This window comes from Liolophura sinensis, chromosome 1, assembly GCF_032854445.1.
Source record: "Liolophura sinensis isolate JHLJ2023 chromosome 1, CUHK_Ljap_v2, whole genome shotgun sequence".
Lineage (NCBI taxonomy): Eukaryota > Metazoa > Mollusca > Polyplacophora > Chitonida > Chitonidae > Liolophura > Liolophura sinensis.
In genome coordinates, this window is record NC_088295.1 from 75,982,687 (window position 1) to 76,126,865 (window position 144,179).

The window sequence follows — 144,179 nt, forward strand, 5'->3', positions numbered from 1 at the left end:
TCAAGGGCCACATGTGAGATTATGCTTCACATTACAGATAATGACACACATGACAGATCATGATCCACATGAGAAATCATGCTTCACATTAGAGATCACGATACACATGAGAGATCATGGTTCACATTAGAGATCATGATACACGTAAGAGATCTGTCTCACTCACATATAGAGCTCATGATCCACATTATGAAGACATGTGAGATTATGGTCACACATAGATCATGATGTGCTTACATGTAATTAGAGCACCATCCACGTGGGAGGTCAAAATCCACACGAAAGATCTGAATAAGTAGATTGTCCCCTGGTTTGTATTGTCTGCTTGTAACAGTCCTGCATCGCGATAGTGTATAGAGCTATGTGTAGACCTAACATCAAGGTATATTTGAGATCTGAGGCCAGAACACTCATTTCATGCAGAACTACTTGTCCCTGGGTCTGTGCTGTCTCCTTGTGACAATCCAGCATCATGACGGTATATAGAGCTATGTGTAGACCTAACATCAAGGTATATTTGAGATCTGAGGCCAGAACACTCATTTCGTGCAGAAGTACTTGTCCCTGGGTCTGTGCTGTCTCCTTGTGACAATCTAGCATCGTGACGGTGTATAGAGCTATGTGTAGACCTAACATCAAGGTATATTTGAGATCTGAGGCCGGAACACTCATTTCATGCAGAACTATTTGTCCCTGGGTCTGTGCTGTTTCCTTGTGACAATCCAGCATCGTGACGGTGTATAGAGCTATGTGTAGACCTAACATCAAGGTATATTTGAGATCTGAGGCCGGAACACTCATTTCATGCAGAACTACTTGTCTCTGGGTCTGTGCTGTCTCCTTGTGACAATCCAGCATCATGACGGTGTATAGAGCTATGTGTAGACCTAACATCAAGGTATATTTGAGATCTGAGGCCAGAACACTCATTTCGTGCAGAACCACTTGTCCCTGGGTCTGTGCTGTCTCCTTGTGACAATCTAGCATCGTGACGGTGTATAGAGCTATGTGTAGACCTAACATCAAGGTATATTTGAGATCTGAGGCCAGAACACTCATTTCGTGCAGAACCACTTGTCCCTGGGTCTGTGCTGTCTCCTTGTGACAATCTAGCATCGTGACGGTGTATAGAGCTATGTGTAGACCTAACATCAAGGTATATTTGAGATCTGAGGCCGGAACACTCATTTCATGCAGAACTATTTGTCCCTGGGTCTGTGCTGTTTCCTTGTGACAATCCAGCATTGTGACGGTGTATAGAGCTATGTGTAGACCTAACATCAAGGTATATTTGAGATCTGAGGCCAGAACACTCATTTCATGCAGAACTACTTGTCTCTGGGTCTGTGCTGTCTCCTTGTGACAATCCAGCATCATGACGGTGTATAGAGCTATGTGTAGACCTAACATCAAGGTATATTTGAGATCTGAGGCCAGAACACTCATTTCGTGCAGAACCACTTGTCCCTGGGTCTGTGCTGTCTCCTTGTGACAATCCAGCATCGTGACGGTGTATAGAGCTATGTGTAGACCTAACATCAAGGTATATTTGAGATCTGAGGCCAGAACACTCATTTCGTGCAGAACCACTTGTCCCTGGGTCTGTGCTGTTTCCTTGTGACAATCCAGCATCATGACGGTGTATAGAGCTATGTGTAGACCTAACATCAAGGTATATTTGAGATCTGAGGCCAGAACACTCATTTCGTGCAGAACCACTTGTCCCTGGGTCTGTGCTGTTTCCTTGTGACAATCCAGCATCGTGACGGTGTATAGAGCTATGTGTAGACCTAACATCAAGGTATATTTGAGATCTGAGGCCAGAACACTCATTTCGTGCAGAACCACTTGTCCCTGGGTCTGTGCTGTCTCCTTGTGACAATCCAGCATCGTGACGGTGTATAGAGCTATGTGTAGACCTAACATCAAGGTATATTTGAGATCTGAGGCCAGAACACTCATTTCGTGCAGAAGTACTTGTCCCTGGGTCTGTGCTGTCTCCTTGTGACAATCCAGCATCATGACGGTGTATAGAGCTATGTGTAGACCTAACATCAAGGTATATTTGAGATCTGAGGCCAGAACACTCATTTCATGCAGAACTACTTGTCTCTGGGTCTGTGCTGTCTCCTTGTGACAATCTAGCATCATGACGGTATATAGAGCTATGTGTAGACCTAACATCAAGGTATATTTGAGATCTGAGGCCAGAACACTCATTTCGTGCAGAAGTACTTGTCCCTGGGTCTGTGCTGTTTCCTTGTGACAATCCAGCATCGTGACGGTGTATAGAGCTATGTGTAGACCTAACATCAAGGTATATTTGAGATCTGAGGCCGGAACACTCATTTCATGCAGAACTACTTGTCCCTGGGTCTGTGCTGTCTCCTGTTGACAATCCAGCATCGTGACGGTGTATAGAGCTGTATGTAGACCAACACCATGGTATATGTGAGATTTGAAGGGAGGACACTCATTTCATGTCCAGTTTCTTGTCCTCCATGAGTCTGTGCCATTGTACACGTGCTTGTATACTCCTTGATCTGTCGATGTTCCCCTCCCCCCCCCCCCCCCCTGTGATGCAACTGATGTTCAGATTTGTCACTTAGTAAGTCATGCTGACACTTTTGCCCTACCTGTCACTTCGTCCTATACAGCAGTATCTGGGTGATATCATACGTATGTGTTACACATTAGGTGTGGACGTTCTCATCTGTGACGGCTCAGATCACTTATCTTTGAGGTGGTTGATTTTCATGTGATGTTGTGTAGTTGCGGCCACACAAAGAAAAGTTGGTGGCTCGAGGCTAGCTCGAACGTTTACAGTAGCGAAAAAAATTGACCTGAATTCTTGTGCCTCCATATAGTATGGCTTTGTCAGACCCACTGGTATTGGTAGCCACTGGTATTGAGCTCAGTATAGTCTTATAGACAGATGCTATACTGGTTAAATGCAGTAGTGATTTCTGATTTGTTGTGTTGACCTGAAGAATTCAAGAAAATTGTAGCATGGGAATTGATAGTGTATTTTAATGGGAGCGACAAATTGTACAGACAAGTTGTTGACGTTGTTGAAAAAGTTGCATTTGACAGGTCAAAATTGCTCACCGCGTGTCATATGCACGTGGTCATTTTTATATGCTTTCGCTCTTTGGAGGCAATTGATGTTTAAACTCACCTACCCAACATACGTCATAAAGAAAGAATAGTTATTAGAATCGAATAATTGTTCATATGTAACATGGGGGTTTGTATTGTTATTCGTATCTAATGTGCATATTGTGTTATATTTCTGCTGTAATTTATTGTTTCGTGTAGAATTTTTAATACCTTTAAGTCTACAAAGAACACAGTCAAAGTGGCATGTCTTTATATGAACTCTTTAAATTTTACTCTGTTTTATTTTTTATTCATTTTTTCTCTACTTGTTGTGTACTGTTCTTTCATATTAAACTTGTAATACGTGTTATACAAATGTCTGCTGGAAGTGCAATTAACAAATTTTGGTTACTTACTGTTGAGGTTGTTGGAACAAGTGTGCTACACTTAACTTGTCTCAGTCATAAAAACAGCTACAGGAAGGCAAGCTTTTGGTTTTGTTTATCCTGTGAAATGCGTGTACGTGTAGATTAAATCATCAAACTTGAAAATGTTTTCACTTAATATAGAAACAGACGGATTCTTGATAAATTCTTGTTTGTCGTTTGTTGCAATCATGAAGACCGGGTGAAATACCTGGAAGGAGAAAATCGAGGAAGTGGAAAAGGGGTATTAAGAATGTAACAGTGGAAAATATGCAGAGATTACTCTCTGTCTTTGTGGCAAGGTGAAGCAGATTGAACATAGACTCAAGTTATCACCATATAAAAAAAGCAGATTGGTTAGTACCGGGTGCGGGTTAAATTCATGTAAGGGGACATCACACTTGATAATGAGATTTGCAGGTTATCTTTAGTGCTGTTGGGAATTGGTCTAGCGATTATTGATATACAAATGTCTGTATAGAGGCAAAGATTCAAATAGACTCGTGTTCACCTGTCAGTCATGTCATTTGGAAGGAAAATCACATTAAAAATCGGGATTTTGCGTTAAATGAACTCTACCGCTTTCGGTGGGGTTTCATGTTCTGGAACTGAAGTTGAGATTTGAAACCGGGCAGAGCCCGGCGGAAACCCACGACCATCCGCAGGTTGCTGGCAGACCTTCCCACGTACGGCCGGAGAGGAAGCTATAGTACCTATAGTTCTATACCGGTTCCAGTTTAGCCGGGCTTCAACATATTGACATTTTTGTACAATCTACCTTGACGCATGAGAGAGGATGTATCGGGCACGAGTTGATGGGCCCAGCGTCAGTAAATAGTGACTGCGTGGGATTCGCATGACATGGCCTCTTGGTGTGTCAGAGAACACCAGAGGCCGATTCCACAGCCATTTCTGACTCAAGTAAAAATTTGAGTGAGTGAGTGAGTGCTTGCGGTTTAACGTCGTACTCAACAATTTTTCAGTCATATAACGACGAAGGAATCCTTAGGGTGTATGTAATGTGCCTCGATTTCCACCGCTCTTTTATCTAGTGCTGCTTCACTGAAACGACTTATCGAAAGCATGTATGCCGCCCCGCCCGAGACATTATACTGATACGGGTCAACCAGTCGTTGCACTATCCCCTTCATGCTGAACGCCAAGTGAGGAAGTTACAACTTCCTCTTTTAAAGTCTTAGGTGTGACTCGACCCAGGATTGATCGTGGATCTACCGCTCCACGGTCTAAGCGGACGCTCTACCAACTGCTATCCGGGCCGGCTCAAAATTTGAAATACGACCTCAAAGCCCATTTCTGGGTTTTAGAAATTAAAATTTCGCGCCTTCATCAATGTTATTGTAAGACAAATGTGACCAAATTTTAACTTCCAGCATCAAACTCTAGGCATCGTGCAGAGTTTTAAAATTTTAGTTCCTCAGAAATGGCTTTGTGGATTGCCCCCAGAATAATACAAAGGCTGGAATTAAACACATGCGCCAATAGTCTTTAGAATGTATGTATGTACGCTAGGGGTTTTACGTCGTGCTTAGCGATTTAGCCTTCTTCTGACAGGTCACATCTACATGCAAAGTATTAATTTGATTATTTGAAATATCTGTCCCAAATTTTACAAGAATTAGGATATGTTTTTTAAGTGAAATATTCTTGTGTACGGCATGAAACTCCAATCAAAGTAAAAAAATGAATAAATACTTTATTCAGCTCCAAGAGTCGAGGCCAAGTACGAGTAATAAAATGTATTAACTGTGTCAATTCAGATTTAGTTAATTAGGTATGAACGAAATTCTCAGAAATATTTTATATGTGGGCACTCAGATCCATGATTAACGGAAACCGAGTGAGTGCAGAAAGAAAAGCAACCCCTATGCCAGACACCTTACAAACCACTTTGGGAAAACCTGCACACCGCAATCAACGTTTCATCTAAGGAACATTTATGTTGTCTTCTGGAAAAATATTGTGGCTTTGTATGTCGTCAGCCTAATAGTAAATGGAACAACAGCTCACGACATTGTGATAGCTGGCAAATGGTCACACGTAAAGGGTGAAATACGGTCTATAGTCAATTTACCTCAGGGTTTTATTCTATTTGTTCATGTAAATGCATATATAGTAGCGACTTACACGCCCCCTACCACCATGGCTTCAAAAGAATTAGGTTAAAAAAAATGCAGTGATGTTAATTGTAGTTTATTACAATTTATCGGTGTTCTAGAATTACTCAAAATGCGGTGTTGTCAGCACATTTGATATAAACAATGACATAAAAACAATGTAAATGAACCAGGCCTATCGAAATTATGCTTCACTGTCAGATTTGATACAATCGATGTGCTGGATTGTACCACCAAATAATGGAAGATGGAAGGCTGCATGCAATGATGTCGTCGTTGTCGTCGAAGACAACTGTCTCTTTCGATATAAAGCCGATAAAAGATTCTTTAATTTTTACAGCACCACCCGTTGCAGGTATTCGTCTTCAATGTCTTTCAGACTTGTCCGTTGGATTTGGTGATTTTGAAAAACATACAAACCGTCGTCTCTCCCTCGAAGGAAAGCCGGTAGTCTGCCAAAACTGCTCCATATTGACAAGACGAGAGTGTCACACATCTCTAAGGCATAGAAATCTGTGAGAGTCTTCCAGAAGCCACCCGCAACATCCTTTCTGTCAGACTTGTCAATGTGGTCTGCATGTCCCTCTACCGTTAATACCCGCCATCCGAATCGTCGAAGACTCTCCTTGACAACTGCCTCGGAATCCGTGGCTACGAAAATCCGTACATCTCCGTCTTGTGTGATCCTTGTTTTGATGAATTCCCAAAAAGGTTTCAAGTCACTGATGCTGACGTAAGATCGTTTTTCGACAGCAGAACCAATACGTATTTGCACACAAACCAGATTTTTCCCCTGATTAAGCTTTATGTTCATAAATGCTGACAATCTTGTGTTGAGCTCCTCAGAGAACCGGAATAGCCGTCTGTGAATAGTAGAAAAGGTAGACGCCAGAGATTTGTTTAAAAACGGTAGTAATTGCTGTTTATACTTTGTATTTTGGTTCAGATAATACGAGCCAATCGCGTTCATTCTTAGGCGAACAACATCTTCTGGATGGTTGTGATCAAAGTCTATATTTGTCAAGGAACGACAGAAATTTCGATTGTCCATATATGAGTAAAATCGCGTTGATTTGTTGAGCAGCTTCAGTTGATCGATTTCCCAGTTCACCTCGTTCTGTTGAAGAAATCCTCGTATATCTATTGGGTATGTGATATTTATGTGGAAGCTTCTACCAGTTGCTAGGGCGATCAGGTATGTACTAGTGATACCCTCAAGCCGGTCTGCCCAGCCCCCACAGGGAGCTGAACTACAGTCGTACACCAGGTATTGTCTGCCAGTCCTATCGTCTTGAATGGCTTCCTCAGGCATTGAAGGACGACAGGCTGGCCCGATGCACAAACCGTACCAGAGGAGTAGCCATCCGACTGAAAGTACACACATCAAACGGACCATCCAACGTACCTACAAGATACATCGTACGTTATAAGATTCAGGCAAAGGAACTGCACAACAAACATTTCGGTTTTAAGAGAAATGAAGAAAATTATGATCAACAAAATATTTAAAACAATTTTCATTCTTGTGGCATATAATTACCTCTCCGATGTATGCATATTTTCCATCAATGGTCGGATAACAGAACCAGATTAGCGAAACCAACGGATTTATTTTATTTATTTGCATGATGGGTGCTTAACGCCGCACTTATAATTTTTCACGTATTTATTTATTTGATTGATGTTTTACGACGTACTCAAGAATATTTCACTTATACGACCTCATTATGGTGGGAGGAAACTATACGCAGGTTTTCACCTATATAGAAAGTAGTTTTATGGATGGAGGAAACTACTGCCTTGTTCAGTGAGTTTCATAAAAGACATGTGGCTTATTTTCTGATTGACAATCCCCAAAATGGGCCATATATCTGCAGAAGATTCTTGGCAATGTTACAGTCAGAAAATCCTGTAGCCATGCATCTCACTTATATCTTACAAAGAATCCACAATTTCATCAGCTCTTTGACAGCCCTTTTTGAACTCCTTCACAAATACCATAATACATTACATTGCATATACGTTCAAGAAGAACGCTTCGAATGTTTCTTTTCCTTGAAGTTGTTATATACGATTACATGAGTAAATGTGCAGTGATTTACCCTTGGAGATGTAGGCATCTGTGAGTCACGACGATAATCCATTTTGTTTGGGTTTTGATTGAAGGAGCTGAAGAAAAATAAAAACCACAAATAATATATATTTATCTGATCACATAAGGCAACTGCAGTTGTTGTACCGCACCTACGCGTAAATGTCCTGCGTGTTCGACTCCAGATCTCGCGGCGCCGATAGACGTTATATATCTGACATTTCCTTGAGTACAACTTTTAACACCAGTCAAATAAATAAAAAAAATAAACATTGTTTTATATTTTTGTATATGTATAGGTATAGGTACATATAATTCTCGTTTTACTAATTTAGTTAATGCTTTCACCAACAAAGCAGTCACTTTTGTAAAATTGTATTAAAGAAGTACAAAGAACTACTTCATTTGAATATATTCGGATTTACGAAAAATATTACACGTTGGCAAAGCTACGGTTAGTATGTCAAAGGCTGGTATTATGCTAATTTACAATAGTCAATTTGAACATATGATGTTCTTTTCATGCCTGTTAAATACACCTGTATAAACACTGTCACGCCTACACGTAGGATCTACATATGTGCTTACTGTTTACATAGTAAAACGATGGTCACCTGTATAAACACTGTCACGCCTACACGTAGGATCTACATATGTGCTTACTGTTTACATAGTAAAACGATGGTCAATCGCCCGTGTATGGCGTTCTCGACCCTGAGCAATATGTTAAACGTAGGGATAAGCCTATTGATCTGTCTGTAATTTTGGCTTTACTGCATCGTGCACATATCCGGAGGTACGTTGTCATCAACATCACCAAATAATGGTGAATCGTGGTGTACGACTGTATCGTTACATGAATATCGTCGCTATCTACAATAGCCTATATGTGGTATTTAGTCAACCCTCATAACAATGCCGGTTATATCCGTTGCTTTTCTATAGGACAAATAAAAGACTGCAGCATAGTAAAACCAGAAAAGTGGCGACAATGTGATAGTTGGCATATGGTCGCACATATTACTGTGGAAAATTTAGTCAACCTCGAGATTTTATTCTTACTGTTCATGTAAATGCTTAAATTGTAGCAACTTACACGCCCTCTAGAACAATGAGTTAATCAGAACTGGGTATAAAATTCAGTGATTTTAACTGCAAAATATAAGATGTCACGGGTGCAAAATTCCTCCTCTTTAATCCCTGATTTGTCCATGTGTAATAAGACGGGCGGAAGCAATGCCATTTTCTCTTTTTATACACGATATTTACTATAAAAATTTTATAGTACTCCTGTATTTAATTTACTGTATCCTTTATGTACGTTTTTTATGTAAAATATAACTTCTTACAGATGAGTTTTATTTTGCTCTTACAGTGTCATGAAGTTTTTTCAATCGTCTAGAAATTAAACCTTGATGTTAAGATGTGGTGTTAATTATAGTGCCGATAATTACCCATTCTACGGCATTCTAATGGCCTTCGGAAATTCTTCCATACTTTGGCACACTATTTAGCTTCTAAACGTGGCAATTCGCCTAAGAGAAACGAAACTCCAATCAGACCGAGGAGGCGGGAACAAGCTAAACGCGGCAAGACGTAGTCATGCATTCAACGACAGACGACACTTTACCACTTTTATCAGCCACACCATTGAGATATATACGTTACGATACATTCAGAAATTATGATATTTCATATAAACTGTAAAACGAAAGAATGATATTTCATATAAACTGTATTAGTACCATGTAGTAGAAATAATGACTTACCGTTTATCGTCCGAACCGTTAACTGTGTAATGTTCCACCCAAAAAATACTCAGTGTAGCCTACACGCAGTTAAATCCGTATTTAGTATGCACGTAACCAATTCTTCATACATGTATCGACAGATTCAATTTACCGTGACATAGCTGCGCTTTTTTATGACAGTTAGTATCTAGATAAACATGCCTATAATACGCCGTCAGAAAATACTGACCATCTGTTAGTATATGTATCACTCGACCTTTGTTTTTTTTAAACGGGCATCGATTGGAAACTGTTTAACTCCCAGATCCGTCAATAGATATGCCATCTGGGTCCTCGCGGACCATAATGGGTTTTGAAAGGAAGTCGGATATACTAAATATATCTGATCTGCGTCCAACATTTAAGAGATTCAGGCTAAGTTCCTCAGTTAGGAATATATGGCACCGATTCCACAAAGCCTTTTCTGACTAAAGCCAAAATTTAAAACGTTTTCACAATGCTTGTTTTTTTTTGCGCTGGAAGTTGAAATTTGGAAGCATTCTCATTTCTAAAGCAACAAATAAGCTCTAAGATCGTATTTCATATTTTGACTTAAGTAAATGACTTCATGGAATCGGCCCATGGTTTCTCGCTGGCTCATTCGTATAAATGGTCATTCTTCTCGTAATACTAATCCTCCGGATCACGAAGTGATCTTAGACTTTAGTAAAAACATCAAATCACATTGTATTTTTATGTCTTTAATGTGTAACAGTGTCAAAATGTTTCTTGACAACGTAAATTCTGGATGAGCTATTGTAAAACAATTTTCAGCTAAAATAACGGAAAAGAAAATACCAAGTTTAATGATTGAAATTTTGACCTATGTCTAAGATCGCTTTGTGATCCCGGGACCTGGACTTAGGAAGGACGTGGATGTGGCTTTTAGTCAGGGGATTTGGTAGATACATCACAAAGGATGCGTGATGTTTATCCTTTCCGAGACACACATAAACCTTATGGTTGTACATTGTCAGTAAAATTCATTTAATATGATCATGTACCTAAAGCAATCCGTTCGCCTTATAGTAAACAATCGAAATGATAACGCTCGCGCACCGGTATAACTGTTAGCTGTGGGGATAGATTTATCAACGGAACATGCCTACATTTCTTCTGTTTTTATCATAAAATGTGGTGTGTTTGCCACGCTACTGAAATACCAAAATACAACTACACAAGATTTATGTTTCGCGCAGTAAAATTTCTACGTCTATTATATCAGTACTGAATTTTACCGCCCTCATTTCTGTAATTATTTACAAATTGCTGTCGAGTACACTTAACCAATTACCACGGAGGAAAGTAACAAAATATGTATAAATATTCCGATAGATAATAACACAGGTGCAGCGCCATGTATAATGTATAATTTTTATATATGTATATATACATAGTATTCTCCACAATATGGGGTTAGTTTTGGTTGTAACGCAATTGGAAGTGACAAGATATTACATTCCGCTACCGAGGTTGGGTGGATGGTGGTGGGGGGAGAGGGGGGGGGGGGGGGTGCAGACGACAAAAAGTGTGCTTGATCATATTATGACGGCGGCATGTTGCGCTGTTTAAACCAAACAGATGAACAATACAGTGAGGTTAATATTATAACACGCAGATTAACATTAATGAACAACAAATTAAACTTGTAACTTCTAATTTCAAACCAGAATAGTATAGAAAAGCCGACGTCTGTCACTTCTCTATAATAATAATTGTCGTAGTCTTAAGGTAGCATAACTCTGAAAAACTGAACAACATAGGAAATCGTTGGAATAGCATGTATTTCTGGCGTAGCAGCCAAGGCAGATATCTCATAATGATATTGCTGTAATTCAAGAGCCCATCTGTGAAGTCGGCCAGTCGTGTGTTTTATGGTTTTTAACCACGTTAAAGCTTTATGGTCAGTGACGACTGTGAACGGCTGGCTTGTGAGGTACACTCGGTAAGCCCTAACGCCTTCCACAACGGCTGCACATTCTTGGTCCGTGACTGACCACTTTTTCTCATAACCCTTTAATGAGCGACCGCCATAAGAAATCACGTGTTCCTTACCTTCATCATCCTTTTGGCCGAGAATATAGCTAATAGCAAATCCTGAAGCATCCGTCGTTAGAATGAATGGTTTCGTCATGTCAGGATAGCATAACACTGGGGCTGATGAGAGATGTGATTTTAAGGAATCAAATGCTTTTTGGCACTCATCACACCACACAAACTTAGCGTCCTTTAATAGTAATTTAAACAATGGATGTGCAATATTTGAAAATCCCTTTACAAATTTCCTACAGAATCCACAAACACCCAAAAATGTTCGCACTTCTGTGACATTTTTAGGCACTGGAAATGATGTAATGGCTTTTGTTTTCGCAGGGTCTGCTGCATATCCATTTTTGGAGACGATATGACCAAGATAGGTTATCTTTGGTGTTGCAAAGTTACATTTGCTTGGTTGTAGTTTCAAATTTGCACGTCGTAATTTGTCAAAGACCTGTTCGAGGTGCTTCATGTGTTCTGTCAAATTTCGACTGTACAATAACACATCGTCGACATAAATCAAGGCAAATTTCCAATTAATGCCTTTTAATGCCTTTGTCATAACCATTTGAAATGTCGAAGGAGCGTTTGTTAAACCGAAAGGCATTACCTTCCATTGATATACCCCATTACGTGTGATGAAAGCTGCCTTATGGGCAGTTTCAGGATCCATTGGAACCTGCCAAAATCCACTTGTGAGATCCAAGCAGCTAAAAATTTCTGCATTAGACTCTCCTATGGCATCCCACACGTCTTCAAGACGGGGATGTGGAAAAGAGACTGGTCTTGTTAATTTATTCAGTTTGCGATAATCGATTGCAAATCGAAATTCACCATTTTTCTTTCTTACAAGCACTACGGGACTGTGCCATGTTGAATCCGACGGTTCAATTATATCATTTGTTAGAATTTCATCAACTTGGCGCTCAATTTCAGCTTTGCCCTGTGGATTAGTTCTATAGAAGGGCATTCGAACCGGAAGAGCACCAGATTCTGTTTCTATGCGATGAGTGTGAAGTTTGGTACGACCAAGTTCCTTTTTGTTTGTTGCGAAAACATCTCTATGTTTCTGCAGAAATTCTCGTAATTTCACCTTTTGCTCGTCGGATATGTCTGAGCTGCTCAAATCAAATTCAATATTTTCAGCCTTACCTGTTTCATATTTGGAAGGGATTTCCTGGTTTAGGCGTTTGTCATCTTCAAAGATATTTGTAATGTCAGCAACATTAATTTCGGAAATCTTACCTTACACTTTCCGTGGAGGTAAACTGACCGGTTGACTCGTCGGGTTCATAACTCTCATAAAGGCCTTACCTTTCTTTTGCTGAATGAGACATTTGCCACCTACAATGCCCATCGTGGCTAATTCACTAACGGGCTCTAGTAGAGCGGTTTTTCCATTTTGTAAATTGGATACCCCTACCGGAATATCAGCTTGTGAGTGAGGAGCTATAAAACATACCGCGGCTGTTCTTGCCAGACCGTCATTTGTTATTGCCATAACTGTGCTAGAATTGTCTTGTAATGACAGGGTTCGTGTACTGTAGTTTATAGAGGCTTTGTTGTGCTCTAAAAAGTCGGCTCCGAGGATTATGGGATAGGACATGTTGCGTAAGACGTGGAAAGTGAATGACAAGGGAAGACCTCCAATGCGGAATTGTATTACTGTAGTGCCTAGAACAGGATGTCTGGCTCCACCAACACCTGCTATTTCTTGAATATAGGATTTTGAGTATTTTTGTTTGTTTAAACCAACTTTTCTCAACATCTTTTCTGACACTACCGAGACCGAGGCACCCGTATCGACGAGGGTTTGGAATTTATGGTCATTTATTTGTACCGAAATAGTGTTTTGACCCATTGTTGTCAATACACTAACGGTATTTCCAGTCACGCTTGGTTTTCGTTTTCCCATGTCGTTTCCACCATCTACTGTATGCCCGCCCATAGAGGGGTTATCTCTCTGGACGAGCGTAAACCCTTATCTGGACTTGTTTTTAGCTGTTAGACATAATCTGGCAAAGTGTCCTACTTTGGAACATATGTGACATGCCAGATTTCTAGCACGGCAAACAGATAAATGATTAGGTGAGCTTACCGGTTTCGCCGTTCGTCTCCACCATTTATAGAAAAGCCGACGTCTGCCACTTCTCTATAATAATAATTGTCGTAGTCTTAAGGTAGCATAACTCTACCTGGTAATCCCGGAAAGGCAGACAGGCTGAGTGTTCTTCAATGAACTGTAAGCTATGGTGTCAGGAAGTCTGCCGGCGTGCACTGTTCCTAACTGGCCCCCATGGTCATAAAACGCAATGATGCCTAACTGGATTGCGTCCTGTCTGGTGACTATACAATAGCACCAGATCATGTCACATTTATTTACAATGTACTGTAATTCAATATAGGTACGGGGATAATTGCCTCGCCCTGCACGCACTGTTAGACATATACACACATTGTGTATAGACGTGTGTGTCTGGATTACACGTGAATATAACATACATTGCATGATGAGTTTATTAACAGACAGATTTCAGATTTCTTTATTCACCATATCCATATATACATATGCATAAATCTTGCCTTATCGCTTTAACTTATAGTAACTACAAATATACAGGATATATTAGATGTATGTGAAGAAGAAAAAAAAATGAAACACAATTTCGTCTGTTCGTGTCTGCTCTGTAATTTTCTTATCAAAGCACGGGGATCACCCGAACAGACACTCACAAAACCATGCTATAAATATTACTCGGGACACACGAATATTAGAATGCGATAAGGCTAATACAAGAATAAAGAAACATGGCGGGAGTAAAGCTCCAAGGAGCTTGATCTATCCCGATAGATATATACAAATACATGCTATATATGGCGGACAGAGAAAGTGAATAACATCATTAACAAAGCCGACACACAATGAAACAATACCCTAGGCACAACGTTTATTTGTTATTTGCTGCAGGAGATGTTGTTTTAGTTTAGTTTAAATTAGAACGATATAGTGGTCTGTAAAAATCTAGAGCATGACGTCTGGTATTTCGCTGCGTTACTAAATTTAGTTTCAGCAGATGATTATGTAGACTTCTGGGGATTCTAAAAGGCTGATAAAAAAATCTGTGGGAAAGGAGTAATATCGAGTAAGTGTTCAAGAGAGACAATGGTAATATTTGGAGACTAGCAAATATTGGTGCTGTGTGTGTCAGGCGGTCTGATAGGCTTATCGTTCGAATGGCGCGTTTTTGTAATATGACAATAGGTTGTAGATGCGTTTTATATGTGTTACCCCAGAGTGTATTTGCATAAATTAAATACGGGTATATGAGAGCAAAATACAAAATAAAAAGAGATTTTTTGTTGACACTATGTTTGACATGGTTCATTACTCCAATATTCCGTGAGATTTTCATGCTTATATAATTCATGTGCGATTTCCAGTTAAGTTTTTCATTAAAGAATGTGCCTAGAAATTTATAACTATTTACGTTTTCTATTTCTTCCTGGAATATCATTAACTTTGGCAACCTTTTACTCTTCTTATTGTTTGGTGATATAATCATAAATTTAGTCTTTTGTATATTCAGGGATAGCCTATTGGCACATAACCACCGACGCATCTGCTCTAATTCGCGATTCGTGACGTTGATAGTGTCAACAGTGTCATGCGAGGAGTAACTACAACTGGTGTCATCAGCAAATAAAATAAGGTCAAGCAGATTTGATGCATTGGAGATATCATTGATGTATAATAAAAAAAGTATGGGACCTAACACAGATCCCTGGGGCACACCGCATGTAACGTTTTCGGATTTTGAAAGTGTATTGTTATAACATACATATTGGATTCTGTTGGAAAGATAATTCTTAAACCATAAGTTAGATATGCCACGAAATCCATAGTGGTCTAATTTGTGAATTAGAATTTCATGGTTAACCGTGTCAAATGCTTTTGAAAGATCAACAAAAGTAACTACACTGTATTTATTATTCTCTTTAGCATTCACTAGTTTCTCATACAAATATTGTACCGCAAATTCGGTAGAATGGTTGGCACGAAACCCGTACTGGTTATTATTAATAATTTCATATTCATCTAGGTGTTGTGTAACATTTTGAACAACTATTTTTTCAAATATTTTGCTAATCGCTGGTAAAACAGAAATCGGTCGGTAATTATCTACTAGGTCCTTTTGATACACTTTAAACACAGGAGATACCTTGGCCACCTTAAGAGCATCGGGAAAAATTCCTGACGAAAATGAAAGATTTACAATCTTGGATAATGGGAAAGAGATATAATCTACAACAAGCTTAAGAAGCGAAGGGCGGATGTTATCAATTCCAGCGGCAGCAGAGGACTTCAAATCTAGGATTACTGATTTAACATCTTTTGACGATACAGTAGGGAAAACGAAATTGTGCTGGATAGGATGTTTTAAAAACTCTTCGAAACTTATATTTTCATCTGGTATATTTGCATCTAGTTTTGCAGCAATATTGCTAAAGTGTTTATTAAAGGCATTGGCTATACACTCTTTATTTTCTGTGACTTTACCGTTTATATTGAACGTCTTTGGCAAACTATGGTCATGTTTTCTATTCATAATTTCATTGAGTACTTTCCACGTTTTCTTTGTATCATGATTAAATTTATTCAGTTTACTCTCGAAATAGTTTTTTCTTGCATATCGAATGGAGCTGTTCAGTTTATTTCTGTAAGAACGGTATTGTTTACAATGTGAGGGGTCATTGGTTTTTAGTTTAAGACGGTACAATCTGTTTTTTTCATACACGGATGTTAGAATGGCTGATGTAATCCATGGTTTTATAATTGCACGCCGTTTGTTACAGTTTATCGTGGTGACTGGAAAACATTTATCATGGATCTCAGTTAACTGTCCTGAAAATAAAGTTAGTGCAGAATTTGCATCAATATCATCAGGCAGAAGGGCTTGCCAGTCAACACTTTGAACACAGCGGAGAAATTGTTGCTTTTCATTGAAGGTGTATTTGCGAAAGCTGATAGAACTTTTTTCATTTTCTGCTTTTGGTAATTTAAAAATATGGAAAATTGGAAAATGATCTGTTATATCAGTTAATAAAATACCGGATAGTAGATTGCTATTATGGAAATTTGTAAATATGTTGTCTATAAGTGTTGTTGAGGTTGAATGAGCACGTGTAGGTTTAGTTATCAAGGGGAAAAAATAGTAGGATTTCATTGTATCAAGAAATTCTTTAGATGGTGGATGTCGGTCTGTCTTAAGTAAATCTATGTCAAAGTCACCCATAATTATACATTTTTTCTTCTCCCTACTACATTTCTGAAGAGTATTAACTAAGCAGGAGTTAAAATAGTTGATATCTTTACCTGGAGGACGATACATAATTCCAACAATATATACAGCTCCATGGAGCTGTAGCTCGACAAAGAGACATTCACAGTTTCCGGAGTCATCAATAAAACTTAGATCATCTCTTAAGGAACAAGAATTTATATTATGATCGACATACATTACAAGGCCTCCCCCTCTGCGAGAAGTACGTGATAAAGTAAAAGATCTGTAACCAGGTAAATCAAAGAGTGTATCTGTTGATGATGTTAGCCAGCTTTCAGAGAAACCAATAATAGAGAAAGTGTGATTTAATGAGTGGATGAACGCCGATATTTCAGAGAAGTGTTTACGAAGACTTCTTGCATTAAGGTGTAGTAGTGAAAGATTGTTATTGTCAGTGCTATGTTGAATGAGAGGATCTGAGATAAAAGCGGATTGTGAATAATACTTGGATTGATGCGAGTCAATGTCAGACCAGTGACTGATTTCATACTGGTTATCATCAGTTAAAGTATTACTGTGCTCAATGTCATTGAGGTCTATTGGGTTAAAGGACATGGATTCCAAGAGATCTAAACTTATTTGATTGTTACATGATGTTGTTAAGCTTACTGGGTCAGGTAGGGCATCTTCACAGTTAAATGGTAAAAACTCGGGATCTGCGGTGTTCGGAACTGCCACATTCATACTATTTGTAGAAGACATTGTTATTTTCATAAAGAAACTTTACTGACCCGCAGAGAACAGAACTTAAGAGTGGCAAGAGTTCATGTGGACCGACAGTGCTGTACATAAAATGATTTTTACATAAATGACAAATAAATAAAATGCAAACAAAGTATGCATCATAAACATTTAGCATTATTAAAAAAATAAATTACAAGAGAGCTACACCAGGGAAGGACTCAAAATCACCTAGCGCAGGATGCAACCTTACTGTATAAATTAAACGCCCGGGGTCTTGTTAGTCCAAGACCTGCATTATCAAAAGGATATATACCCACACACATATACATATGTATCCATACAAATATATATATACACACAAATATAGCTGAGTGGTAAAGTGTATATACACACATATATAAATAGATAATTTGTTACTGTTATGTTGCATATATACTCACATATATACACATACATGTATTATTATAATCATATCTACATCCCCATACACACACACATAAATATATAATCTGTGTACATACTAAAGACATACATATGTAAATATTTGACAACTTAAATTGGGTGTCAATTTAGAAGCAAGTATATTATTCACTTATTATTATACTATAATATTATATACAGTATATGTTAAATTACAATTTATGTAGTAGTACAAAGTGTAGGTTTATGGAGGGGAGATAATAAAAAAACCCTGCTCCTGAAACATGTTGATGAACATTTGTCTATTTTATTGTGACCAACACACTAGTGTCAGTTTGTGAGCAGAGCATTAAGTGTCAATTTGTGTTCTTAAAACTTGCATATAGGTACATATTATATTAGTAAACATTTGATGCATTTTGTTGTGAACTGAATCGTCTGATTCTTTTTTTTAGTAGTTTTTTTCTGCTGAATAAGTAAGCGAAGTAAGTGTTTTGTGTCAATCAGCAATAACTCCTTCATAAAGTTTGATAAACAAGTGTTCTGGGTACTTAGGTGGAGGTATAGAAGAGATACGAAGTGAGAGTCTTTAAACTGCCCGTTTATGGTACAGGGGAGACAATCGTAAACATGTAGGCCATCTTAGATCACACTAGTACCATACTTATGATACAGTAAGTGTCAAGTCATTCCTTGTAGGTTCTCCAAGGTCCGAGGCCATTTGCAGGTCTGGTTTCAAGTACAACGTCTGTATCTATCACTCGTATGCGCGTTTGAAGGTTCTGGGTTTGTCGTTATGTAGCAGAGACCTGATCACTTCTTCAGTGTTTTCATTCACAGTGGTTGCTGGCATTTCTACACCATAGAATAGTAAGTTGTATTTTCTATCGTGAATTTCAAGCCTTATCAGCGTTTTTTCCAAATCACTGATATACTTATTCATCTTCATTTCCATTGCTTGGGCAGTTGACTGAATTTTTTCAATTTTGTCACAGTTAGTGACCACTGAGTCCTCCACTTAAGGGAGCCTATCTTCAATGTCACTTACACGCCGGGTTAGCGATTTTACATTTTCTTTCACAGTTTTAATGTCAGATTCAATGTTGGAGAGCTTCGTATTCAGAGATTGTTTCATATCTAACATTGTTTGTAATAAGTCCGCGTTGGTTACCTCACTGTCGCCCACATTAGAACCATGTGTTGTTGTTGTTTCACCCGTTGTTGTTGTTGTTGTTGTATCGTCTATGTCCAGGCCTGGATCGCTTTCGTCTCTCTTCTCGTGAAGTTTTTCCTTGTTTTTGGATTTTTTGTCTTTGGAGGGAGCCATCGTAGCATCAGATCACTTTAAGCAGCAGCCAAACATATTATAGCAGCTGGCAGGCGCTCCTAGTATATGATAATCCTGCGCCGTGAGAGATCACACGTCCACTCCACCCGCCATCTTATTTCCACTCAGACATACGGTGATAAATCCATAACTAGACATATAGTGATACATTCATTAAAACAGTAATCTTATTTAACATCTCCTTAATAATAGGTAAAGTAATTGCATTTTGAAGTTGAAAGATAAAAGCTACAACTTGTAGCTTCTAACTAAAGGTCTCTACTCAGGAATATTTCACTTATAGGCCTTCACGGCGGACAGTGGTTTTGGTGGTAAAAAAACAAACAGAAGTGGTCAGCCGTAGAGCAATAAGTCTTAGTATCCTAGTTCCATACTATTCAGAATTCTCCATGCACAAAGAGATGGCCACTCGAAGATTAATAGGTTTCTACAAAGTGAAACTCGCGTCGGTAATCAATCGTTATGTTTTTCAGTGTTGTCTTCTGGATTCTGTGCTCTTTCAAAATGTATAGACCTTGATCTTGTCCTCGCAGGAAAGCTGGTAGCCTTGCAAAACTGCTTCCAGGCGACACGAGAGTATCACACGTCTCTAAGGCATAGAAATCTGTAAGAGTCTTCTAGAAGCCACCCACAACATCCTTTCTGTCAGACCTGTCTATGTGATCAATAGGGGCCTACGTCCCTTCACCCTCACTACCCGCGTTCCGAATCGACGAAAACTCTCCTTGACAACCGCCTCGGAATCCGTGGCCACGGAAATCCGGTCATCTCCATCTTGAATCGTTTTATTGAAAAAAACTGCAGAATAACTCCAGGGCGTTGCCATTCATTTGTGAAGACTTCTTTAGCTCTGTGTGAGTTCTTATGTGTGCACAAACCAACTGCAGATTAACACTCGGCTTAGCGGCCATTCGAAAAGCTGCCAATCGTGCTTTGAGCTCATCGGAGTATTTGAACAGTCTCCTGTAAATTGTTGAAAAGGTATAACTCAGCGATTTGTTTAGAAACGGTGACAACTGCTTTCTGTACAAAGGATTTTGTGTAAGGTACTTAGAACTGCTGGCGTTTATCCTAATACGAACAACATCCTCACGGTGTCTGAAATCAAAGTGCATATTCCGTAACGAGCGATGGAAATTTTGTTTATCTACATAGCTGTAGAACCGTGCTGATCTGTTACGTAAGTCAGAATAATTCATTCTCCAATTTACTTCGTTTGGTTTCAAAAAGTGTTGTATGCTCTCGGGGTGAGTGATGGCTATGTGGAAACGTCTGCTAGTGGCTAAAGCGATGAGGAATGCAGCCGTAATTCCCTCTAGTCGATCAGCCCAGCCCCCACAAACAACTGAGGTACAGTCATAAACCAGGTGTCGCTTAGGCCTACTAGCCAGTCAGAAATGGGATCGCGAATAAACGATTCTAAAGGCCGATTTTGCCAGAGGAGCCGTTTTGTGAGTAGAAGAGCAGATACCAACAGCACGACCTTGAATGCATACAAATGAAACAAAGTACACAACATCAATGCTTGCGGTTATATTTTTGTTCCATTGAAGTTATAGGTCTACATGGTAAGTTATATACTGTAGCTACCCTATTTATATGCTGGTAAAACAGAAATAGCACGGCGGCCAGAATCATTTACTATATTTATTTTTGAATTTGATTGGTGTTTTACGCCGCAATCAAAATGTTCCACTTACACGACGGCGGCCAGCATTATGGTGGGAGGAAACCGGGTAGAACCCGGGGGAATCCCACGACCATACGCAGACTGCTGGCAGACCTTCCCACTTAAGGCCGGAGACACTTACTATATAAAAATGTCACATGTATTTTTTATAATGAGCATTTTTACATGTTTATCAGCTTTTACACCTAAGATAAACACAATTATGTTTACTGTTGTTGATTATTGAGAATATCCGCCACATTTCTATGCCGTTTTTCACTTGTTTACTACATAATGAGTGTGCCTCTTTAGTTACTAAACATAGCTTTCCATGAATAAACACTGGGACACATTTCTACACTAACAGACGTGTGTTTAAGAAAGAAGTCCCTGTACAGTCAGAGTTAGTTGAATTTAGTTTTTTGACACTCTTTGTCCCTTGAAAAAAAATTATCTGCTGAAGATGACAGTATTCCAATCAGAAATACCGTTCCATAGAATATATTAGTTCACTATTATAACATCGGGGGAAATTTATTTCCTCCGCCATAGCAATGTTTTCCTTTCTTTTTATTCAGTTAATTTTATTAAAACTTAGTTTTTTCTTGATACATGTATGCTGAATTGAAGAAAAAGTATATAGATACATATATTTACACATATCCTAGTAAGGACAAATTTAGTCAGTTAATGACTTGGAACAATGTAGCTATTGTCAGAAGACTGTCGATGTTGATATACACTGCAAATATCAACGACACATGACATGTATTTATAATCACACACGCATTAATGTGAAGACCCTTGCTGTCTTTATTTGAACGCAGACGTCTTATTCATAAACGCCTTACATGTACGTTTTTATTAAATCATATACTGCGACTGGCATCCTTTTAATTTCAGTAAAACAATTTCCCCAAAACAATGGGTGTTTTATAGAAAACATGTGACATGTCTACTGGAGTGGTGAAATAGCCGTTTTTATTTTAAAGTGAATATGCATATGAGTCTTTACTGTGTACAAAGCATGCTGGCTTCCTCTCCGGCCGTAGGTTGTAGGGTCTGCACCAACCTGGTCGTGCCGACCATTATTCACCATGCATAATTATACGTAATTATGTTATGCGTATGCTCCTGGATCTCATGGATCTCCTGGCTAAACATCTCTGTGTATGCTCTTAAGCTTATGGCCTACTTATTTGACCGCTATGGTTTCTGTGAATGAGCCTTGAGAACGGCGTTCTTGGCATACCCCGTGTCGGTTAGTTCTGATCAGCCACCTGGTAAACCGCCTTGAGAAGCAGCCAAAACAGGAGGAGGCGAATTTTGACTGATTTATTTATTTATTTGATTGGTGTTTCAAGACGTACTCAACAATATTTCACTTATACGACGGCGGCCAGCATTGTGGTGGGAGGAAACCGGGCAGAACCGGAGGAAACCTACGAGCATCCGCAGATTGTTGGCAAACCTTCCCACGTACGGCCAGAGAGGAAAGTCAAGGTGAGCTCACCCGAATTTTGAGAATATGACCCCAGTGGTCATCGCCTTGATTGGCTACGAGAGGATCCATGCTTCATATGAATGGTCCAGCGGAAACCCAAAAGTCATTTGTATTCTCATCTATTGAACAAGTTGTTAGATAAAAGTATACCATGGAGTCAGAAGTTTTGAAATTAATATGAAACGCTTTCCTAATTTGGAACGACATAAACAAATTGTAGACTGTTTCCGTTCATTCTTACCTGATGTGGTGAGGCAAAATACCGACTGACAGCCATTTTTAATAAGCCAACAGAGCAAGGTAGGTCGGGATTGAATGTTCAAGAAAATATGTTCACTAAATATTCTGCCTTACGCCTCCATTTATATCAACAGGTTACACATGTATAATATCAAATAGGTCAACATACATTTTCTCCTCACTCATGCTTTAATTATTAAAAAGATATATAAATAAAAATTATGAATCTTGAATAGTTCGCGGATTTAAAGTGCTTGCCTAGCAACGAACTCACCACTCTTCACGCAACACGTATGTTTTCCGATGCTCTAAAATGTAATCTTCGAGAAAACACATCAAAACAATCCACGTACTGTGAATCGATGTTGATTTAGCAAGAGTGTGTAAAGTGTTCCTTTTCTGAGCTCCCCAATTGTGGTTATACATGTACAGTGATTATCCCTACTCTGCAGTGTCTAATGCAAAAAAATGTTTTCAGTGTGACGAGTAAGATATTCTTTTTCGAGTTTTTGGCAAAACATCGCTTCAGTGCTTGATTGGAGCTTTATAAGTCGGATCGGGGCGGGGCGGCTTACTTGCCTTCTGTAAGTCGTCTCAGGGAAGCAGCACAAGATAAAGTCGTGGGGGAAGTCCGTCCTGCGACAAGGAGGCACATTACATACACCCTAAGGATCCCTTCGTCGTCATGACTGAAAAATTGTTGAGTACGACGTTAAACCCCAAGCACTCCAAGTAAAAATGAACTTATGGTACAGTTTTCGTAAGGCCCCAGCCGTCAGTCCGGAAATTAAATAACCTGTTGTGGTGACGTTCACCGCGGTATCTGTCTAAACAACTTTGTGTGTGGGAGAGTCCGAATTTGGGGAACAAAGTTGCTCCCGCGTTCCCAATACGTTCATCGAAGACATCATTTCTGAATATTTCCAACCACGGAGGGAAAATAGATGGACTATTAAGAAATATAAAATAAGCCTCAAAAATGAATTTTTGTTCTCATTTATTTGGCGTACCTTTCTTCATGTTTCGTGAAACCACACCCTTCGTTTTATAGTACTTTTCAAGTGGCGGTATTCTTTAAGTATGAACGGTTATAAGGTAAGAATTTTATTCCGTCAAAAATTCGAATTAATCAAATGGTTACTGGCAACACTGCACACGAAACACTTCACTTCAGTCATTAGAATGTTCACAAATGTCTGCAGAGACGTGAGCACTCACTGCGTTGCTGTTCTCCAGCCCACAGCTCCTCGACCTCAGTGAGAAATTCCTAGTTTGTCTCCCCTTGATCAGGATGAGGATATAGAATTCCCGAAGGCTTGAACTGACATAGGTCGGATTTCATCGGTTACATGTGGCCATTTGCCGTCTCTGCTCTGATTTTACTCTCGATGCCGTTTTATTTCACTTTGGGAGCTTTTATTTGTCACAAGCATTCAGTCTATTTTAGCCTATCTTAGAACCTTCCAAATGACGTGTTTTTGGAGTTGGAGAGTTTTCTATGCCTCATTCTACATATTAACTGCAATCATCGCAATGCTTTGCTCATACTTAACATTCCGCACAATGCCCGTCGCTTGATAAACAGGGGATCAGGGGTCGATTACACAAAGCCATTTCTGACGACGTCTTCACAAAGCTTAGTTTTTGGAACACGAAGTTGACATTTGGCTATTCTTGTCTGAAGATAACATTGATGAGGTGGACAAATTTTTAATTTAAGACGAAAAATAAACTTAACGATTATATTTGAAGTTTTGACTTAAGTCAGAAATAGCTTTGTGTAATCGACCCCTGTTTCGTAATTATTAGCATTTGGCAAGCTTCAATGACAAAGTGCCTAAAGAGTGGACGTGGGGTTCAGTCTTGAATAGAGTCTAACCTACCACGTTAACATCGGTAAAATTAGCTCTTACTTATTTCGCTATCAGCATAGGAGGGATAGACCTAATACTGCTCGACCCAGTATCTGTGCAACGCGACTTGGCGCCTGGTGTCACCGGCATGGCGTTCCAGTGAGGCAGCACTATACATATATATATGAGCGTTGGGTTCGGCGTGCTGCATTAAGACACCGTGATGATATAACCGAAATAAGGTTGAAAGCAACGTTAAACCTGAATTAAGCAATCAGCCGTGCATTGATTTGATGGCTAAAAAGCTGAATCTCGATATACCCATTTCTTATATAAACCGTGTTTTCCTCTTTTATATTGTAATATTGTGATATATTTATATTAAAATTACCAGAAAACTAAATTAGTGTTTTTCATATCTTTAGCGATATATTTATTTTATTATTATCTAACACAGTATTGAATATTATTTCACTTATATGATTGCGGTGAGTATTATGAGGGTAAGAGAACCAAAGCGGCACGAGTAAACCGTCGAGCTTTGGGGAGGACTGCACATGTGACGTAAGATATACACATCATACTGGCGTAAGACAAATGGGCTTTAACGAAAGTTAGACCATACGAAAGCAGTTCTATAAGCAAAGTAGAACGCTTAATGCCCCATGAATATTGAAAGCTGGGGAAATCTGCACGCACCTGTCCAAGACCGGGATTGAACATAATTCCTCGTGTACCATAATCTTAGAGGAAAAGAAAGCTAAAAGTGAGGTAAAGTTCACCAGACAGACAACTGAAAACTATGCGTGAAAATACTTTCTTTTTTTCAAAGATTTTTCAGAAGATAGTCAAATAAATATAAATGTTTGAATTGGGTTGGCTTTTTTGAACCATTTAACCGGTATTCTGACGTGACCTTTTCTCATCCTATAGATTTTTTTTTTTTTTTTTTTTTTTTTTTTTTTGATTGGTGTTTTACGCCGTACTCAAGAATATTTCACTTATACGACGGCGGCCAGCATTATGGTGGGTGGAAACCGGGCAGAGCCCGGGGGAAACCCACGACCATCCGCAGGTTGCTGGCAGACCTTCCCACGTACGGCCGGAGAGGAAGCCAGCATGAGCTGGACTTGAACTCACAGCGACCGCATTGGTGAGAGACTCCTGGGTCATTACGCTGCGCTAGCGCTTTAACCGACTGAGCCACGGAGGCCCCCATCCTATAGATGAGTTTTTAATGTGGGAATAGCTCATAATACCGAAGAGTCAATGATTACCGGTATTTAACGTTTGCGAAAAGTTCGCCTATAAGGCTGAATATAAAGCTGAAGAGCTAGTGCGACATCAGAGTAGCGTGTGGATGTATGGTCCAAGAAAGCAACCCAACCCCACCCCCACCAACCCACACATTTAAAATTCAAATATTTTAAAATTTGAATAGATCATTTTAAAAGGTCCAAAGATATATGTAAAAGTCATGGCGGATAGAGTTTGCAATAGTACATCTGAGGATGCTCACTTCGACTCTAAGCTTTTTCTTTAACCACTCGGTCACTATTCGTTCCCTCACCACATTCGATCATAAAAGTGATACGTGAACATTACAAATCAGTGAGCATGGTCGTAGGTTTCCCCAGGGCCACCGCCCGTTTTCCTCCCTCCATAATGGTGTAAAACACTAATCAAATAGATAAATTTATAAAAATAATTACAGTTACAGCGCTGGCTCACTCTGTCGGTCAGGCCTTTCACCAATGACGGCGAGTGTTCGAATCCAATTCTCGCTGGAATGACTGTGGCTTTAAGTCAGGAATTTTGACTTGTATCCGGCGAAGAGCCGTGGTTTACTTCGGGCATTCCAGTCGGTTCCACCCATAGAAAATGACCATCGTTAGAGAGCCAAAAATTCAACACAAATCAAACGAATACAAAAAAGTAAACTGATATGATCATTGGGACTCGCACTCAGCCTTATTTGTGTGTCTCATGTTTGTGTAACTCATGTAATTTCTCAAACGTCCATTTGGAATATATTGATGCTTTTTATTCACAAATTTTATTCCAAATTTTTCCACAATAGCACGTAAACCGGAATGATCCAGCTGATAATGTTTCAGAATAATTTTCTGGAGTGTGTTGTTTCAATCAGCTAAAATGAGACAAAGTAGTTTTAAGGATATTTAAGGGTAATTAAATACTTGTGAAGTGAGGTGTGATGTAACAGTTATTTCAACTTCCCACAAGATTATTTCCTTATTACCGCGGCCCTAGGATAAATCTACAGTCTATAAAGGCATACGTGTTTAAAACAAGAAACCGTTAAAAATTACACTTATGGGTTAGATATGAAACTTAACAAGAAAAATAATTAATTGTTATAACATTTAGTAGTTCTGCCCTTGATACCGTGTCATCAACGACACTAGCAGTTTGGTGAGAAAATCAAGATTGATGTCATTCTGGTCAATCTTTGAACATTCCACTTTGCAGCAGGTTTTATCCGGATTTGATGAAATTTCACGGAATGGTGCCATCTGACTTATGATCGTTAGTTACCCACTGGTATCTATCAAATCAGTCCATTGATCATTAATTCTCTTTATTAGCCAGCAGTTTGATTATTCCATGAAACTGTAGATACTTAGACCAAAATATGGGTATTTTCGTGAAAAACTATAATTGTTAAAAACTACATGAGCACAACGGAACGAAGACGATGGTATGATGACCAACACTTTCCATCAGCGTGCGATTGCTTTGCATCTTCGCACCATCGCTTTGCATCATTGTGAAATTGCTTTACATCATGATGCCATCGCTTTGCATCATCGTGCTATTGCTTTTCATCATCGTGTCATCGTTTTGCATCATCGTGTTATTGCTTTATATCATGGTGCCATCGATTTGCATCATCGTGCCATTGCTTTGGATCATCGTGCCATCGCTTTGCATCATCGTGCTATCGCTTTGCATCATCGTGCCATCGCTTTGCATCATCGTGCCATCGCTTTGTATCATCGTGCCATTGCTTTGTATCATCAAAATCATTAGATGTGTGTACATATATTGTGTCATATAGTGAAACGGCAAGTCCACGTCTCCACTAAAGTATCACGCCGAAGACACCATACCCGATACCCGACCTATTCACATTATACTGTCACTTGGTTCAATAGTCCTGTTTCCTTGCTCTACCGTCTCAGTGCTGAGCGTCAAGCGAGGTAGCAACAAGTGGCATTTTAAAGCCTTTTAAAGTCTTACGACCCGACCCGGGTTTTCGATCCGGGGGTCTCTTGACTTCGAGGCGGTCACTTGTAACGAACCCCGTCTTTAAATATTGTATAATATTTTTTATTTGTTCTTGGGTTGCCCCCATTAGTGTCTGACCTACGTTTCCCCCTCTGTGTACGTTGTAGCCTGTGCTGTAATTCAGTCGAGCGTTCTCAAGGCTTCGGTGTTTATGAGTTTAGTGTCATTGTACATAGCGTATACATTCTGGAAATATGTACCGGTGTGTTAAACATGTTTACGATCAAACCAAACCGATCGCCACTTGCTATATTTTGAGGTGTTCCTTTGGCGTTTGTATCGCTCATCGTCTCCTTGTGCGATTCCACAAAATGACTTTGTGTATATTTCCGAGGAGTGAAACATACATGGACAGCTCGGTATCACGGACACTACTGTCAAACTATCCACCCTGAGATTTATTTATTTATTTGATTGGTGTTTTACGCCGTACTCAAGAATATTTCACTTATACCACGGCGGCCAGCATTATGATGGGAGGAAACCGGTCACAGCCCGGGGGAAACCTGCGACCATCCGCAGGTTGCTGCGAACCTTCCCACGTACGGACGGAGTTACTTCACAGGCAGTTGGGGAATAAACCATCGTCCGTCTGCCGTGCCCACTACAGCCTGCCATCCTGTCATGGATTGAGGAATTCTTCTTAACTGTGGATTCTATATTTACGTGGACAGCCAGGCCTTTGGAAGCCGGATCTGGATTTGAACGCTTTCATCAGAAAGAGATGACTATATACATTTTTGTATTTATTTGCTTTGTTTTGTATATTATTGTCAGTTGTGTTATTTGTTTATTTTGTTCAAATATATGTATTGAACTTAATTTATTTAATCGCCTTCGTGTTTCTTTGTTTGACCTTGTGTAAGGCCTATTGCTGATCAGAGAGTGAAAGAAGTCAGTTGTTTCTTATCTTTACTGTCCGAAAGTACCCTAACACGCTCTAACCATTAGGCCATCAAAGCGGTCGTGACACACAGGTATTGCAACTAGAAATTAATTACGATCAGACGAAGCGATGGCACGATGGCACGAAGCGATATCACAAAACAATGACATGATCGAACGAAGCGATGGCACGTTGGTACTAAGCGACGACACGAGGGAAATAAGCAGAGATGCGATGCCAATTGTTCGATTCATTGCATCATAACTTCGCACCATGATCGGTCGATAATACAAAGGAACGATGATACAACAATGACTTTAACTGGCTTCAACAGCAATCAGTGATTCAATCCCGGAGACGATTTTCTGCTGCCTTGAATTGTATAACTAAAACTCCTCAACCTTTTCGCATGTTTTCAAGCTGGATATTCCGACATTATTCTGTGTAGTAGTATTATTATTGCGGCATTATTAAAATGATGCCGCATGATAAAATTATACTTTTGTTCAGCAACAATCAAGTTACAAATGTGCATAATTTATACTGAAAATTGCTTTTTCATATGTGGGAAAGGTTGAGGAACTGGATTAAGACTACAACGCTTTTGCCAAAACCGATACCTAAATGGGAATCTGGAAGTCTGTAGTTGCTGTTAATCGTCATTCTCACTTTCGATTTGTTTCTTACATCTCAGTTCTTTACTTAACGAAATTGGAATATTTGTTTCCTGTTTTTTTTTTTTCAATTGATAGGTGCTTTACGCTGTATTCCAGAATATTTGACATATGACGGCAGTCAGCATTATGGTGGGAGGATACGGGATAGAGCCTTTGGGAAAAAGCACGGCTGACAAACCTATCCACGTACGATCGGAAAGGAAGCCAGTATGAGGTGGGCTTGAACACCGACCGCACTGATTAGTGAGATCCATGAGTCATAGTGTTGACTCGATTGGTCTTCGAGGTGAAGGCCACGAATTTGGCGGGAAATGTGATGAATTATATGATACAAGTCAACAATGAACTAAAGGTAAATAAACATTCTTTATATATTTATAGATAATATAAAAACATGTCATTCAATAAAACAATTCTCGGAACAATTCATTCAAACATAGTCTGAAGACGCCATTTTTCAAGGCTTGTGTTTCGTCCAGGCTCACAATCTTTCAGCAACAATTTGCAGCAGCAAACACCACAACCATGTCCCGGATGTATGAAATGGTGAGTTGAGTTGATGTAACAAAAGTGGGTCCTGTCACAGTGACCTTTACTTTCAGCGTAATGAAGTTCTATACTTTGTAAGACAATCTTACGTCATCCAGGTCATACACGTTCGCGGCTTTTACCTGTCGTATGTCGTCCATATAACGGTTAGAATGCAGGAGAACGACTCGCCGTCCCGAATGGTGACGGCTGTTGCCGAAGCCAAGGTGTGTTTCTTCGGAAGCCGAATCTGCCGTTATAACTCGTCATAGGTTTAACATCCTGTAAAAACTGTGCGTGACCGTCAACAGAATCTCTCGAATGTCCTGAAACACAATCAATGGAATAGCCCATTAAAATGACCATAGGCACAAAATCTGTTATTTAGTGCATATATTTATTTATTTGATTTGTGTTTAATGCCGTACTAATAATTCTTTTTAAAGAGTACCACCTATGTAGAATTAGTTGAAGAAGATCTCAAGGCGTATACAACGTATGAACTATGTATCCAGTCGATGATTTAACCCAGCGAACCATGTTTACCTGCCCCGAACTGGTTCCGTTTGCTGAGGTACTGATGACCATGTCCCCGCTCACTGAACGCGTCCATGACAGGGCCTTCTATAGAGCAACCTCCATCCACTGCCTGAAGGACAAATGACATGTAGCACTGTGAGCAGTTTGGTAAGAGTGGTCTGGATCTTCGGGATAAACGGGGGCATTTATACATATGTTGATAAACATGTGTACAGCAGTTTGTATCATATGCAAAGTGATGAAGAGCTGCCAAGTTTACATGCGTATTCAGATACTAGCTCTTGTAAAATGTCTGACTGCTCAGACCGTGTTTACATATATATATATATATATATATATATATATATATATATATATATATATATATATATATATATATAATTTTTTATCATTTTTATTTTATTTTATTGGCGTTCTACATCGTACACATGGATATTTCATTTATACAAAAGCGTGGAGTAAGCGTGGAATAAGCCACGAATATCTGCAGTTTGATAGCAGATCTTCCCACATTCGACCGGAGAGGAAGCCAGCAAGAGCTGGACTTTGAAATCGCTTTAGTTAAAGGCCACAGAGTAGTTGTAAAGCGCTAACAAACTGACCGCTGGATTCTGGATCTCCGGGCCCTTGGCCAGGCTATGCCCTTAAAAAACACCACAAGTATAATTACGCATCGTTAACACATGCTTGTCTGAATATCCTTCAAAAGCGTTCAAGGACGGCCTTGATTAAACCCAGTGACATCGTTTGGTGTGAATTCACTGTAATGTAGGCGTCTACCCATTGGCATTGCCTATATGTTTGAAATTGTGGACCAACACTTTCTGTGTATCGGCATTGGTTAACAAAATAGCACAACGGTAGGAGATTTTCAACAATAGCTTTTTCTCCGCCTACTACTGATATAGACCAGCGGGGTTGGAACATTATATCTAATCATTCCTTCACATGGTAAATTGCCAACTTTTGTGGAATTACCGCGCGAAAAAAGCTTACGCCAATATATTAGTTTAACGTAAAGGTGCTATGGCCTTCACACAATGCAATCTGAGGGTAATGTGTATCTTAAATAACGCAGCTGAAACTTGGCACAGTTTTCTGGGGTCATATTCGTACTGCCCGTCTAGGTTGGTTTGTCTATTGCCTGGACCAGATATGCATCCAAACAAAACACAAATTAAAACTTCCAAACCACAAGGAGTTTAAAGATTCAACTTTACGTTGAATACACGCATATAGATAACATACATATGGAGTGCTTAATGCATTTTGTTACATAGAGCACTGGTATCCTTTTGTATCTGTTTTGTTGCACGAGTCACGTGTTATAACTGAGCACAATAGCCTTTTACCGCCTTTGCACTCCAGGGGTCACACGCACGAAATGGTATTGTCATTATGTTTCATGTCTTTCTTTTTTCAGAAATCTCACGCACGTCATTATGTCGCTATTTAGCTACATGTCGTACTCCAGAAGTCACATGCTCGGAATGGTGTTGCTATTTAACTAGGCCTATAAGTCTTTGTCCAAAAGGCACATGCACGGAACATGTCTGATTCCTGAGGTCACACACACGGAATTGCATTGGCATTTAGTTACATGTCTTCGTCCAAAGCTCGATATTCGTATAATAATCGTAGACAATGAAGAGAATAATTACAAGTTTCATTTTAAAAACAGCTTAAAACACTAGTTCCTGAAGGAATGTGCGCAGAATAATATATAAATAGTAAACAAAGTTGGTAATTTGTACCGCAGACGAAGTCACCAGTTTTCAGGGAAGACAGTGAATATACTTAGCATGGCACGAAATTCAACCTGATAATATTTCCGTGATTAATGTCCAGACTGAATACAGATATACAATAAAGGCATCTTAGAGCAGACATGGAAAGGTGTTATTATCATTATCATTACATGTCTTCACAAGTCACACGCATGAAATGGTGGTGTTTATCTATTTACGTGTGACTGGTATAAGTTCATTTAACTGAACATTTGTTCATGTAACTGAGCATAATTTCATGCTACTGAGTATAAGTTCATGTAACTGAGCATATGTTCATGTAACTGAGCATTAGTTTATGTAATTGAGCATTAGTTTATATAACTGAGCTTAATTTCATGTAATTGAACATAAATTCCTGTAACTAACTATAAGTTCATGTAACTAAGTATATATATTCCATGTAACTGAGTATAAGCTATATATAAATGCGACAAAAGAAAGCTTACGGAGAGAAACCTGTCTGGTGGTCATGTTTAACTAGTGCTCTTGGACTAAAGGTGACATTTTCATTGCTGTGTGAATTCAGGTCACTTTGTCCTACCCTGACATATACGTAGCGATACATCTGACATTATAATCAGAGAATCCACTTGTTAATGGGTCGCTGTCATTCTGCAAATGGGATAATGTGATCTAGGCCATTTTAGGGCTGTTGTCAGTGACTCAATATTTGTAGGTTTATTGACTTGATTAGGCTTTAACGCCTCAATAATATAAATATTTCGAACACATGACCCATTGTCTTATATACCTGGCTGAGGTCGCTAGATACTTAACTGGAAATCTTGAATACCATGATATCAGTAAGGTCATGGTGATAAGGCAAGAAGTGACATCAGTAGAAAATAATCCCATTTTCTCTTCCCTTCCTTGTAGTGTTGATTATACAATACCACGATTGTTTCTAAAGTTAGGTCTCAAATATTGCAATGGATACTTAAAAAAATTCTAACAAGAAATGATAATTTAAAATAAATAGCCTAAGCGTCTTATAGGTTATGGTGATGTGGCCAAACGTGAAAGAAAAGACCAATATATTTGAGTTTATCTCCTTGCACTATCACGAGGTCAAAGGTCAAGTTTGCATGTATGGGATGATGGTAAGGATAGGGGGAGGAGTATTCGTCATAAGAATGGACAAAGAGCACCGTAAAAGAGACACTATCATTAATAATAAACTAACTAGTCACCTTTTACTCCAACAACCCTCACCTGACCAGTTTTGTCGAGAGTCCTTTTCACTCCAATGTATTCGAAATAGTTCGCAACATGAATGTCCTTCTGGGCGTTGTATGGGGGAAGAACTGGGCCTAGTTTGGGGTTAGTCCTCGAGAACTCACTGGAGATGTTACTGACTGCATTATTGTCCAAGATAAACCCTTTCTCTTTCTCGAGGAGTTCTTCCGGCGTAGGAGTTGGTGGGGTCCTGTAGATTTTGTTCATGCGTTTGTTTTTAGCGTTGGAAGCAGTGGTATCTGGTCTACTGTCGGCCATGGTTCCTTCAAGTCTATGTTTTTCGATGACTAAAATGGCTTAATCTTCCACACTACGACTTGGATGTCTCGAAAGTTATAATCTGCCACTCGGCATGTACCTTAGACACTTGCTGTTATACTGGTTTACACAAACTGTATAGAGCAAACAAGCAAACACCTATAACCACAGTGGTTAGAGATGTATTTATGCCAGACGGTGTCGAGTGCCAGGAATACAATCATTTCCGCGCTGTGTTGCTAGCAACCACTGCGAATTCGGCACGCACGCATGCCTAGTGCGACAGCCAGGTTGACAGGTTCGGGTTTTCACGTGTTGAGGAATAATAGCGAGTGCAATCATAACCCATGACTATAATCTGTAAGTACATAGAGACGGCGAGCGGGTTGAGGCGCTCAACCATGCCGTGTTAACATCACTAGGCTCGGCCGTTTAAACCCGCTATTAATGCATGCTTGCCTAAGCCACAAGATTTCCGTGGCGTATTCAACCTGCAAACGTAGTGTCAATACTTACCGATATATTGTCAGAAACTTAATAGCATTAACATTTCCACTGCGCATTACTCGAAGGGCCTGTGTTTGGGTATGTTCTATTATTAAATTACTTCACCGTCACAGCGCAAACTCATTTTGCTTCTTGGGTTTCACTTTAAGTGCATTATTTTATGTTTGGGTGCAAGTCTAAGACCATGGAGATGACTTTAATCGTCGCTACCAATCTTTATCCGCACTTACACCAAACACCGGCAGATAATCGTATCAATAGATTTATTCTCACAATTTTCAGTAAAATTCCATATAAATGGGTTACTCCCTCGTTTATAATATGAAAAGCATGGTGGTAAATGCAGAGTTGTGGTTACCAAACTGTGCTTTAATGTGTAAAAGACAAAGATATTTGTCCTATACATATAACCTTATATCCTAGCACAACTGACTTTTATGACATAATTTAACACCAAGCTACATGTATCATGTCCCCTAAATCAGATCAGAGTTTAAGATTTTGGTAATAGCTTAATTCCCGTCAGTTCACGACAAAATTCTACATTTTATTCATTGCCTTGACAGCTGGAATTTAACCCGTACAGAATACATGTAGTTTATAAAACAGTGACATCAGCTCATTGTCTCTTCATGCTTTGGAGAGGCCTGCTTACGTATTTGATTTAACGAATATATCAAGTCAAAGCTTCAACCTTGCAAACAGTCATCACTTTTTGTAGCTGTCGAAATATTCTCCCTTTTTTTGGTATCCAAACCAGTGTGACTTGTCAAAGCATATATTTCTGTGTTGAAAAGTTGAATGAGAAGTAGATGATGGAGTTTTCTGCTCAAAGTTTTCCCATTGTGTTTATTTGTTTGACTGATGTTAAACTCCGTGTTTAAGGAATTTTCATTCGTATATTTATAGGTGGAGGAAGCCGGAGTGCCCAAGGTAATCCACCGCCCTTGATAAACTTCATAACTTATAGCAGCAGTCGAAACAGCTAGCGCTGGATTCGATCACGCGACCTGATTGGTTAAATGCCTGATAGTCTTCCCTACTGTATCCTTACCTTCGACAATTGGACCAGTTTCTGAATCCAGTAACGAAGAACGTTTGTCGTGATTATAAAGTGGACCAAATTGCCCGCTGACGCAATTCTAAATAGTTTTGTATGATTTTGCGATAACAGAAGGCAAGTTGGACGTTAACTCCACTATTTACATAAAAGCTTCGGTGGTTGTTCATGGTATACGAATGTATTGTGTACACAAACCTTATTACACAGTAAACATTTGCACCACCAAACTCATGTAATCACGGAAAACCACTGGTTGTTGTCAACAGTGCATATGCACGCACTGCATAGGCCTACACGAGCCATATTACACCGTAGATGCACCGTGAATTTTGTGAATTATACTCAGGAGCTTCTCTAACAAAACCTCGTAAATCAATTGTTCGTACGGCACTATAACGTAGACAACGTCTTTTACGAAAACTGTTACAAGAAATGCGAATTACTTGTGTGAAAGTGGCCCGTTACCTTGCTCCTGCACGGCTTTGGAATCATGTATAAATGTATGAAATATATTCACTGAGAGACCAGTTAAGTGGTGAAATCTTGTATTATTACAACAAACTGTTTAGCTATGAAGCCAACTGGAATATATCAAACCTCCGGCGGAGCAATTTATGATCATCTTTAAACTTGTGATACAAAATCGTATTTGCTCAGTACAGCCCAGACATGTTCAGGGCTACGTTAAACCAGCATCAATGAAATAAATGCATTGTGTGTGTATAAATGAAATTATCTCACGACCACTAAATGTAAATTCAAAACAAGATATAAAAACTTTATTGAAATGATATTTTGATATCTTTTTGCTAAATAAGTAATAATTAAGTAAAGCTATTAAAAAAGCTACGAAGTTTAAGAATAGCTAACATTAACAGTTAGAATAAAACCCAAAATGAGATAAAAAGACAAGGCGCCGAATTTCAGTGGTGGCGTGTGACCTTTTGCCACATATTTTTTTAATTAATAAATAAATGTACATGAAATATAATATAAATATATGTACCATGTAATCGCATAATTTCTATCCGTGCATGGTTGATCAGTATAAATCATAGCTTAATTCATCGCTCGACAAAGTGGAGGCCATGGTCAATCATGTTAACTAACATTTCTGATATGATATGTTTTTATTTATTGGATTGTTGGAAATGCTTAAGAATTTTCCGTTTATGCGATTTGAATCAGTGTTTTGAGATGAGGAAACCGGAGTGGCCGGGATAAAGCTCCGACGTTTGGCGCGTTAGTGACTAACTTTCCCCTGTGCGACGTTCAAACATTCACGTCATGTATTTTGGTAGAAAATTATGAAGTAGTCTTTCCCAAACTTTGGACTAGGCAAACGGTTACACTAGCATCGTTGACCGATGTTATTGTAACCAAATTACCAAGGTCGGATATAAAAAAAAGCAGGTCTTGGAACATTCATAGAATTTTATTAAATTTAACCCGCAAACCGCCATTTTATTTTAATATCCCCCTTTTTATCATTCTTGGCCCATGTGATTAAAACGCTGGCTGCCGTCGTATAAGTGAAATATTGTTGAGTACGGCGTAAAATCCCAACTAAATAAACATATCCCCTTTCGAGGATTACTATGAGAGTAAAGGCAACATAGCCTCCTGTCCTCTCAAGGGCCTCAACCGCTTCACAGTCAACTCCAGGCGTTTCATGCAAAAGTTGTTTCCCTTCTTCCACGCTTCACCAAACTATATTTATAACCTCTTCACCTCTCTATTTCGTTCTCCTAGTGCTGGTATACATTAACTACATGTAGTTATAAAAATACCACACTACAATACTTACTTTTGCAAAGGTAACCAACGCAGATCAGGAAGTGAGATTGATTTGTTGAACGTTTTTAATTATTAGCTGTCCTTGACCACGTTTTTATGTCGTTGGAGGCGAGCGAAAGCGATTATGATGTTATGTTAACACTGTCACAAAATGTTCGGAGAATTACTGCTTGTTGTTATGTAACACTGTCTTATGTCGCATTGAGACTTATAGGTACGGTGTTCAACATTATAAATGTCACAAATCTTCTAATTTAAGACTATGTTACAAAACTACAGACAATGTTCACACGGCGCAGTATTTTAAGATGTTTCCTCTCATAATTTACGGCATCGTTTTAACACTTAGAAAACGTGGACAACTTAACATTTGCGTTTAAAAAGAGTTTATATAAGGAGTTTTTTTATGTATTTTGTATTGTTTTGTCAAGCAGAGTTCTCATAAGAACAAATGTCATAATTATAACAACAATCTCACACAGATAATGTAGTATGATAGTCCATTAACATTGAATACGTCTATCCTCCGCTCGACGGATCAATGTCGCCGTTTTCTTTATATATAGATAATGTAATCCAACCCACTTGAGTATCCCAAACAGTAGTTCAGCATCAAAACACTGGCAAAACAGTTCCTCTAATGTTTGTCCGACACTTATAGATTTATCGCATTTATATTGCACATTCATTTAATTGGAACATTGTCATATGTGTGTTTTATACAGAAAAAATGTACACGAGATAGTCACAACGGATATTTTCTTTCACACTGTAGGAAAACCGAATCACTGCTGATTGGCTGATGAGTAAGACAGAAAGGTAAGTGTCAAGGTGACTTATTGGTGCTGTAAATTCATGTAGAAATCAGCTTGTGTGCTATATTTTTACCTGAGAATGTAGGTGGAGCACATTTGGTTTTCAAGAAAGCCCCCAAAATTGAGGTTGTACATTAATTGCAATATTGTGTTACATTAGTAACAGGCGGTGGTGATAAATATAGGTTTACCTCTCAGGTGCACTTACTAATTTGCTTGATATCCGCATTGATAATCATTAAAAATGAAGTGTGTGTACATGTATATACAGATCGAGTTGGCGAATGCGCGTTCATGATTAAAAGGTATATCAATAGTATAGTATCGCATAGATTCCTAGTTGCAGAAAAAAAAAACAAAGTCGTTTCCTACTGTGCTGCTTGTAACTACTTTAAAATCCCATTCATCGCTTTGGTTTGCCCATACGCAACTGAGGATGCGGCTTTAAAAATGTGCATAAGTGTGCAATTGACTTATGGTGTATTATGCCTGCATATATGTTGTGCAAACTTTTTAACTAATTTTCACTATAAAGCTGAACTTCAGATTGAATTTTGATGATCCTTCTGTTCATGCTGGCTTCCTCTCCGCTAGCAGCCTATGGATGGTCATGGGTTTCCCCCGGGCACTATAGAATGCCTCAAACCATTATGCTAGCCACGTTGCAGAAGTGAAATATTGTTGAGAAAGGCGATTCGACATGATCTCTCGATGGTGGTCAATTTCGGCCAATTTATCCGTATTGAATCCCAAGAAAATGTTTGTAGTCAAACCTGAACTGATCTTTCAGTCACGCGATTGCATCAAATCCAAGGCACTGTGCATAATTTTCATGTAGATCGTTTGCGATGCCCGTGAGAAGTTCGTAGGATAAAATCAAAGGGGATATCTTTGGATTTATCAAGACTCGCCATTATCCCAAAAGTCTTATTGTGCGATCAGTTCAAGATTTACCACAACTGCCCGCGATGTTTGGCTCACAGGCTGTCTTGCCTCACAACTAGTTGTAAGTGCACGTGTGACCAAGTGTTAACGCGCTTATTTCACCGCAGCCGATTGACCATGGTCATTCGTAAACCTGCTCCCCGTCATATTAGTGGAACTGGTTGAATAAGGCCACGGTAAATACTTCCACGGTAGTGTGATAATTACTTTAGTGGAATTAAATACAACTGAATCAGCAAATATTTTTCCATTTATTTCCCTGTTTTTAAATGCCATGCTCGAGGACTGGTTGCTTGGTGGCGATCAGTGTACAGGAGGACGAAACCAGAGAGCACAGAGTAAACCACAGATCTTTGACTGGCGAACTTTCCTATACAAATACGTACACTGAGTTGCCTGAAAATACGTAGTTTTCAACGAATGTAAGAGGGTGTAAATGGTCATATTAGTGTCATCGACTGATTATTGTCATCTAGACCTTACGAACCGCGAGAGAGGAGCATTACACAATATATGTTTGTTTGAACTTTGTCAACTGACCGTTTATCTGACATTTCATCCGGACAAAACAATGACCAATATTCCCCCCCCCCCACCCCGACACTAGACTTTCTGATAGATCATTAGCAAGCACATGAGGCATATGATACAGAGAACACTGAAGGCACAATATAGTTACTTTAAGCAATAGAGACATTGTGATATTCTGATATATTATCAACAAAGTTCTGCCACATCACGGTGACATATCAGTCATGTTTTTTGACGAAAATTTACACTCACATTATATTAAATTATACACTCACAATATGAGTGACTTCTCATTCACATCAGGTTATCTTGTAAACCAAATATCAGATATGCTTAAACAAGTAAAAACGATGTTTTGGTATCTAGCATGTAATGTTGTGCATAATATCTTGAACAACACAACGACTAAGCAAATCTTTCATTTTAAAAAAATTGCTTGGAAAAATCACGACTTCAATACAAATATTAATCATATCCATTCCGACCTGTTTACAGATTCACTTTACTAAGAATTACGCTTTAAGTAAAAAGTCAAACAATACGGCAGATGGTGTATCATAAAATTTATGTTTGGAGTGATTAAGCTGAATGCTACATATATATTTTTTAAAAAGTAAAGCAAAAAACTTGTACCTAGGTTTACCAATATAAAAGTACAAGTCTGTAAAAGGCTAAATCATTAATATAAGTAACACTGAGAAAGATCTTCGAGCGAACAGCGATATTTAAATTACCCCAAAGAAGCAGAGATCCAAAAGATGTTAATCAGATTAATTCCCAGAAAGCAAACAACCATAAGTCACTCTCATATGGAAGTCGTATAAGGTCATCATGGTAACATTGTAACATCGCATTCAGCATCGCAGTGTCATCCCTAATAGTGTCTAGGTGGGAGGGGGGAGATGGGGCAAATCACATCTAACGGTGGGGGGGGGGGGGGGAGGTGAGAGCATCTTAAGACGATGTTATGAAGCGATGTTGGAATAGTGACCTTAACCGGCTTCCATACTGATCAGGTCCATATTATCTCGCACTTCGCGTCACACCTAATAAATGCTTAACGTCTTGTCGCATAAAGTAAGCTCGTGCATTTTTATCACGAGAAGCATCATACGGCGGGATTATGTCTTTGTACTTTGTCCGCTTCTTCTCCGTAATGATGGCATCGTTGACAAACTCTCTCTCCATTTTGGCCAGGTCAGACGTATTGGGAGTGGACCGGCATCGGTGACGCATACTAAGCTTATTGCCGCTTTTGCGTGTCCCTGCTACGTCGTATTCCTGTAAAAAGAAAACTATAAGATTAGAAGGTAAGATATGAATATAACCGATAGGATGCTTTTGCGTGTCCCCGCTACGGCGTATTTTTGTAAGAGAAACTATAAGATTAGAAGGTAAGATATGAACATAACCGATAGGACGCTTTTGCGTGTCCCTGCTACGTCGTATTCCTGTAAAAAGAAAACTATAAGATTAGAAGGTAAGATATGAACATAACCGATAGGACACTTTTGCGTGTCCCCGCTACGGCGTATTTTTGTAAGAGAAACTATAAGATTAGAAGGTAAGATATGAACATAACCGATAGGACGCTTTTGCGTGTCTCCGCTACGGCGTATTCTTGTAAAGAGAAAACTATAAGATTAGAAGGTAAGATATGAACATAACCTATAGGACGCTTTTGCGTGTCCCCGCTACGGCGTATTTTTGTAAAGAGAAAACTTTTAGATTAGAAGGTAAGATATGAGCGTAACCGGTAGGACGCTTCTGCGTGTCCCGTATACGTCGTAAGGGTAAAACTAAGATCAGATGGTAAGATTATAAATGCATCCATTAACATGCTTTTTCGAGTTCGGGTTATGTCGGGCTCATATACAGAGAAAAGTAAGGTCAACGGCAAAGACGTTAATATAGCCGTCACGTTAATGTGATTCACGTTAATGAGCCCTAAAACAATGGACACTTCCCTTTTTAGTACAGTTATCACAGCGTATACGCAGTGAATGAAGCCATTATTTATATTCTAACACATCACCCGTTCACAGATATTTTACACTAATTTTCAGTTTTTACTCCCTTTCAATTTTCAAACTGATACCTATTCACCTCTTTATTTTGATAACACTTCTCTTGCGTTGATCACTCCATGGAAGAGTCCACTTTAAAGAACAACAGGGACCTACTGTCGAGAACCAATAAAAACACCGCATTTCGCACGTGATATGTCCACGTTGGTTGTTGGGTGAGTTTCCCAAAGTAAGTCTTCGCGCGAAGGCTTCGAGAGTGTTGAGGTGTGGAAATTAAACTAAGGCAGGTAGGCAGACGGCAATCATGAACGGGATATAATTTAGCTAAAAAGGTGACAAGCGCTAAGAAGCTATGGCAGTCAGCAGAAGTGAATGCACTCGGTAATCTGTCGGGGGTTTAACGTCATATGTCGACGAAGGAATCTTTAGAGTGCATGTAATGTGCCTCCTTGTTGTAGGACGGATTTCCACCCCTCTTTGATCTAGTACTGCTTCACTGAGACGCCTTACCGAAGACAAGTAAGCTGTCCGGCACATTATACTGATAAGGGTGAACCAGTCGTTAAACTATCCCTTTCATGCTGAACACCAAGCGGGGAAGTTAAATCTTGCTCTTTGAAGGAGGTTTTAGGTGTGACTAGACCCAGGACTGACCCTGGATCTACCGCCTCTGAACCGGACGCTCTACCAACTGTGGTAGTGGGGCCGGTCTAAGAACATGCTTGGCTATTTCCGACACTTGTCACCAGACATTCGAGCGCCTGTGTCATACAAACATCGGAAAACGGGTTTTTATGTGGGCTCTGGAAAAGACTTTTTTATTTGCCACATAAAATGATAAAGACTGGACGTTTTGGACTGGACATGATCGTCAAAATTTTGATGGAAAATTAAAATAAATAAATTAACATTTGTACGTAGACTTTTGCTGTTGTTTTTCGTTGTTTATACTTCGTAGTTGCTAAGTTTACCTAGATCTGTCAGCAAGTTTAAGTAATCCGCCCTCAAGTTAAACCTGTTGACCCACATAAAGATTGCATGGCTTCATGTTGAACTGTGTGCGGTACCAACCTAACAACCCTGTTGAACGCTATGACGTCACTCTTCGACAACAGTGTTGGGTCGCGTGAGAAAAATTCACTGCATATACGGTCCGATATACGCTGTCGACGTCCCCATTCTATATATATGCAAAAGAGCTTGGTAAGTCATGAATATAGCCCTAAAGGCCTGTGGGTCGTCAATAGTCGTAAGAACTATTGGTTTCGACCGGAAGTTCCATAAACCTGGTCGTTCTGTACATTTACACAACATCGACTAAAACCTAAATATTCCATGCGCTTTACGGCGACTTTCTGGAAATGTATATGTAAGCCCATTGTACCAAAACTTTCTGCTGCATGAGAGCTGTATCTAATTTCAGAAATACTAGATTAACCTGACCTCAGTATAAAGACGCACAATGAAGTCCGGCAGGAAAGGATACTCCGTGCTGTATTTCTCGTTAGGCCAAAGTGTAATTGGTTTGATCTTTTGTGTGTCGTCACCGTCATCGGCAGGAAGATGATCAACGGAATCAACAGGCAAATTGTCCACGGTGTCGTTTGGCAAACTATCAACATCTTCGGCAGGGCGGGTGTCCGTGTTATCGCCCGGTCGGCTATCGGAATTGTCAACAGGAAGCTTGTCAATGGATTCATCAGGCATATTTTCATCGGGACGATCATTTACGGGATCACTAGAGTGGCTCTCAATGATTTCTCCAGGGCGATTATCACCCGATTCTTCAGAAGTGTCATTGGCAGAGTCAGTGGGACGATTGTCAACAGATTCAGCAGGAAGATTGTCAACAGATTCAGCAGGAAGACTGTCAACAGATTCAACAGGCAGGGTCTCAACAGCTTCCCCAGCGACAGGGCTGGTGTGGTCTATGGTAATTTCAGTCGGTAAAAGTTCCACAGTTTCAACCGGGAGCATTCTGCTCCTGTTTTCAGTTTCTGGTGGTTTAACATCGTCACGTTTATCGGGTGTTGATCTCCTGTCTTGACGTTCCTCTGTCCCGTAATTCTCTACCCCGTTAGAGTTCGGATCAGGGGACAAACCTCCTTCAGTAATAAACGTTAAACCCTCTTCAACTTGAGACATGATTCAAAATTCTTGGCCTGAGATCAAACCGCGTGCTAACTTTACTGCTCCTGCACTTATTAGGTCTTGATGGGTTGACAGCTCTGAAAATTCCCTTAGAATATCATTTGCAAGAAGTTGAACTGACAGTCAAATAGGCCCTCAGGCTGTGCCTTGAACTAATCGCAAGCAACATATAATCTGCTACGATCAAGAGATCAAGCCACCCAGTGTCTATGTAAACATCAACAGGCCTTGGTTTTGATTTACCTGTCTACTGTCAACCATAAATTATGACGGTCTGGCCTTTATTGCTTAGTACAGGAGATAAGCAATACTCATAAAACTTAAGTCAGTGTAGAATGCGATCTGCCCTCGTTGCCTAAATCAGTAATACAAGTGACTATTATATACATACAAAAATCACCTCAGAGGTTGTTATTATCAGTTATGGGTTAGGTAAAATCGACAATTCTCACTGACCTTAATACAGGTGAGTGAAATTTTTATTTTCATTTGCAGCATACTACACTTTGTTTAGTAATATGCAATGGTTAAACACTCACCGTTTCCGTGAGTGCTGAAAACGATGAATTACTTGTATTCACGAGGAACTGCACCAAAGTGTGGAATATAATATGAAAGACTACAACTTAGGGAGTAAATCCAGAGCAACGACGACAGTGTGCTAGTTGGGTCATACGAAAGCGGTGAAAATCCGACCTATTGTCTGTCTACTTGAGTTTGGGTTTTGTTCTGCGTTTAACACGTCATGTAATTGATTAAAAAGTAGCAACTTACACGCCGACATCACCAAGACTTAAACAGACTTAGGTAAAATAAAACTGCAGTGATATTAATTGCAATTTGTTAGACGTCACTGGTCTGGAAATACTGAAAATGCTGTGTTGTCATCACAACCAAAGCACACCGTACTACAGGCTTTCCTAGAAAATGGGATTTCAAACTACGTACAAAGAACAAGCAATATCAAGGAATATATAATGTCTCCAGATTCATCGATCTTTTGATGCAAAATTTACAATTTTTTTGTAACATGCAAAACTTCGAAAATCAGCTCAAAGTTAAATAATCAATAACGTAGATATCCAGAATGAAATATTGTGTTCCAGACAACGGTGAATTGCTGAGACCATGCTGATAAGACAACCATTGCAAGAAATACCTAATCGTTATTTACTCAGGTAATTGTGTACAAAGACAATTTTTCTTTGAATGAACTGGCATACGTACGACAGTTCGTATGCTAACATAAGTCAGATACATATAGTTCTAACAGTATAAATGACCAACCTTTGACGCTCTTGCCATCGTGTCTTGAACCAAAGGAGATTTGAAATAGGCCCTAGCGTACTTGTCTCGTTCAGCGTAATATTCGGGTATTATCGGTATTTTCCGTGGTCTGGTGTATATGGCTGTCTTGACGGCATCATTGACAAATCCTGTCTCCATGTCTTTGAGAGCAGTGCTGGTTGGCAGTGGTTTTATTGTCATCTGGACAGTGTCTCTGTGCCACAGTGGACTTCCATACACAACATGGCTGTGGTACACGACTGAAGGGATATCCGACTGTTTACTGCTGGAGGAAAATAAATAACCGGTAATGCTTTAAAGCACTAAATATTTAATGTATTATCTTTCACGTCGATTCCACCGAAAATTTCCTTTAAAGTAACTCAGGTACGAATAGTTGGATTGACTTTGCACAATAGACAAATAAACACAAGAAAACAACTAAAAAGAAGGTTTAATACTCAGGACCCTCTCTACTGTGTCTTTCTTACGGTTCTTACAATAGTGTGCTTCCTGTATTGGCCAAAACCAGTACATCAATCGCAAGTACTGTCCAAAAACGAATGCCCTTGGTTACCAGCATTAGGACGTATTCGATACCATCATTAATAACTTATGAACCAGTTGCTGAAGTACAAACGTCCGTCAGTGTTTTGTTTCGTCAGATTTGCATGCTCATCTTTTTTAGATCATTCTTACCTTATTTTTCTCCCCCTGACCATTTTATCGTATTTCCTTGATTAAGTCGGTCGATGACAATTCAGATTTATAAATGGACACATAGTGTAAGGGTTATCATCTGTCAGTCATATGTATGGTATTCCTCATTGGTCAAAAGGAAGGTTACCAAGGGAGTCCCGCGTTGTGTTAAATTCAGAGCAAGTTGACAGGCATGTTGTTCGCAGCATTACACGTGAGGAATCCAAGGGTATGCGTCGGCTGCCATAGCATACTACGGAGTCATTCTAAGTAGTTTAGCTGTTCACAATGTTTATCTTTCTTTAACGATTCCATAACCATGTCCATTTCCTCGAAAACAAGCTCTCGGTGCATGGTAATTGACTTCACTACGATTGTATTAGCTCGTTTTAATATGATATACGCTCGCAACCTTATACCCCACTCTCTGCACCCTCCGGTGAATATCCATTTACATAAACGGTTGCCATAATATGTAATGAACAATAACATAATGGCCAATTTTTTTATGACGGGAGCTTGTAATTTTACAGCTCTTCCCCGAATGCCCGTGAATTGTTTAACAATGAACTCACAGCGCGGCGACAGTGAACCTTATGAAGCACCATAAATCATGATTGTGTCAATCGATCACTTTTTATCACTTTATTGCACCTGGGGTGAGTGTCAGTTCTAAGGTTACTGGTTACCGTCAGAATACTCTCAGTTCACCTGCTGAGATTTAGTCTGATATATAACAAGTAGCTTATTCTCAACTCTTGAATAAACATGGTACCTAAGAGACGCTTAAATATAATTACGAAGCCTTATCTTTAAAACAGCAATTTAGCATGGATGGGCTTGACTCAGGTTGCTACAATACTCTAGAGGCGCAATATTACCTGATCTTATGAAAACAGTAGCTCTTACCAACTCTGTTCGAAAATAACACGAGACAAAAATAATGGGCACTTTAACGACATACTTTTGGTGGTTCTGGTGTACGCATCGTAATCATAATCTTTTGGTCACGAATTGTTCACGGACTGGGAGACCGAATGAACTAAAAAGACATTAGTCAAATTAAACGAGCAAGGTACGAGACTTACCGTGAGGATAATGGAGGCAAACTCATGGGAATGGATCTGCCCGTGCGCGGTGTCCGGTCCGACCGCTCTGTTCGTCTCCGGGGAGAAGTCACGGATTGCGTCAGGGGCGGAAGTCTGTAATGCATTCATTATTTTTGCCACTTCAGCTTCATCTAGATAGTATTGTGTCACCTAACGCAATCATACATAAAACTTGGTATCCAGTATATGACAACAATATCATATTTTCTTACAAATATGTGAAGTGTTACGATTATTTAAGACTCAAAATAAACATTGTTCAGTTGGTTAGCGCGCTAGCGCAGCCTAATGACCCAGGAGCCGCTCACCAATGCGGTCGCTGTGAGTTCAAGTCCAGATCATGCTGGCTTCCTCTCCGGCTGTAAGTGGGAAGGTCTTTCAGCAACCTGCGAATGGTCGTGTGTTTCCACCGGGCTCTGCCCGGTTTCCTCCCACCATAATACTGGCCGCCGTCATATAAGTAAAATATTCTTGAGTACGGCGTAAAACACCAATCAAATAAAGGAATAAATCAAAATAAACATTCTCTTTACACTGCAAAGCATCCAATTTAATCTTCCATTCTAAACACACAGTTCTTAAAATATAATACTAAATGTGAAAGAATAACATAAATTGGCACATAAAGTGCTGTCTCGAGAAAAGAATAATGGAGATCAAATAAATATTTGCTATTGCACCTGCAGAGTATCATGTTACAAAAACATTTTGTTTGAACTATACCTTCCTTTTCATAAGATAGCATAGTTGGAGGAATTTCTGATGTTAATTACCCTGACACAAATGTTTGACATTCCTGCTGACATACGTCGTCATGGGTGAGTGGACAGATTTGTTTCACTACTGAACTGCAGCAATTAAGTCATGCCTGAATTTGTTTTCGAAATACTTAGATGGATAGAGAATTCATAAGCACCCTCTTTTATTACACCAACCTGGGGGTTTTATGAACAGTTACAGTCAAAGCCCAGCTGAAATATTTTATGTTTATATTCGACCTGAAAATAATTATGCACCGGCAATTAATTTCAGATTTGTTTTTGATGTCATGCTTTTGATATCAACCGTTTTCCAAGCATTATTGAAACGACTGCTTCTCTTACATGTTACCACTTTATTTGCTGTTTATATAATTCTTTCTTATGTATTTCTTTGGGAACTGGTGTTTTGGGTCTTGCGCTTATCATGTTACGTATGACGTCAGTGGTTTACGCGTGGTATACGAATGTCGAATTGACGCTTAGATTTTATGAATTTCGAAAGAATATATTCGTGATTTGTCTTTAAACTTTATTGTCAATTTGTGTAACGAAACAATAGAGAATGCAAAATACTGAAACCTGAAGCAGCCGTAATTATTTTTCGCAAGCCATTACCAAATATTGTTTTCATTAATAACCATATCTATAAATATAAGAAAGACTACGGATTCTTGAATACGCGTAAGAATTATAACTTGTTATGTTATTGACCCTTCTCCTTAAGTGGAACGTTTTACTGAGAAAAATTACAGGTTGCAAAAAACGACGTTGATCCAGTATGGCTTGCAATCTTGTATATGAAAGAGTTTTAGTATTTTCATGACTGTCGGAAAACAGACGTCTTTCAGAATCTAGTCATCAGGCATATTTATGCATATCTCACTGATCGTGGGGACTTGGTTACAATAAGCGGTTACCATGTGCCTATAATCTAATGTTCGTTGTGGATCACTTATCTTCCACCAATAATATGGTGTGTATATCTTTAAGTCACATCTGGGAAAGTTCACTCTGGTTTCCTCCACTCATAAAACTGACCTCCATCATGTAAGTGAAAACGAGTCCGTCGCCAACCAACAATACAAAAAACATTTATTTATTTATTTGATTGGTGTTTTACGCCGTACTCCAGAATATTTCACTTATACGACAGCGGCCAGCATTATGGTGGGAGGAAACCGGGCAGATCCCGGGCGAAACCCACGACCATCCGCAGGTTGCTGGCAGACCTTCCCACTTACGGCCGGAGTGGAAGCCAACATGAGCTGGACTTGACCTCACAGCGACCGCATTGGCGAGAGCACATTTTGTGCATATTTGATTTATTTATCTTTTTGATTGACACGCCATTTTGGGCTTAAGAGTATTTCATGTATATGACAATGAAAGTGGAGGAAACTGGGTGGACAAAAGAGGAAACCACTACACCTTGCCAGACACCGCCCGAACCTTCGGCTATCAAGCAACAGTTGAGTATACATATAGGAAAAACATTCGCCTTTGATCAACTTCAGCATCTTCAAACGGATAAGTTTTGTTATATAGATATATGAACAAATCTACAGCCTGGATAGTAATATCAGTCAGCCATGATAGTGTGATATTTAACAAATGGTCATACATAACCGGTGAAATCCGACGTCTTTCCGATTGACATCGGCAAGGTTTTATTCTAACTGTTCATGCAAATGGTTGAGTGGTATCAACTTGTACGCTCTGTATACGACATGATACCGTATGTAACTCAGATTGCTGTCTCAGAAAGATTCAGTTCTGAATCCCGCATCCTGAGCTTGCTTCATTAATCAGCCCATGTCAGTACTGTTAGAATACCCAGCACACGGTATTCAGGCCACGTATTTTCCTACATACTTCGTTTTCGGCTTTAAATTGTCTTTCACTTTTGGAGGTTGTGTAAAACAGGGCCCATGGCTGTTCGAATCTTATTACCAAATAAATCAAACAAATCACAGAAAGCTTGTTATTTGTATCAGTTGTTCTTTTATAAAGAAGAAAAACAACAACAACGAAACAAGTACACATCTGACGGAAATCACTAGAAGAATGAGAAATGACAAATAAAATCACATAAACAAAATGAATTCTAAGCAGCATGCAATGTTAAAGATTGAAGAATCTTACCTTAAATCTTCGGGTTTGTCCGCCATCTTGAAATTTTGGGGCTCTTTATTCTTTGTGTACTTTCACAAGACAGGAATCGAAATATCACCAAATAGTTATATATTTACAAATCATACTGGAAGAAAAAACGCCTGTGTATCTAGCTGTCACCTTGTTTTAGTCCATGTGCTAGTCTGATTACTATGACATTAGGACTGTTGGACTCACAACACTTTTGTTGGTTCCGCCAAGTTTGGGCAACGGCGTTGCCAAACAACATTAACCACTCATATCATATTTGAGTAAGGTTTTTCACAGTATCATTTCGTGTCCTTATCACAGTTTTGTAGCCTGTTTGTCGATGACTAAATAAATTGCCCAAGTATTTTCTAGTAACTCTGAAATTCACAATGGGCAGAGACGTGAACAACTAAGGGTTTGTATGGGTACAGTTGGTCACAGCTACCCCATAGACTAACACCCACTAGCCACAGTACCTACATATCCCTGCACGCCCCCGAAGAAACCACCCATATCCCTGTGGCCATGCAGGTCTGTTCATTCAAGTGTAAGCATGAGCGCGAAATTATAACTAATCCGATAAATTGGTATAATCCACTTATATCAAAGTTGTTTAGTTGTAAATCCACTACCATATATCGAGAAGCCCGTCGGTTTGATCAACACTGAGGTCTGTCGAACCACATACATCTACATATGCTTTATGACGTAAAGCACCTATTTTGGTTCTTCATGTGAGTACTTGTGTACAGGTAAAAAACCTGACCTACAGGTGCATATTGTTATTTACAACTTTCTTATGCAATCTTTCCCATTGTACCACAGCAGATATAAGACAAAAATAAGACAAACTTAACTATCACATAGATATGATCAATGTTTCTTTTAAAAACAGGTCTGACAAACATATTTAGAAAACACTGTACAGGCCTGATTTTGGCTATTATTATTAAGTTTTTAAGAATTTTAATACAATTTAAGTCATGGCGACAGGAACGTGAAATTTGCAACCACGAAAGCATTTATATCAACAGCTAGAGGAAAACCCTCAATGAGGTAAAGGGACAAGAGGCCGTATTTTACGGGTTTCGTGTGACCATTTGCCGACTATCACTGTCAAAGTAAGCACAAAGAAAGCGAATTTACCCGTGACATCGTGGTGTTTATTTAATAGATTTAGAAAAAGTTAAATATTCGGAATGTCATTTTAGTAATCAGGGAAATGTTCATCTAGTCGGGTGCTCTAAAACATGCCTTTTCCCCCGATAAGATCTTGGCGAAGTTCATCAGTTATATTGTTGAACCTCCGCCGTCTGAACAAGCTGTTAGAAGCTAAACGACCCCGATTAAACGATCTGCGGAGAAGCTCGATTAGTGAACAGCAGGGAACAGCCTGACCCGTTAACTATGTACTCTGACACAAAAGTGGCGGGCAACAGAGCAGACATATTGTGTGGCCACGGTGACATACAGAGGACGTACTAGGCCAGTGGAGAGAATATTTGTCTACACGTCATGACCGAGAGTTATCCATTTTGAGGACACCCCGTATACAGCGCAGTAACTGGATGGATCCTAAGGCGGATCCGAAAAAGAAAAATACAAGCGAATCCGCAGGAACGCAAGTCGTAAAGGAGGCACCATAAGATGGACTGGACAACTGTCAACGTCAAAACCGAAAGCTTTCCATTTTCCGGACATCGCATACAGCGGAGTAATCAAAAATACTGATCCGAACGACCACTTAAGAGTTTTTTGTGAAATTTTATCATTGTTTTTCACAATGTTTAAATGTTTGCATCAAATCTATCATTTTAAGGCGTTTATGTGCTTTTGAAAGTGCATTTCTATTTTTTAAATAGGCTACAACTCATGGTTTTGGACACAGCCTGAAGGTGAAAACTAAAATATTTCTTCTTTTTTTCCGCACCTCGGCGAAGACAAAAACAACATAAAATGTGTAATCTTTACTTACTAAACAGATGGGACAAAAGCTAGCTTGTAGCATTGTATATTGCATGTTATAAATGGAATCAAAAAGCACATTCGTGAATGTTTTTAAACAGTATATCAAACGACTGGTTATATGTAGGCATCCATTTTAAAATTTGCATTCATCGATCCTAGCTTTATAATTCGAAATAACAGAAAAAGACGATTTTATTAGCAACGCTAGCAAATTTAATTGGTTTTCAAAGGTGTCAAATACACCTATTTCGTGACTGAACTGAATCTCTCTTGTGAATTAACAAACACCAGGTAAGCATTGCTGTCAATTTATTTATTTGAAGTTGAATTATATATATTAATAATGTGTATATTAATTGTAAATTTAATATTATGTTTAATGGCGTACAAACTTAAAGCCCTGACTAAAAATACTAAAAGAAACATCGGCCCTTTGAACACGGAGCAGAACTGAGACTTTGGTTGGGTATCAGGAGTTTTTGTTCGTATTTTCTCATTGTCACATTGTTTAATAACGATGGTACGGGAGAGCGCCTGGGTTTTGTGACGTCACAAAAATAGCTATATCAGGGCAAAATGGCGGCACCAAATGTGTGGCTAGGTACTGACTATTGTTTGCTTTATACTTTGTCGATAAGCTGTGTAGAATTTTAAAAAAATATTTCTGGAACATTTCTGGAATACTACTTGATTAATTATTTCAGCTTTAGTGGCTAACATTATCTTCACTTCAACTTTAAAACAGTCTACTGTTCTAAACTGTTGATTTACATAAAGCGAATTTAATACTTAGATATGCCTTCGACATTCATGACAGAATTGAAAAATAGAGTAATATAAGTTGAAATATAAGTTTAGGAAAAATAACAAAGTTAAGACAAAGTCTGACTTAAGTCTAAAACAATATCGTGTTCATGGGTGCATGAACCAAGCTAACTGTGTGTCCTTCAGGTCATTTAAAAGAAAGACAAGGGTTATAGCTTTTTCTAATAACATTTTATTTAAACTACATATGGTACAAATTTAACATCACCACCAACAACAACAGATCACAGATTAGAATACTTTACAAACCACCGACGTTGAAATAGTTTTATGTAGAGTAGAATTTGTAAACAGAATTAAGACATTAGTCACACGAAATAAAATCCACATAAAATGTCAAAAAGGATTCCAGTGGCCACTAGACGAAACGTTAATCTGACAGCGGAATAGATGTTCTGTAGTTAAGATGAAAAAAGACAGGTAGCTCTTTAACCACTGAGAATGACTAAATAACGACATCATTGCGGCGGCCATATTAGCTTGACTAGTTTCTGGTGCCGTCTACTGATTTAAACGTGTAAGAAAAGTTCACACTAGCGTTTATAGTCACAGTTTGGCACACGAGAACATCAAGTCATCACCAACGTATATATATATGACTTGCAGAGCTATTCAGCGGTACATACAACAAGAATGTGATAGAGAGTGTCTTATAACAATGCAAGACTAGACCGAGGTTGTGAATAGCTCGGAGATATTTTCCACTATAAGGACTACTCAGCAATGCGGTATCACCTATCCCGTTTGACTTAGCGGCATAAAAATGTAAACACCTTCTTAATAAAGATACAAGTATTTACAAACTAAATTATGGAATTTAACATCAAACATATGTCTGTCTACTATAAGCGTAGAGATATGGGATTATCTACTTAACAGATACAATCATTATCGAGAATACACACGTTTTCTACTCACAACAAGGATATAAAAACTTTTATCTCAGTTTATACATGTATGTATGAATTTCATGATCTATCGTATACAATGTATAATTCTATCGGATATGTCGGTAGGATCAAACGTGGCAATCACAATCTCTCGTGTACCGGATATAGTACACTTTCTCCATGTCATTCTCACAACCACTTGATTATCATACAGAATCCCACATTCCTCGGGACATAGACGGAATGCTAATATCTATAACATATGTTCAAGACAACTCTATCGATGACAACCTATGCACCATCCAAACACTCCAGTGCAGAAAATCGGGACATCTCCAGAAGAGCCAAGTCAAAGATTTAGTCGAGAACGTTTTACTTGTCCAATAAGTTATGCTCAAAGAATTAAAACCAAGGTTAAAGTTCGTCCTAAATAAAATGTGTCTACAGATTAGACACGAATGGTTGCCATCTTCCGTGGAGCTGAAGCGAATCAAGCGTTTAAAATCAGTCACATCCGACTTTGTACTGGCCCAATCCATTCTTCCGTTCGATAGAAGGACACACTGCTCATGTCATGTTTGTGTCGAGTCTTATTTACATCGCTACACGGGAACTCTAATAAGATTACCCTAAAAGGTGCGTCTGTATTTAGCAGGCACATGGAGCCATCAACATCGTCAACAAAACTGCTCACGGGTACAGCTATGTATCACGGGAGCACGTTATTGCTATATGGTGTCGTCTCTTCAGGCGTCCTTATGCGAACTCGTCCTATTCTCCTGTCATATCCTCATCCTCATCATTAAATATAATGAAGCCAGAGAAGGTGGAGTACATGTAGCCGTGTAAGTACGGCGCTCGCGCCAGCTGTATCAGCCAGACCTGGTCGTGGCGTTTTAAATCCAGTATGGCGGAATTGGACGCTGTTGCCCAGTAGGGTATACTCTCCGCCCACACTGTGGCCACCATCTGGCCGTTCTTCGATATCATCACCGCTGCCTGAAAATACAGGGGAATTTACACAAACATTTACTTCATGTCATTTCATTAAATTTTCGTTTCATACATTTCACCAGACTTTGTCCTTAACAAAATATAGAATATACATTCTATACAAAAGTATGTATCCAGTGTAATGGAGAATTTGGCGGGACTAAAACACTGAGGGTTTGTTTTATCTCATTAGTTAAATATTGTCTTGATATAGGTATACGGAATTCGCTTCATGAGAAAGGAAATCGTTTGTAAAAGTACCAGCAATTTGTTACATAAGGATTTCCCTTCTGCATTGACTGTAAAAATACATATTATTTTCGCGATCACAATTAATTTCACAATCATATTAACAGGATGGTCTGTGCAAGGAGCTTAATCTTCAGACTTTTGATATAGGTCTACCCTAACTGACAAAATAATACCTTCTGTCGGCCCTGAGCTGCAACGACTGCCGAAAAGTGGTACGTGCCGTTGTACGGTGCCGTAAAGCGACCTGTTTTTGCATTATACGCTCCTCCTCGATTAGTGATAACTTTGTCGAAGCTGATGTCAGTGTTCTGTTCCACTTGGCCAACATTCTCTCTCAGTCCCGCAAAGAACGCAACTTTAGGCGTCTGAGCTTTAGACTTCCCTGTAAGTACACAGTGTGATATAACATCAAAAGTTAGTTGTTAGAGATAAGGTCTAAAAATGGTTGACTTTTGGCTACAATAGGGATGTTTTGTAATCGAAATGTCGCTATAGTCGCGATGGGTACAAACAGTCCTACTGTAACATGTGACTTGTCAAAATAAACTTATGTTGACATTAATTTACCGCTCACATGTTTCTCCGTGTTGCGGAGACACAAATGACACACCTTTCCTTCAGTTCACAAACGCCCAGGTTCTTAATTTTCTCCGACGCTAGTCTACTCTAAATAAATGTTGAACTTTTCTCATACGCCCATGTAATAGTAAATGCAACCAAAAGTAGTTGACAGGTCAAACGGTATAGTAGGACCTTCTACCTTTAGCGATAAAAGAGTTCAAACTCAAAACTTCCCCATTGGCTTAGGTATATTTGAACTCATGACCAACAACATCTGTCATGCAAAACCCTAACATGGACAGAGAGGAGAATTTTCAGTGCCAGTGTTTACCTGAAGAGACGAGCAACAATTCCGGTCGCGGCGCACGTTGTCGTTTTGAGGTGGCTTTACAATGCTCGCTTTACGACACCGTATAACGCTCCTATAAATATCTGTATTTACAACCGGAAGTTTCAAGAAAAGAGCAACAACAAAAATGAAAGCATTTGGGATCATATCTCTTGTCTTACAATTGTTGTGGATGAAATAGCATGCAACCAAACAAAGCAACATTCATAGCATTCCAGAATACATTGTTTTCAGTGATGTATGCATAAGCTAAGCCGTGTTCCAGCATACATCGTTTTAAGTGATGTATGAATAAGCTAAGCCGTGTTCCAGCATACATCGTTTTAAGTGATGTATGAATAAGCTAAGCCGTGTTCCAGCATACATCGTTTTAATAGATGTATGAATAAGCTAAGCCGTTTTCCTGTTTTAAGTGATGTATGAATAAGCTAAGCCGTGTTCCAGCATACATCGTTTTAAGTGATGTATGAATAAGCTAAGACGTGTTTAACGCCTTTGTTATCTATGATCTTAAATTTTGCTAAAGGATATAATATTTGTAAAAGTTAATCGAGGTCGGTTACTGCGAGTAAATGATCTGCATATGCTCCGATTAATTATCCGCATATACGAAGAGTAAATGATCTACATATGCGAAGGGTAAATGATGTATATATGAGGAGAGTACGTGATCTGCAAGCACGGAGAATAAATGGTCTGCAAGTGCGGAAAATAAATGATCTGCAAGCACGGACAGTAAATTACCTGCATGTGTGTAAAGTAAACGATTTGCATGTGCGTAGGGTAAAGGATCTGCATGTGGGGAGAGTAAATGATCTACATGTAGGGAGAGTAGATGATCTACATGCGGGGAGAGTAAATGATCTACATGTGGGGAGAGTAAATGCTCTACATGTGGGGAGAGTAAATGATCTACATGCGGGGAGAGTAAATGATCTACATGTGGGGAGAGTAAATGCTCTACATGTGGGGAGAGTAAATGGTCTACATGCGCAGAGAGTAAATGATCCACAGGTGGGGAGAGTAAACGATCTAGACGTGGGGAGACTAAATGATCTGCATGTGCGTAGAGTAAACGATCTGCATGTGCGTAGAGTAAACGATCTACATGTGGGGAGAGTAAATGATCTACATGTGGGGAAAGTAAATGATCTACATGTGGGAGAGTAAATGCAATACATGTGTGTGTGTGTGGGGGGGGGGGGGGGGGTAAATGCTCTACATACACTGAGAGTAAATGCTGTACATGCGCTGAGAGTGAATGATGACATGTGGGGAGAGTAAATGCTGTACATGTGAGGAGAGTAAATGACCTGCATGTGTGTAGAGCAAACGATCTGCATGTGCGTACAGTAAACGATCTGCATGTGCGTAGAGTAAACGATCTACAAATGAGGCAAGTAAACGATGCATGTGGAAAGAGTTAATAGTCTACATGTGGGAAGAATGAATGTTGTACATGTTGGAAGAGAAAACGATTTGCATGTGCGTAGAATAACGATCTACATGTGGGGAGAGTAAATGATCTACATGTGAGGAGAATGAATGTTGTACATGTTGGAAGAGAAAAGGATCTGCATGTGCGTAGAGTAAACGATCTACATGTGGGGAGAGTAAATGATCTTCATGTGGGGAGAATGAATGTTGTACATGTTGGAAGAGAAAAGGATCTGCATGTGCGCAGAATAACGATCTACATGTGGGGAGAGTAAATGATCTACATGTGGGGAGAATGAATGTTGTACATGTTGGAAGAGAAAAGGATCTGCATGTGCGTAAAAAAACGATTTCAATGTGGGGAGAGTAAATGATCTTCATGTGGGGAGAATGAATGTTGTACATGTTGGAAGAGAAAAGGATCTGCATGTGCGCAGAATAACGATCTACATGTGGGGAGAGTAAATGATCTTCATGTGGGGAGAATGAATGTTGTACATGTTGGAAGAGAAAAGGATCTGCATGTGCGCAGAATAACGATCTACATGTGGGGAGAGTAAATGATCTTCATGTGGGGAGAATGAATGTTGTACATGTTGGAAGAGAAAAGGATCTGCATGTGGGAGGAGATAATGATTCCCACATACGTAGAGTAAATTGCCTGTATTTGCAGAAAGCAGATGATTTCCATGTGGTTAGAGTAAATGATCTGTTTTTACGGAGAGTAAATGATCTATATTATTGTGCAAAGAGTAATATATCTGTATGGGCGGAAAATAAATGATGAGTGAGTAGAGTAGTAATCTGCATATGGGTAGAGTAAATGAGCTCCTGTGCAGCATTCATCACCTGACAGCCTTTGTGAAATTGTTTTCGTTTCAAGCATATGGATGCTGTCCACTGTTGAATGTATGAATTCCCCTCTTCCTGGATAGAATCGCAGCTCCCTAGCACTGTGAATAACATGCACGTCTTACAGCCGGCGAATTACCAAAATCTGATCTGACAAGGCTTTCAGATGATTTCAATGCAAAGGCTCAAATTTCCTTTTGTCGGCATTGAAAAATGTAAAAAGGAATCCCTAAATTGCAGCCGCTTTAGAGTGATGTTGCGAGGCCAGCACTGGGTGCAGCATTGTAATCGGGTAACACTCTCTTTCAATTTGCGTCGATTAAACGGCTTTGTTACTGTCAAAATCACTCATCGATCCATCCATAAGATTAATACTTCGTGAGCAGCAAGTCAAATTAATGATGAGAATAGGTCCGGTTCTTCCAATATTCACCCATCACTCAAGTATTATTCGTCACTATATCAGACATTTTAATTGAACACATGCTTTGAGCGATGCTGGGTGAAATGATTTTGGGTCCCGATTTTGGGAGCGGCCATAAAACACTCCTCAGAGGCCACAAGTACTGAAAAGCGAAGGGGTGGAGGTTCAAGAACTGATCTTTAGGAGCTTTTACGCCTTCTTCATTACCGCAGCCACATACGGTGGACGTTCGGCTTCAGCCTGCGGGCGGTTTGGCGTGATTTGACGAACGGGAAATTCCAGACGGTTTTTGTCAGACAGAGACCTAGAAACACTGGCGTGATTTACGCGCTCTTCTCCTCTGCCATTGTTTCCACACTCCACTGCCTCTCTATCTCACAGAAATCAGAAACATGACTTTTCACTTTCTAAGTTGTTCCGAGTTTCGATTTCTGGTCGGCCTGTTTTAGTTTCGACTGGGACGGAAGGTCTCCTGGAAGAGCCTCAACGTGTATCCTTGACCGTCTATATCAGATCTGAAGTCCATCTAGACAACAATAGCGAACTGCAAAGGTTATAAGCCTGATGGATTCTCAAAAAGTTATCTCCACCTGGGGCACGAAGAGTGCAGTTCAGAATAAAGTGGTTTACAGTCTACAAAATTAAGTAATAGTGATAGATAAGTACCATTGCTTTATCGAGCCGGATTAATTACCAGTAACTGAACTTCATGGCTTGTACCTGAACACGGTAGTGTAGACCTCATTTCTATATTGAAGTTCAAATTGATGTTATTCATTTTTACGCATAACTAGACTATACACAACACACATTTGTGCTTTAGGAGGATGGTATGGACGTCCGCCACCAGCATAACAGGAAATGGACATTCCATGTCTAAAAAACGCACAATCAAGTAAAGGTCAAAGGTCGTGTACCCCTGACATCCTCAAATAGTCGCGAGCACGTGTACAACAACGGCCAACTTTGCGTGACTCACATGAAAAAAAATGACACACTAAAGCGTTTGATGTTCTAAAATCCATGTTTCACATCCATACATTTGGCCTATATCGAACACTATCTCAGACTGAAAAAAAAAATAAAGAACGCTAAGAGTTGCAAAAAACAAACTCACTAATGACTTGTACTCATTAATATACCATAAAAAGCCAGGAAGTAATCAAGCGTGCAAATAGCAGTGGAGATCCAATGGGTGCAGCTTCGGTTTGTTTATGGTTCTGTGGACCCTTTTATCACCCAGAGAACAGGAAACAATCAAAGGCAGGGGAGTATTTTCCACTGGAGCGAGTTAAAGACAACTCCATATATTCCATAAAGATTCTGGTCGATAAGGGGACAGCGTGAGAGCGACTGAAATCGTTGGCACCAAACCCCAGAAGGAAGGCCTAGCGGAATGCTGCCAGCCTCACTGTAAGCACAGGCTATAAACATCATTAGGAAGGCTTATAAAACCGATGGCAAATAGATCAAGTTTTTACATTGCCGGATTATTGCATCTGGGGTGGATTTAGTTAACAGTGTTTACTTGAACGGTTTGGTTGAAGGGACCGAGGAAACGCGCTGCTACGGTTTGCCCTTCTCTCTTTCCCCAATTCTTCCTTCTCTAATAGTCTCGCTAAGACCGGTCAACAATAAAGCCTGACAACTTACACGTAAAAGCTCTAAAGTTATAACATGGCCAGGCCAGAAGCAACCAGCCCGCTGATTGATCCCCCAATTAATTCGAAGCCTTTCATAGTTAATTACTGTAATTCAACAGCCTCTTACAATTACAATCGATAAATGAACACTGTGCCTGGAAGCCCAGACTACGGGTGCTTTAGCGGCTAAATTACGTTGGTCGGCCTTCCAAAAGATGCCTAATACGGGCACGATATTTGATCGGACCGCCAGTTCAGAGAAGACCTGGCTAAGGTCGCAAATAAATCCATCTAAACATTTATCTTCGCTGCCTAGGCCTGCCCGTTGCCCCTCCGGTCCTTTACCCTCTCCAATCGGCATCATTGGCTACACCACCGGGTGAGAATCAATGGCCGTATTAACCAGAGCCCTGTTCCCAGTAGCTCGGTCCTACCGCTCGGTGCACTGTGAACCTGTTACGCCTGTCATTCAGTGGGACAATATGTCAAAGCTTGTGAGCCAAAGAACGACAATCTATAACCAGGGTTATCTCAGCAACTGAGAGTAACAGTTTGCCTTTGTTGTCGACTTCCCTACCCATCTCTGTTGGGGAAGGACCAACATTGTCCGGATCGAACTTTTTTCGCTCTTTGCCGGTAATCGCCTTTCAGCATAGGTCCAGATATCAAACAATGGGACTTTGGGGAACATTGGACCGAGATCTAACTAGCTACACATTTGGATTATTCCAGAACCCCCGTATTAGATGCAAAGTAAACGCTGTTCTGGAAGAGTCTCAACTTGTATCTCCGAGAGAATGGTTCCCTGAAGAATAAACCTCCCCAGCCATAACAATGGCTCACATTGGGGTCAGTCAGGGAGGTCCGTCATTTTTCTATGGGTCTCCTAGGACAATCTTTTAGGTACCTTGGTTTCCATCCTTTTTGAACGATTATAATCTTGATAACTAAGCATCAGTAAAAACCCAGGTGTATCGCCGACGGGCACCTCGTAGTGCTCCATGACATTTCGTCTTCTTGCCCTACATCAACACTTTAATGTCTGTTATTTACTTTGCAAAGCGTGTATAAGTAGCGAAAGTGATTTTTTTTTAAATCCATGATTGGTCGAATGAAATATTAATATTTAAGTAATTAATAATATGATATTTAACACTGAACACACTCTGGGGATAAGATACACACGATGGCCTCCACTCAAAAGTTAGTGTATGTCTTTTCCCAGCCAGAGTTATTTTTTGATTTATTTCATCATCTTAGCATATAAAGCGAACAATTAATATTTAAGAACTGAGTATTTATTACTTTCATGCCATACCAATAATAATTCGACATGTATCTTTGGGAAATTTCATTGCCATTTTGGAGAGATTAGTCACTCGATGGGTTATTCTTGAGATTATGCATTTGTTCATTTTTCACTTTCCTTCACAGTTGTTCAAAGTTATCTTCTGACGGTTGACATATATAATTATAGCACCTGGCGCTATAATCTATGAATATGCATGTGCATAAATCGAATCTTATAGGCGTTGTGAAAATCACCCATGACGTCCTGTTAACGCGACAAATGACTTTCGAGATATACTATTATTTTATTTTGAGACTTAGAAATTAGTGGCAGTTAAATGCCGAGGGATTGTCCTGTAGATAGGTCAACGTTTTGAATTGATTGTGAAGATACCAAATATTCAGGACATCGAAGTCTTTTCCCAATACTACGGAATATATTTGTCACCAAGGTGGAATTAATGTCAACATTGTATTTACTATGCCCATTGCAATAATCTGGTAATTGTGTGTCAACCCCGCGTATTTAAATGACAGGATGGTTATTGATCAGAGAAACGGCATTAGTCTGGAATTGAACAGCACACCCTTCCTTATAACTCTGTCTACAATTTGACTGCTCTGTTTACACAGCCTTTATTACACTTTAATGTCGCAATAATTAACGTGCAAGTCGCCTATGCGGATTCTGAGATGGTGTTTAGATGGTTACGGTCCAAAAGTGGCGCGTTCATAAAAAGCGTAATGAACTTTTATCGCCTTCCTGGACGACTATTTGATAGCATTTTATTGGCAATCTACTTATATATTATCGGCAGTTATTTTCAGAATTTGTTCTATCGAATCTATTATCCGGGACATGCCAAGGGGCGGTAATTCTCAGTACTTATGGGTTAGCGCATGGCTGGCCTCGGGTGCTAATGCTAGTATTGCTAAGTTTGGGGTTAATCATCTGGAAAAGGCAGGAAGCAGGGACGGCTGCTGATTTACAATAAGTCTGCTTGACAGTTTGAGATATATAGGCTAAAGTCTCGTCATTCCAACTGTTTGGCAAGTAAAGCAGCCCTATAGTTATTTTGAGAGTGTGCCATTCAGTGTAAATTATTTTACTCGATATAATTTTTTTCGACAGAACGTTCGATAATATCCTCCCAATTAAGAGAATTTTCTCGTTAATCATTACCCAGGTACCTGATGGCCGCGTAATCTATGTATTGCTCACGCTGATCGGCGTTTAAAGGCAAACCCTTGGGGGTAAATTATTTATGTCAAAACCTTATACCAATGTCATATGCTTACGGTGATAAACGTGCCTATCCTGGCTAAATGTCCTTTTCGTATATAAGGCGCAGCCTGAACAGAACAATGTAACCCCTGGTCTAAACGTACTTAACCGAAAAAAAGTTTAGATTTTTTTTAAAAAATCATGACAACGGTTATGCACGGTTTGATGTGTTTTGTTCTTGAAAGTTGCTCCTTTCTGTGCCGCTGTGAAAATAAATGAATCCACTGAAATCAACCAGTGAGAAAGAACGCCACCCTGCCCAATACTATCTTTTACGGCCCATTGGTCATTTAGCCAGACATCCATATACCAATCGACAACCAATAGTTGTAATCAACGTGTTTGACTAACGACAACGCATATGCTGTTATGAGTCACGATTTGGACACTGACCGGGCCGCCTAAAACAATGAACAGTCATGGCTGCTTCTCATAATTTGGCTCTGTTCTTATGCAATTTCTTAGTTCCTTGATGGATTATGTTGAACGTGGTTTTGGAAATTGGTCCTGTCATTACTTGCCTCTAACGTCCATAATGGTTGAAAATTGGTATGTTACGATGCTTAGATTTATAACTACGATACAGTTGACATAGCAAGGCATTTCGGTGAGCTTGATTCCATTCCAATGTAATTTCCATTTTGAAATTAAAAAAAGCATGCATGTGATTTATGATTTATAACTACAGCTGCAGAGTTCCAAGCATGAAGTTATTCGCAGATATCGGCGCAAACAGATTTGATATGGCAAAAGATAGAAACAAAACACACAAGAAAAAACGCATCAAAATAAGCGGGTTTCCTCCCATTAAAATGTTGACCTCAGTCATATAAATGAAATACTCTTGAGTACGGCCTATATAACACCAATCAAATAAACAAATAAATCAAAATAAATGGACATCTTTACTATATGTCATCAAACGATTACTTTTGGGAAAATTATGGAACAGGCATTCTCGAAAATATTTTGGTAAATGCTTTTACCTACGGACATTCAATACGTTTGTAGGCCTTTGACAGATTACTTTTTCAAATCTTACTGAAAATAGCGACTTAATATTACTTTTGAAGTTGATCGTAGTTCATTTTGGGTAAAACAAAATTTGGTGCTCAGGTCTCTAGTCTGAAAAATGACATTGGCTGGTGAACATGTTGATATTTTTTTTCGCGAATAAAATTTTACTGAAGCGATCGAAAAGCTTGTCAAACCTTAAAATGACATTAAATATGGTTTGAAGAGAAGGGATCAGTTGTGGTAAGTCAGAGAAAGATTTATATGTGTTTGTGCCTAATCGAATTTCTATGTATAGCAAAGTCTGACAAGGGCTTCTCCCTCTCTCCGGGATTATAGGCATTCTTTTATATAACAGGTAACTTGACACTCGTATATGAAAATATCTTGATGTATTACCGCCTCTAACCTGGACATCAAATTTACCAATACTAGAGGGAACGTGTGGTATAATGTGAAAATGATTGTATCGATAAACAGCTGGGACTGCTGTGCTATACATGTATTTCTACATCAATCCACGTTGGGCTCATCTGGGATTCATATGTAGTGAGAATCCCCGGAAGGTGTGACAAAATGTAGGGCAAACATATCCCCAAGGTTCACGAAACCTGATCAGATATTTTCTCCATCGCAAAAAGTGGCTTCTTATTTCTGGATTAAACCCGGCTTGCAGATTTCTCTACAATATCCCTTGAAGTTAGCCAGTATCGCATATCTTTTCGACATCGTCTTGTTTTCATGATTTATACAGCGAAGGTAAACAAGCGTGAGTCGATATCAACCTTTGAGAGAATTTGCCAAACCAACTGTCTCTAAATTGCTTAAGTTTCCATTGAGCTCCGAAAAGCGCACCATGTTCCTTGGGCAATGAATGTAATTTTCCGAGCAATTTGCGGTGGATCCTGAACGTGTGACGGGGCAATGTAGCTGTCAGTTCGGTAAGCGCCTTCGGTTTGAGCGGCTGGAGACTGGAATATTGATACTGACAGCTACCGGAACACAAGCATTTGACCATTAATGCCGATCTGCTACATATGGCGAGGCCTTGCTTCTCACTTAACCCAGTCGGAAACGCATCCTCCCTTCAACGATTACAGGCTGATGTAAATGCTTGGAAGAGAGGGCACGTCACTAAAAGACTGGTGTACCGAATAATCACCAGACATACTGAGTCTGAAGAAGAGCTTTCACAAAAGTTAAAACTTGTACACTCGAGGTCGATGAAAGATGGTTGTTTTCACGCCAACTGAAGCAAGGGGACAGTTGGGACCAATTTCACCCACGCGTGAAAAACTGACAAATATAATTGGAGGTTGTAATAAAAGATGTGCTCTTCTGAAATGGAATGACACATTAAAGACCCAGCCAGGTACATAATGATAGGGGATGAAATGCCAGATACAAACAGAACATAAATTGGTTAACAGTCTTATGGCAACAGAAAGCTTATGCCACTATCACGATTCAAACAACGCTCAGAGACAACATAGATTAGCATCAAGACAAATATAAACAAAAAGGTGTCCGACACACAACGTATCCGATACACAAGGTGTCCGATACACACGGAGTACGACACACAGGGTACCCGACACACAGGGTGCCCGATACACATGGCGTAAGACACACAGGGTGCCCGACACACAGGGTGTCGATACACATGGCATACGACACACAGGGTGCCCGGCACACAGGGTACCCAATGCACAAGGTGTTCGATACACAAGTGCTCGAATCCAGCCCATGCTGCTTCGACTGCGGTCTTAAGTCAGGAGGTATGTCAAGTACCTGCTGATGGGCGGTGATTTACCCCTGGCACTCCGGTTTTCTCACCCATGAACCTGTCCACCGTCAGGTTTAACGTGAAAAATTTCTGGATACGGCATTACACCGATCACATAAATAAGTAAATATATAGGTTATCAATGTTAAATGTAGGCAAGCCAAAATACTACATCAGCTGCGAACGTTTCAGGTATTAAATGTTAGAGATTACAGCCTGAAGAGTTAAATCAGAGCAGCGAAGACCTGGTTACCTCAGTCAGTGTTTTATTTTCCTTAAACAGTAGAAACTTATGCATTCCATAGCGGCCTCGTAAACTGGCAGTTGGGAAAAACACGCAAAACTAAAATAGACGTTTGTTTTGAATATATTTCAGGTAAATATATCTGTGACAGTATCACACCAGCTGTCGAAAACCCACCAATCAAAACAGGTATGTCTGCTGAGATAAACAAGCTAGTGACAATGCCTCCATGTATGGAATATCAATCAAGTAAACCGGCAGATAAAAATATCTTACCAGTTCTCGAAAGTTTCGGGCTACTAAACATTCAAGTGACAATATCACCAGACCAGCATCACATGGCTTCAGATGAGTGTCATTTAGCTAGACGAGTTGGTGGAATATCTGACCTCTTGGTCACATTAACATATAAAAAAAGGAAGTATGTAATTCTATAGGAAACTATTTTTACTTCCATGTATTAAACAACTGTCACATTGACACATTGAGTCATATAAATATAGACTAAAGTAGGCCGAGGTATAATTAGTCAAACATGACCAGTACCACAAGAACAGCCAAGCTCAAACCCCTGGTGTGGAGTGGGATAGGGAGGAGGTATAATTGGTCAAACATGACCAGTACTCCGACAACAACCAAACCGGGTGGTGTGGAGTGGAATAGCGAGGAGGTATAACTGGTCAAACATGACCAGTACTACGAGAACAACCAAGCTCAAATCGGGTGGTGTGGAGTGGGATAGCGAGGAGGTATAACTGGTCAAACATGACCAGTACCACGAGAACAACCAAGCTCAAACCGGGTGGTGTGGAGTGGGATAGCGAGGCAGTATAACTGGTCAAACATGACCAGTACCACGAGAACAACCAAGCTCAAACTAGGTGGTGTGGAGTGGGATAGGGAGGAGGTATAACTGGTCAAACATGACCAGTACCACGAGAACAACAAAGCTCAAACCAGGTGGTGTGGAGTGGGATATAGGATGGGGGGGGGGGGGGGGGGGTGGATAAAAAGAAGGTAGTTTCAAGCCCAAAACGCTTAATCTTTTTCATGTGCCCTGTTCAAAATGTTAGCTGTATTTAATCACATCACAACAACATGGGCTTCTGTATAAGTTTCACAAAAAGTTATTCAGGGTAGACCAACAATGACGAAAATTGAGGGGCTGAAATTTTGTGAACTTGAGATGTTCGTGAAAGTAAGATGTATCCTTTTTGCCCGGGAACACGATGATACATGTTATCCGTAAGCTATTGTCAACAAAGGCTGCCTAACATTTTTCGACAATTCACACAATACAGTCCAGCTGTTGATACCTTTAGTGACAAACGAGTTAGAACTCGAAATTCCAAATTGGCCAATGTCACATACTGAAAAACGACCGGATATATAAGACATCTAAAGATATATGTATTTACCGCAAATATACCTGTATCAGATGTGGGTCTTTGATCAATCTCAGATGTCCTGAATGCTTAAAACGAGCATTTGTAAACGTGAGCAATGATGCATGAAAAAGCAGTAAGTTGGTTACAAAATAGTCTTACAAACATGTAGTATGTATTGGACATGTTGTAAAGATATTTTAAAACACTCACAGACTTATATACCAACATGAATACTGCTCAATCAGAAAAAGTTATGAGAAATAAAGATAATCACTTTCTCCACAATCTAAGGCCATTTGTGCTTAGCTATGGCATAAAGTACCCTTCAAGTAAGCCTTCTGTGGCCACCATATGGCCACAATGCTGCCAAAGTAGCATACGTTTAGCCTTAATCATTCATTCCCACAGTCTTCCATCTAGGTAACCTTGATTGATCCACTTATTCCCGAATCACACACCTGTCTTCAGCTTGACAAGAATTTTCTCCTAGCTTCTAACCTTGAGGGTATTTTTAAATAAGTCAAAATTTAAACTTTCGGTCGCAGACTACGGCTTTATATAATTTGATTTATATTCAATTTTGATGTATTTGTTTTAACGCGACAATTTTCAAGTATTCCCTTATTTCTGGTCGTTGGCGTGGGCGTAAGCAACAACTGTTATATTTTAAAATAAAAATGTTAATGATTAGTCAGAAAATAAGATAACTGACAATTCTAAGCATAAGGTATGTTTGTGCTGAGTACGTGTCCACCTCCTACATGGTTTACCGTGTATTTTTATATTTGGAATCTGCGGGTTTATATAATTTCTATATCCATACCTTTTTCCACGACTAAATATTGGGTTTACCAAAGTCTATCGTTATTTCTTCAACCAAACCAATGTTACAGCTCCATTACTATTGTTGAGGGAAATGAAGCAATCACAGTGAGTTTTCAGTGTACCATAAATCTCGAGCCAAAAGTCGCCGAATCTTATTTATGTCCCCCCACTATTGCGCTAATTTATTATCACACATGGCCTTAAGCAAAGCACTTTCCATTTTCTCTACAAACCGATTTCTGTTTCCCACTGAAGCACAGAGAAAGGGATCCAGAAATTCACTTGCCGCAGATCAAGTCAAATGGAAACGATGAGTTTGCGGTAATGAAGCATGGCATAGACTATAAGTATGTCTGCGGACTAGGCGCAAGGTTTTGTTATTGATATCCAGTGTATCTAATTACCTGGAAAATGGCAGTCCCGGGTTTCTTTTTTTTCTCAATGTCTACATGATCTCAAGATCACGAGATGAACAACTTCCCCTAAAACGTCGGCCGTTCCATGCCGAATAAATGGTAGGAATCAATCCCATCTCTCAAACAGCCGATTGATTTAACTTGGAGAACCACTTAATAATACAGTGCCGACCTAGAGCGCTTGACGAAGTTAGTGGAGCGGGCAAAGCGAAATTGAGTTATCCGAAAGCACGAAGCTGCAGAGGACAGGGCGAATGTCCGCAGTAGTAATAAATATGATAACAGTCGCGAAGGCGAGGGACTGAGCAATGTGCATGTTACCGTGCGGTCTTAGGCACGGTCAGTTTCTAGGCCTGGGCTCAAGTGTCTCTAGAGTAGTCGCACATGACAGGCAAACAGCACACGTGCACGGACATGATAAATTCTTCATGTATAATTGAAAACTGCTGAAGACACCTTTCATATAAACCGTGTTAATCTGACCTGAACTGAAACCTTCCGAGACAGATTGCTCTTGGACACCATCTTCGTTGTCTAACGGTTGTTCTTTGACAGTTACTAACTATAGCGTGCATCCTGCTAGGCAACGCTCTTATTGGTGTCTGTGCAATGATGACAATATCAATTTTCTCGTGACATGAAACATGCCCTATCGATAAATAATATTGATCCGGTAATAATTCTTATCATTTTTCTTGAGATAATTTCTACTTTAAAAAATAACCCCTTCACAGAATTGACAATAACCAGCTGTATAAGTTTGTTGACATGCAACATTCCTTATGAACTGCATTCGATTTTTTCTAATATTTCTCATATTGTATTTATCGGTAATTTCATTTTTCTATTCATCAACATTGTTCGTCTCCACCGGAAATCCGTTTTATGAAGGCACCACCATTCATATTTAAGAGCTTAGAAGTGGAAACAGCCTGGTCATCCATTCTTTCATATCAAACAAAGGCCTGAAACAAACGAATTAAAAAAACAGCAACCAGCTGTTGACTGCAGCTGAAAGACCACAAGTTTGGCATCTTCTGTGCTGTGCAATATCATTGATCGAATGAGTAAAAAAGCCATATGGTTGGTTACACATTTCTTTCGATCTCAAGACAAAGGCATAGCTATTCATGTCAAGAACTGTTACACTTCCTCCCTGTTCTTAGGAATACATACTAGTTCCTATAAACACAGACTAAACTGTATCGTTAGCACGGATATGATTAAAACTTGGGAACTTTTGCCAATATCATTGTCAACTTTTATATGCGCCTATCTCAGTATATTTAACGAATCTGTCAAAATAAAAAAATTGAAAAGAGCTTGAAAAAAATGTGGTGAAACACCAAAGTTATGATTTTTTCAGTAGACTGTTTGTGGAAAGAATGCATATGGATATGAAACAAAAAAACAAACGCGCTAGACTGTATTATGGCATTTTCTCTGAGATAATATTAGTAGGTGGTTGTCGTTCCCCGTCACGACCATAAGGCAAAATTCTGACATGGACAAACTTTTTTGTTTTTCCGTGTGTACAGGAAACAAAGGACGTGGAGTGTTTTCCATCAGACACCTTGGATAACGCTGAATATCTGAATTCAGACGGCAGAGAAGATGGCATCGGTGCATGGCAGCGGCTAATCTCACACAATTCTCACGGGATGATTCATTATTCATGACTTCCGCTTTTTTCAATTTCTTCGGCTTTTACTGTGACATTTGCACGGAGTCTAAGAAACAAGAAAATATGGTAGAGGTCTAAAGCAGAGAATTTGTTGGGGGAAGGTGCAAAAAGTCAATTCCTAAGAGGGTCATCATCCTGTCGGGGAGAGAATGCGATGAAGCAGTTCATCAATGAAGAAACGTGTTCACTATCTTCAACATAGACCAACCAGGGCTGCAATTATCGGCGGGGACATATTGATCAATAACGGTTCTTTGTTGACAAAATTCAATTATGAAAACTAAATTAGCCATTTGAGCTAGACTGGTGATAGGAATGATTCTCGGTGCGATTCTTGTGTCGGAGACTCGGAGAGAAGCAACATGCTCCTCCTTGTGACGCTGACGCCCGAGGCCGTAAAACCAGCGCTAACATCACCTCTGGGATAGCAAATCAATTATTTACATATCTAGCAAATCGAGTGCGAACTTTGCTCTTCGTCTTAGCAAATCAACGGTAACAGCCATGAAACGCACGTGAGAGTATGCTGATCCTTTCGTCTATTAAAACTCAGACCAACATGACCGTTATCAGTCTGACGAAAGACCTTCCTAGATTGGATAAATCTCAAAGAGTCATATTTAACACGGTCTGAACAGCATCACATGTTTATAATCTGTCTCAGCACTCCCGGGGATCATAAATTTGGGAACGGGAATATTCGGCTCATCTTGTAGATATTGATTTATGTGTTGGTTGAAATTGGACATGGCGGGCTTCACAATTGCCCGGATCCCCGTGACTCTTAATTAAGTGTTTCTAGTCATTCTGCAAGGTTCAAAGTCTATCAGGGACATTCGCTTGATTTAATCCGGTCACATCATGAGGATGAATCTGTATGTCTGGTATTTAGTGAACGTGACTGAGAGCTCCGATCATCTAGACTGGCTACGGATTGATACCCATGTTTGATAGCGCTTTTGCTACTACCTTTATCTCAACATTTTAATACAAACTATTTCCCAGAATCTTCTTCCTTGAAAATGAATAATCATCCAATAATGGACATAAGTCACTAATAGCATGCGCGCGAAGCAACATTTAACAAGGCGAAAAATGAGCATTATACAGCACCACAGATAAGGTTATGCTATAAAAAAATACGGGTGTAGCTTTGCGTGGAGAACAGCGAACAACAATCGGCTTACAGTCATATGAAGCTATGCTAGTTGGTCACAAATGTACAATACGTACGAAGTTTACAACATGTATGGCAGTGTGTTATAAGTCGTTCATAAGCGAGGTATTTGATGCTCACCTGGTATACCCGGAAGTCCGGGTGTTCCGGGTTCTCCGGCGTCTCCCTTCTGTCCAGGCTGTCCTGGTGGGCCCTTAGGACCCCGGATGGGCAGTTTTATGGGCATTTGACCATCGTTTTTACACGTAACTTCCAGCTCACACGATCCTTCAGATCCGTTCTCTCGAATGGCTCGGTTCTTCAGACGTTCTCTGTTCTTTTCGCCCTTCCCTCTCCTTGTTTCCGCAAAGGTCACCAGCAGGACAAACAATACGAATGCGATGGATTTGACGATCATCGTGATACTGCTCGCCTGCAATAATAGAAAGTAAGGGAAAGCGATGACATACTGTGACCAAAAAGCTGTTGGAATTCTTAGATACTCACGGCAATCGATAAAACCAGACAATCTGGAATCCAGGCAAAAGGCATTATATCTGAGAAGTGTCCAATAAGTCGAATCAATGACCACTATACAATTTCTCTTGTCTAATGTTTTTTTCGCGAACACCATCTGTCAAGCATTTCACATATTTGCAAGTTACAATGCAGTTTTTGTGTACCATCCCATATATGCGAATACAGCTTTCATACGCAGAGAATTTGCCCTTCACATTTGCCTTATGCCTGGTAGAATATCTTGGTGGTTTGGTAGCTAATCCAATTGCCTGGCCATGTAAAACAATCCACTAATGGATTGGGGTCTATCAACCAGACTCTGATCAAACTTAACTAAATTTCACTTAATCAGCCGTAAAAGTGTCTGTCTATCATACATAGCGCGCTGTAAGTATTTGTTGAGCTTTGCTGCATACACTTTACGCTCAGGCTCCCTCCAAAAAGTCGTCTCTGCTATAGAAATATTGAAAATTAAGTGGGACGTTTAGCTAAAAGTACTTTTTCGTTCGTGGAAACCTACAACAAAATGAAAAATTATTTAACCCCCCCCCAAAAAAAAATCAAATACAAAAAAAACACACAAAAAAAAAAAACAAAAAAAAACACTTAAATTCAAATTATGCTCATTCATGGTAATCGCCATTTTCTTCTCGAAGGTTAGGACCTGTCGTGAAAAACACTGAGAAATGTTCCAGGCAAGTTTCCAGTGACCGCTAAATTTCAAAACTAGAAAGACCATACTAAAACCCATGACAAGGTCAAGTTTTAGTCGTGTCCAAAACATTACTGTACTTAGACACCGCCATAAAATCTTCATCAAAAACTGCGAAATATTCCTGTTCTTTGTCAAACTGTGCCGTCGTACAGTTTGAATAAGAAGACTACCTGAAAGGTCCAACAAATATCCGGTACTGTATGGCGGTTGTTCTGATCGGCAATACGACTGCGTCGTCAGTGGGACGTTCCCTGCTCACTACTGTATGACTTAATGAATGGGCGCAAGTGGTAGACGAGGAATCAGAAATGCCGTATCCAAGTCGTCGCTTAAACTCGGTTCCATGTCATTGACTAGCTCTGCTTCCACGCCTTATTGGCAGACGCGTTTCCACCACACTGGGGCTCCTTTACATACGAACTCTCTAAACACCAAGTCGTTTTACCCTCACCGCTCTCTCACTCTCCAATCGATGACTTTCCTATTCACCGTTAATTAATGATCGTTGACTCGGCAAAACTTAACATCGCGTAGAGACACAAAGAAATTCTGACGCTACTTCAGAAATGGACTTCATGTGATAATCAAACAGCCTATTTGCGCCAGTGATTTATTTGCTACTAATCGAACTCTCCTCATTCAAAAGAGCAGTCAGCCATTACCATTAAGCTTTATGATTTGATGTCTTTCTCTGAAGCTTTGAAGACAGTCAATAGCAGCTTTTATATCGCTTAAGGCTAGTTTTCTGATACACTCCCCGATCTGATCTATCATCGAGTTCTGGATACTGGCTATAACCTGACGAATTATATGAGCGATCTGCACACCGATCTGGGCACGTAGTGGGGACTGCTTTCTGGATTTGCCACAGGATTACTGCTGAAAAGTTTGTGCCGTTTTCCGGGCAAAGCAATATCGAAAGATATTGTCCCTCTTTTTGTTTTGGTTGAGTCATGCGATCCCTGTAAGTGCAATAATTTTTATTAACCGTCAAGAAAAATTGCGTTAAATCGCAAACAAGCCCTGTCATCATTTCCAAACTTATTACACTGATTTTAGAGGCTGAACCTCTTTTCCAAATGTCCCCTAACAGCTTTGCAGCTTCCTTGTGGTGTGTAAAGCACAAGCCGAGACCTGCGGAGGACTTTACAGCAAACAAATTAGTGAAACTGTTTTCAATCAAATTAAGCCGAGGCAAAATTAAATTCCCATGAATTGCATTAAACAGAACCCCTGATGTACTTCAGACTACTACGCTCTGTCGTCTAGCCTCGGTCTCGAAAGATGTTAATCTTCCCACATTTTGATAATGTAGGTCGCTAAAGAGCATACACTGCAAAAGATGTAAACAGTTATCTTTAAAAACTGATGTGAATTATAATTTATTAAAACAGTGTTTCAAATGACAATGTTGTTGCGCTGTATCAGAGTTTTCTACATCATATGCTACTAACATATTTCAGCTAATCCTACATACCAAATCTTATGTATCTTATCTTAGCGCTTCATTTCTCTCAGAATTCTATTTCCAGCTGTGTGGTGTACAACATTGCTTAGCAAATACAAAAACTTGCGTTTGTGAACTGACAATGTCTTCATCGGAAAGCTGTCAATATTCGTGAAGACGACAAATTCAATGCTGTTATTTTTTTCGATGTTCTCCTCGTCATTATTTCGGGATGAAAATAAAACTGGTTGGTTCAAGACTTCAGTTAAAAGTTTTCTATCTTGGTTAAACGGGTTACGGTGTTTTTTAAATTTCAGAATGGAACTATAAATTTCTTTTCAGTACACCTAATGACAAGAGACCAGGAAAGCCACGAAAGATGCGGTTACTTCGTTTTGGATGGTGATTAAAGAGAATTAGGCTGCTAAGAAATGTTGTCAATGCTGTTAAGGCGTCAAGCTAGTTGTGTATTCCCCAAAAAATGGATAGGCTTTTACCGGGCAACGTAAGGTGTCATTTGTTATTGATTTTCATTAAAGGTTACCAAAGTTCTGTGTTACAGATTTAACTCAAAGAAAGAAAACTAGATTTCTCCTAATTACCGTGTTAAGAAATCTGTGCAGCGCACACATGTCGACCAAAATCCTTTTCCTGTCAACAAAATGTTTCCACCCACCGTAATGCTGGCCGTCGTCGTATAAGTAAAGTATTCTTGATTACGGTGTAAAACAACAATCAAAAATATGAATAAATAAGATACATGCCTATCAATGTTGTCGTCACAGTTAGTAAAACCAGGCCCACCTCATTGTTCTATATTACCGTTTGAAATGTTGGCTATGCTGTTGCTGCAGCTAGCAACATGCAGTAAAAATGAGTACTGTGCACATATAAGCAGCGACGACAATGTGATAGTTGACAAATGTTGACTTTAACTTCCCTTGTAAAGGCTTACATAATAGCTAGTTTAACGTCCCCCCAAACATCATGCTTAAGCAGAATTAGGTAAACAAAGTGTAGTGATGCTAAATGCAATGTATGAGGCGTAACTGGTCCACAAAACCCCCAAATCTTGTGTTATCACCATTTATTAAAAGCAATACAAAGAGACCAGGCACCATGATTGCCGAGTCAACCAGCAGAGTCCTGGTGTGATAGTGTGCCAGTGTGACAGTGTGATAGTTGGCAAGTGGTTACACATAACCGGTGAAACCCGGTCTCTTGTCGGATTTTATTCTAAGCTTTAAGAGAAATACGCAAACGTATAAGGAGGTAAATTACCGTTATGTTTTAACCAAAATTATCAAACGGACACGTCAACTGTAAGTTCAGTCATTGCTGTTTTGCTGGTTCAATCATGACTGAAGTCGATCGGCTTCTCGCCATTGTAATCAAAGACTCGCAACCAGTCCAGAAAAGCTGTCAGGATTTGTAAAAAACAAAGGACATGGATATGACCGTGCATAGTCAGCGATTAGTATACGAATATTGCTTAGATTCTTTCAGAGCATAATGACAAACAATCGTCCCTAGCGTTGAGTGCTTTTCGTTGCATGAATCCTCGCAATTTTATACTTTATATACTGCCTCAGCTTTTAGATGCTTAGAGTTGAATGCTGTTTTTGAAATTGGTCTTATGCTTTCGACCCTGGACGTCCATTTTCGTTGACGACTGGAATACAAATGTCTTCTTTTCGACGTTTAGGCTTTCAATCCATAATCCAAACTGCCGTCTTGAAAATCAACTAAATAAACCACTTTCTGTTTCTTTTAAATTGTAGCTTATGTTCATATCTGCAAAATCACTCCTTGCCTTTCGTCACTAACTCGTACCAGCACAAGCTCTGTACGTCGAGCTGCATTTAGAACACTTTTTCATAATTAATTATGTTAAACTCCATAATATGGTTTTGGAGACAACATTGCCTCGTCATACTGACGTCATAATTATTCCTAAATAAATAAGAGATAAAATAAGTTTTATATACCTACAAGAGACTTACTAAGGTTATATTAATAAGAAGATTAAAGTCGATCACAATCTAGGTAACGGGTGTCGCTCTCGGCCAAACACACCACACTCAGCCAATTATCAAGCATGCCAATTCTTATTTTTAATAATTCTGATGTCATCCGGCGCAATGAAACCTTCGTCTCGACAACAAGTTTATGGAGTTTAACATTATGATACAACAGGTATAGAAGAAACCAGGCTATCGCACATCTCCGCTACGGCTAGATGTACAGATTCCTGAAACATAGAATAACCAGCACTTCTGTCCTATCTGTCATTATGAGAAATCATTTTAAAAAATCCAGGAACGTTGCCTCGAATCACTTCAAACTGAAATGGTCAACCCGTGCACAAAATGCCATACAAACCCTTGCATAATTCTATGTGTCTTTGGGAGATAAGATAAGCTTTCATGGAGAGGTAACGCGAGTATGTTGAAAAACCACCTACTCAGCTGTACTTACGAGTAAGAGTGGATTCATTGTTTCGTACACTTTGTTTTAAAGGTTCTTGGGTCTACAGCGCCTTTAACTTTCTTGATCAATAAGAGGTGGATTAAACTGGAGATTTCTAGATTCACACATAACTGATCTGGCTATCGAACCACCAATCCAAACTTGACAGGACGTTTATACTTTAATAACCAAGTTGACAATGTTATGTCAACTTTCCCATCTCTCATACTGGTTACAAATCCCTGATAAATTGAGTGTCCTAAACTCAGGGAATAACTCAATCACGTCGAAAGCCTAGAAATATTCAAATGATCCAAGCTCCATGCCACGATTCTGCAACGCTTATTTCCTGTATACTTTTATTAAAACATTATCGGGGAGAAAACATGTAAATTTATTCACATGTAGAATGAGGCTTAAGGCACAAAAACATTTCTCGTCTGTTAATAAATGTATCTTACACATATATGTTTGCTTTTTACAAATATGAAAAATGGCTTTTCATCATGACACGACGCTCTTAAGAGAAAGCAGATAAGGAAATACCACTAGCACAAGGACGGATTGAGTTTGGTTCAGAGTTTCTGCTACTCGGGGAAAATGCTTGGCTATTATTTGTTCTTGTACTTGCTACAAGAGCATATCTATAAATCTGTAGCGTCTTCATTCCAAGCCTTTGTTACAAGTGCGACATTTGCAAGGGAATTCCGTGCTCAGACGACATGTTTTTTATTGCACTGCCACATCTTTCATTAAAGGTGTTTCTATTCAATTTAAGGCAACCTTTAACCATTTGTTTAGCAAATGGGCACGTTCTAACCATTCAATTTCTTTTTCGTCTAAGTTACTCTATACAACTGCATTTGAGACACTTGCACCAATCAGTAGCTGTCTGTATCTACAGGCGGGCTAACCATATCTTCATCTATACACTTTTCTCATCTATAAGGGAAAACTGAACCTTTTGAAAAATTTTAATACAAGGTTTTCATATGCAGAGAATTTGTCCTTCACATTTGCCTTATGTCTGGTAAGAAGTCTTGAAAAATGGAGCAGGCTGTTGCCCACTTTACAGTTTTCCTGCTTCCATTCTTTCATATTAAAGTGGTATAGTGAATTTCAAAAGGACACAGACCATTGCCCACTTTACAGTTTTCCTGCTTCCATTCTTTCATTTTGAACTAGGTTAGTGAATTTCAGAAAGGACACAGGCTGTTGCCCCTTTTACAGTTTTCCTGCTTCCATTCTTTCATGTTAAACTGGTATAATGAATTTCATCAGGACACTGACCATTGCCCACTTCACAGTTTTCCCGCTTCCATTCCTTCATATTTGAACTTGGATAGTGAATTTCAGAAAGGACACAGGCTTTTGCTCACTTGACAGTTTTCCTGCTTCCATTCTATTATATTAAACTGGTATAGTGAACTTCAGTTGCTATTATTCGAGCTGCATCAACCGTGCCGAATTCATATTGGTACATATTGTCTTCTTAAAAGCCATTCGATTGCAATGCTAGGCCCGGTCACTTATGATTGACAGGTAACATATTCCGAGCGTGTTCGCAAAAGGTCAAGGTTAGTGGCAAAGGTTGCCGTCCGAGGTGGACACGTAACACTCACTGGTATAATCTTCCTTCGTGGTGCCGAAACACGACTTGTTCTTTTCCATGACATTTTCATCGCCTAGAAGTAAACACGGCATTCTTTTTGCCTTTAGGCTTTTTTCGCGAACCACTACAGCCGAATTCATTGAGGTACTTAAATTGAATGAGCTTAATTAAGGTGTTTCCGCGCCCATTAGCCCCCGTGGTAACGGCCTTCTATCAGGGGCTGTTCTCACAGGGACTTCCGGGGCTGGTCGCGCTCGGGCCACTCTCCACCTAATCCCAGCATCGATCCCTCGGAACACAACTGACAGCTTTCTGACCTTCTCTATTTTCCTATCCTGGCAGGGCTTTGTTACCGAATTCAAACCGCCCTGAGATTGACACAAACCCCATTAGCACCGTGGCGTAACCCCGTGGATGGTATATAACGTTCAGGCATAACAACCGCAACTTAGCTGTGAATGATCGCCAGCCAAATGTGTGTTTACAGTAAACTAAGACAGACATACCTAATCCAATAGCTATTTGTTAAGGTCAGTCCCCATTTACCAAGAAAACCCTCTAAAACTCATCTTAAAATAATACTTCATATCTCTCCTTTAGAGTTTTGATTGATGGAAAGAACACCAATAAACGATGAGGAAAATTGCCTTATACCGGAAGGCTCGTCGAGATAGCTTAAGATTCTAAATATCAGTTTTCTTGTGGTAAGAAAATTGATACGATGTGTCGTAGCGTGTTGTAAAGAATTACCTGTTGTAACAAAACCCGAAAAGTGTTAAGGGAATGGCGTGTATTCCTCAGTCCCTAGCGGAAATGGTAACTCACAGCTAGAGACACGGCAGGTCTAGTGGTAAATTTAAACTTTAACTGATATGAAAATGGAGACATCTATGCACCGCCTTGCAAATGGGACGTATATCCATCGTGGTAAATAAAATCACCTCGTTGGGTACATGAATAGTTGCAATTATAGCACAATAGAAGTAAATATTACCGACAAAGTATAATCTAGCACAGTACGGGATTTGGAAACTGTTTAAATGGTGTGTCTGGAACATTACTTGCCTTTATTAGCTTCTCTGTGAACAGTGTTCACTGCTTCTCTTTACAAGGCTGCATCTTAACTTTGCTATACTGCGGTTTGTGTTTATTATAAATTTGAAAATTGTCTTTACGATTATTAACTTGAACGTGCGCTATGATTTAAAATTGGTAAACGAATGTCTGTGAGGAAGCCCAGAGGGCAAAGCTTCATCGTGATATCAGTTTTCACACTGTCACATCTTAACTACCTTCACTGAAGATGTGAGCATTGGACTTATCTCGTATATATGGCATAAATGAATGAATGCTTGGGGTTTAACGTCGTACATAAGAATTTTTCAGTCATATGACGACGAGAAACCATTAGGTGTGTATATATATGTCGTCTTCTTCTAGTAGGGCGAATGCATGCCGCCAGTGAGCTGCCGCCATTCACGTATCATGCCGAAATCACCAGACCTGATGTTACATTGTATGGACGCCCGACCAAACAGTTCTGTTTCCTTGCTCTAACCTCTCAATGCTGAGTTCCAAGAGAGCCACCAACAAGTACCATTTCTAAAGTCTTTGGTATGGTCCCACCCGGATTGTATATATAGAATTGCAATGATACGTAGGACATACATAAAACAGACAAGTATTAAACTCTTTGTTCACACTTCTTCTCCAAGGCTATTTATATAATGAAGTGATGTTTTTACCCAGGCAGTTAAAACCTAGGCCGTGAAAGTATGGTGTGGAGAGATACAAACTCCTACGATGTTTGTTTGGAATCTCAAGTCGTTTCAGTATTGTTACTGTCAAATCACGACAGTACCCTTTGTCGAATAACGGTTTCAATAGTCAATAGTGCAGTCTACATTCTGAATTCAGTCTACGTGAGGTCTTTACAGTTCAAATAATGTATACCAATCCTTCACTGCTTAGTCTAGCCACATATGTTCGATGTTAAGTGAAGGACCGAAAAGAGAGCCGTTTAACTGTTAAGCCTTTCCAAAGTGGTAACTCATACAAGAAAGTAGAAAACTTAAAAAAAACAATTAAACAAATCAAACTGTAGAAAACGTAAATAAAAAATTAAACCAATCAAAGTGTTCAGATTTACGTTACCCAACAACAACAGGATCAGACAAAAACTCCGTTGTTTTATATTGGAGTAACCTATGTACCATTCGTTGTAAGCTCAAGGGACAGGTCAACCGGCTCTACTTCCATTATCCCCCGGGATAACATCGTGTAAAAGTGACTTACTTTTTGGAACGCTCCAGTCTTCTTGACGCTTGCTGTGTTGACTGATCTCACATGATGAAGGGTTGGCTTGAACGAGTCCAATTATACCTGCAACTTGAGGCAAAGATTGATTGGATGACAAGCAAATGAACAGGTCAGATAATGTTGCAGGTTTACTTTCCTCTGTTAAAGTCAGCAACGGTTGCGGGCAATCAAATATAAATGTGATCAATCGGTGGTGTTATATCGAAATTGTCGACTTGCACCGGGCTAGAAAAAGCCAAAACCTGTTCACTCTAGTCAACAATTTAATTTGTCCAGATGGTTAAAGGTCTCTGGGTTCTGTAGCAAATCTGTTCGCTTGAGAACACCAGGATCTAACGGTGCAGCATAAAGCCGTGTCAGCTCTAATCTCTGTCACGCGTGACCAGATGATCCAGTTGCGATTTATCACATGACTCATGACAGAAGTCTGCAACCTTTCCACTCGCCTTAGACAGCTTTTGCGCTAAAAATCTCTTAATTCATTAACGGATTAGAATTCATTAATCAAGCAAAAGCATTTTCGATATCCTTAAGGGCATAGTAATTAAGAATAAACTTAAATCACGGTATTAATTGTTCCTAAAGGTTTCTTGCCATCAGAAAACAGGGCGGAAGGAAAACAGACATTTAAATTCATTGGTCGCCTTTTCTTATGGAAGCTAAACACAAACATAGTATCAATCGATTTTACCCTAAACACCGCCAAGAAAACATGTGCATATTTTCGCACACATGAGGTTAAATTTATTAATCCAATGTTATTTTGTTTACACGCTGACAAATGTGACCATAATGTTGGTTGTCTGTCTAGAATATTAACTAATAGTCGAATAAATACAACGATTTAGTATCGTACAGAGCTTAAAGCGTCTTCTGTAAATTTAGTTATTGCCTTACAAGAACTTTACAAAATCATTGACATTCCATTTTGATCCCTTATGGTTCCAATCCAATGGGCCCCATTAAAAACGGAAGTACAACGTTACGAGAGGGAAACGGAAGTATAACATGTGTCTGCCAGGGGAGATAACGAGGGTATTACGTGAAGTAGTCTCATATAATACAGCTGATTCAAACATCTATGACAGTTAATGACGGTACTGCTTGAACGCCGGTAATTGTCGTTGTTCATAAATAGCTTGGACATGGGCAATAAACCTTAACGTTCCGTTTGAGCTTTGTAAGGCATCTATCGGACACAAATGATACCTGCCATGCTGTTAATACGCCTCGTTCTATGAGTGCTATATGGTCAGAATGTTCACATCATAAACGCCCGATCTGAGTACGGCCTAACAATACCTTGTTACAACAGTTAAAACAAAAACAATCCTCTTTACCGCCTTCACACGCGCTACAAAGCTGACATTTCTTTCTTTCAGACATAATTAGCTTGACGGCAATATAAGGTGTGAAAAAAAGATTAGTGCAAATGAGAATCTTCAGTAATGTAAGCTACTGAGAAAACAGAAAACACGGCGGAATTCGTTTTACTGAGAACAAGTACATTTAAATTCGTCGCATCAGTGGAAAAATTCATCTAAATCTGTTTCTTCTGTATTCACAGGCTGTAAGCCTTCGGGCCTTTGAAGTTCACGAAAGATGCTATTAATCCTCTCTCCCTGTTTTTTTATCGTCTGATTTGACCGGAGCGTCTAGCCCAATGACAAGTGCCCTGAAAGCAAATGTTTTCTCCGTGCGGTTGTCACAGGAGCGTATTTTACTCCTGCGTGATCTATTAAAGCCGGTCAGGCGGAAGTAGAGAACATGCGGAGAGCAAGTTCTTCAATGAAAAGAAACAGAGGTGAATTTTGTGTTTTGGTAAAACAAACACGTGGCTAGTCCCTGCAGAGATCGGACTGGATTAGGCGTTTTTCGGGGATTTGATAATGGGACTGGCCTTGTAAGCCGAAAATATACATCACTCACTGGTTCCAATTTAAACCGCGACTCAAACCAGTCAAGGCAAAAGACCTCCGGTGACTCAATCACTAAATCTATTATTTCCTAAATCTCGTGAAAATCGTGTTAGAGACACATGCATGTAGAAGTAAAAATTTTCAGACAAAAAATTAGAATCATGAAACAGAATTTATGTGGAAAAAAGAAATCTGCTGAGCTTTCGTAATTCCATAATGATGCTGTACATTTTCTTTATCTAACCAGATGTAAGGTAGTTTATAATTCTTTTGCAATTTAGGGTGTGTAATAGGCCTACACCATAACGGTAAACTACATAGGATAAAAAAATAAGCGAATGATTCAGCAACTGCACAAAACCCAAGAATTTCCCTAACGCATCACTGAAAGGGTTTAATGATAGTAGAAAATACAACTTGGAGAGTAAAACCAGAACAGCAACGACAGTGTAATAGCCAGTGAAATCCAGAGTGTTGTCACCTTACCTCATTGAGTAGGGATTTAATGTGTTCACGAAATGATTCAAAAGTAGAAACTTAAGAAGTAGCACCATGTCATTTCTGATGAGAGAAGGGGAGTAAGCTGTATTTCGTCTTAAGCACACCTGCCCCTCTGTTTTTAAGCATAACAGTTTACAGGAAGCAAAAAGCATGGGATTAAATTGGCTGGTTAGCATTACTTAATGATGTCCAAAAGGATTAAATTTTGTAGATTAACGTTCATAGGTTATCAATGACTGAGAGCTAACTCAAATGATTAGACAGTGTAGATTAACGTCCACTGGTTACCTATCACGGAAGACTGATCTAAATCAATGATTAATCATTTTAGACCAACGACTAACGCTCATTTGTTATCCATCAAAGAATCGTGTCCTATATCATTAAACACTGTATGGGCTAGCATCTCTTTGTTCTTGTGATTTGTATTTATTTGTTCTTTTTTGGGGGGGATTGGAGTGTAACGCCATACTCAAGAATGTTTCATTTACACGACAGCAGACAGTATTATGGTGGTAGGAATCCGAGCAGTACTTAGGAGAAACCCACGACCATGCGAAGATTCCTGAAAGGGTCACATCATTGTGCTGCGGTAGCATGCTAATCTCTCTGCCTTGGACATCCTGAAATGATATCTAAAATTATTACTCGTTTCAAATAACTGCTTAGCCATCAAGACGTTACGTCATTCGTATTTACCGTCTACTGGGTATCACACTCAAAATGGTGTCTAAAAGACTACGTTCGCTAAAGTAAAATCTATTGGTATGCATAACAACACAAGAAATACGTTTGTTCATCAAATATTGACAAGTCTTGGTTATCGTATGATTAATTCTTCTATGTTGAAGTTTATATGCCATCTATAGCAAGCGCTGACCAGGATTATCGTTTGTCTTTATTAAGATTATAAATTTTAGTTCGAAGTATTTCACAAGAATGAATGATGCAGCAAACTGCTATACATACAGAAAACAGCGTCATTCAGCTCGCAACAGAAGGAAATGTTATCTTTTGCTGAAAGTGCTTCACTGGGAAGAGTCCCTAAACCTAATGTTTACTTCGTTAATGACTCATTAAGATGGTCTGCCTAATTCACTGTGCGTGAGAAATCGAGTAATTTAAAACGACATTGTCCTGGATTTACATTTTTCTTGGCTGATACCTCTTCGATGTACAGAACAAATCTATTCTCGGTTCATTACATTATCCTGTATAACCGCATCTGAAGGCGCAATCTCTCTGGTCAGACCTCGTGGTGTCCTTCTCCTCGTAAATCGGACAGTTAGAGGAATAACGTATTACAACCGGATGGTGATCCGTGCACAAAGTCGCCTTGATTTTTTAAGAGCAATGTATCAAACTGTCAGCTTCGGAATGTTGTCACCTGTAAGTTGTCACTGATTAGACATTTATCATGATCTGAGCGGAACCATGGATTCCGGGCTATTTACCAACACAGATCTGTCCACTCTATATGTCTCGACAACGTTTCATAAAGACAAAAATGGCGGTGTAGTCACATCGGAATACCATTGGCAGAGAAAGTATGCAATAATATGAGCTATTTGTTTCATGATAGTCGTTGTTGAAGATTTTGGGACTTTTCGGGCGTATATTTATATGATAAGTAATTGGCAAATGACTTAAAACTTTCTCGGTAATACACGGAACCTCTTTCCTAAGGTCAAATTAGTATCAGTAGAAAAGAAAATTCTATGTTTTAAATTATTACACATCAATTTCTAGAACTCTCTAAATTCATGGGCGACAATAGCTGTCTCCTTTTAGTCGAAGGTTTCACAGTTGAAAAGCAAGACGGTCGTAAGCATGGACCATGATTTGGTACCAAGTACCTTCCGTTCCACGTTTTGTTATAAAACAAAATTATTGTAAAGCTGGGATATCTCAGTATGTTGATTTTTATAACAATTTCTATGTTTATTGCAGAAGTATCGTCTGCCTCTGTGATTCTACAAACAACATTATAAGCTGAACCTTGGATATTACAAAAGAAATGTTAAAAAAGAAGAAGATTAATCATTGGACATCTCAATCAGAAGTCAAAACTGATGCATCCTGGAATGGAAGGTTAGCAATTTGGCATAATGCCAAGTCAGTTTTGGAGATGTATCGTCTCTGGCGTAATTGTTTCTCGGCGTAGCTTTTGATTTTTCCGTCAGCTGAGATTCAGTGGTGTCTCGCCGGGGCAGAGGCAAGAGGGGTTCAGCCCCACAGGGAAATCAGGCCGACTCTGACCCCTGAACTCAGTGTATTAGTTACTCCTAAACCCCTTATCAGCTCACCTGAGCTTCCTGATTAAACGCAGTACCTGGGTAGAGCGGCCATACCGAGCGAGATCAATAGCAAATTAGCAATGACCTATGGCAGATCTGTTACACAGAGACAAGAGACACGGAAGAAGCATCAAGCAGCTTTGCTATATCGGTAGCTCTTTCGCTGAGAGCTGGATGACGTCCAACATCAATCGACACGTTCTATAACTGGGTTCCTGATAAGATGATAGATTGACTGAATGATTTGTGAGATTGGTTTAACCACTCAAATAAATCCATGCTTAATTGGAATAATGAATGGAATATGTATACAACGTGTAGCGTAATGGTGCACGAAAACCCCGATCACTAGTGCACATTTGTAAATGCAGGGCCACAATTCAGAAATTCGAGCTGAAGATGTATTCAGAACAATAGAAGTGCAGCGAAGCCGACGAGAAGAGCATCATCAGGGGAGACAACTGTGATCTTACAATATCGATGGTTGCTTTGATCGTGAATGCACCCAACGTGTTGTAGACGACATAGACTTTGGTTGTTTCAGACACTGGGTATTTCTCCTACATCTTTATATAAATATTTGTCCTCATTAAAGGCTGAAACATAAATTCAAGTGTTGAAAGTTAAAAAAATTAAAGTGAAACGGCAATACTGAACATTGTATCACAATCATAAATTCTGTGAGGATTTTCTCACACTGGTATTAAAAATGTAAAAATAGGGTTAAACGTGGGCAATCAGCAATTCAAAGTCAAATGGACACGTACATTCCTAATCCATCTACATGCCAGATTCCCCAGTCATAGAGTCTCCCATGTGACAGACATCATCATACTGATTCCATTCTTTCTAGGTTACATCTTGTTATATCTGACAAAACCCATTAAAAACACCGATTTATCACTGAGCGGGCCGCCTGACTTGTTTTACTTTGCATCATAAAAAAGTGTATATACCACGACAATATAGTGCTTTTTATTTCTTTTTGCACATGAAATCGCTTTCTCTTAGCCAGACAGAAGACATTAAGTTTCTTTCCATCGGAAGAAAAGGAGGTCTGTTTGACATTTATGCTTTTTCATTCATCTGTGAAAATAACTTTAAAAGTTTTATGACTTGCTACATACACGCGTTATGTAATTCCCCAGTAAATGGCAAGCTATAAATGGTTTGCCCTTCACAAATTTACCTAGCGGATGTAAGGATCTGATGAATTCTAAAGATGAATTACCTGTCCAAATTTCTGTCGACAAGAACCTTTTGTCTTCAGATTTACATTTCAAGATGAATACAGTGGTTTAAATTCTTATAATATACTCCTCTAGCAAAGCGATCTCCGTTTTAAAGAAACAATCTTATTCCGTTGGATAAATACATTTTACCACGATATTGCTGAAATATTATTGATCATTCGTTAATCATTCATTCATTCAATCAGCCAGTCGTCTATACGTCCATTTTATCTGACAAATTAAACCTTGTAGTGTTGCCACATTTAATACCCCATGAATCCGCTGAACCACAGCTTACAGCTAACGGAAGCCAACCGTTTTTACGTCTATCCAGCATATATAGGCCAATGGCGACAGTCAAGTGCGAGAAGCAGTGAAAGCCTAAACGGTTATTTCTATGGCAAATCCCCAAACGAATTCGTTTAAAGCCATTTCCACATAAACCTTCTGCGGAGAAGGAATGAAACCGTAGAAGAAGACAATTTTCCGGTGGGCTGGCGGAAGCGCCGTGGTGTTTGCTCACCAGTCGTAATCCCCCGTTCCACAATGGGCTAGGGGATTACCAGATGGCAGTACTTAACGAGCACATTGTAAACACTTTCATGGAATAGTCATTGACACTGGCTACAAATCTGCCAGGCTGTCAATGGGATGTCTAGCTCTGCCAATAACTATGAGTTTATCCAACTGTACATATACATCTCGAATGTGTGCCCAGACCGGACCTGGACCTCGAGTTCAGGGAGCGTCTGGGGCAAGCCGGATCAATTAAACAATAGGCATTACTTATCTCTATCTTTACTCCGGGAGGTGACCATTTCCAATTGATGATGGACTAGAATGTTCGATCGGGATCAAGTAGACGATAAACAATAAATTATACAAATACACAATGATTTACATGATTTTGATTTTTTATGTATTTTCAGAAATTTACAAAAATTTTTTTTAATTAATGAATTCAGATTATCTGTACCTTTGCTCGTCAATATTAACAACTATGTTGATGAACTGAAAAAGACAGAGGTTCACAACAGAATTAAAGCAGTAAAGCATTAAAGCATTGCACTGTTATAGCTCAAACCCGATCCACGTCACAATTACTATAACAGCAGTATTCATAACTGCGACAATTGCTATTTACCAGTACAAAGTGATGGGCGTACACAGTAATCCTACCTACCACTAATTTTAGAGTGATAACATTTGGAGTGGTAAATATGATGCGCCATCAAACTAAATGGCGGGCGTCTCTGTGGCCGAGGTGCTAAGCGTGCCAGCGTGGCGCAATGACACAGGAACCTGTCACTGATACGATCGACGAGAGTTCAAGAGTAGCTCACGCTCGTTTCCTCTCCGGACGTACTTGGAAAATAAGTGAAATATTTGAGCACGGCGTAAAATAGCAAACAATAAATAAAAAAGTATACAAATAAACTACATAGCCAGCTTAAAGGCGGTGTTGACAGTCCAGCTAGCTTTCTCCGACGATATGTGTTAAGTTTTAAGTTATTATTCACTGTGATTTGTGTGGTATCACCACGCTGTATTCGTGCACAATGTATGGTTTGATATAAATCTTATACAAACCGGAGTCCCTCACCAAATGCGGTTGTTGTGAGTTCAAGTCCAGCTCATGCTGGCTTCCTCTCCGGCCGTATGTGGGAAGGTCTGTCAGCAACCTGCGGATGGTCGTGGGTTTAGCCTGGTTTCCTCCCATCATAATGCTGGCCGCCGTCGTATAAGTGAAATATTCTTGAGTATGACGTAAAACACCAAGGAAATAAACAATTATAATACGATAATAAAAAAATAATAATTATAATAATAATTAAATATGATACTGATTTCTGTCGCAGTATATGGGCACCAAGTTGAAAGTTTTTATTGTGTTGAAACTGATCTGACCAGACCAGTTTTACACCGATGGATACAAATGTTTTATAATATTATTGCTTCAGACCACATTGAGCCTTTTATTGGGTGTGCACCGCATTACGAGTACCTAACTACTGGTAATGTTTCCGGTTACAGAAGTGCTTCTGTTCACCTGTGAATATGAAGCGATTTAGATATTGGCTTCGTGAGTCACCATATTAATACAAACTTATAAATACTCCCGCTAATAATTGGTATCACTTACAAACACGTAGTTATAAAAACAATGAATTAACTTTATCCACAGATTGTAATAAAATAAATCAATTTATAAGCTAATTAATTAGTATTAGACATTAATGGCGTTCTGTAAATTCATCTTTCACTATTGCTTTTATAAAATGATTAGAAAAAACATCCAAACCTTTAGGGGTATTCATTAACAGCCGAAATTGTGCACAGTCTACATGTTAACTTTAACATTCAGATTAAGGCATCTTTTCTTTCTTACGTGAAGACTGTTCTATCTTACAAAGAAAATAATTTCACCAGACTGTTGACGCCAGAAGACTTCTTTCTCTCGCAATGTATCCGCCTCAAGTCAGATCGCCCACTAATGACAATAGATGAGACGGTAAATTTAATAGCTCCGCTGGTTTGCACAGTGAGCATTTTTTCTGGACTTGTTGACATTCACAACAGCTTTTGGGACTAGAGTCGGTCAAGTTTACTCCAACCGAGGCATCACAGACTGCCGCCTTGGGAAATGTCTAGGATACAATTGCAAATGGAGATCAATTGCACAATGCTGTTTACAAAGCCTTATCAGAGAGACGCAAATGGTACTCCCGGGAAGAAGATCTAGGGAACTGAAGAGTTGGCTTCACGGACGTCTAAATCATGTATTTCTTACTTATGAAGCTCTGCAGGTATAAATGTATCTCTACAGACCATACATATAATTTCTGAATAGACATCTATACAGGCTACATTTTTCTACATACAGAGCGTGACAAACCTTTCCAGTTAAATCGAGAATATATATATATATATATATATATATATATAACCCTGAACCATTCTTGTGCTGAAGCCAATCATGCGCTAAGGCCAATTCCTGCAGTGAGGCCAGTTATGCGCTAAAGTCAATCCTGCGCTGAACCTGTCATGCGCTGAGGCCAATTCCGGCACTGAGGTCAATCATGCGCTGAGGCCAATCATGCCCTGAAGCCAATCCTGCGCTGAGGCCAATCCTTCGCCGGTCGGAGTGATCATTGTTTGCTTGTAATACGCGAGTACTACGTTACCAACTTACCCACTTATTCTTGTGACAAAACAGGAATGGACAACAGACTACACAGGTATTAAATGTGACTTTCCACATCACACATGTGCCAGATGTGAATTGTTTGCACAAAATGAAAGCATGTATGCAGGAGTCACCGCAAAATACAGACGATTAGGACTGAACGACCAAAGGTCAACCCACTGACGGATTCGAGCTTTTAAGGTACCTAAAACGTAGATCATTGATACGGATCAGTGGTCCGTTGACAATATGGTGAGTTGTGAAACTGTTCTATTCACTGGAATTCTACCCAGTAAGTCTCTGGAGACAAAAACATGACTTCTAGACCCACGGGATGAAGTCATGTACACATAAAATCTGCTTTTTGCTTCACGAAAACAGATGGGCGTGGACGCAAAATTATCTATAAGTAATCATTTTAACTGTATATTCAAATAACGAGTGGTTTTCGATTGACCGCCTTGCATACCTAACGCCGGAACTTCAGTGTCCTTAAAATGCAAGTAGTATACCTATGATGTCCAACTTTACCACCACAGGTTCGTTTTACCTCACAAATGATAACAGCTGAGATCCATTCCGGACTTCACCTTATCCATGTCCAGCTTAAATTCTCTTATGTCAAGATCTTCAGGGATACTGACCGGCAAACAGTGCATGCATCATGCATCGAGTAGCTCTTCCTCATGGCACCCACTCAGATTTAGATAACATCTTTCCGTATTTGCACATTTTAAGGGATATGCTCGAGTATATCAGTAAAACTTAATGCTACATCTCAGTTAAGAGTACAGCATTTTCCAACTCCGTCTGATGACTACATACAATCTTAGTCTGTTTATCTCGTAATGGTCTTTCCTAAGAGACGTATATGTGTATGTAAGCTATTTCCTCTAGTCATATCAGAGACAGCTGATGCCTTGCCTATTCAACCAGACGGTGTCCCTCTGGAGGGATTAACCGATGGTGCCTTCCTCTTTGTCTTGTAAATAATTGCACAAGGCTGGAGGATAAGCATAATAGTGACAGGTACCCAGTCTATGGCCGTACACGTCTGTAGACTATCGCACTCTATTATTCATGAATTGGACGCCGAGGTGCCGTACAAATGTAGGTTTGAGTCACACAAGCCACGGTTTAACTTCCCCAGATGGACGTAGTTAATATCCCTGCACCCTCACATGGACACATATTTCGCATAGGTGTTTACCCTTACCGTTATTATTGTGATGGAATCTAATGTGGCTTTGAGGGATCAATGGAGAAAGGATTTCCTCTAATGTATTTGAGGCACTTGAAGTCCTAGTTGTTGATTACAAATCCCTGACCACGAATGTCGCGGGTTCGAATCTAGATTGCGCTGATTCGGCTGAGTCTTCATGGCTGGTGGATAACTAACGATGTGCTCTGGCTTCTTACGAGTGTTCGTCTTGAGTTCGTCACTTGTTGTCTTATTAAGTCATACATGTACGTCAAACTTAATAACACGTCTTTGAAGTAACAAGGTCATCGGAGTGAGTGCGTGAGTGCTTGGGGTTTAACGTCGTACATAATTTTTCAGTCATATCACGACGACAAGGTCATCGGAAGCTCATAAATAGTCAGAAACACATGGATAAAATTTCTCTATTTTAAATGAAAAATATATGAATAATACTTGTGAGGTTACTGTCTGTCAATTTATTAACGATGCGGCGTTTATATGTATCATACATTACGCCTAGCGCTGGCGATGTCTGGGCAGAGGGCAAAATCCGAATAGAGAATAAAAAAACATAAGCTGTGGCACTGCAACCCTTGTAAGCTTCAAAAGACTGAGGATTGCCTCATTGGTGAATATTTGGTAGCTTTTGATGAGACGATGAGGCGATGTGGGCCTAAAGGAAAGAGGGATTGGGAATGACGATACTTGTTGTAAACATCATCTAAACTCTGATGATAGTGTAACAGTACCCGAGGAAATGACCTGTGTTGTGTTCTTGTGCTCACAGAGACACGTTATCCTTGTCACTTTATAGTGGTAATCGTCTGTTTTCCGAGTCATTAAAGCCTGTTGAATGCCGAGTTTATTCTTTCCCATAGGCAGATGATGATCTCTACTCGCAATGACGCCGGGGGTGTCGCGTCACTTCAGATTCCTCCGCCAAACATTACCAATGTAGTGAATCAGACTGAGGTTTAGATCCGTCCGGTTTTCTTACAGTATTCAAGGTTCCACCGGGTCACCCCAAACGCAGGTCACCACTTCCACCGTTCGTGAAGGTACACGTAAGTCCTTAAGGATAGAAAAGTCAGACGTCACGCCAGGCGTTCGATCAGGCCATTTACCCGGTCAATATTCACTATATCTAATATAACATGCATTTCATCTATAGATATAATTCCGATGGTAACCAATCCATGAATTATGTATGAGGATTCGAAGATGGAGGAATTTAGTGGATAGATATGATCTATTTGATACAGCAGGTACTTTGTGACTTGTGGATATGTATCACATATGCATATTGAACATCTAGAATGTGTAAAATGCTGTACATACAGCCAGCTTTTGATGCTTCTATCCTCATTTTTGGATAAACTTTAGATAATACTCTCAGAATAGATTTTTGGTTTGCTTATAAATATATGTTCCGTTTTCTTGAAAAAAAATATTTGCCTGAATACCAAGAAATTCAATGCTTGTTTTAAATGACATTTGACTGTTTCATCAACCAAGTCAGTCAAACCTGGTGATAAAAGTGTACCGGCTGGCAGTTAGGCAATCTCAGCTAACAGCGACATTATTTCGTTAGTGTTTGCAATGCATTACACAAACCACATAAATCGATATCCTAAGGACATCCCAAACACTTGAGGTTCCCCACCAATGTTCCTGAAGGGTTAATAGTGCTGTTTCTAGGGAATTGCTTCACCCAGAAGGCTCGGACAAATACAGAAATCTTTATTAGACCTTGTGGTCAGGCATGATCTATTAAAGTATTCCAATGTCTCTATTAGAGAAGTTACATGATGATGGGTATACTCTTTGGGTTGAGTCACATATGTATTTCAGGAGAAGCACAGTAATCTGCTGCAATTGCTTTAGACGTGGCATTTGTCTGAGGTTCACAGCGTAGGCATCTTGTACATACCAACTGTTACTTCTAAAACAATGCTGAATCTTGGTGCCATGACATTGGTGTACCAGCTGTCAGGAAAAATTGACAATCCAGGGGACACCCTTTCTGCTAAACTCCATCCTGCTTATAACACATTATTTGGACGTGTTGGAATCTGAACACAGGTTCCTTGAAATAACTTAAACTCGATTAGCTTTTCGTTAATCTTGATCCTTTAATCCTCGACATTCTAGCTAAATACTTAGCGTAACTCTTGTTCGCGCTAAAACGTGCTATGAGCACAATCGAATTCAAAACGAAATAACTCTGCTTGATAGTGTGTCAAAGTTTAGGCAAAAATGTATTTCTTTCGTCTGTCTCTCTGCGGGGCATAAAATAATGAAGGCTTGAGGGAATTGCAAAAACCACCATTTGCGACAAAAGTTGAAGTTAAAAAATACAAATGACCGCCTAACACGATATTAATGTTGAAAAACTCAAAACTCCCTGGTCGTATCTCAGCCAAGTCTGAATATCTACGAGCACATGCAGTGCAAGCAGAAACATCGCTAAAGCACCATTATGCGTCCTTTTTTGCTCAAATGCTCCAAGTCCCATAACACCAATAAGGTATTCACAGACAGAATCTTAAGCCATATTGAGCCGTGCCAGCGAATTTTCATTGGCTTTTCACCGCAATCCTTAAAAGCTCAACGTTTTTATCCTTGTGGTTTTTGAGAGCGCTCTAAAAAGCGAAGACATTTAGTCGTAAATTCCCCGTTGCATGCAAAAGACAGTTTAACCATATTTCAACAGCTTTCTAGTTTACGTGATAGAATAAATGGGCGCTTAAGTGGTTCTACGTGTAACGGGGTACAAGCAACTATAGCCCTGGATGACGAACGGCTAAATATTTACACAGCCCAACATCATTCCTAATTCCCAACTCCAGTATCGATTGGATACCGAAGAGTGCATTGCACGCTGGTAACACTCTCTGGCTATACAATATTAACAGCTCGATAGCCTGATAACATAACATCAAACCGATATAAACACTTCTGGCGACGGTGATGTCTCCTACAGGCTCTGTGACAGCTCTTCGAGAGAGGACGCCTAGTGCTGGGTCCAGACACAAGGACATCTTCGAGAGGGGGACGTTCAGACACAACGACGGGAATGTCTTCTACAGAGGGGCGCCTAATTCTGGGTCCAGACACTGGGTCGCGGATGTCTTCGAGAGGGGACACCTAGTGCTGGGCCCAGATACTGCGACGCAGATGTCTTCGAGAAGGGACGCACAGTTCTGGGTCCAGACACTGCGTCGGGATGTCTTCTACTGGGAACACATAGTGCTAGGTCCAGAACTGCGACGCGGATTTCTTCGACAGGGGACGCCTAGTACTGGGTCCAGACGCTGGGTGGGGGTGTCTTCCACTAGGAACACATAGTGCTAGGTCCAGACACTAAAACACGGATGTCTTCGAGAAGAGACGCCTAATTCTGGATCCAGACACTGTGATGGGGATGTCCTCGAGAAGGGACGCCTAGTTCTGGGTGCAGACACTAAGACGGGGATGTCCTAGAGAAGGGAAACCTCGTGTTGGGTCGAGACACTGTGACAGCGACAGGGGGCGACTAGTGCAAGTTCCAGGTACTATGTAACATTATAGCTGACATGAGAATCCTGACTGTAGGTGTTATGCCAGGCCAAAACACTTATGAGAGATCATAAGGCTAACGACTGCTAGGATGAAACCGGATGAACACTGCCACATTTTCATATTCAGACGTGGGCGCCATAGATGATAAATGTAGCCAACATGTTCAGATCCTTAGTCAGCAAGCTTAGTAATGACATTAAATTTCTACATAAATTTGTACATTAATATCATATTTGCGGTAATGTCAGCCTACGGCATAACAACCCTACATTTATGACATGTGCATCTTTGTTAAAGTTACAAGCTGAATATTTAGGGGTCAATTGTAAAAAGACATTATATTTCCAGTTGTAACTGCGGTAAACAGAAAACTGTGGTGAACAAATTGAAACCATGGCCTGACCAAGAAAGTAATGGTGATATGATATGCCTCAAGATGAATTATTGACTTATTTTTAAAATGTACTGCATAACAGGCGAAAAATAAAAACCATTATAAAGCTATTAACTTTTGGACTTAAATTCGGTAGCGATGACAGAAAATACAGGTTCTATGATATCTGATATAAACACAGTTAATATACAAGAGATTGCTAGCTTTAAGCACTCACAAGGGAGGCCGTTATTTTTTTTGTGTGGATCTGACTACATGAAATATTGATCCACATTTGTTTGTCGTGCATTCTGCCTACGGCAAGTTGTAAGTAGGCTAATGGGCAATGGCGAGATTCCGAATGACAAGAAAACGGTCGATGAGATAATAGAAGAAATACACGTTGAAGGAGGACGTAAACATTCGCTGAAAGAATCGACACGAGGGTTTACTATCAACATCTTGAAATTAAAGGCCCCGTGCAGGTCTCTGGGGCAACAGCTTTCAAGATGACTTCGTTTTTATGGTTCAGTTTTGTGAAATCAAACACTGGGAAAAAGAGAGGCGTATGTAAGTGTCCGATCCTTGTGCGCCCAGTGGCACAGGCTGATCATTATGTTGACGAGTTCGAAGATAGGATAAGAGCCATATCTCTGAGGGGTGTCGCTATGGGGTTACCCTCTGCGTAGTAATCTTTTCAACCGGAAATTACTAGCGCCCCTAGTGAGGACATCTAAAATAGTTAGCCCCTCAGCTGTTGACTGATGTCAGATATTTGGGTACCATACTGTATCTTTGGTGGCAACGTTACGACGGTTTGGTAAGCGACTAGGCTATGCTAAGGTATGTGTACGATGTTTTCTATCCTTAGGTGTCGAGAGTAAATTCTCTGACATGAAGCTAGGTCTGCAACCCCAAAATTGACTTCCGCATGAATTAAGTACTGGTAGATGTCAATACAATTATATATCTTGAACAACTTGATCAATAATTCATTAAATTCAACCAATACACTTCGTAACAGTTTTCCCGTGTGAAAAATCTTGCTAACAACCTTTCATTTTTCATAAGCTAACACCGGTCCCGATGGTACAGCGGCCTCTTCGGGACCGGTAGATCCAGGGTTCAACCCTGGGTCAAATCACACCTAAGACCTTAAAAGAGGGAGTTGTAACTTCCTCGCTTGTCGTTCGGCATGAAGGGGATCATGAAGGGGATCGTGCAACGACTTGTTGACCCGTATCAGTATAATGGCTCGGGCGGGCACCTTACTTGCCTTTGGTAAGGCGTCTCAGTGAAGCAGCACTAGATAAAAGAGCGGTGGAAATCCGTCCTGCAACAAGGAGGCACATTACATGCCCTCTAAGGATTCCTTCGTCGTCATATGGCTGAAAAATTGTTAAGTACGACGTTAAAACCCAAGCACTCACTCACTCCTTAAACTAAGATGCATTCTTCAAACAGCTGGGGGCTTCGTGGCTCAGTTGGTTAGCGCGCTAGCGCAGCGTAATGACCCAGGAATCTTTTATCAATGCGGTCACTGTGAGTTCAAATCCAGCTCATGCTGGCTTCCTCTCCGGCCGTACGTGGGAAGGTCTGTCAGCAACCTGCGGATGGTCGTGGGTTTCCCCCGCGCTCTGCCCGGTTTCCACCCACCATAATGCTGGCCGCCGTCGTATAAGTGAAATATTCTGGAGTACGGCGTAAAACACTAATCAAATAAATAAATAAATCAAACAGCTGAAACTTAGTTAGTCCACCTTTGCAACGGAAATGGCTATCCTGTTGTACAAATATATTACACTTGCTGTTGAAATATATGATTAAGGTTAGCTGTACAATTTAACAAATACCCTCCAGCATCATTGGCGCTGAATCTACCATCTTCAGCTTTAATCTGATCAGGTTTTAGGGCTAAAACCTATTCTGTAAAGACGGCCTGTCTTTAACAAACGGCACGTGTCTGATAGTCCATTGGCCTACACTCTTGTTATCAGCCATATGTTGGATACCGCATATCAAGAACAGCTCTCTTTTGTACATTCCACACACTCTTCAGAAAAGTTAAGGAGCTAATATTAAAACTTCATTTCATGGATAAAACTGAAAACTCACCTGTATTTGTTTGGTTCAAATATTAGCACAACAACAGGTAAATCCAAACCACATCCATGAAGCAAAATGATATACCAGAGATATCAAATTGTTTTCACGGAATACGTTCTAATATTTTGCCGATGGAAAAAGGGAATTCTAGAAGGGAAATAACCCTACTCCTCAGTGTACGCGCTCAGAATCACGTGGTAATCCACTCGTGTTATGAAATGCCAAACCGCGCAAAAAGTGAGAATGCCTTTAATATCTGAAGAGTCACCTCAAGCATTATTACTAACCGGAAACTCAACTCAATTAACCCACAAGTTAAAAATACTGAAGTAATGCGAGCGAAAGTAACACATAAACCCCTATTGCGAACGTTATGGGATTTGAAGATTTCCGAAAAATAAAAAAACGATGTATTATCGTGTGCGTGAGACAAAAAAAAACACGGTTTTTTAACAGGCGATATATACGGCAGTTTTGCAGTGACATTCGTAATCGGATGTTGCCAGTTTTGTCAGCATTATGAATGTAATGACCACTTTATCAGTCATTAATGAGCGTTTTATGCGGAGAAGTATTCGCTTTATCAATAAATCATATTTTCTTTACATGTACAATGATGTTCCTGTCATCAATAACAGCGGGAGCTAATGCAAGTAAACTGCCGTTATAAACGGTCTACGGCTTCATACGTTCTGCGACGAAATGTAGTTTCCGGGATTACTACTTTTTTTTATTAAATTTTGTCATTGACTATGTAATTGCACGGAACAGACAAAACACAAAAGAAGAAGCATTCCTAGAAATGAATGTTGATATGATATATTCTGTAATTGTTTACATCCTTGGGAGATATAATTTATCGCGACGTTTAACCATGTCAGCCCCAGCAATGCGAGCGAATGCATGTACTAATTCCAACCCACGTATAAAAACGTATGAGCTAAATGAATGAAAACTATCTGTACTGACTCCAAGTGCGGATTGTTTCTACCAATGATCGCCAACAAACACACGTTTTCTGAAATACATTAATCACATGGTTAATACTCAGACATATATAACCTTATTTAGTGATTATAAAAAGCTATTTGTACTGACTCAAAATGACGTTTATATTTCCATAGTAAGTTTAACGGTAACAAGAGCAGTGTGATTTATTGTCATTAAAAGCAATATCGGCTATTTCAGCCAAGCTTATCGCCTTGAAGAATTGGCTTCAGGGTGTGTATATTCAAATTCATGCCATTGTAAAAGGCTCATTTATATAGGATAGGCATTACTGATAGAGCTTAATAACTTACTAAAACCTCAGTTACAGAATCAGCAACTCATAGAAAGGATACACCATTCAATCGCTATGTCACCCGAGGTGAGCATTTAAACCTGTCCGTGGACAAAGAATCTGTAGATTCCGCTGCCTTCACTGGCTTGTGAAGCCTTGGTGATAATAACAACACTCGTGTGACCGTTTACACGATTAGTCTAACGTTCGTTGAAGACCACTTGTCTTCCACCAATATGCTATGTATATTTGTACGTCAGTTGTGGGAAAGTTCGTCAGTAACTTGTCAAAGGGTGGTGGTTTTCTCCGGTCACTCCGGTTTCCTCCACCCATTAAATTTGCCGTCATAGTATAAGTTTTGCGTGAAGAGACTGTCCGAGCAAATAAATAAAAAAATAAATAAATAAATAAATAAATAAAGAGGAGGAAGTCAAGGGCAGCAATGAATTAGGGTGTGGGATATTCCTTTCCGATGGAGGAGTAAAACACTGATGTAAATTGCTCTGTATACTGGACGAGTGACGGACACATTGCAAAAACAAAATGTTAACTGAATTGTAAACCCTAAGAAAGAACGCCTTGAGGAAAGGCTTTATATTAAACATAATTATACCTGATATAAATATTAAGAAATGCCATTGATTGCCAAAGGTTGTATTCTATTTATATTATCCCTCCATGTGAAGTACACAGATAAATGTGGAAATCGATTCAGCCATAATGAAACTTGCATTTGGTAACCCTCAACTGGAAAGGTGGTACTTGCCTACGCCATTTGCTTATATGTATATACTTATACAATACAAACATGTACAGTTTATACGAGGATATTTATGCAGATGGCAGCTAATGAAGAATATTACAGGATTTACATAAGGTTTATAAGCAGTAATTTGTCACACCATCGATGAGCGCATAATCCGAAGTGCCGCAGTATCGTCTGCTTTGTGAATGCATCTCTCTTCAAACTCAAATCTTTATAGGCTGTTTTAACTATACAATCCATGCGAATACGTATATTACTGTTATTAAATCAGCACACTCCTGCAGCTGTCATACTCAAGAAGTTTTCACATACACGATGGCGGTCAGTTTTTTGAGTTGAATAAAATGGAGTGACAGGTGTAAACCATCGACTTTTGGAGCGTTAATTACGAACTTTCCCACATGTGACGCATAAATATGCACATCACAAAGAACATTAGACCGAGCAAACGGCCTTACAAGCGTCGACGAGTTCTTATGGTCACCAGGTCTCCTAGAACATTAAAGAATGTACAATATTCCTGCTTACCGCCGGGATTGAACTCATTCCAGGTGTGTCCTTGACAAGTGGCTTTGACCACCTAGCTGTCAATGACCCGCTCCCAGGTGACATGTATGCTGAGAATATTCCAAGATACATTCAGTCCTTGATTCGATATTCTTGACCAGCACAGGGGACTGTTTTTTTTTTATATATCCATATATCTGATTTGCTGTGGTTTATCAACACCTGAGAGTATTATGGGACATACTCATTTAGCTGATTCGTTTTTCTTAATAAGCACTTTGGAGTATTAAAAACTCAGTCGGTTGATTGAGTGCAGTTTGTACAATTCAATGTGCACGGTATCTTATCGCGCACTGTACACGTCACTGTGCGTGTTAACGGTATACCGCCAAATTCTACCAATCAACAGCAAGCTAAATATAGTTCGATGTGTTGGCCACGAGATTTGTTGTGTTGGAACTTAACTTGTAACGAGGTAACAGTGCTGAAGTTGTATTCCAATTTCCCACCACCAGCTCCCTAACACAACCTCAGTGCTATACTTAATACATAGCACTACTTTGGACATACACGTTTATTCTTTATACCTTATAGTAAAGTTAGTATATAACTTCTCTTTACTTAATTATTCCAATTGTGAAAATAATGTTTCCATTCTATAACTTTAAATCTTAGCATATACATTTAGGTCACTTGTTTGTCAGTTTGCCTGCTCCACCGTGAGCTCGTCTTTCTTTGCTCCACCTGAGAGCACCGCGTTTCCTAGGAACACCATTAGGTCTGCTGTGTCAATTCTTCGGTACACTTTATGTCAGCCAGAGCACTTGTCTGTCCCATAACGTACCTGGACGGTGCTACAAGCATATAGCACCCTGTTTTTATTTGCTATACATTAAATGTGCTGTACATACACTTCGGCTAAAACCATTAGCTGGATGACGGGTGTTTTGGAACTCCCTTTATGCCAAATAAATCGTTAAAATTTATTCCTATAGTTTGTTGTCTTTGGAATGAATAAATAGTGAATGTATTAATTTGTCTGATTCGTTCTTCTTAATCAGCACTTCGGAGTATTATGGGATATATTCATTTAGCTCATGTGTTTTTATGCGTCCCCGCCATTAAACGGAGCTTGTTGTTTTAAGGCGATTTTGACCGTGTGTCCATCCGTATTCGTGTGCTATGACACTAACAGTTTTCCACATGGAGTTTTAATTTTTGGTGGATACAAAGATACACAAATGACGTTGTGTTGCGTCTCATACTTTTCCATTTTCGCGGTTGTCATAGTAACCAGACAGCATTTTCTATATATAGACTATATACATAGATATGATTTCGTGTCAAGGTTATAACTCCAACTGCTTAAAGCGTAGTGTTTTAATTTTTGTTGGATACATACATACACAGATAACGATGTGTTGCGACTCACATTTGTTCATCCCCAGGGTTGTCAAGGTTGCCAGATCACCAGTTTCCCTATATATACTTTATAAATAGATATGATTTCGTGTCCGGGCAATAACTCCAACTGTTTTCTGCGTAGAGTTTCATTTTTGGTGGATGCATACATACACAGAGGACGATGTGTCGAGACTGTCTATTTGTCTATTTCCGCAGCTGTCATGGTTACCAGGTTGCCATTTCCCTATGTATACTATATAAGTAGATATGATTTTGTGTCCGGACTGTAACTCCAAAGTTTTCCACATAGTTTTAATTTTCGGTGAATTCATAGAAACACAGATGACGATGTGTGCATTTTCTCGGTTGTCATGGTAACCAGATAGCCCTTTTTCTTATATATACTATATAAACAGAACTGATTTCGATTCCAGTCTACAACTCCACCTGTTTTCCGCATAAAGTTTTCATTTCCAGTGGACACCATCGTCCACTTGCGCGATTGTCATGGTAACCACATACCTATCATTACCACCCATGAAGATTCTTCTCAGGGTTTATATTCACCACAATGCTGCTGGTACTTTTTTTTTATACATTTCAAACAAATGCATTTCTTGGGGCGTATATTGTGTTCACCTGAACTCTTGTTTTTAATCAACACAGTAAAGTTCTACGGGATATATTATGTGCTGATATGCTGTTTTTCGCCGAAAGTTTAAGAACTAGGCCTATAATTTTATTATATACACACGTGATTGTGTACTAATATTGTGTACGAGAAGGAATATAAGTGTAAAAGATTATAAAGTCGTTCTTATAAAACAATACAACACAACCAGATACAGTATAATTCAGTACCGACAAAATCAGATGCAGTGTAATACAATACAATACAATCAGATATCATGCTGGCTTCCTCTCCGGTCGTACGTGGGAAGGTCTGCCAGCAGCCTGCGGATGGTCGTGGTTTCCTCCCCCGGCTCTGCCCGGTTTCCACCCACCATAATGCTGGCCGCCGTCGTATACGTGAGTACGGCGTAAAACACCGATGAAATAAATAAATTAACACAATCAGATACAGTACAATTCAGTATCGATACAATCAGATACAGTACAATTAGTGCCGATACAATCAGATACGGTGTAGTACAATGCGCCACAATCAGATACAGTATAATTCGGTTCCGATACGATTACATACAGTGTAGTAAAATACAATCAGATACAGTACAATTCAGTACCTATACAATGAGATTCAGTTTAGTCCAATACGATACAATCAGATACAGTGTCTACAATGCACTCAGATACAGTACAATTCAATACCTATATAACCAAATACAGTGTAGTACAATACAATACAATCAGTACAGCGGGACACAGCGTTAAGCAACAAACCCCAACGTAGTATAATACAATTCATCTATCCTGATGACGGCTTTTTCTCTCCATGGTTTCTACCCTCTGCTAAATAATTTGTGGAGACTACTTAGTGCAGAACTAAGAACAGACCTTTACTAAGCGAGGAGGGAGAGTTGGAGTTGCAGAGAACTGAGTCAGCGCCTGGTCTAATCCACTGCCCAGATAGAACATGTCCCAGTGATAGACTAATGACCAAGTACTTACTAAATCTAATTACAGACGGAATCGCCCTGGGGTTTGCAGACTCTGTTGGTGTGGACCGTACCAGTCTGGACAATCAGAACAAATATGACTTGTACATTCTACCAGACACGACAGTGAGAGAGTTTTAAACTGACTGACTGCGGACTAGTGCTCTGATTTGCCCAAGTGAGGCCTTTCTGGTGAGGTGAACGAGCTTCCTTGCTTCCTAATTACAATATTTCAGTTCAGGTTTATTGTTCAGTCATGGAGTAAATCAGAAAAGTTGCCAACATCTTGTCCAATTTTCTGATGATGGGTTGAGTGGTACTGCTGATGTCATATTGGGTGGTATGTGAATGTCATACTGGGTATTACTATAGCTCATAGGGTTATTCTCCGTTTCCATTGGTCGAGAGACAGTCACATGATATTCCGCTTAACATGACGTACAACGGACGTAAACAACTGGACGGTGGTTATAGCTCGACGTACAAATTCGGCGATTTAAAGTACAACTCGAAAAGGTACTGATTTTTTTTCGGTATAACAAAGCATTTGGTGCATGGTGTAGGGTGGGACATCGGGAATTGTCAGCTCTCCACAAGTGATATTCGCTTGAGCACCGCGTTGTGAACGTCCTATTGAGTCGTGTGTGACTGTCTAGTCTGGTGTAAAGGGAATGTCCTGTTGGATGGTATGAGACTGTCCAATCGGCTGTTAAGGGTGGTATGTGACTGTCCAACCTGGTGTTACGGGTGGTATATGACTGCCCAACCTGGTGTTACGGGTGGTATGTGACTGTCTAATCTAGTGTGAAGAGAATGTCCTATTAGGTGGTAAGTGACCGTTCAATCTGGTGTTACGGGTGGTATGTGACTGTCCAACCTGGTGTTACGGGTGATATGTGACTGTCTAATCTAGTGTGAAGAGAATGTCCTATTAGGTGGTAAGTGACCGTTCAATCTGGTGTTACGGGTGGTATGTGACTGTCCAATCTGGTGTTAAGAGAATGTCATATTCACTGGCATGTGACTGTCCAGACTGGTTATAAGGGAATGTCCTGTTGGACGGTATGTGACGGTGTGATTTGGTGGTGCGTGAATATCTTACTGGATGGTATATGACTGTCTGATTTGGTGGTGCGTGAATGTCTTACCAGTTGGTATGTGACTATCTAATTTGGTTGTGCGTCAGTGTCTTACTGGGTGGTATGTGATCGTCTGATTTGGTGGTGCGTGAATGTCTTACCAGTTGGTATGTGACTGTCTGCTTTAGTGGTGCGTGAATGTCCTAATGGATGGTGTGACTGTCTGATTTGGTTGTGTGTGAATGTCTTACTGGATGGTATGTGACTGTCTGATTTGGTGGCGTGTGAATGCTTTTCTGGGTGGTATGTGACTGTCTGATTTGGTGGTGCGTGAATATCTTACTGGATGGTATGTGACTGTCTGTATTTGGTGGTGCGTGAATGTCTTACTGGATGGTATGTGACTGTCTGATTTGGTGGCGTGTGAATGCTTTTCTGGGTGGTATGTGACTGTCTGATTTGGTGGTGCGTGAATATCTTACTGGATGGTATGTGACTGTCTGATTTGGTGGTACGTCAATGTCTTACTGGATAGTATATGACTGTCTGATTTGGTGGTGCGTGAATATCTTACTGGATGGTATATGACTGTCTGATTTGGTGGTGCGTCAATGTCTTACTGGATGGTATGTGACTGTCTGATTTGGTGGTGCGTAAATGTCTTACTGGATAGTATATGACTGTCTGATTTGGTGGTGCGTGAATATCTTACTGGATGGTATATGACTGTCTGATTTGGTGGTGCGTGAATGTCTTATTGGATGGTATGTGACTAAATGATTTTTGATGGTGCCTGAATGCCTTTCTGGGTGGTATGTGGCTGTCTGATTTGGTGGTGCGTAAATGTCTTACTGGATAGTATGTGACTGTCTGATTTGGTGGTGCGTGAATATCGGTCTGGACACTTAGATTAATTCCATCACATACGTTTTTTTCTTCATGTGGGGAAGAACTGAATATCTGGTTATTGGTACAACTGCCATCTGTGCACGAAAATTGCTAATCTCTGAAATACATGTAAGCCTCTTGCCAACGGTATTGCCAACGAACAGAAACCATTAGTGTTATTTTATTAGTTCCTGTTTAGTCTTGGTTACTGTGTAATGCTATATATCGACATGGCAGAGTGTTAATAGACTCGAGTAATAAATATGACTTCGCGGGTGGCAAACGAAATAGCCCCTCGATTTTGATGATCTATAAGACAGTGAAAGCAATTTCCCATCATACATCAGTCATTTATGTGACAAAGATGAGTACCATATTACAGTGCTTTGTATGAGAGCTTAAAGTCAACAATTTCCTTCAGTCGGTATGACCGAGAGTTACTCACCTCTATCTAATAACTATCCACCGTTACCGTTACGAAGTGAAAATGGTAATAAATATGATAGGAATCGTTGTTACTTTAGCACGTAATGATCTCTGGCGGAATGGGGGAAAAAATGGGAGTATCACGTTTATAAAACATGACATGGAATCAAATTGCACCTTAACATTTTTAAACCCATTGCAAATCATTTCGCTGTTTTCAGTGTGAAAAATTGTTGTATATACAGCTCTGAATTCTTTTAGATACAAGAATAAAGCATGAAGAGTTTACCTGTATGTGTATTATATAAATAAGACCCGTGATCTGGACGCTTACACAAAGATAATAAAGATGCAGGTAATAAAACCACGCGACCTGGCTTTCATTCATCGAACGCGGTAAACTCTTTTGATGTTAAAACTATGTGTGTCTAAGAGAAATCCGTGATCCTGGACCCAGGCACTGCCACCCAATAAGTAGAGCACATTTGTATTAGGGCGTAAAATTCGGTGGCTAATCAATGTACCAGTACTTATTTACAAGTGTGAAGAAATTACAGCATCAATGAATCAAGGATTCGCCAAAGGAATCGATAAAGATTACATGGTGGCTGTGAGGAGCAGATGAAGACAGTGCCGAAACAGACTGGAATCTTGGGTGACATGGAGAAAGGATGACTGATTACCTACAGAAGGTATCCAAAGGTGAGGGTGGGGGCTATTTCAGTGCATACAGTACAGTGTTAGCAGGTCCTTCCTACTACCTATGACCCAGAAACAAGTATAAATCTTTGGTCTTTACCGCAATACTGTTTGCACCTCTGTTTCCATTTCGTATAAGGCCTATATCGAAGTAAATGGCATTTTGCTAAATGAATTTGTTCTCTTCTTCCTCTTAAACGTCTCAGTGTCGTGAAATGACATATTCTCTTTTGTCGTTTCGCATTAGGAAATGATGCACGTAATAGATTTTGCGCCAGTGCGTTAACGGTGTCAGGATGAAGACCTTCCAGATAAATAATTTTCTCATAACCCTGTATGCTTGTCCTTTACTAACGATTACTTTTATTCACAATTGCCTTCTATAAGACCTATTACTTCCTCCTGGACTTTCAGACAAGCCCAAGTTGTCTGATGTAGCCATGTATCCAGAGGATAAAGACTTCACTTAGTGTAGTCAATGCTGGTTTCACCAAAGTATTGTTCATACTTATTCAGATTATAGCGGGTGGGGGCTGGGGGGGGGGGGGGAATGGGTAAAGGGTATTCAGAATAATCGAAAGAGATAGAGAGAGAGAAGTATTTCAACTTAATGGCGCATCCTACTACTAAAAGATCCAGAACTGTTCACTTGGCACCTATGGGATCTGATAGAGCGAAGATTTTCATTGCGCGTGATGTATTACTTACGCTACAAAACAAACGCCAGAATGCGACGCTAATGTAGATGAAAACGTAATCCGTACGTTGATATATTAATATGGTGTAGATATATTCTAAAATTAAACGACATTTTTACCAGAAGAATTCATCGAATATGATTTGGCACAAAAGAGATCTACAGGGAAAAGCATGTTTAGACAGGTTATTTAAAGTCTGCATGTGTACTTCAAGATAACTTATTCCTTGGACCCTTAAGTTTTCCAAATATTTCTCAAATGATATAATAAGACATTAGTAAAAAGGAATAATCGTATTTTTAAAACCATGATGCCAACAATAATGTTACTATCAAAGGGTTGACAAAAATTATAAATTAATTAGTACTTCTTCTCATTTATGGGGTTTGAAAATATATACATGTTACGTAGTAGATCATTTTTTCCGTACAGCTTACAGCAAATGGCTGGGAAATGGACACTGGGAGGTGACAATGCTGTTAGGTCTCGTGTGGAAGAATAGATGTCCACACGAGGGCCGAAAATGTGTGCGACAGAATGATTGCTTTCCAGTAAAAACGGACGGCCCGATTATACCCGACGCCTTTATGATAGCTGCATTGTGTGGCGTGAATTTCAATGATGTCCACTACTCAATGTTATCAAATTGCTGCAATACTTCGTGAGTTCTGTCAAAGACCGGGGGAATTCCAAAGCGTCTAAAGAACGCAACATGGCGCCGGCTTGTCAAGTAAGGATATCCTCGTATTTGATCGATGCAATCCCTCTGTTAACTCCTTTTATCACCCATCAATTATTTCACAGATGTCAATACCGAAAGGACTTAAGGCTTAATCTTTAAACAGAATTATTAATATTAAATAGCGGGCAATGAAAGAAAATCATAAAACGAACATGCCCTGTTGGCCAAAAGAAAACTAATAAGGTCCGATGTTGTTAAATATTCGGTATAATGAATAATTTATAAAAGTGAAACTACATCATTTGATAACGTATAGTTTTTCACCGAGATTTCTTTTGATGTGGCCGGCTATAGTTATAACTGTGTTCAGTAACGGTAACATTCAGGGATTAAAGCACAATTAGTGCAAAGCACAATTGGTGCAAAACACACTCAATATACCAGGAATCAGACAACCCTCAGCTAATGACATCCATGGTGATTTTGATGCTCATGTTGACTTTGACACTCACTGTGGTTTCGATAGTCATGATGGTTTCGACGTCCACGTTGGTTTGACGCTAATGGTGGTTTTAATGCCTATGGTGGTTTCGACGCCCATGGTGGTTTGACGTCCACGGTGATTTTGACAACCTTGCTTTTTGACTTTTGACATCTAAGCCCACTATGTCGAGTGACCGTACGACGTCAAACAACACACGCACAAGCATGCACGCAGGCTCGTGCACACGCACAGACGCACACATGCTGTGCCATGGTGTAGAGCAATACCCAAGGACTCCAGTATATTTAAATTGAATAACTTAAAACATCCATATGCCTTCCAGTCCCTCAAGCAGAATGGTAACCAGAGTAACATCACATCTTCCCTAAGAGGGTTCGTAATGTACGAGTATACTTGTGAGACCACTGTCATTTTGAGGCCACATAATGCTAGTATAAAATTCCTCTTCTAATCTATCCAACTGAACAATGTATGAAGCAACCCCGAGAGATTTATCCCATCAGACAACAAAAGGTCCTTGCCAAAGACTTAAAAGAAGTTAAAAGTCAAGGAGATAAATTTTCACGCAGAATAAACGCAGCCATGCCTTAATCTAACAGTTTTTGTGCGATTGTTTCGTTTGATATAGAACTTCAAAAACATCACTCAGGAGATATCGATTATATGTTATGTCATCGCTAAGTGTTATTTTATGTTATTCATCGAGTGTGTTTATATTGCCTGGGTATTGGTCGAAAGGTCGACTTATTGGCTAGAGGCCAAAGGCCGAGCGTCAATACGGCGACCCGAAGGCCAATAAAGAGTCAATGTGAAAACACTAGGTTAATAATATTTTTATAAATGATTGTATATGTTACGATGGTACATCTCTGCTTTAACTCCACAATACTTTCCTGAGTCACCATGCATCCTGTTGTCACACACTGATGTCGTTTGCTGTCTTCATTTACTACCTCGTGTAAACCGCGATGCATTTCCAGATCTGCACTCTCTGACCTGATATCTTCATATCCGCAAACGCTACTTTCAATACAACGCGTCCAATGTAGTTTTCCTCTGCAGACCTGTGTTGCCTAGGCGCTTTGACTTAGTCCGGTAAGAACATTCACGAGCAATTAATGAAGCTTCTGATTAAGCATTTGATTAAATCTCATGCATTGTAAGAGATCACTCTCTGTGTCAATAAAAGCCGGGTATGATTTTCGAAGTCAACATGATGTCAGTACCATGGTCTTGTAAGAATCCCCATAGCTGCGGTGGCAATTACTATAAACAAAGTGCAAACAAATGACCAGTTCAATTAATTTAAAATAAATGTTTAATATTCACAGCAGACTGGGAGTTCCAGCGACTACCCTGTTGCCACGGTTTTCATGGTCTTAGTGACACAATAACTTGCCAAACTTCGGTGGTTTACTTCGTGCACTTCAGTTCCTCTAAACTGGCCACCGTAAGGCAGGTGGGATACAAGTGAAATATAAACAAAAACGAAGTGAAGTATTTGCGAATACAAGCGAAATACAAGCGAAATATATATGAAATAGATATATAAATATGTAAGTGAAATATTCTTGAATACCGTTTCAAACCCAAGTCAAAGGAATAAATAAATATATTTATACCCTCGGTCAAAAATATAGACAAATCAGACAGGATGAAAGCGAAAATCTTTAGTTTTTATTTATTGATTATCCGTTTCATTACTTAAATAAATGACATTTATTTCACATCCAGTCTCTCCGTGTTCATCACAGACTTGTTGCTTATTAAATCTGAAGTCACGCGTATTCTCAGTAGTCTTGATTTCATCAAACTGCATTCTTTCGGAAAGCCGACTTTTCATTTCACTTTATTTGACGCATTTATGTTTGCAAAGCTAGGGCTAGTCTAAATGGCAATTGTTCATTTAAAGCGAGGTTTTCGGAACGCCCATCTTACTTCAGATCTGCTTACTTCAGATCTGCTTACTTCAGATCTAGGCCACAAGCCAGTAGATGGGATGAAAATTGTTGCTTAGTTTGCGAAAAGTTTCCATAATGTCCACTATTATCCCCCAAACTTGAAGTCAGGAGTAGCCTCTTTTATGAAATCCTCGTTTGTCAAGTGACACCTTTTAGGTTTGACGGTATAAAGAAAACGCTGGAATGAAAAAATGTTATCCGTTGTATTCGCATTTTGTTGTAAGTATATGGTCCACCTATAGTTTCACACAGGATGCCAGTTAGAAGCACTTAGTGTGAACGGCAATTTACCTTCATTATGTAGTCGAGTCTTTTACAAAACACCAAAGATCGATAGCATGCTATAAAACCACAGCTGCGTGAGATATTTATAATATGATATTTATTTCGTCCATGGCAACAAAAAGAACAAATCATTAAATCGTATTTTATTGATGTTTCCAATGAATTATTGCACTGAAATGGAGAATTGTATGTCCAGTAAGTTATTTAATTCCAGTAGGTATGTGAGGTGTCTCGGGAATACAGGTGACAGGCGAACCTTTTAGAGCAAAAGCAGGACCAATAAAATGGTAACCTATTAACAATCCCCGCAAATTTACAACGGCAGCTTTAGGAGATTCAGTTCGAATGTTCTTCCAGGTTGTTGAGTGCTGAAATATGCCTATCGGTGTAACAGCCGAGACAGGCTGCTCAAAAAGCACCTCAGTAATTTGTCTACACCGTTTTGTTGACTTTTAGTCATTTCCAAAAAAATGATTTAATGGATATTTGCAAGTAAGGAATGTCATGCTTATATTGTCTATTCCGATTGTCATCCCGGATGTTAAACAACCTGTGTTCATATATAAAGAAGACTGTTGAAAATAAAGGCATCATTTTTGGGAGGGAAAAAGGAGTGAGAACAGCGCAAAATGGATATTTGCAATCAAAGCGCAACCAAGACACATATTTTATTATCGACAACTTATATTCTGTTAGGTCACTCATTCGCCTGGAACATACTTTGCACCTTTTCAACATCCTTAAAACTGTTGAATGCTTCTCTTTGCATGATTCCGCCCTGATTTCAAACTTAACATACTTTCTTTGGTTCTTTAGTGTTCGTGTTTTTTTTTTGGGAGGGGGGGGGGGAAATGACTTAACGATTATTGACCTGCAACGTCCATTTTGGTTCACGGATGGTATACGAATGTCTGTTTCGACGCAGCGAATGCCATGCTGCATTACTGGGTTTTCTCCCCCAAAATCGTCCGGTACTAGACGATCCTGTCATTGTACATACGTGTTCCAGTTTTTAAATTGCAATTAGCAAATGAATTATATTTATATTATATATGCTAATAAGTTTTGCTGCCACATTACGAACAACCAATTTTGACATTAGCTGCAAAAAATAATACAGCTGAAATTTGTTGAATATGACCAATGACAAACGTGCAAAATTCGCAAATCACCTTCATTATCACGATTCCCAATAAGAGGCTAAAATTTATTACCTGTAATTAATTCTTGCCAAAGCATAAAAAGTGCTAAATGGCATCACACAATATGGAGAATATGTACCTTAAAAATTGCATCTACAAATGAAAATACCCATGATGTCTTTCACCAGTCCCGTTTCGAGCAAGATACATGTAGGATAGCACGATCAAAGCTAGTTGGTATGAGTACTCTCTGTAACCCTAGAGACACATCCGACAATAGCTCTAACTGACCGACAGTCTACACAATGATCGTTATTTCCCCTCCGACTTTCAGACAGGCACAAGCCGTCTGACCATTCCCTGAGCTGCATGGACAAAATAAGCTACTTAGGGCAGTCAAGACTTGTTTCATCGATATACTGACCAGATATATCGGGGTAGACACGCGACGGAAAGGCCGAGTAAAGAGAATACCCAACCTCAGGTCTGCCAGTAATAAGTGCTGTCTATGTACTATTATTGAGTGTCTGTCTGTTACGCGCAGAGCCATTTTGAAACATCAATCAACATTACGGGAATAAAGGTTTTCAGTCATCCAGGTATCTAAAATTGAGGAATGTGTCAAATCAATCAAGATTGTTTCAAGACACATCATGAATACAACTTTGGCGTCAGCAGCGTTGTATAATAAGCAAGCGGCTTGCTTAATATTTCAATAATGTTTCAAATGTAACATTCTTTGTGTCCGTCCCGGCCCCCATAGCACAGTTGGTAGAGCGTCCGCTTCCGGACCGGTAGATCTGGGGTCGACCCTAGGTCGAGTCACACCTAAGACTTTAAAAGATGAAGTCGTAACTTCCTCACTTGGCGTAGAAAGAAGGGGATAGTGCAACGACTGGTTGACCATTATCAGTATAATGGCTCCGGCGGGGAGGCTTACTTACCTCCGGTAAGTCGTCTCAGTGAAGCAGCACTAGATATAAGAGCGGTGAAAATCCGTACTGCAACAAGGAGGCATGAATTTTAAGGATTCCTTCGTTGTCGTATGGCTGAAAAATTGTTATGTAGGACGTTAAACCCCATGCACTCACTCAATCTTTGTGTCCTTATTCTCCATGAAAATAATATTCCCACAAAGCCATTCTACAGATATCAAGTAGCCCAAAGTAAATGAAGGATCAGTCGCTGTCGTATAAGTGAAATATTCTTGTGTACGGCGTAAAACGCTAATCGAATAAATAAACAAATAAAGGATCGTGTTGTACAGCTATCAACAGACACCTTCATGTAATATACATACTCATAAACCCATACACGAACAGATAAAAAGTAGGACATATTCAGTGCTAACCTGTGAAAAAGATGCCAGAAAATTATACATTTTAATGGCAGCCTTGTATTATGTGTACTATGACCATGCCCACGTTCTGAAGACTGTTGGAACACTTCCGGAGTTTTTGTTAGACGACGGCCCAGACCACCTGAGCAATGCCTGACGAGCTGGAACTTGTCATCCTTTATGTTCGTCCCCCTTAGGCCTATAATCTCTGTCGCAGGTGTCACTCCTGACAGATCACAAAAAGCTTTTCTGACCAAAATATTAGAATGAACTGACCATTTGGCCAGCTTAACATAGTTTAGCTATGGCGAAATTCTCCCTGGTATACCATGGTATTTCACTCTAGCATCTTTATTAAAGTTGATTCGTAGGAATAATACACTTGAGAATTTGCAAGAGGAACACTAACATTCTGACAGAAGTATTCCAGTGTAAAAACTGTTTATATTCAACGTTCACTGCATAGTTATGTGTCACTTTCCGACGGTTAGCCAGTAGTGCCCAGATTCGAACTGGTAAATTACAGATAAAGCTTGGTAATTTCTGGGAGCAAATTGAAAATATTTGTAAACTACCGTTTGAAACAACTGTACGTGTTATTAACGTGTTCGTCTGTATGGGGAGGAGGATGGTCCTTAACTATTTAATGGTCAATGCGGCCTATGTTTGTCAAAGGCAAAACTCCCTTTCGTGACAGGAACTGATTCGGGGATAATGAGGGAGATTAGCTGAACATCGATTACACAGATGATGCCAGAGAAAACGCTAGATTCACTGGCATGTAACTTTCGTAATGTTCGCCCGTGGTGTCTGGTGGAATCACCGCACGCAGTCCTGTGATGTAATGGTGAGAAAGACACAAATCATGTTACATCTTGGTGTAGCAAAAGGGAGACGTATGTAATATGATAGTTATAGGTGCCTAAGAAGACGAATGTAATATGATAGTTAGGTGGATCTGAAGACGCATGTGATAGAATTGTTGGGTGGAGAGGAAGATGTATATAATGTAATAGTTAGTTGGCTAAGAACACGCTCGTAATATAATGGTTAAAAGGGGCTAATAAGATGCATGTAATATGGTAGTTATATCGGTCTGAAGGCGCATGTAATATAATAGTTGGGTGATTCTAAAGAAACATGTAAGGTGCCTCTGAAGGCGCATGTAATATAATAGTTGGGTGATTCTAAAGAAACATGTAAGGTGCCTCTGAAGGTGCATGTAATATAAAAGTTAAATGTCTAAGAACACGCATGTAATATAATAATTAGGTGGCTCTGAAAGATGTTAGATAATGCCTACGTAGCTAAGAAGACGCCTGTAAAATAATAATTGCGTGACCCTGAAGACGCGTGTATTAAAGTTTCGAGATTATGTGTAATGACAAATTACGTCTGAAGATGTATGTATTATGCTAGTTGGGGAGATCTGAAGGCGCATGTCTTGTAATGATTTGATGGTGTGAATCAAGAGGTACATGTAATGTCATAACAGATTTTATCTAAAGACCGGCGTAACATGATGACAAATAGAAACGGCGGGTACAGCAATATAACGTCTGCATATATGTAACGTAATGGCTGGGTGCAGCAGAGGATAAGCGTAATATTTTGGCTATTTGTGCATATGTTTAAACATACAAGTCATGTAATACAGGGATTTGGTAGATCAGAAGAAACATGCAAATTAATCGATGAATGAGTCTGATAACAGGCAGCTGGTTATAGTTGGTTATAGCTGCCAGCACACAAGGGACACCATTAATCGCGGGAGGCGCCATATAATAGAAAAAGCCTCTAACAAAGAAAAGTCCATAAGAGACAGCCTAAATGGTGTCGTTGCACGGGCTTCTCGTTACACGAGATGTTATGTGAAATCAAATATTTGATAACGTCCTAAGAAGTCGTGTTTTTGAATTTGCTCTTATCATGGATATCACGTGTTAGGCATGACATGCCTTTAGCGTTTGTTATTACGCCTTGTTCTTCTCACAGTGCCAATGGTATTTTTGTGTGTTTTTCAAAAACGGTCACAATGCACATTTCAAGTGTCAAATCAGGACTTCATAAACACACTGTCAAAGGTTTAATTTACAAGCCACACGTTTCTGCACAATAGTAATTTACTTCAACAAGTCTTAACTGAAGTCCACTTTACAACGCCGTCGCAGACCAAGTTAAATGTGACTGTCGTGATAAATACACAAGTTACAATGAAAGTTGCGAGCAACTTGGTCTACAATTGTTTTGTGAAGCTGAGCACAGCAATGAATGAGTTCTAGGATTATAGTGAATAGTAAATTTGTACGTAAAGAAGGAACAATTTCAACGTTTCATGTTTCAATACTAAGAAAAGTGAATCTTTAGAGTTACGTGTGCATCCAGTAATCAGTTTATTGGCAGCAGACAAAGAATTTCCATGTCACCAATACGTCATATTGTCCCCACTCTACGGGCCTGCACACCCCTCCCAATTACCACACGAGTGAGGGTTTTTCTAGGACTTTTATACCCGATGCAAATAACCCATCAAACCCGTGATCATCTGGCCAAATATTTGCAGCCCAGGATGAAAACGCATCCAAAACACATCAAAGAGTGTGAGGGAACTGAAATCTAACAACTGACAGTTAGCACAACATCATAACAAGATCAAAGTCGGTAGATTAAACAATCCATCACCAATGCTATTTACACAAACTCAAAGATTGACTCAACAAACTCAATAGGTTGAAAATCAAATATCTGCCGATATCATTTCTTGCTTTGTAAGCCTTTGAATACAGAAAAAGTGAGGAAAAGACACTCCCTTGCACCAAGCAATATATTCTACTGAGATTTAGCCACACTACGAGAACGAAACTCCCATGTCTGTTGTAAGCCTGATCTAAAATTCTTCTTTACACCCATAATGAAGACATACGTTGTCATGGCAATTAACCTTAGTATGACATTTCGATGTCTTTGAGAAGACACCAGAATCGTAAAATTCTTCTATATAGCAAAGGGCTTGGCTGTAAACTGTTGCTAAAATTAGACGTCTTGCCATTACCATAAAAAAGAAACATGAGTTCCTAGACAACATGATACTCAAAGAACTAGGCTGGATTCCAAATACGAGCCAGTCCAATTAGCATCGCAGGTTCGGTGCCATTTAAATCAAATTAATCGGCATGTAAGTAAATATATTAAGTTGTAGTTGCAAGAATACTTAGTAAAACAAATGAGTGAAGTCATGAAGTAATTTATGATGTAAAAAGCAATGATTTATAACACAAAGCAAAGTGAATTAACCCAAAGCACTGACAAAAGAGATCATGACCATTGCTATTCGAATCTATAATAGATCTTTGTGTTGGTTAACAGAAGTGCGCCTTCACCGTAGGCGGAGTAAGCCGGATGAGTTCACGTACTATTCCCCGATGTATGGTTGGCAGCAGATCAATGAGATTACAGCTCTCCTATGGCGGCCTATATAGATTACACGCTCAATATACTCTACGAACGTAATTAAAACAACGAATAAAATAACCTGGAATAAATCTGAAACGTATGACATTGATAAAATATGTATGGCGACTAATATATTATGCAATGAACATTCTCACGTTTTACACAGAAGATATAACTAGGATCTGGGTGAATTGGCCCTTAAAGGATTCATCCCTAATATGGTTGACTCAAGGATCAAAACGTTTTGGCTGTTAATCTTAACCTAATGCAGACTGAAATATGAAAACACTGTAAATATTACACAGAAGGGGTAAACAATTTCTGAGGACATCGCTTAAGATATGTATGTGTTTCTTGATAGTGATTTAAAGGTTGAGCAGATATTGAAGGCAACCAGTTTCTTTATAGTCTAGACATTGGGATTTCCATGATTTCTAATTTTCTGTTTTTTTCTTACCCAAGATTTCTAGATAACGGATTCATGCACTCAACTCCTAACACCAGACCAGATCAGGGGCCGATTGCACAAAGTCATTTCTGACTTAGGTCAAAATTTAAAATCTTTGAACAATGCTCAATTTTTGAAACTGAAAGTTGAAATTTGGATACATTTGGTTAAAGATAACAATGGTGAGGTGGACAAAATTTTTCTGTACAAAACCGGAAAATAAGTTTTAAGATCGTATTTCCAATTTTGGCTTAAGTAAGAAATGTCTTTGTGGAATCGATTCAAGTTCTCATACGAGATAAAGGGTAAGAAAACACTTATACACACTAACACGTCGAAACCTTCATCAGACTATGTCATTAGGAACAGACGGAGATGAAAAGACGTCGAATTGGGCAACGGGTTCTTCACAGTGATGTTATTACGGGCACGATCAGCTGGACTGAATGAAAGACATATATTCCAGGCCAACAAGTTATAGCCCATTGCAGGCTCCCTGAGTAACAATACTTAGCCGTTCGCGGCATATGGTGGTGATTTTGAAACAACGTTTTGGTAAAATCACGAATTGATAGAACTATTTTGTTTATGATAACAAGTTGACAGTGCGTGTATCAGCATACCCGTATGAAGAAATCCTTGTAACGTGTTTATATAGGACCTATGACACTCCAGAGGCAAACCCCATCAATGACTTGGTTGAGCGTGCGAAGGCCTTATATCAAACCATCATGGGGGCTAAAAGGCGGTCATAATAGGTAAGGAGGTTTGTCAAACACCTGAGAAGCTGAGGTGGAGTCTTCCATAAGGTGCCCGATAACTCCGAACCTCCTTTTTTCAATATCTGAGAAAATAAGGTGGAGTCTTGTACATATCTGAGAAAATGAGGTGGAGTCTTGTACATATCTGAGAAAATGAGGTGGAGTCTTGTACAATTCCAACCCTTCTTCATGTATATCAAATATTCTTGAGTCCGGAGTTAAGACAACAATAAAAAGATAGAAAATATAGGGATTGCGAATTTTGTTTCCCAACGCCATAAATAATGTATCGGTATAGCGAAAATATGTATTCGTGAAGAAGCTTTCCTGTAGAGCCGTTCTGTTTAAAATCATTGTGCAAGGCCACGAGGACAAAGCAGAAAATTAAGACTTGTTTACTCTCACATGGTTGAGTTTTATCTCATTCGTTATCTGCTGCGTCTATAACGAGGTGATATTGATTATGTCTGTAAGAGAGATAGAGATAAAACTATCAATCATCTAATGCTTTCTCCCCATCATGAATCGGTGTCAAGCGACAGAAACTTCGAAAAACGATCAGATCCCTTGATGAGCGTATGTCATGTGGCAGCGATAAACCAAGGAACGATTTCCAATCGTTATAAACTTCCGTACGCCAATGCCGGCGATACCCTAGAGAACGACAGCTCCACATCATAAACTTACTTCAGATGACTTAGACACACCAGGGAGCGATTTCATCGGAACCCATGATAGACATATTCCAGTGGCAGAGACATGCCAAGGAAGGATGTCCACTCTTACACTTCGCTGACGACAGCTGTGGACGCGTGTGATCTGTATCACATAATCATAGATTCTTGGAGACACACACAAAGAAATCACCCCATTATAAACTTTCTTCAAATATTTGAGTCACACCTGCCTGGGACTGATATCAAATCCTTACCCAAGAAATGATATAACTTCGCCATAGGCTTAATTCACATACTTAAGTCACATCTGCCTGGGACTGATATCCAATCATTAGCCACGGAACGATATAGCTTCGCCATAGGCTTAATTCACCTACTTGAGTCACACCTGTCTGGGACTGATATCTAATCATTAGCCACCGAACGATATAGCTTCGCCATAGGCTTTCTTTTGATACTTAAGTCACACCTGCCTGGGACTGATATCCAATCATTAGCCACGGAACGATATAGCTTCGCCATAGGCTTTCTTTAGATACTTAAGTCACACCTGCCTGGAACTGATATGCAATCCTTAGCCACGGAACGATATAGCTTCGCCATAGGCTTAATTCACATACTTGAGTCACACCTGCCTGGGACTGATATCTAATCTTTAGCCCCGGAACGATAAGCTTCGCCATAGGCTTTCTTCAGATACTTAAGTAACACCTGCCTGGGACTGATATCAAATCATTAGCCAGGTAACTTCATTATAAACTTTCTTCAAAATCACTGACATACGTCGCGAAATAAATGACTGGAGAGGCTCCAGGAATGGCTTTGGTTGCCGATATATGTTCTGTCCTGTGCGATGACGGAACGATTAGATGTAATGGAAAGTCATGTAACAAGCAGTTTTCAAATTTGAGCTACACATGTGGCCACAACACCTCTTCCCCAAGTACTCAAGTCTATCTATAGTAGGTTAGTCTTGTCCCCCTTTTTTACCCACATGTGTGGTCTTCCGTATTGACTGCAGCTTCTAGAGCCTGCTGGCCGATATCTGTGCCGTGATATTGATCTCCTCTTAACCAAATAAAGAAGGCCTACTTGTATTTGGTCATTAGACACCACAGGTGACAAAGCAGGCAACAGTATAGGAAATAAAACCTTGTTTGGCTGCATCTAACAGATCGTGTGTGGGCCGTGGATGTGACGTGGACAATATTCCCCGGGGTAAATGTGAAACTTAACGGTCACATGCGATGACATGTTACTGTCTTCCCAAACACGAAAATACCAACTCGTTATGTTTTTCAGTTCATTTATGTCAGTCCGAAGACAAGGATATTTTGAACAAATGATATCTTGCGATCTGAGCTAAAGAAAGTACGATATAAAGCGTAGATGAAATGAGGAAATGGGACAAAATATGATTGCAAACTATTTTCAGAGATAATTATAATCAGTTATACACAATATTATTTTTTAAGATCAGTATTTTTTTATCGCACTTTGTCATGGCTCATTGCTTTAAACATTTGCGTAATTATGTTAAAATTTGATTAGAACATCATATCTTTCATTATGGAGAGATATGACGTACAAACTGTGACCTCGGGTGACTGGTGTGTGAATTCAGGCTAAGACGCTAACCCTGCCATACAGTGGACAACTATGTATCGTAAGTTACCATGACGTATGTTTAACTTTTCTACACAAATTGCTCAAACACAGATTTCCAGTAACATGCAACGTTCAAAGAGATAAAAACAATATGGTATCGATATAATTTCGTTGAAATATGCTATATATATGTCGTCAAACGCCACTAATGCTAGGAGCACATAAAACTCCCATTTATAGTATAAACTTCCATTGACCTATGGAGGATATTCTAAATGGCTGGTGGCCAACATGTCGTCAGGAATTAAACACAGATGCATCGATGCAGACCTAACGTGACGTTCATTTTCATTCATCCTGGATATTAGTGCCAAACAATATCGTGAGTGTTCATAAATGCCTGCGGTGACAACTTTTTAAACTGTTCACTATTCGATTATCACAAGGCTGGAATATTTATTGATAGAAAGCCACTTCACCCTAGAGCATGTTAGATATTATCAGGTTGGGTTCGAAGAGAATGGCATTCAACAAAATAGCTACTTAGTATTACAGAATGGTCAGTAAAAACTTACCTGTTAAGTTTTATCCAATTTCCGCTTACAAGTTGCCTGCAAACCGACAAAGTTACATTTCAGACGACCAGAAACAGACGTGAAGTTAACACTGTGAGTGTCTCGTATCTGACACAGAGATGTGGGGGAGGGGTAGAGAATCTCATCGATACAATCTGGCCAACTCAACAAGTTCTTGTCACACGAACCATTCCGAGTCGATAGTGCTTCAAACACTTGGCGCGGAGAATAGTCAAGGAGGATATTGCCGTGAAAATCTGCTGGCCGGAGAGTAATGGAATCATAAACACGCTCCCCCGTGTGCCAATCTGCTTGATGGGTTGATCAATAGGACTCGCCGTTCATTCTAACGAACACATCCTGTCGCTAACAGACTCCATAGGGGTAATCTTCCGGCCACCTATACTAATCATACCCGGTATGCAGCTAGCACGCTCTCACACCTACCTCCCTGTCGAAGGCACGAGCTCCCGCCAGTCTCCTTTTGTAAGCGTCGTCTGCTAGTAAACCCTTGGCGGAATACGGCGTGGAATGCCCGGGTATAAATGTTCCTGTCCGGAATACCGCGTACAATGCCCGGGTATATATGTTTATGTCCTAGTAACAGCCATGGACAAGTACTGTAAGAAAAACCTGATTGAATATCCAAACATGGTCTGACAGTCACCTAAATCTATTGTACTCTAAGATTACTTTCTGGTTTTGATAAGTTTCTTGAAAAATTCACTTCATAATACGGGTAATTGTTTGCAAACGACAGTCAGCATAGTAGTTAACAAAGAGATACAACTAATAAAAGCTCGACGCATGCTGAGAAATGTAGATGGGGGTCTAAACCCTGTGTGTGAAATTTCAACCCTGAGCCTAAGGGTTTAAATCCCTATAAACACTTCTCAACTCGATGAATGAAAGTGTGACTATGCCATTATTACTGAGAAATTAACATACAGTGTAGGAGACCTTGGACGTACCTGTATTTACTATTGTTTTTTGTTACAGGACTAAACAAAGATATCGCCAGGCGATGTAGCTGAAATATTGCTGATGTGGCGTTAAGTCAGAATCATTCATTCTAAATAAAAGTGCAGGCTGAGTGTGAAGAATAAACTACCGGGCCCTATCTACCTGCTGCATAATTAACAGAATCTTCGGTTTCTATCCTAAAACCGCTTGAGTTGCTTTGTGGAAGAGGGATCTCAGTTGACCGTCTGTTGATTGAGTTTCAAGTGCCCGGATTAAACACCCCACATCTGGCAACTTACTGACAAACATTCTTACAAATATGCAGTCGCTTGTACGCTGTAGTGGTGGAAGGACACGCCATTTAAACCAACTTATTGCCGGCAGGGCTTCGAGAACAGCGAAGACAGAGAAATCTCGACGACCCCTGGTCCGAAGCTGGGTTTGAACCAGCGCCTCAGAGATAATGAGATGAACAGTCAGTACCTTACACTGTAATGTGAGAGACCTGGCGGCGTGCTTATTGTGCGTCCACTACACAGTTCTCTCACAAGGTTGGCAATCTCCTACTTGTTAAGAAATATCACGCTCATAATTTACGCATCACTTTTCAAAACATTTTGTAAAAGTAGTCCTGAGAAAATGTTATTTCATTTCGAGCTCGAAATTTCTCACAAGTGTTCTCGTATATTCTCTGTTGATAAATTCACACGTGGTAAAATTGTAAAATACCGGTAATTAACCACCCGTGAGCCTACATTTTCCTTGGTAAGCCTACATTTGCTGTGTATTGTAACTGTCGATTATAGGCAATGTAAACTAGCTGTTGTTGTTTTTCTTGTACTTTTATATTCTCACGAGCAAACTGTGGAGCTTTGGTTTCTAATCATACACTGTGCCATTATGTTAGCTTTGTTTAACTACAAATGTTTTTGAACTTTTGTTGAAGCCAATTCCTATGTTTGTTTAATGTTTTGGTTTGTTACTATATATAGCAGCTGTTCAGCGTATAACTTGTAACCATGTGATGATATGATGTTATTATTATAATGTCGGATGTTCCAGTCCTTGCTACATGTAGTAACTGAATCGTTTCAACAATACCGTTAAACTTGATCTCAGTCGACCTACAGGTGCAGGATCTTTGTTTCATGGGACAAGATGTTTAAGACTTTGTTTTTTAATTATGGCCAATTAACCTCCAACAGAATCTAAATGTTTATATTGTTTACAAATGTGTCAATATACACATTCCTGCCACAAAGTGAAATATAAACATTATCAATTAGAGAGTAAGGGCACTGAAGCGATGAGAATACATCCGTGAACAGAATAACATCTACACGAGTAGATATCTTATTTCGTCCTTCAGCTCTGAACATTAAAATGCACAGTAATGGGGTTAATCCTAAATATTCTTATCTCTGATGGTTAAGTAATACAACTAGCTTCACTGGTCAAGCGGGACCAACGCGGTGCAATATCCCAGGGGCCTCTCATCAATGCGGTCGCCGGCTTCCTCTCTGACCCTATGTGGGAAAGTCTGTCAGCGACGTGCGGGCATGGTCGTGGGTTTCCCCCGATCTCTGCCCGCTTTCCTCCCAGCACAATACTGGCCGTTGTCATAGAAGTGAAATATTCTGAGTACTGCATAAAACACCAATCAAATCAATAGATAAATCACTGGTTAATCGTTCGAACGCAGAAATCCCTGATTTTGTACTTGAGCACTTTTGAAGTTTGTCGGCTATTTCAATTACTCGATCCAATCAGACTTAGGCCCTACTCCTGCCTTATAAGTCAAATGTTAGATATTGAGCTGATACAAACGTAACTAAATATTATAGATCTATATTTCATAGACACATAAACACTGTCGTGCAATAGCATCCATTAACATATGCAGGCTCTAATAGTGAGCCTTGCTCAGGTAAAGTGGAAAAAGCATGCCCTTATATGTACACTAATTAAGCGGTCATCCTCCGCTGCTTGTGCGTCAGATCATGGTCTATGGGTCTAAAAAATACTGGTCATTTTGCTGACAAATCTCCTTTGCGCAGCGTCCGTGCAACTGTCACGCCACTACCATCCCTATTTTTACCGTTATCAAAATGCGTTTAGGATTTGAACAAAATGTGTAATTAAGACTGGTATTTGTTCTGCACGGATACGCCTCTAAGATACAAAAAGTAGCTCACAGACATCGTCATTTCCAAAACACGAGTTTTGGGGTTTGGGAAAATTGGAAACTAAACTAGGACTTTACCGTAATTCATTTTGTCCTGAGTGACGGGACATTGCTACAGTACAGCAATCTGTGTGCCTCGAAATTATCTAATAGTTGCATTAAATTAACACTTTGTAACAAAAATAACGGTATAATACCGCTACGTGGTTGAGCATAACACATCGCAGCACCGAACTACTTATTTATATAGTGCATGGATGCTATAGTGCATAGGCCTATATGCTATAGGTTCTGCTCGTAATTTCCAAAACGTGCATTTGCTCAAGTAAATTCATTCTTCAGGTACACTGATAGGCAAGCAAGTTTTATTGCCATAGTGTAGAACTGTAGATATTTCCGTGCAGATAAAACATTTGCCCGGACAATAAAGTCTTACCTTGTTTGTGCTATCAACTGCAAATCTATAAAACAAAATAGTTGTAATGGCCTCAATGCACATTCAAAGGTAAGAATACAATCGGTTATTAGGTCAGATTTGTTAGTTTGCGAGTCGTGGTTTATTGCTGGCATGCATACATAAGTCGTTAATCAAGATGGTTGTTCCAGGTCAGCAATAGAAAGGAAAATTTCCAAAACAAAGTTTAACACAAAGTACAAAACAAAAAACAAAATGTTTAAAAAGAGAAATAGAGTCGTGTAAAAGAGGATGAGTTAACAGCTTGGACAGCATGATACCGACAAAGAACGAGCCTCTAGGAGCGTTTAATTTAATCTGGATCCAAATTGTTTACCGTGTTAGTTTTGTTTTATTGCCTTTAATCAAACAAGTACGCATTCTCTGCTACGCCTTGACTGCAGCTCTATTTAGACCAAGATGGTTGAGATAACATTATAGACACATAGGGTTCAAGGTTATTTTGCTGGACAGTATAAAATATGCTCAGGTTCATTTGTGAAAAGTACATATCCCTAATTGCCTGAGGTATCTATACGGAATTTTAAAAAAATACCTCTATTCATGTTTTGCGAGGCATGGATAAAGCACATGTTACTCACAAAGCGACGCTATCAAGACGGGAGTCATCTTGGACATCTTGGATACTGGGTCAGTGTAATTTGATTTTGCGGCTTAATAATATGAGAAAATTTCCCAGATTCCACTTTTCATTGTGACTATCAGCGGGGTTACAAGGCTATCGGAATACAAGGTAAGAGCTTACTATATACAAGAAATGCTATATAAGCTCTTAATTTTAATCCGTATCAATGGAAATATCAGATAAAAGTTTTCAATCTTCTTCACATAATAATAATTTAAAATAGCATGTGATGTATTTCGTATGATGAGGTTATTTACCCAGTACTTTTTGTGAGAGTATACAGCACTTTAACATCACTGCCGTGACATAGGAGAAAAGAACTGTCCAAGGTTTTGATCATACTTTTAGCATATAAAGGTCAAAGCAAACCATTATAGTGTAACTTAAAACAAACCACTTACTCCGTTTAGATGCGTTTTTTATTTAAGCTGAATACATATTTTTATTAAGAAATTTTTTGATGACATTTGATGTCTTTTATGACATTGTCGTCGTATAAGTGAATCAGTAGGGCGAAAAGTTCCAGTCAAATAAATAAATAAATTTGACATCCTTCTTGAAAGCTGACGCTACAAGTTATGACATATTTGAGGTAAGATGGGATATTTGGCATCACCCGACGCGTTTGTACTTTAATTTTCATCATACGTTGGCTAAATAAATTATCTTCACGTGATAACTTCACATTTAGTCAAATGTCAAGGATTCTTATCTTGTGGCATAATATTATTGTTTATCAGTCCACCGACAAGATGGTTAAGATCTTTGTACCTCATGCATGACTGACTGCATGACCGGAACGAGTCAGCGTATACAGACCTGCTTGTTTTGCTTATACATTTGAAGGCCCAAATCCCTGGCATTTCCTTTTCGACCTTCTCTGTGGACTGACCCAACCCTACTACGCTTCTTTGTACCATATATATATATATATATATATATATATATATATATATATATATATATATATATATATATATATATATGGTACAAAGAAGCGTAGTAGTATATATATAGTATATATATATATATATATATATATATATATATATATATATATATATATATATATATTTTATATATATATATATATATATATATATATAGTAAATTATTGTTATTGTCCTGTTGGTGACGCACATAACTGCTCTAAGGAGCCTATGCAGTGAACCCACCGTGGCAACATCTCCCCAGTGCAATTCGTATCTCCCGTTTGAATGTGCACCCGCTGTTGTTTGCGGTTTTTAAACAGAAACGCTTTTAAACAGACTGATCGATATTTTCATCTTATACGCAATCCCGTATCGTTAGGAAAGGGCCAAATCCGTACTGTACATTTAAATGGAGACAGAACAAGCAGACAAGCGGTAACAGTATTTGTGTTTTGGGCAGATTACAGGGCCCGGGTGACAGGCAATCATACGCCTATAGGTTTGTGCAATCTGCTATGAAGACGGCTCTAAAGGTCCATCAGGCGATATAATGAGAACCAGAGATCCGGGGAATTTGGCAGATGAACAGTAACAATCCGCGAGTACAATATCCCCCGGTTTTCATCTGGAAACTACTGTGTCACGGTTCACCTCATACCATGCTTGGATCGTTTTATGTGGGACTTTGGCAGTGTGGACAATACATAAGATCCACCTTCACATGTCCACTTCCAAGATTGCTTACCAATATGAGCAAGGTCTACCAAAACCTTCATAAAACAATGATAATAAAATACCAAAAAACAGTAGCGTTAATATCTACATGTATCGCACATCAATGGTACGACCTGAGAAAGTATACGTCGTCTTGAATTGCTCCATAACTATGCGTTTACAGGAGACTATTCATGCTGACACCTGTCTACTCACACAAATTGGGTACTGTCAATACAGATGTACACATATATTTCGCTTCGAAGTTGTGTATCTACAACATACAGAAAAAATAGTATTTCTTCGTTGTCTGTCCGTCCTTAAGTTTTTTTTTTTTTATTTGTTTTTTTTTTGTTGTTTTTTCCCCCCTTCTTTCTGTTGCTTTTTCTGCTTCACTGAATATCCAGGATAATGATTCCTTCTGTCGCCGGAATGTGATTGTATGTTAATTGTGATGACAACACAGCATTTTGGGTATTTCTAGACCAATGGCGTCTAATAAACATCACTGAGTTTTCTTACCTAATTCTGCTCAAGTCATGGTGCTATGGGCGTGTAATTTGCATCTATTTCAGCATTTACATTAACATTTAGAATGTGAACTGCGAAGAGGCCATATTTCACCGGTTATATGTGATCATTTGCCAGATATCACATTATTATAATCAGTCAGAAGTCCGCTCAATTTTTCAAGCCCGTATCTTTCCATTCCAGAACTTACAGTTCTGAACACGTTATTTTATAACAAGTTACAGTTTGAAGATCTAGGATTACAAGGTAAAGTAATACATGTATTAAACTCATGTCCAAGGTTCTATTGTGGAATCGACCCTCGATCTGGCTGTTCAATCTGACCGGCATTTACGTCAACAGGTGACGTAAATGCCAGGTAGTATGTCTGAATATCCGTGTTATCTTACTGATCAGTGTTGATTAGACAGGAAACAAACAATGCACAAAAATTAGCTCTAACATCAGCATGCGTGTAGATGACATGCATGATTGGTAGTTCCAGGGCTCGTGGAATACGACATAGAACATAACTCATTAACATATGAGTAAATAATTATCACAGTGGTTTAGAGATACATAACTGAACTATGTATTAAACGGTGATACAGCGTCCGCTTCGAGAGACGTTAGATTCTAGGTCAGTCTTGTGTTGGGTCACGCCTAAGACCTTAAAAGAGGAACTTCCTCACATGGCGTTCAGCATGAATGGGAGGGTGCAACGATTGGTTGACCCGTATCAGTATAATGGCCGGGACAGGGTGGCTTACTTTCTATCGGTAAGTCCTCTCAGTGAAGAAGCACTGGATAAAAGAGCAGTGAAAATCCGTCCTGCAACAAGGAGGCACATCACATGCACTCTAAGGATTCCTTCGTCGCCATATGACTGAAAAATTGTTAAGCAGAACGTCATACCCCCCATAACAATGATTAGTAATTATTCCTGTTCCTTAACTGAAACAAATGAAATAAAACGGATAAAACTTAATTAACACTAACACAGAGATAGCACTAAATATTAGCAATAGAAAATCAACACCCCTTTTTTTAGCTTTCTTCAACACATCCGTTTTAGTTTCATGTTAGCGTCAATCTCTGTAATCAGTTCAACATATTTGTTCTGGTTGGAATTCTTAATTCTGAGTTTTCATATACCTAAACGCTGTAAATAAAGTGTCTTTTGTCGTTCTAAAGTTCCACTTGGCACTTTTTTCTGTTGTTCACGACTCAAGAGAACGACCCAATAAGATTACAGCGTAAAGTGTCTTCTAACGGTTTTTCCCCTTAGTATAAATGGATTGAGATGCGCCGGTCGGATGCTCTCTAGTCCGCCGTTGAAAGTTTACTGTTTTCGGCTGACGTGAATTAGCAAACGTTTTAAGGCTTAAAAATGCCGTTAATGACATTATGTAAACTGGTGATTGAATCTCAGCAACCCAACTATTTCACGATGAGACAACCTCTTTCGTTCTTAAAGTCGTCGATGCCCTAGCACTATTCAAGCTGTGTTTGGCTTTTAAATGTGACTGTCCAATACAACGCTCTGAGCATTGGGGCTCTGGTTCAGTGGTGACCACATGCCTAACACTACATTGACCAAGGAAAAACCTAACGGCATTCATGGTTTACACAGTCTTTCGTTCGTTGACAACTACTTATCTTCCATTAATATGGCGTTTTGGTGTTTACGATATATTTTAGAAAGTTTGGTAACTTGCCAAGTGTTGATGGTTTGTCCAGGGCCATCCGGTTTCCTCCACTTAACTGGCAGCCGTCATGTAAATAAAAAGTTTTTGAGGCCAAACAGTAATGATATAGCAGTTGAGGGCGTGTATTTGAAGATATAAGAATTAAGTTGGGCTTACAAAAGGGATAGGGTCTAATGATGTACTAAATCCTGCGTACGTCATGGTAAAACGTTGGAATGTTTAAAGGGGCAAATATTGTCTATATTAAAGCTTACAATGAACCATTCTGGTGGACTGAGAAAATGTTTGCTGCAAAGTCATATTTTCTTAAAAATTTAACTACAAATCAAAGCGTTTTGAGTTTTTTCATGTTCGTCAGCTAAGTTTCTGTATTTTTCCAGCCCAATCCCAGCGTTAAGTTTTAAACCATCAGTCGACAAATCAATCAATGCCTCTATAAACAAACTGTTACTTTTATCTAAATATTGTTGACTGTAAATTAGTACATGTCATGCTGTAATGTATTTGTTATCTAGAAAGTGTGAAACACATTCTATTAATGTTAGCGTCTGGCAAGGAGCTGTTTTCCGGTTGTCATCGCTACACTTTGTTAGGTACAAGACTTGTCACAAGCTGTAGACGGTCAGTGCCTGGCGGTATCAATACCATTGTCCACGACCAGTATTCTTGTGCCAGCACTTGATCCCACTTCATCCTACACTTGAGACAAGGGATTTCATTTCTATCGTTACCAATTTCGACATATTCTTAAGCTTTCAATCGAAAGTGTATGGGATTATTATGACTTTCACTAGTTTGTACAAGAAAATTGTGATAGGCGAAAGGTCAAGGCTACCAGTTCACCGTTTAATGTCAGAAGTGAAGAGTTTAGGGCCAGCTATTATAGCATTAAAGCACTGATCCGCACTTAAAACTATTCTGTTAAAATGACAGGATACCTTATTTATTTATTTGATTGTTGCCTATCGTGTTTCTATAGGATATTGCACCTATACGACGAAGGCCAGTTTTGTGGAAACAGGAAACCGGAGAGCCCTGACTTTTGGTGTTTCTTTTGTTAGTCTTTTGTTAGTTTAGTATGTTGCAGTAACATCATCTGTTCTAGCATCACTCAAAAAACATAATATTATGTTAAATTGTATTATGTTAAATTGAACGGATTAGTTTTTAGTTTTCTAGATCTTCATAACCAAGGAGAACAATTCAATTATTTGAAGTATGTTTAAAAAAATATTAATATTATGTAGGAAAAATTAATCATTGTGATATTTTGTACAGAAGTTCTATATTCTCATATGTGCAAGACAGCAATCATGGAACCGGGGAATTTTGCCACCATGTTGACTCTATCAAGTAATTGACAGTAAACGGTTGTAATGAACCCTATAACCAAAATGTAGACTCCAAGTAACTGACAGTGAACAATTGTAATTCCCCCTATAACCAATATGTAGACTCCAAGTAACTGGCAGTGAACAGCTGTAATGTCCCTTATAACCAAAATGTAGACTCCAAGTAACTGACAGTGGACAGTTGTAATTTTCCCTATAACCAAACTGTACACTCGAAGTAACTGACAGCGAACAGTTGTAATGATCCCTATAACCAAACTGTAGACTCCAAGTAACTGACAGTGGACAGTTGTAATGATTCGTGTAACCAAACTGTACACTCCAAGTAACTGACAGTGAACAGCTGTAATTTCCCCTATAACCAAACTGTACACTCCAAGTAACTGACAGAGAACAGTTGTAATGATCCCTATAACCAAACTGTAGACTCCAAGTTACTGACAGTGGACAGTTGTAATGATTCGTGTAACCAACTGTACACTCCAAGTAACTGACAGTGGACAGTTGTACTTATCCCTAGAACCAAACTGTAGACTTCAAGTAAGTGACAGTGAACAGGTGTAATGATCCATGTCATCGAACCAGGAGTTGTTCCGAAAATGTGAATTCGGTCAAGTAACTGACGGTGACAGCTGCAATGTCGCCAGTTACTGATCCAAAGGAATTTCCCCAGCTGAAATTTTTGAGAACTGTTTTGGGGGAAATGGCATACTCCAACAAAGCCATTTAAGTGACATCTGTCGGTCTCCAGTGTCCTTTATCTGGTATTAGTGATAGTTTTAATTCTACACGCACAGTTTTATGAACATTCGCTAAAACGGATTTAAACACAAGTATTAATGTCGTGTACAGCTCGGGATCTTCATGTAATAAACGCTCTGTTCTCACTGACCAGCAGTAGTGTTGACATTTAACAGGCTTACTCTAGCAGAGAATTCAAATAACAGCGTTTCCGTGTTAGAATAGTTTTTTTCACCTTGATATATTTATTTATTTGATTGGTGTTTTACGCCGTAATCAAGAATATTTCACTTATACGACAGCGGCCAACATTATGGTGGGAGGAAACCGGGCAGAGCCTGGGGGGAAACCCACGACCATCCACACCTTCCCACGTACGGCCGGAGGGGAAGCCAGCATGGACTGGACTTGAACTCACAGAGACCACATTGGTGAGCGGCTCTTGGGTCGTTACCCTGCGCTAGCGCGCAAACCATCTGAGCCATGGGGGTCCCCCTTGACTTATAACGTCGGTTTATACTTTCACATAATGCAGTTGGTTGTCCTCTTTCGATGTCGAACACATGTCATTTTCATGTTTATAGCACCTCTGGCGTGAATGTGGATTAAGTGGTCGACACTGCGCAGGAAACTCTCTGTACTCCAAAATGTTATGGAGAGTTACGTCCCTTGTTTAGTTAAATTTTGTAGCCTAATGATATGTGGAACCTCTTGCACCGGAACAGATGCTAGATCCTAATTGGTAGCTTCCTGTCGATTATTAAAATAGTACCATTTCTAATAAATAAAAATGTATAAAACTACAATAAATAACAGTACACATTTTTGAAACATGTAATAAAAAAAGCAATTTCATAAACAGTCGTAATTCACATTACGAAATCCCTTATGGTGGTCTTTAATACAGGGACAGGAGCTTTCTGAAGTATTAAACTTCTGAAAGACAGTGAGTTGTTAAGCATTGCATAGCTGTTAAGGCGGCGTTATGTCGTCTCACTCCACACCAGTTGAAAGCATAAGCCTGTTCATAAGAACACTTGGGAGCGTATTTTTAAAGGTGAACAAAGCTAAAAAAGTGTGTGAAACGGTCTTCAATTATTCTTGTGGGAGAAAAGGACATTTGAAAATATCTTTTGTACGGTTTGGACCACCTCTTGGTATTTTCGTCTTTGCATTATAATGTTTAAATTGAGCCTGTGAAGCATATCTAATAAATTCATATGTGCTCGAATTCTGTACAAATGTGTTAAACAGGATCTTTAATCACGTGTATAATTTGTAATATATTCCCGTATATTATTACATTTTAGATTTAACCTGCGGGATTTAACGCATGTGGTTGGATATAAACAACATTTACGTTTAGATAAATTTATTAGACGTGCGTTGCATCGTTATTTAGAAATGTTATGCAAAGATTATATATATTGGTAACAAAAGGTATATGCCTTCCCTACAAAACTTATTCTCAAATGTCACTTTCTCCATGAAGAAAAAACAAATATAATATAGAAGATCACTCATTCGTCTAAAGTTTTATATTTTCTTCTCCTGTAACATATACCAGAAAATGGGGATAAATATATATTCAGGATCCGGTTATCTCCAGTTTAACAGCCTAAAGTACAGAATGAGACCAGTTATCACGCTAAAAACTCAAAAACATTTTTCTTATTATTTATTTACTTGTTTGATTGGTGTTTAGAAGTATTCAGGAACTTTTATACGGTTTGTATGGGTAGTCATTTCTGATATAGGATATGAATGAGACAGGATATATAATAACGACATTAATATGGCCATTCCACACCACTGATGACATTCTTTGACCTGCATGCTCAATGAGTCAATGAGACTGTCGTAATAAGAATGAACGTCGATGTTGATTAGGAAAGGCCCTTCTTTTTTAAGCTTTCATATAGCATCTTCGACATAAGTGTGCACGTGAAGTCATCAAAAGGACCCTCTTTTTTGTTAGATACCGATAAAGTCTTGATGTTTTCTTTAGCCACAATCTTCTTCACAATATCTTGACACCTATACTATTACAGTTTAACGTGAACTGTTTATTGTCCCATGCGGTCATATTGTTGCCTGTGACCACCGTTGTTATTGTCGATTTGTACACAGCACATCACATCCTTATGGCGACAGCTGTATCCCTCAGCCCGCAGCAACTTTATACGTTCACAGTCAGATGCGCATACTGCATTTTTGATCTCAAAACAATCTGAAATCAAAATGGCACCGTAGTAATTATTTTAAAAAGGTTTACCGCACATTGGAGTGTGGCACTGGGGCTTTTAGATTGCCGAGATTTCAAAACAATCAGATACGAGAAACAAAAAAATACCTAGTTTAATAGTTTTATGGTATAATCGATCGTAAGTTTTCAGCTACTAAGTTTCTATTCAATACAGATCTGTAGTCAGTAAAAGCTAGTCATTAAGTGAGTTCATTACTATTTTATTGGTGTTCTTTGTATGTCAAAAATCAACTTGTACAGGATTCAAAACTCTGAACAAGACGGTTGTGGTCAACCTGTAGTTAGCTGTTCCTAACTTTTTGCGGATTTCTGTAATTGTTATTTGTTCCTTGCATAAGTGGCGTGAGAGTGAATGATTTCACCATTTGTTTATATTTATGTGTTAGGACAATGTCTTTGGCACTGAAGGGTTTGTTTGTTCATTGCCAGCATTCTGTAGAGAATCCGAGAAGATTCATCTCCCCCACTGCTCTCGGCTCTTCTGTCAAGCTCACCAGTTACTTGCCAAAGCCAGCTGGTTTATGCCGGGCACACGGGTCTCATCCACCGAAAAAACTGATCGCTCGTCGTAAAGGTGAACTATTTTGAGTACGGCGTTAAATTTCGAATAAGGAAATCAGTAAATAAAGTCACCGTTTGTACACAAGACGATAGTGTAATAAATTTGGCGATACTGCATGGTAACATAACACCGCAGAAAGGAAAAATGTACGTCCGGGAAATCTCTTGATTAACAATTGCAGATTTGCAGTATCTGTGACATTCCGTGAAAATCGATGATGTCTTGCATTCAGACTTGCCGTTAACTGATTGACCTAACGACGCACCGACAGACGTGCTGACCGACATCTGCCTGTGTATACGTGAAGTCAAACGCTAATGTAAAGGACAAGATCAACTCCACTTTACAACCTCTTGTTAAAACGTTTTTTTTAAAACTATTTTAAAGTTTCTAACGGACATGATGTTAAGTTAAGCTTACCTCGCTTCCCGGAAAACGATCGCTTTATAAGAACCAAAATGAGAATAACGGTAATCATGACAGCGATGTGTAGAATTCGAGATCGCATGATTTTGCCGGCCGGTGTGTTGGGGAAGAAAGTCATGGTTAGGGGTAGTCTGGTAGACTACCCTGCACGACGAAAGCTTTCTGTAACAGCTTCGACCCCTTCCCCATCCCCAGGTGAGTAACGACCCATCCCTACGGATCAGTACGTGACACGTATATGTGCAGGTAACCGCCAGGTGCACGGACAGAAAAAGCCCATCCAACAGTCGATATGATAACGAGACGTGTTCAAATAAACACTCTCCAACTTTTCGTTTAATGAGATTTTTTATAAACAGCCATAGTGTTTGCAACGATTACATACAGTGACAGATTTGAATAAAACAACACATTTCTTTAGTAAAAATCGTTTTAAGGTGTTTTAACCATCATTTATAACCGATATACGTGAAAAATAAAAAGTGCAACGATGTAATTCAAATAATGCAGTTTATTATTAGCATCCTTTAACGATTCGATCAAATATTTCTTTGAAATATTGTTAAAGAATCAGCAAATTCTACGTCAAAGTTTTTCAGATTTATATGACATGCACATTTATAATATTAGAAAATGTACATAACCACAGGTATTACATTTTACTTTAAATATGAACTCAAACTATGACAACTCAAGTGTTCTTTGAATGGAACAATGTGTGAGGATAGGTCGAGAGCTCACGGTTGTCAGTATGATGTGAAGTGCTTCCTGTTAGTCACGTGTTAGAATGGGTTTACTGGCGTTTGTGCTCTGATTTTCTCTCAAGTAAAGTCACGTGTAAAGCAAAGAGTGTAGTTTCCCTAGCGCTTTGGCGAACCTCAGGTCAGTGAAACCAAAGATCAATGTTCAATATGTATTAAAGCAAATTTTGGCGTTACAGATTAATTGGTTATGTTTTGCTATTTGAGACATTCTTATTTTTCAAATGTAATGCCGAATTTCTTATGATTTATAATGTTTTATAATGTGTGACTTAAACCTTTCAATCATTAAAATGGTGGAGACAACATATATGAAAACAATATATAAAACCAATATATGAACGGTGACAATTGAAACGTATTGGATAGGGCATGTTAATCAAACAGGACTCACAAACTTATGAGTAACTACTCTACGGATCAAGATCTCTTTTTTGCAGACTTTATATTAACAACTGTGTTAACTAAGTTTGTTTACACAAGTAACAATTCAAAGCAACTCAGTGGATGTGATGATATAACAGGCAATGTGACACAGCATGGAATATACAGTGGTTTATTGTGATACTGATGAGGAGTCGCTGATCACAGTATGCGACAATGTCAGATATATGACCAAAACACCATTTATGACATTAATGATACAAACAGCTCAACATGACAGTGGATAACTGGATGATGACAACTTTATACATTGTATTATATATATACAGTCATGGAAAAAATTATTAGACCACTCATATTTTCTTTGGTTTCTTGTTCATTTTAATGCCTGGCAACCCTAAAGGTGTATTAACCGAAGATTACAATGAATACGACAAAAATCCAGCTGATTCCATAATACTTTGTCGTATTTGATATGCTTTAAGGTCAGTTGTATTCCTAGGGTGTATGCGAGGCAATTTCATGCTTTCCATTTACATGCAGACTTACATAAAGAGTGGTTTCCTGTTTACATGTAGGCTTACATAAATAGGGGTCTCTTGTTTATATATTAAGACGCAGCACAACTCGGTAGTTGTCAGCTCCCATAATGCCTAAAACGAAAGAATTATGTGGAGCCAGAAAGGCAGCCATCTTGGCACAGCTGGATACTGGATTGAGCGAGCGACGAGTGGCCAAAAAACTGAAGATCTCTAAGACAGCAGTTCATTACACGAAGAAAAAGCAAGCCGAACATGGTACTACAAAACTGCTAGCTGGTCGAGGCAGGAAACGTCTTTCTACCCCACGAGATGACCGAGCACTCATCCGGTCCTGTATCAAGAATCGTCGTCAGACCTCCAGAGACCTTAGAAATGAGTGGGCATTGTCAACAAATGTGACTTGTTCAGCAAGAACAGTTCGAAACCGACTTCTTGGAGCTGGTCTAAAGTCGCACAGGGCACGGAAGAAGCCCTTCATCAACGAGAGGCAGCGGAAGGCCCGCTTGCGTTTTGCGAGGGATCACAAGAATTGGACTGTTGATGATTGGGCTAAAGTTCTCTTCAGTGATGAATCCAATTTTGAGTTGATGCCTACTCCAGCCAACTTACTGGTTAGGAGGAAGCCTGGGGAAGCCTACAAACCAGACTGCCTTGCTCCTACTGTAAAGCATGGGGGTGGATCAGTGATGATCTGGGGTTGTTTCAGTATGGGTGGAACAGGACAGATGCAGTTGTGTGAAGGGAGAATGAACCAAGTCACATACAGAGCTACTCTTGAAAACAGTCTTCTTCCATCAGCTGCTAAACTCTTTCCTGGCTCGAATGACTGGATTTTCCAACAAGACAATGCCCCTTGCCACACGGCAAGGTCAGTTAAAACCTGGATAGAGAACCGGAACATTCGAACCATGAATTGGCCTGCTCAGTCACCTGATCTGAATCCAATTGAAAACCTGTGGAATATTATCAAGTTCAAAATGGAGAACCACAAGCCCCAAAACAAAGCAAATTTGTTCGAATTTTTGCAACAGGAATGGGCTGCTGTGACCGCAGGGCAATGTAACAAACTGGTGGAGAGCATGCCAAGGCGCATGGCTGCAGTCATCAAAAACAATGGGCATGCAATCAAGTACTAACTCCCGTATGAGACTGAGAGTCATGTGACTACGTGACTAGGAGGCAGGAGAAAAAATGAAATGCCAAAATGTTTTTGAGAATACAGTTGCCACATCTACAGATGTATGAACTTAAGTGATTTTGGTCATTGTCAAGAAAGTCATAGAGAACTGATAGATATCACCTCTTAAATAAAACCCTTATGAACTATTTCTGTTTTCATCACTTTCTTTGCCCAAACAAATGTTCCTTCAGTTGTGCAAGGTTTTAAAATGAACAAGAAATGGGAGAAAGCAAGGGTGGTCTAATAATTTTTTCCATGACTGTATATGTGATTCAATATGACATCAGATTATCTCTAGTGCAAGCCCGCGTGAAGTCTATGAAAAGCCCAAAGTATGCCATCATGGCATTAGATACACATTTCCTTCATTTTTAAGCCAACTATGCTGACTTACACTCTTCATGGAGCATAGGGTACAAATAAAGCATTGAAACTATACAACTTCATTAGTTTTCTATACTCTACTTATAACAACCTTGCACGTGTAATTCAGCTGTATGTAGCTGTAGCAACACAAGAACGTGCGTTTTTGACGAATCAGCATCTACATGGTGTTTCGCGTACATCAACAATGCGATTTATTTATTTATTTCGTTATTTATTTATTTTAAATTTTACATTTCACTGTGGTTATAGATTTATGGGTGAGAAAAACCGGAGAGAGCCGCGTCAATACTTGTTAAACAACTTAAAGCCATTCCTCAACCAGTGCTACCAAATTGATCAAGGTTTTACAGAGGACAGAAAGCATTAACCCGCTCGGCTATAACACACGTGTTTCACGCTGTAGTAGAATGCCTTCATATAGCGGCATGTATGATTCAAATATCAGAAGTATAGTGTAACATAAGATCTATACGCGGTACAAGAACCAGAGGTTGAAACGTGAAAACAATTTTGTTTGTCTTATCATTCTCCCAGATGCTTAAAAACAATCAGTTTTTATTACATTTTCCCGGCAACCGAAAATTATGCGGATGAAACGTGGTAGTTTGAAGAAAATTATTGCAAAGATATATTGGGGCGAACGGCCTCGGAAAATACTGATTGTGTGGCAGCTTATGTAAAGTACCGGTAGACATAACTAATAAGTCAAGTCAATACGATAATATTTGCGTGTCATTAAATACTCACGGATTTTTTTAATGGAAACATTTGGCTCATGATGCTTCATTTAAATTTTAAAAAAAAAACGTTAGTAGCGTGTTCAACGGTACCGGTACCTAAACATTTTTGCTGGGCCCAAAACAGTAATGTTATGTTTAACAACATTAGCTGACGTCAGTGGTAACGCCAATGGAAGGAAAGTGGGTTATCTTTGGCATGCGTAAGTTATACATACATACATTTATATATATTTATATATACAGTTCAACTCGAGGTAGCAATACGCTTATAAAACTGCAGGTAGGCCTACATTTTATGATCGGCTAAATACAACTCAATTTGACTAAAATCGCGTTCACATAATTTGATTTGTCGTACTGATGTGAAGAATTCAACAAAACTTTAACGTGTGATGTTCGTCGAAACATACAAACCATCATGAAACAAAGCTTGTCTCATTTTCATTTGACCAGTCGATTCAACAATGCATCATTCGGCGAATTGTCAAGACCGCCCATAATGAAGTTTTTCCCACAGTCACTGACCGTAATTCTGGTCACACATGTAGATTATAGTACAAATATAAAAATCTCTAAATCTAATACTTAACCTAAAGAAACATATAGATGATCACCTTTGTGGTTATATGTAAAGGCGATTTACGAGTACATGTCAGACCACAATAGACATTTGTACAGGGTTCGGACCCGAATTGAACTTGGTGCAGTCAGCGTGGTCACGTGACTGATACAGGCGCGCGCAGCACACCGGCTCATAACATGGCCGTGCACAAGACTTTTGTCCCCACACTGTATGACATCGCCCAAATACCGGACACGGCACAAGAAAAAGTAATAAAATAGTGCAATCCGTTTGGGGTACACGGCTCATTTGTATACAGGTTTATACAGCAAGAGTTGTGCTTACACATACACTGGCATTCCTATTTAATTCTCGTTATATGAAACATTATGTACACGATGATGTCTGCTGTCATGCCTTATAATGGAGTCAAATATCGCCGTTAAGTAAACAACGTCATAGCCTGTGCGCTGGGGCCCAAATGTTGAAATTGTTCTAACTGGCTTGGAACTGTAGCCAGTGAAATATACGTCAATCATATGTACCATGTAGCAAAAGCCAATAGTACGGCCACCAATTTCACTGTGACCATATCGTCCTTCAAACCTGCAGAGTTTATTAGGGGCTTACAATGAGTCACGTGATGCCTGAATTCCGGTTCCGGTATGTGTCTCCAGTTCAGCCCTCGAACAAAATTAGGCGGTACTTCAATTTCAATGAAAAGAGCAGCCAATTTGTGAATGCGACCATGTTCATCCTCCTGGAATTTAATGGGTAGCAAATGATTCCAGCCGTCAGCCTCAGTAATGTATTGCAAAACACCCAGGAACTTCATGTTAAATGTATGTCTGAGTGGACTGGGATACAGCACCGCGTGACCAAACACACCATGTCTCAGGTGCAACATTTTGTCCGATTTGTCCAAAACGACTGATATGTTACCGAATGCGTAATGGCTGTACTCTCCGGTATATTCCAGTAGGGGGCGCTGTGTAGGCCGGTCCGAGATCAAAGCCCTTCTGCGCACGCGTACGTTTGGTACGAATCTTGCCCTGCCGACATCATTGGTCTCTCCGTCCGTCTGTGCGATCGTTTTAAGCTTAACCGTCTTTGAGTTGGCCATCCAGGGGTCAGGAAAGAGACAAGCCGTTGAATGGTTCAGCCAGGACGGTTCTCCGAGTAACAAATCGGAGATCTTGTAATGAAGTACTCGCAGACCGTTCATGGCATCGTCGTTCATTGGTCCGCTTACGCTGGTGAAGATACCTAGCTTATTGTCTGGGTACAACCAAAGATTAGAGTCGAAGCCAAACACGCGGCCGCCATGGAGTAGGTTGTGATAGCCTAAAAGAGCAAAAGGAAGTTTTTTCTATCAACAAAACGTAACAGTGGTCTGTCTTTTCATAGTTACATTTACGTTTTGCGTTAGGCTTGCATTCAGCTCTGAACTTTGAGGTATTAATACGCATCACATCGCCTGTACGTGTAACTTAACTATATTTAGAACCACTGAACGTAACACTACCTCAATCTCTCTCTCTTCCTTTTTTAAAGAGCTTTTTAACACAGAACATTGTAAAGAGAATGAATGAATGCTTGGTTTATCGTCGTACTTAACAACTTTTTAATTATATGACGACGACGAGCCATTAGATGAGTGTACATATTCTGTGCCTCCTTATGGCAGGGCTAGTCCATGCAGCAAATGTGCTGCCGCTGTTGAAGTATCGTGCCGAAGACACCAGAAATGAAACCACCCAGTCACATTATACTGACATCGGGCTGACCAGTCATATTTCCTTGCTCTAATCTCTCCATGCTGAGCGCCAAGCGAGGCAGCAAACAAGTACCATGTTTTAAGTCTTTGGTATGACCCGAGCCGGGTTTGATCCCGGGTCTCCCGACTTCGAGCATTGCAAAGAGAAGTAAAAAAAGCTTTTTGTACAAACGAAGTCTTTCTGAAACGTGCACAAAACTCCAGCTTCTTGAGACAAAGTTATGTATGAAAACCACATTAAAATTGCTCCTGCATCTACACAATATGTTTGTGAACAGTTTACCTCTGTAAGTTCCGGATCCAAAGCCGAGGTTATAGGCAAATCTGCCGGCAGATATTGGGAATACGGGTGGCTTTAGGACCTTTTTGCCGAGTGGCATTGGAGTGGGCATCTGAGGGGTGTGAAGCTCACTGAAAGTCTCTACATCTACCAGTAAGTGACCTTCCGGATGTCTCCCTCCACGAAGGTGAAAGTTCATCCACTTTGCCATATCAACGGCGTTTACACAAATCCCACCCGCAGCGTTAATGGTGGAACTCTTTCTGAAATGAGACGTGAATTCAACGAAGATAATTAATATTTCTCCTTGAGGTAACATTTTACTCCTTAAGGCATTTCTCTGTCTATCTACACATGATATACGTGTAGTTTACTTCTTAGGGCTTATGTCTCTCCATCTACACTTGATATATGTGTACTTTTATAACATGAAGAATAATTTATAAACCTAAAACTATTTCAAAAATGTTAACATTCAGCTCGACGTAAAATTAAGCATTAAGACTATTTTTATTTATCAAAAAATATTCTGCCTCTCCAAGATTGATGCGTATTGGTGATATAAACAGGTGCAACGAAGGGCATGAACAGGTGTTACAAATGACATATATAAGTATTTATGAAATACATAAATAAATGTACTCTAGTGTGTAGTTTCTCAATTTAATATAACAGGAACAGAGTGTTTCTCTTAGATCGACTAAAAAATATACATGTAGTTGTTTTACTTCTGTAAACATGTTACAGAAGTATTTATGTAGGCTTGAGGTTTTACGTCGTGCTTAATTTTTCAGTCATATGACGACAAGGGGGTCATTGGGTGTGTCTATATACACTGTGTATTCTTGCAGTAGGGCGAGCCTATGCAGCCACTGAAGCATCATGCTGAAGACGCCAGACAAGACACCGCCACCCAGACACAGTATACTTACACCGGCCAACCAGTCCTGTTTACTCTCAGTGCTGAGCACCGTTCGTGGCAGCAACAAGTAACATTTTTAAAGCCTTTGGTATTACCGAGCCGGGTTTTATCCGGGTCTCCCGACCTCGGGGAGGACGTTTCGTGGAAGTAAATTGTCACAATACACTGTCACAATACGTTATACCTGAAAGCACTTACTTGAGCCACACGGTGTCCAAGGGTCGCAACTCCCCATTAAAGGACATATGTGGTAATGCGAAATCCCCCCAGTGGTTAAAATCTTCCGCAAAAGTTGCTGACGTCATGGATAGTGGTGTAAAGATAAGCTCGCGGGTCAATGTTTCCATGGACTTTCCCGTGAGCCTTTCCAGTACATACCCAGCCAAGATAAACATGTAGTTGTTGTAAAGATACTTGGAGTGAAATTTTCTTGATGCAGGCATAAATCTAAGTCCCCTGCAACGAAGGTATACATTGTCATAAAAATGACAGTAAGAATAGTAAGATGTATTACACATAAGGCAGTGGCTAAAGCTGAAATGGTTTCAGCATTTGAATTTTAATGAATTTAAATGTACTTCGGTATATTTGATCAGTAGATATTATCATGGCCGATTATTACTGTCAGCTGGACACCAGTTGATGTCAGTTGGACACTGGTATTCTGACGCCAACGGATAAAATCTTTCAGATTTCAGTAGTTTTGTATTTTTTGTAAAGAGTGTGCTAAAATGTATACAGTCTTTATCTAGCAAGTATGGAATAAATACCATACAAGCATTGAAAAACGAAATAAACCCAACCCGCCAGGCTTAAAATCTAGATGGGTATTACTGATAAATATAAATTATTACAAAATTATTATAAATATGTCATTAATAAACTACGCCTTAATAGATACATAAACTGAATTCTAAAAACAAGTTAATTGTTTTGGGGGAATCGAAGAAAATTATAGCAAAAAATGAAATAACAATTTTTGAGGCACATTTTATATCTCTTGGTAACACTACTTTATTCATATTTTCCGTCAATACTCGGAAATGATCGGAAATGGCATCATCAATAAATTTACTGGGAACGCGGAACCAGCTTTCGGGCTCCACCTACCCCCACATAATTTTCAGACTGACTGCTGGGGCCTTTGGAAACGTGTAGTTTAAAGCCATTTTTATGTCCAAAGAGGAAAGCCGAAAAGCTTTACTCTACTTTTCGATGTTGGGACACTTCCATAACTACTACAAAGAAGTCAAGTCTCCCACCTGACCATGTCTGCCACAGAGTCCTGATACCCGGTCAGCAGAGCACCAAAATACCCCGGTATGCCGGTCTTATGCGCCAGAATATCTCGTAGAGTCGCGAACCTCGTGCGGTGCTCGTCAGAGAGCATGAAGTCTTCCCCCAAAATGTCATGCAGAGTTGTGTCCCATGTCAGGCTGGAAAGACAAGATAATACCATGCTGAACAAAGACAACCATAAGTCTTCCACCGAATGAATGGAACAAATACATCATATTGCTCCTTCAGAAGAATACCACTAGGAAAAATATATAATATCATGAATGATACCACGTATACAGCATATATTACTTCCTAAAAGCCCAAACATAGGGGAAGTACCACAATGATTATGACTGATGTCAAGAATATGTAAAGAGAGCAACGTGATAAATGCCATGAACCCGTATTCGATAGAGTTTCCTGCTTTATTAAAGTGCTCATTAGTTATACTGAACGTTTCGGTTGCCCTATGGTTAGAGTATCATCCTTAGAAAATCAGGGGGCCTGGGATCATACCCGAGACGGGTCACATTAAAATTTGAATGGCCCTTGTTGCTGCCTCGCTTGGAGTCCAACACACTGAGAGGTTAAAGCAAGGACTGGTTGGCCTGGTGTCAGTATAATGTGACTTGGTGCGTGTGTAATGCCAGGTGTCTTCGTCAGTGGTGCTAGCACTTTGGCAGCATGAGTCGCGTTACCGCGGCATACTTGCACAAACACTCCTCGTCGCCAAATGTCTGAAAGGTGTTAAGTACGACGTAAAACCTCAAGCATACATACATGTTCTGTTATCAAGAGGCTGGCAAGGCTGAATCCTAATTTACTTCAGTACTCATAGTTGTGACAATTTTCAGCAATCTATATTTAGTAAGAATGCATTTATTTTGGCTAGAAAAGTCCGTTATCTTATTGTTCCTTTGAATACGCATACCGTTACAAATCATAACTCAAACATACATGTATATACATCGCAGTCACCCTCTGAGGGTTCTGGTAAGAGTAAATACCACAATATAGCCATATCTGATTATTCCGTAGTTCAAACAGTATCGTTGTTTATGCACAGTTACTTATTTGTCATTACATTTGTTGCAAGGATCAAACCCGGGTCTGGTCATACCAAACACTTTGAAAATGGTACGTCCTACTTGCTGCAGCCTCGTTTGGCGCTCAGCACTGAGAGGTTAGAGCAAGAAAAAAGCTCGCTATAATGTGACTAAGTGGGGTGTCATTCCTGGTGTCTTCGGCATGACATTTCAGTGGTGGCAGCAGTTTGGCAGCATGGTCTCGCCCTGCTACAAGAAGACCCGGCATATCTACTCGCACCTAATGACTCCTTGTCGTCATATGACTGAAAAATTGTTAAGCACGACGTTAAACCCCAAGGACATACACATATACATTTGTTTCCTGTTTGTAACTAATTAACAATATATATCAGTTAATGCTACTTTGGATTCTTGGTTTTGCTTCAGTATTATGAATATAACATATGTGACACCATTACAAGTGCAGTCATCGTTAAAGTACAGTACACGTTAAAAAGTCACGGGCTGGAAGGCGGCGTTCTCAGAGCCTGAATTTTGACCTTTATATATTGCATAACTGATGTAACATATACGCTCTGATTGGTGGAGAACTTAAGTCAGCCCTATCCAGAAGAGTTTAATTGCAGACACGTGTACCCTCAAATACCATGCTCTTCATAACCCAGAGCTTCACGCTCTCTCCATAAATCACTGCAGTCCTATACTAGACAAACAATATCGCACAGTACATTACTGCAGTGCTATACTAGACAAACAATATCGCACAGTACATTACTGCAGTCCTATACTAGACAAACAATATCGCACAGTACATTACTGCAGTCCTATACTAGACAAACAATAACGCACACTGCATTACACTAGCTGTTCTAAATTGTCAATCTCTCTGTTTTGTTACAAGTCATGTTTACACCGAAAGTCACCTTTTCAATTCACACATGCAGACAATATCGGTGTTAAAACAACTTACTGCAAACAACAAATTCCAAAGATGTAGAAGATAACTTAATGGTGATAATAATTATTGAATCACAAGAATATGTATTTTGCTTAACCATAATATTCGGTTTGTGACTGGACTACACTGCCAGCTATAGTAAAACAAACACCAGAGTTTGGTGCCAAGTCTAACTAGGGCACTTGGTCCCGTTTTAGGACTCTTTAGACCGAGGACTTTTAACCTGTCTGGCTTTAAGCAGAACTCACGTTTATGACGTGTTCAATATCAAAATTTGGTGCTGTTTTCTACAGAGCGAATAGAATTTGTGACCCGTATGTATAGCTCCAGATCAGACAGAGGTATGGCTAGGATTGTATGTGAGGTTTTGCTCAACATCTTCATAGGAATTTGAAGTCCTTTAACCGGTAGAGGCAGATGTTTTTTTTTTATCTGTAGGCAACAAATTCGTGAAAATAAACTTTTGGCATACTGGAGAACCAGGGAAAATATAGTGTGTCCATTTGATTGGACCGGTTGTCTCTGCGCACCTGACCGATCAAATACAGAATCCTGGAATTCAAATGTCAAATCTTTGGGCGCATGACGTTACTTTTTAGCGGGATTCTTTATATGACGAAACCGGATAGACATCTAAAACGTTAGTTACGCCGTCT

The 144,179-nt window shown here is 39.5% G+C and overlaps 5 protein-coding genes across 6 annotated transcripts in view; all 5 read right to left on the reverse strand.

Annotated features, from left to right (window-relative positions):
* Positions 1–5,643: 5,643 nt before the first annotated feature.
* LOC135464051 (uncharacterized) lies at positions 5,644–19,351 on the reverse strand. The gene is made up of 4 exons (XM_064741530.1): positions 19,201–19,351; positions 13,774–13,924; positions 7,762–7,828; positions 5,644–7,064 (listed from the first exon to the last, which is right to left on the reverse strand). Exons 1-4 carry the CDS (start codon positions 19,349–19,351, stop codon positions 5,994–5,996), a joined length of 1,440 nt encoding a protein of 479 aa, XP_064597600.1. The 3' UTR covers positions 5,644–5,993.
* A 10,710-nt stretch (positions 19,352–30,061) lies between these two features.
* LOC135461944 (sperm microtubule associated protein 1-like) lies at positions 30,062–33,987 on the reverse strand. The gene is made up of 3 exons (XM_064739237.1): positions 33,581–33,987; positions 30,585–30,687; positions 30,062–30,364 (listed from the first exon to the last, which is right to left on the reverse strand). Exons 1-3 carry the CDS (start codon positions 33,860–33,862, stop codon positions 30,207–30,209), a joined length of 543 nt encoding a protein of 180 aa, XP_064595307.1. The 5' UTR covers positions 33,863–33,987; the 3' UTR covers positions 30,062–30,206.
* Positions 33,988–39,593: 5,606 nt separating this feature from the next.
* Positions 39,594–43,750, reverse strand: LOC135461508 (transient receptor potential protein-like). The gene is made up of 2 exons (XM_064738642.1): positions 42,991–43,750; positions 39,594–40,801 (listed from the first exon to the last, which is right to left on the reverse strand). Exons 1-2 carry the CDS (start codon positions 43,690–43,692, stop codon positions 40,544–40,546), a joined length of 960 nt encoding a protein of 319 aa, XP_064594712.1. The 5' UTR covers positions 43,693–43,750; the 3' UTR covers positions 39,594–40,543.
* Positions 43,751–53,758: 10,008 nt separating this feature from the next.
* LOC135480523 (C1q-related factor-like) lies at positions 53,759–119,393 on the reverse strand. Of its 2 annotated transcripts, XM_064760386.1 has the most exons (5): positions 119,241–119,393; positions 80,036–80,128; positions 71,120–71,411; positions 54,798–55,006; positions 53,759–54,378 (listed from the first exon to the last, which is right to left on the reverse strand). In XM_064760386.1, exons 3-5 carry the CDS (start codon positions 71,394–71,396, stop codon positions 54,151–54,153), a joined length of 714 nt encoding a protein of 237 aa, XP_064616456.1. In that variant the 5' UTR covers positions 71,397–71,411; positions 80,036–80,128; positions 119,241–119,393; the 3' UTR covers positions 53,759–54,150. The 2 variants fall into 2 exon arrangements, with proteins under 2 accessions (XP_064616456.1, XP_064616448.1); XM_064760378.1 differs by lacking the exons at positions 80,036–80,128; positions 119,241–119,393 and adding an exon at positions 72,383–72,571.
* Positions 119,394–137,791: 18,398 nt separating this feature from the next.
* Positions 137,792–144,179, reverse strand: part of LOC135464061 (uncharacterized) — an 8,641-nt gene continuing 2,253 nt past the window's right edge. The window contains exons 2-5 of the mRNA XM_064741543.1: positions 141,498–141,671; positions 140,434–140,691; positions 139,317–139,576; positions 137,792–138,600 (exon numbers count right to left, since the gene is read on the reverse strand). Coding sequence (XP_064597613.1) covers positions 137,792–138,600; positions 139,317–139,576; positions 140,434–140,691; positions 141,498–141,671 — 1,501 coding nt within the window. The remainder of the gene's footprint in view (positions 138,601–139,316; positions 139,577–140,433; positions 140,692–141,497; positions 141,672–144,179) is intronic.

Bases quoted from the DNA above. Each gene is read 5' to 3' on its own strand.
- LOC135464051 (XM_064741530.1), bottom strand. From the start codon at position 19,351: ATGGCTCCCTCCAAAGACAAAAAATCCAAAAACAAGGAAAAACTTCAC. The intron at 13,925-19,200 runs GTGAGGTAACCA...GCTATTGTATAG, and splicing joins TGGTTCTAATGTGGGCGACA to TCACCAGACAGGACGCAATC. The intron at 7,829-13,773 runs GTAGAGTTATGC...ATTTTTCTTCAG, and splicing joins TGCCTTTCCGGGATTACCAG to CTCCTTCAATCAAAACCCAA.
- LOC135461944 (XM_064739237.1), bottom strand. From the start codon at position 33,862: ATGGCCGACAGTAGACCAGATACCACTGCTTCCAACGCTAAAAACAAA. The intron at 30,688-33,580 runs GTGAGGGTTGTT...TTTGTCCTTCAG, and splicing joins CTCTCGACAAAACTGGTCAG to GCAGTGGATGGAGGTTGCTC. The intron at 30,365-30,584 runs GTAAACATGGTT...ATTGTGTTTCAG, and splicing joins ACGGAACCAGTTCGGGGCAG to GACATTCGAGAGATTCTGTT.
- LOC135461508 (XM_064738642.1), bottom strand. From the start codon at position 43,692: ATGTCTCAAGTTGAAGAGGGTTTAACGTTTATTACTGAAGGAGGTTTG. The intron at 40,802-42,990 runs GTCAGGTTAATC...TTCTTTTTACAG, and splicing joins TTGTGCGTCTTTATACTGAG to GAATACGACGTAGCAGGGAC.
- LOC135480523 (XM_064760386.1), bottom strand. From the start codon at position 71,396: ATGATCGTCAAATCCATCGCATTCGTATTGTTTGTCCTGCTGGTGACC. The intron at 55,007-71,119 runs GTGAGCATCAAA...GTGTACTTACAG, and splicing joins CGGACTTCCGGGTATACCAG to GGAAGTCTAAAGCTCAGACG. The intron at 54,379-54,797 runs GTATTATTTTGT...CTGTATTTTCAG, and splicing joins CAGCTCAGGGCCGACAGAAG to GCAGCGGTGATGATATCGAA.